The 144,179-nt window shown below is 45.4% G+C and overlaps 2 protein-coding genes across 7 annotated transcripts; one reads left to right on the forward strand and one right to left on the reverse strand.

Annotated features, from left to right (window-relative positions):
* The first annotated feature begins 380 nt into the window (after positions 1-380).
* On the forward strand, positions 381-31,625 carry LOC143807933 (glutathione S-transferase 3-like). Of its 3 annotated transcripts, none has more exons than XM_077290042.1 (7): positions 381-446; positions 14,416-14,513; positions 17,945-17,996; positions 23,721-23,853; positions 25,851-25,992; positions 29,306-29,431; positions 31,277-31,625. In XM_077290042.1, the coding sequence occupies exons 2-7, from the start codon at positions 14,427-14,429 to the stop codon at positions 31,400-31,402; spliced, it is 666 nt and encodes a 221-aa protein (XP_077146157.1). In that variant the 5' UTR covers positions 381-446; positions 14,416-14,426; the 3' UTR covers positions 31,403-31,625. The 3 variants fall into 3 exon arrangements, with proteins under 3 accessions (XP_077146157.1, XP_077146158.1, XP_077146159.1); XM_077290043.1 differs by lacking the exon at positions 381-446 and adding an exon at positions 3,508-3,703; XM_077290044.1 differs by lacking the exon at positions 381-446 and adding an exon at positions 4,906-5,042.
* Positions 31,626-46,233: 14,608 nt separating this feature from the next.
* TMEM14A (transmembrane protein 14A) lies at positions 46,234-104,418 on the reverse strand. Of its 4 annotated transcripts, none has more exons than XM_077290049.1 (6): positions 104,224-104,418; positions 102,299-102,354; positions 100,525-100,604; positions 68,360-68,461; positions 56,091-56,178; positions 46,234-46,489 (listed from the first exon to the last, which is right to left on the reverse strand). In XM_077290049.1, the coding sequence occupies exons 3-6, from the start codon at positions 100,598-100,600 to the stop codon at positions 46,450-46,452; spliced, it is 306 nt and encodes a 101-aa protein (XP_077146164.1). In that variant the 5' UTR covers positions 100,601-100,604; positions 102,299-102,354; positions 104,224-104,418; the 3' UTR covers positions 46,234-46,449. The 4 variants fall into 4 exon arrangements, with proteins under 4 accessions (XP_077146164.1, XP_077146163.1, XP_077146161.1 ...); XM_077290048.1 differs by lacking the exon at positions 104,224-104,418 and adding an exon at positions 103,808-104,091; XM_077290046.1 differs by lacking the exon at positions 102,299-102,354 and having other exon boundaries at positions 104,224-104,412.
* Between the last annotated feature and the right edge of the window lie 39,761 nt (positions 104,419-144,179).

Below are 144,179 nucleotides of genomic sequence, written 5' to 3' on the forward strand. Positions count from 1 at the left end.
GTAATAATGCTGCTCTGTACTCACTGTAATGATATTAGTACTCCAGTAATGATGCTGCTCTTTACTTTCTGTAATGATATTAGTACTCCAGTAATGATACTGCTCTGTACTCACTGTAATGATATTAGTACTCCAGTAATGATACTGCTCTGTACTCACTGTAATGATATTAGTACTCCAGTAATGATGCTGCTCTGTACTCACTGTAATGATATTAGTACTCCAGTAATAATGCTGCTCTGTACTTCTGTAACGATTCTGCTTTATTCTCACAGTAATTAATACAGCAACTATGTTCAGAACAGCTATGAAACTCCTTAGGCAGCCAGGTTACTCGATTGGTTAAGAGGACCCCGCCCCTTTGCTGCCCCCGCCCCTCACTTTCCTTTTTCTGCACTGCTCCTCTCCTCTGCCTCTTTGTGATCCGGTGAGCTGCCCTGGTGGAGGTGAGTGATCTTCTGCTGTGGACGCCCCCCATACAGAGACATTGGGCAGCATGTGTGGCTGTGCAGAGCAGTGTGACCACACAGTGCTGGCAATATGGAGATGCTTGTGATGGTGTATTGTTAGGAAAGTGCCAGTGCAGCAGTCGCCCCCTGACGAAATACTGACCTACAGGTTTCCATCCTCTGAAATCAGTACACTGCCATATGAGGGTGGGCTTGCTATTGATGCTACTCCTTCTGCTTCACTTTCCTAAGCATCGATGTGTAGTGAGTGTGTGGGGCTGAGAGTCTGCAAAAACTTAGGAAAGTGCAGCAGCGAGGGTCTCCACCTGGAAACCTGAATGGGAAAGTGCGGCAGCGAGGGTCTCCTCCGGTAAACCTGAATGGAAAAGTGCGTCAGCGAGGGTCTCCACCGGGAAACCTGAATGGGAAAGTGCGGCAGCGAGGGTCTCCTCCGGTAAACCTGAATGGAAAAGTGCGTCAGCGAGGGTCTCCACCGGGAAACCTGAATGGGAAAGTGGGGCAGCGAGGGTCTCCACCGGGAAACCTGAATAGGAAAGTGCGGCAGCGAGGGTCTCCACCGGGAAACCTGAATAGGAAAATGGGGCAGCGAGGGTCCCCATCAGGAAACCTGAATAGGAAAGTGGGGCAGCGAGGGTCTCCATCGGGAAACCTGGATATGATAGTGCGGCAGCGAGGGTCTCCACCTGGAAACCTGAATGGGAAAGTGGGGCAGCGAGGGTCTCCACCGGGAAACCTGGATATGATAGTGCGGCAGCGAGGGTCTCCACCTGGAAACCTGAATGGGAAAGTGGGGCAGCGAGGGTCTCCACCGGGAAACCTGAATAGGATAGTGCGGCAGCGAGGGTCTCCATCGGGAAACCTGAATGGGAAAGTGGGGCAGCGAGGGTCTCCATCGGGAAACCTGGATATGATAGTGCGGCAGCGAGGGTCTCCACCTGGAAACCTGAATGGGAAAGTGGGGCAGCGAGGGTCTCCACCGGGAAACCTGGATATGATAGTGCGGCAGCGAGGGTCTCCACCTGGAAACCTGAATGGGAAAGTGGGGCAGCGAGGGTCTCCACCGGGAAACCTGAATAGGATAGTGCGGCAGCGAGGGTCTCCACCTGGAAACCTGAATGGGAAAGTGGGGCAGCGAGGGTCTCCATCGGGAAACCTGGATATGATAGTGCGGCAGCGAGGGTCTCCACCTGGAAACCTGAATGGGAAAGTGGGGCAGCGAGGGTCTCCACCGGGAAACCTGAATAGGATAGTGCGGCAGCGAGGGTCTCCATCGGGAAACCTGAATAGGAAAATGGGGCAGCGAGGGTCTCCATCGGGAAACCTGAATAGGAAAGTGGGGCAGCGAGGGTCTCCATCGGGAAACCTGGATAGGATAGTGCGGCAGCGAGGGTCTCCACCTGGAAACCTGAATGGGAAAGTGCGGCAGCGAGGGTCTCCTCCGGGAGACCTGGATAGGATAGTGCGGCAGCGAGGGTCTCCACCGGGAAACCTCAATAGGAAAGTGTGGCAGCGAGGGTCTCCACTGGGAAACCTGAATGGGAAAGTGGGGCAGCGAGGGTCTCCACCGGGAAACCTGAATAGGAAAGTGGGGCAGCGAGGGTCTCCACCGGGAAACCTGAATAGGAAAATGGGGCAGCGAGGGTCTCCATCGGGAAACCTGAATAGGAAAGTGGGGCAGCGAGGGTCTCCATCGGGAAAACTGGATAGGATAGTGCGGCAGCGAGGGTCTCCACCTGGAAACCTGAATGGGAAAGTGGGGCAGCGAGGGTCTCCACCGGGAAACCTGAATAGGATAGTGCGGCAGCGAGGGTCTCCATCGGGAAACCTGAATAGGAAAATGGGGCAGCGAGGGTCTCCATCGGGAAACCTGAATAGGAAAGTGGGGCAGCGAGGGTCTCCATCGGGAAACCTGGATAGGATAGTGCGGCAGCGAGGGTCTCCACCTGGAAACCTGAATGGGAAAGTGCGGCAGCGAGGGTCTCCTCCGGTAAACCTGAATGGGAAAGTGCGGCAGCGAGGGTCTCCACCGGGAAACCTGAATGGGAAAGTGCGGCAGCGAGGGTCTCCACCGGGAAACCTGAATAGGAAAGTGGGGCAGCGAGGGTCTCCACCGGGAAACCTGAATAGGAAAGTGGGGCAGCGAGGGTCTCCATCGGGAAACCTGGATAGGATAGTGCGGCAGCGAGGGTCTCCACCTGGAAACCTGAATGGGAAAGTGCGGCAGCGAGGGTCTCCTCCGGGAGACCTGGATAGGATAGTGCGGCAGCGAGGGTCTACACCGGGAAACCTCAATAGGAAAGTGTGGCAGCGAGGGTCTCCACCAGGAAACCTGAATAGGAAAGTGGGGCAGCGAGGGTCTCCACTGGGAAACCTGAATGGGAAAGTGGGGCAGCGAGGGTCTCCACCGGGAAACCTGAATAGGAAAGTGGGGCAGCGAGGGTCTCCACCGGGAAACCTGAATAGGATAGTGCGGCAGCGAGGGTCTCCATCGGGAAACCTGAATAGGAAAATGGGGCAGCGAGGGTCTCCATCGGGAAACCTGAATAGGAAAGTGGGGCAGCGAGGGTCTCCACCGGGAAACCTGAATGGGAAAGTGGGGCAGCGAGGGTCTCCACCGGGAAACCTGAATAGGAAAGTGGGGCAGCGAGGGTCTCCACCGGGAAACCTGAATGGGAAAGTGCGGCAGCGAGGGTCTCCACCGGGAGACCTGGATAGGATAGTGCGGCAGCGAGGGTCTCCACCGGGAAACCTGAATGGGAAAGTGCGGCAGCGAGGGTCTCCACCGGGAAACCTGAATGGGAAAGTGCGGCAGCGAGGGTCTCCTCCGGGAGACCTGGATAGGATAGTGCGGCAGCGAGGGTCTCCACCGGGAAACCTGAATAGGAAAGTGGGGCAGCGAGGGTCTCCACTGGGAGACCTGAATAGGATAGTACAGCATCGAGGGTCTCCACTGGGAGGCCTGAGCAGCAGTTCCTAATACATGGCACCTGAGCAGCACTGTTCTCCCACGGGAATTACCTGACATGCTCTCTTCCAGGAGGCCGTAACATCTGTCTCCAGCCCATCCCCACAATTATTGGCAGCAATGGAATACAGATTCTTATATAACTCACTGCTATAGAGGAAGCAATGCCTAACCAGGGGTAGAAACTCCCAGTGTGTGCCCCAAGCTCTGTATGGGTACCAGGGATCCCACAAAGGTTGTCCAGCAGGGATACTTTTACCCTGTATAGGTAAGCTCAGATTTTCTATACCGCATGCTTTTCATTTAATGGCGCTCTAGAGGCTCCATATCCAAGAAAAGGCGTGATTGGTGGGTGTTCTGGCGTCCTTCTGTTTGGGCTAACCTGAGGTCAGACGGCAGTGATAATCATGTCAGATTGCCTCATTTTCAGCATATTTTCCTAAAAGACAAAGCAACAAAAAGTGATGTAGTGGATCTTGTGTAGTAATTATGTAAGACTGTATGTAATACCTATGGGATATGCTATACTACTGTTGGGATTAAAGGGTTATTCCCAAAATGGTAAATTACCCCCAATCTATAGGATACGGGATAACTTGCTGATAACTGGGGGTCTGACCGCTTTGGAACCCAGGAACCTGTAGACCACCATCACTCAACGCCATTCGTGGCTGGCCTTTGTTTTCAGGATTGCTGGGGGTCCCAGAAATGAGTAAGGTATCCCCTATCCTGTGGGTATTGACTCCTGTCTTGGGAATAACCCTTTATCTATCTAACAAATTTCCAGTAGTATCTGAGTTATGAATGAAGCCTGTCTATCCAGTCTCCTTATCATAGGCGTCTTATTTTTTATTGATATGTTGTGAAATGCAATATTGTATGTGATTGTGAAAAAGGCCCAAACGGTGCCATATTTATCAGGATGGCATTCGTGTAATAAATTTGGCCCAGCTAAATTGTGTGGCTCCTTCTAGCAATGCCCCTTTTTCTACATTGTTTTCCTATTTATCAAGGGAGGTGTAAAAAGTTGTCTAAAGTTTGACCATTCTAGAATAGTAAAGTAACCATGCAGTGAGCAGATGTAAAGGGGTTCCGACCTCACATCCGTCACCACTTCACCTCATCCATAATTATAAGCACGCACATGTCTGCTGTTCTCAGCACCAGGGAAGATGCCAAGATATTTGTGCATACACAAGACTATCCTGTGGCGCCAGCCACACCCTGTTGATAGGCATGATCTGAAAATTAATGGTTCTACTTGTCTTCTGAGCTAATCTGTCATAATTCATGGTTTAGGAATTCTATTCAGTCAGTCAGTGATATCAACTATTTAAAACTTCCATTGGCAAAGTGAATTTATTGCTACTGTTGATTCCTAGTTCAATAATTTGATATGTCTAATAATCTATTAAAATACTATATACATTATATAGATAAGTGTTGTGATTCCTATATATTAAACCTGCAGGAGCTGTTATGACCTCTAATTCTCAAAGGTTTTGTCCAGTTTGAAACTACAACTCTGACTGCAGACTTGTCAATCACATCACGAGCAGTGCACGCTGTGAGGATTCTCCACCGGCGCAGGGATCGTGTGTTTGCAAGTATGTGATATGCATATTCTTGGCCACAATCCAACTAGACTGTTTTCAACCTCTCTTAATGTACTTGCATTGAGCAAGGCTGTGCCTATTTAGTCGGATTGTGGCCAGAAGTACATGTGAGGATTCACAAGTCTGCAATCATCTAGAGTGACTTCAGACTTGTATTTTTAGAATGGACAACCCCTTTAATCCATAGGAATTAATGTGGACCTAGTCCCTTCTTTGCAGTTAAACAACTTTCACTCTTAAGATGTCTTTTTACATGATTTACAAGATTTTGGAGTATCGGTGGGACTTTTTGCCCAGTCGTCCGGAAGAGGATTTTTTTCGTGGTCCATCTCCAGGTATTCAATAGAGTTGAGATCAAGGCTCTAGACAAGTCAAGTTCTTCCCACCAAACTCAACCAAATGGGCCTTCTGAAGTTTTTGTGCACTGGGGCAGAGCCATGCTGGAACAATGAAGCGACTTCCCCAAACTTTTCTGAGAAACTTGTGAGCATATACAGTAATTGGTCAAAAATTCTTGCTATTCTGAAGCTGGACAGCATCAGTCATAAGGAGAAAGGAGCATCTTGCCTTAAGCTGAGGTTTGAGGTGTCTCTCGGGACAGCAGCATGTTGATGACTTCTGGCCATGTTGTACAGCACTGTTGTTCTGCTCCTGAGACACATTGGCCAGCATTACTACTTTATGCAGGGCACTGCCAGTCTCTCTCTGCTGAAATACAGGGTAAGGGGCCCAATCTCATTGCATGTAGTCTAAAGCTTCATTTACACTGCATACGCAACACGTGTAAGACACTTCAGGATTCTCATTCACTTTGCTGGCATCAGGTTTTGTCACAAATCCGTACAGAAAAAAATGCGGCAAACACACCAAATCTGCAACGTGTGCACACAGCATTACTGAAGGTGCTCCATATTAACATATCCATACTAAATACGGTATGTTTGAGTGTGGCATAATGGTGGACAACGGCTCTCTGGAGCTTGTGGTGGAGAAGACTATTTCTGAGAACCAGGTGTATTATAGGACTATGGTGGATGTATAATTAATTGTTAATTATTTTATTGATCATTCATTACACAATGGGGGGGAGCAGGATAATACTGAACTGGAGGGCGTGATTCACTAATGTACCAATATGGGGGGGTGACTGCAGTGCTTTACCTACACCCGACCTCTGTAAGGTTGATATTTCAGTAGTAGGGGGAGAGCGTATCTGAGTAGGGGCTAATCAGCCCCGACAGAGGTCATAGAAACTCCTAAGGCAATCATCTGCATGTCCAGAAGTAATGTTAGCCTGCCCTGTCAGCCACTAATATATACCTTGTAGAGCTTGATTTAAAAGGGATGTCGAGGCTAATTGTAGTGTTACCCTGGGGCTGGGATCCGCCATAATTAATGTGCCACACCTGCTGTTACTGCCTGGATTCAGCCGCACTAGATATGTTCTCATCGGCCTCGGGACCATTGCAGGTTGGGATCTGATGCTCAGTCAGGTAACTTGAACAGCGTGTCATCAGAAAACATCCAATGATGCACAATATTATATTATATTTTAAGGACATTTGAATGGGGGTGAAGCATTTACATTTTCGCCTCAGTCAGCAGAAAAGCTTGCATTGGCTCTGTGCTGAAGCATTACATTTTCCTGTCACTGGAACTAAAGACCCTCATACATATTAGATGAAAGATGGCCAAACCCCTTAATTTCAGTGTAACCATCTGACAACCTGATGTGTATGGGGGTCTCGTGACTCTCATTTGGGGGAACAGTCCATTGCAATTTAAATCCTTATGTTTTCAGGGGAGTTGAGCTACTGACAGAGGAATTTACATAATCTAATAGTGAGACTCAATGGGAACGCAGCTGCCAACCCACCAAACCAATTAAACTGGAACACAATACAGAATTTGGCAGTAAAAGCCCGCGGTGTTTATTTTGGGTTACCAAAGAATATTATTAATTACTTCATAAAGTTCAATACCAATAAATAACATTAAAACTTATAAAAACAAAATGTCCACCCAGCATTGGCTGGGCAACCACCCACAGATAAACACCCCGACAAGTACACACATAAATAAGAATCAAAAAGGGGGCGGGAGGGCAGGACAATGCTCCTCTTCGTGATCCTGAGGCAAACTGCCCAGGTAGCCAGAGTGCAGGGGGTTAAATACCTGCACTGAGCCCACCAAATTCAGCACAGCCAATGAGAATCTTGTTGACAGGCAGATCTTCATACACATGACCCTGTGAAGAAACCTAACAAACTCATAATAAAACCTTATAACCCCTTGACCACTTAGTGACAGGGCCAATTTGTACTTCATGACCGGGCCAATTTTTACATTTCTGATCAGTCACTTTGAGGTTGTAATTCTGGAACGCTTCAACAGATCCCATTGATTGTGAGAATGTTTTTTCGTGACATTTTAGTGGTAACATTTCTTCGATATGACTTGCGTTTAATTATGAAAAAATTGAAATTTTGCAATTTTAAAACTTTTTTTTAATTTTTATGCCCTTAAATCAGAGAGTCATATCGCACGAAAGAGTTAATAAATAACATTTCCCACATGTCTACTTTACGTCAGCACAATTTTGGAAATATATATATATTTTTTTGTTATGACATTAAAAGGGTTAAAAGTTGACCAGTGATTTCTCATTTTTCCAACAAAATTTCCAAAACCATTTTTTTTTTTTTTTAGGGACCACCTCACATTTGAAGTGAGTTTGGGGGGGTCAATATGACAGAAAATACCCCAAAGTCTCAAGGTGCTCAAAACCACATTCAAGAAGTTTATTACACCTTCTAATTGGCTCCATCTCAAACCTCTAACTCCTATCCAGAAAAAAGCGAACTGATCCTCATTAAACAAAAAATTAATGCCATGAGATCTGGAAGCAGCTCTTCTATTGCCCCAGAAGATGAAAGAATGGCCAAACTACCAACTTCCAAATTCCTGTAAAACAGAAATTAATAAACAATTAAGTCAGGCCTTATATAAATCTATCAGACGACCATCTACCCAATCTTTTTATGTCTGATTCATCCAGACCTAAGCTGGCAGCCTCTGTTGCCGCCACAATACGAAATGAATGGGAAAAAAAATTAAAATCATCCAAACTGAGAAAATGTAAAGACTTACGTAAGACTGAAGAAAACTGGAACCTCGTTAGTGGTGAAGAATCCAAGTGAATGAAAAATTACCTAGAAGACAAAGGCCTAAGCCTCATCAATTTCTTCAATTAAAATACGGTACCAAAAATTACTGTCGGTCAAACTATTAGCTCTAATGCATGAACCTCATGAAAACTGATCAGTCTTAGATCTTTTAAGATTAATATAAACTGATTCATACCTGATTACCACATCATTATATTCCAAAATAGCAACAGAAGATTTATTACTTGCTGTAAAAAAGCACCCACTCTAAGGGCTGCAAAAAGGCTGTGGAAAACACAGCCTTAAAAAGGTGACTGTCCTATGGTGACGAACAAACCGCTGGGCATTAAAACTGATGGGCCTTCTGATGTCCGCTGTCGGAACCAAAGTCCAGAACCTGTCCATCTAACAACTTGAAAGAGAATCAGGGATTAAATTGTGTGAACCCTGCAAATGACTAGCTGTTAGGGTACTGTCACACTCTGCAACTTTCCAACAATCACGACCAGCGATACGACCTGGCCGTGATCGTTGGAAAGTCGTTGTGTGGTCGCTGGGGAGCTGTCACACAGACCGCTCTCCAGCGACCAACGATGCCGAGGGCCTCGGGTAACCAGGGTAAACATCGGGTTACTAAGCGCAGGGCCGCGCTTAGTAACCCGATGTTTACCCTGGTTACCATCGTAAAAGTAAAAAAAACCAAACAGTACATACTCACATTCCGGTGTCCGTCAGGTCCCTTGCCGTCTGCTTCCCGTTCTAACTGAGTGCCACCGTAAAGTGAAAGCAGATCACAGCGGTGACGTCACCGCTCTGCTTACTTTCCGGCCGGCAGTCAGTCAGAGCGGGAAGCAGACTGCGAGGGACCCTGACGGACACCGGAATGTGAGTATGTACTGTTTGTTTTTTTTTACTTTTACGATGGTAACCAGGGTAAACATCGGGTTACTAAGCGCAGCCCTGTGCTTAGTAACCCGATGTTTACCCTGGTTACAAGCGAACGCATCGTTGGATCGGTGTCACACACACCGATCCAACGATGACAGCGGGAGATCCAGCGACGAAAGAAAGTTCCAAACGATCTGCTACGACGTACGATTCTCAGCAGGGTCCCTGATCGCTGCTGCGTGTCAGACACAGCGATATCGTATGGATATCGCTGGAACGTCACGGATCGTACCGTCGTAGCGACAAAAGTGCCACTGTGAGACAGTATCCTTAACCAGATGCTTGCTTTGAAGCAACACAGAATCAAAAACCTTAATAGGTTTACTACTACTACACTCTTTGATGACAAACAGTTTACAGTGTAAACAACACCTTTATCAGTATTTAAAATAATGCTCTTATCTCCCCAAATCACTGAAGAAACTACGACCAGAAACAATTCAAGCAGCACTAATCTCTTGTTAATCCAGCATCAATCCAAAATTGATCCCAACATTCTGCACACTAGTGACCGTAACAAGAAGCGTGTGACCGTAACAAGAAGCTCCAAAACCTACTATCAGCTGCATCCATAAAAAGGCCTAGTGCCTTTGCTTCAATGAAATCCGACTGCCACAGAGACTGACTGTTAAAGTTAGATAAAAACGTACGCCAAATTCTCAAGTCCTCCTTCAGAGGCTTAGTAAGGCAAATATGAAAGTACTAGATGGTGGCCCAATTCTAACGCATCGGGTATTCTAGAATATGCATGTCAACGTAGTATATTGCACAGCCCACGTAGTACACTGAACAGCCCACGTAGTATATTGCCCAGTTATGTAGTATATTGCCCAGTTATGTAGTATATTGCCCAGTGACGTAGTATATTGCCCAGCTACGTAGTATATTGCCGTTACGTAGTATACAGCACAGAGCCACGTAGTATATTGCACAGCGACGTAGTATATTGCACAGCGACGTAGTATACAGCACAGAGCCACGTAGTATATTGCCCAGTTACGTAGTATATTGCCCAGTGACGTAGTATACAGCACAGAGCCACGTAGTATATTGCCCAGCCACGTAGTATATTGGCCAGTCACGTAGTATATTGCCCAGCTACGTAGTATATTACCCAGCCACGTATGTCACAGGTTAAAAAATAAAAAAGAAACATATACTCACCTCCCGAGGGCCCCTTGTAGTTCTGTCGCCTGTGTGCGGTGCAGGCAGCAGCTTCCGGTCCCAGGGTGTGATGTCGCGGTCACATGACCGTGACGTCATGGCAGGTCCTTGTCGCACACCATCCTTGGCACCGGAACCTGCCGCTTTCATGGAGCAGTCACCGGAGCGTCGCGAGGAGCGGGAAAGTCGGCGTAGGTGAGTATATAATGATTTTTCATTTTTAAAATTATTTTTAACATTAGATCTTTTTACTATTGACGCTACATAGGCAGCATTAATAGTAAAAACTTGGTGACACAGGGTTAAGAGCGGCGGTAACGGAGTGAGTTACCCGCGGCATAACGCGGTCCATTACCGCTGGCATTAACCCTGTGTGAGCGGTGACTGCGGGGAGTGTGGAGCGGGCGCCGGGCACTGACTGCAGGGGAGTAGGGAGGGACTAATCGGACTGTGGCCGTCGATGATTGGTCGCGGCAGCCATGACAGGCAGCTGGCGAGACCAATCAGTGACTTGGATTCCATGAGAGACAGAGGCCGCGACCAATGAATATCCGTGACAGAAAGAAAGACAGATGGACAGACAGAAAGACGGAAGTGACCCTTAGACAATTATACGAGAGTAGATGGGGACACTAAACCTTTTGTCGAAAAATAGTCTTCTGGCAAAAATATAACTGCGCTGCTACAGAATCATAATTTGTACCCAAGCGCTGCACTCTTGTTATCTCATCCGCTGCTGTCACCAGCTCCTCGCGCTTCTCTGCTTCTCCTGGACTGACGAGCCTTTGAACCTGACTTGTGGGCGGCAAGCCAGATCTTCTCTCACCTTTCTTCTTCCTTTGGGAGTCTGGTGGTGAGTAGCAGTGCCGCTGTTTGAGGATCCTCTTCCCTGATCTACCACTCGATGTCTGTTCATCATCCTCTTAAAATGCCGCCTCTTCTACCCCTCACTGACGCTGCCATGACGATTTCTTCTGGCACTGTGCTGGGACAGGAGGTCTGGGCTTCGTTATCCTGCAGACATCTGGGAAGCCATTCTTCACCCCTGCTCTCTGGCTCCTTCAACAGTTGATTCAGGAGCTCCTCCATGACGATGTTCCTCTTCTTGATCCTGAGGTAAATTCAGTGCCCGGAGAGCAGGGGGTTAAATACCGGCACTGAGCCCGCCAAATTCAGCACAGCCAATGAGATTCTTGCTGACAGGCAGATTTTCATACACATGACCCTGTGAAGAAACCTTAAACTCATAATAAAACATTATAACCCTAAAGAGACAGAAAGAAGAGGGGAAAGAGGGAGCTGAAAGCTACACAGAAGTTGGGGGATGGCAGCATGATCCCATGGAACCCGTCCATTATTTCACACGGGCTCATTATTAGATAAAAAGCGATTCCAACGAAGAAAATAAAACCAATTGAAAAGACGGGAAAAAAAGGCCTCCAAAAAGGAGGGGAGAAAGTCAGCTGAAATGTTCTACAGGTAAAGGATAAAGATGAGCGAGTAATAGGTACACTATTACTATTGGATTTTCACGAGTTATGTGGGGTTGTAGGGATTTTGCATTCCATAGTGTTCCTCTCTGTATATCCACTTTCTAGAACAAAAAACCTGACCAGCACCTCCATGTAGTATGAACAGGTGCCTACTACAATGAATATATGACTTGCAAAAAGGAGGAACACAGCAGCACTTTGTAGAGACCAATATATTCGAACACAAAATCTATGCGAACACAAAATCTATCATAATTGCTGAGTAAACTTTAATAAAAAGTAAAATAAAAATATACAAAAGTGAAGGTTCTTAGCTCAAAAATTGACCAATTCATATGAGCCCATCAACCGCGACAAGGTGACACTTCTCTGATGGGTCCTATCATCTAATAAATGCCTCTCTTGTGCTAGAAAAGTCTAGCAGACTGTTGGAACTTGTTTCCTTATATTTGCACTGTAGCTTAGCTTTTTTTGGCCTTTTTGTGCTTTTGCTTGTAGTAGTTTGCACTCTTTTTTTCTTGACTTTGCTTTCTACCACTACAGGATTAGCCCTACCTATTACTCTCCCATCCGCACAAAATTATGTTCGTCAGCACTGGTTCACTGTGGGACCAGTTATATTATATAGCCAGCTTCTATGTCTAAGAGCAGCAACCAGAGCAGTGCTCTAACGGCTGCCGTTAACCATTTAGACGACAAGGTCGATATTACAGGGGCATTAAAACAGTGGTTGCCAGTGCATGTACTCACCAGCTCCTATTGGCTCCCTGCCACGTGATCGCGGGGCAACGATGGATTGTCATGGCAGCCAAGGTCCTGCTGAAGTCCATGCTGCTGCCATCTTGGTATCATGATGTTCTCAATTTACTGCAGTATATGGTATTATATTGCAATAAATAATATAAGTAATCAGACAATCACAGGTTCGAGTCCCCTAAGGAGATTAAAAGATAAAACAAAAATTTAAATGGCATTTGATGTCACCAAAAAACTGTATTTACCTGCAGAAATGCAGTAAATCTACAGGTAAAAAGCATTACAACCCAGTGTACCTGGCTGACTTAGTGTAGCTGCATGGAGAAAATAGGGTTTTAATCAAGGTGTAATCACCGTGTAACGTCTTTCTTCGAGTCACCGGGGCGGTGCAGGGGAGTGACTATATCACTGCTCAGTACACTGGGAGCACAGCTGTAATTAATCACGCCTCGGCACATTGAGTGATTACACCGTGATTAAAACTTCATTTTTTAGCTTTACAACCTTGTGTAGCCAGCTGACTTGGAAGTGTGGGTACATAGGGTTGTAATGCTATTTGTATTTTGAATATGAGGCGGATATGTAGTACCCTGCAGCGACCACTATCAGATGGCCAGCTCTGCAAGTGAGTATTTCTGGATGCCACCAATAAACGCCAATCGGCAGGGGTGCTGGGTGTCGGACCCCGGCTGATCAGACGTTGATGACCTATCCTAAAGATAAGTCATCATAAATGAAAAATTAGTGGAGTACCTCTTTCATTGCATAGTGTCCATTGAAAACACAACTCGTCCCACTAGAATAAAGCCCATACAATGATTCCACATTCACCGCAGTTAGACTTGGATGCCAGCTGTATAACCTCGTTGGCACCTGTGCTGTATGGACACAGGTTCAGCTCCTGAGCCTGCTCTATATATGAAGTTCTCATATCCATGTTGTAACATCCAACATACATATAAGTTGAAACCTCGGCAGAGTGGGCCTCCAGGTGCTATGGGCCCCGGCACTTACTGGCGCTGGCCCTGTGCCATGTTATTTGTGCAACGTGTGTTTAGATGCCTCCGATCCTCTGCATGCTGAGAGCCAAAACCGTATATAATGGACAGACCGTGTAAGGTCTCTAAGTGCAGTTGTAATGTGTATATGTGTGTGTGATGTGGATGTTTAGGCGTGTCTTATCTGCATACTGATAGCCAAAACCATATATAACTGACAGTGTATCATGACTTGCATTTTTTAAGGCGTATACTAAATGTTCCAGCGTGACTCCAGTTGTACTTACTGTCTACTAGGATGAATAGTAATCTAGGTTTTTTTTATGGAACCATTCATGTATGGTAACAATTGGCAGTATCTTAAAGGTCACATCACACATTGTGACTGCGCCAAAACTTCCAAACCGTTCTGCTTATTGGAACTGATTTTCAGTCCTAGAAAATTCGGCAACAAATTTTCTGCACACTTCTTGCACACTTATCCATATAGCAACCCAATCCCGTCCCTTTAGGTTTTGTGCCCACGATGAATTTTTCATGATGCGTATTTTCATTCTTTCAAAAACGCAGGGTCTTACAGTTCCATCAAAGTGGATGGGATTGATAGAAATCTGAGGCCCACTGTGCTTTTTATTTACTCAGTGTATACTGACCTGCGGTGAGTTATATGTGTGGATTTTTACAATAGAAATGCATCAGATGCGGAACTCTGCAGGTAAAAAACAGGCGTTTTTAATACATTTGGCAAAAACGCATTTAAAACACAAAAAATGCAAGTAACCTATATACGTTCTCCACATTATCTCATCTTTTTTTTTTCTTTTTGTTCTCACTTTAGATCAACTAATCATGGCTGATAAACCAGTACTTCATTATTTTTATGGACGCGGAAGGGCGGAAGCTATCAGGTGGCTGTTGGCGGCAGCTGGTGTTGAGGTTGGTAACAGAGCTGATATACACTCCTCAACATTGAAACTATAACCCCAAGAAGGAAGAAGTAGAATTATGAAAATCACAGCATGGACAGACATGTTATGATCTGCAAATGATGGAAAAAATGGGGAAACTAAATTTTCTAAATCTCCATGCTCAGAAATGCACTCATTTGCACACCATAACATGTCGTCCGTGAGGTTATTAATGGTTGTATGAGGAATGTTCTGCCATTCTCAGCACTTGTCTGAACCTAATTTAAGACCTCATTCACATATCTGTATTTAAACATGTACGTGAAAAAAATGGTGCTGGTGTCATCAGAGTTTTGAATCTGTGTATAGTCCATGTCCCTTTTAACCATCCGTGTGGTATCTGTGTGGATAAATAAATGACAGCTTCTCCTGTCCTTTGCAATGTTAAATACATACAAGTTTTTCACTGACCCATAGGCTTGTATTGGCTACTTTCTACCATGCTGCCTTAAAAAAGTGGACATGTCTCAGTGTGTTTTTATGGACATATGATCCATGAAAAAAAAAACCAAAAACATGAACATTTGAATTGCACCGTAGATAACAATGATTACGTGAGAAACACGAACACGTACGTGCGAATGAGGCCTAGGGTATGTGCCAACAACATTACTAACATGAACTAAATGCTCAAAGTAATGAACAAAAGGATATTTTATATAAAAACAATTTGTTGTGCGTGTGTTCAGTCTTATGAGCATCTTTTAACCACTTGAGGTTTGCAAAGACACTAAATGGTAAAAAGAGGCAAGCTGATCGTTCTTCAGGCGTGTTCTGCTCTCAAGATGCCCTATGCTTTTATAATAGAAGTCAATGGAAAGACTCACGACTTTTTGAGCATTTTTATGTGAAAAAAGTTTAATTTCTTCATTGTTGACTGAAGTTAAAAAAAAAACAAACAAACCTGGAAAATGCTATTAAATAAGCTGCTAGAAAAACTGATATAGTGGAGAAAATAAGTATTTGACCCACTGCTGATTTTGCAAGATTTCTCTCCTATTGTTTGTAGGTGGGAAAACTTGCAAAATCAGCAGTGTATCAAATACTTATTTTCCCCACTAAAATAATAAAAAATGCCCTCAGTCACAAACTTTGAAAAAGTGCTCAGGAAACTACAGAAAACAACGCTAACTAAGATGCTTTAGGAAATGAATAAATACTATAGATGAGCAAACCCGAACTGTAAGTTTTGGGGTTCGTATTGGAAACAGTGTCCAGTGCTGAACTACGAACACGGACTTCCACTGGAAGTCCGTTTTTACAGTTAGAGAGAGATTTTCCTTCTACAAAGTTCGGATCCCCACTGATTTCTTTGGGGTTCAGTTCCTGTTCCCGAACCGAACTTTAGACTAAGGTTCGAACCTGAACTTCCACGGGTCCGGTCATCCCTAAAAACCACGTGTTTCTGAAGAATTTTCCTCATTGAAAAATTGAGACATTGTATGCATACCCTAGGCCTCCTTTACACGTCCTACTATTTCCAGTACTAGAAAAACCAGTCCTGGTGCTGTCCATGTATATCATACATGTGGCATCCGTGTGCCACATCAGTGTGACGCGTTCCGGCGCCTGGGAAAAAGCAGCACAATTAGTGCTGTGCCCAGGCGTCGGGTGCTGAATGTATCATTGCCTGGTCTCCTAGCAATCAATACAAGCAGGCAAAGCTGATGAGATTTGTAGACACCACTGGCCGTCTGTGTATCGCAGTTTTAAATGGATGTATTATTTCTGGGGCAGCTCAGAGCTGATGATCATAGTCTGGGGGGGAGCCAATATCCATGCCCCCTTCCCTGCCTATTAATATCAACCTGCAAGTTGTCTGTTTAGACTTTCATGGTTAGTAAATATGGGGAGAACCCCACATCATTTTTTTTCTTCTTGGCTGTAAAGGCTAGGCAAACAGCTGTGAGCTATTAATACGCTGGGAACCTTTATAGCTATTGGCCCCTTCACAGAATATTAACACCATCACCCAGCTGTCGGCTTTCTCTCAGCTGGTTATGAAAACTAAGGGGGATCCTGAGCCGTGTGGGTTATGTTTTTTTTTAATGAATTATTTAATATGCACGATACAAAGCAGACAGCCCGTGCTAACTACAAGTCTCATCAGCATCTCCTGGTCTCATTGGTCACAGGGAGAGCTGCATTCAGCGCCTGGGCACAATGCTAACTGTACTGCTTTTCTGAGGCACTGGTACATGTCACACGGATGTCATCAGTATGCACGTGTGTGGGAAGTATTGTGGACTGTGCTGCCGGCAAAAAAAAGGGACATGTCGACGCGTTTTGCACACGGACACACGATCCATGGAAAGAGACTGATGTCAAATTGTCACCACACGTACCGCAGACACAAATGTGTGAGGGGGCCTATGGCAGTGTTTCCAAACTCCAGTCCTCACCGCCCACCAACACTTCATGTTTTCAGGATTTGTTTAGTACTGCTCAGGTGAGAGAACCTGTGGCTATTCAAAAAACACACACCAAAAGCAGGATATGCTGGCCCTGATTCAAGATGTTTGTGCCAGAAATCTGTTGAAAAGTTGCACATTTTTTGCACCACGCGAGATGGCGCTAAAATGTAAAGACTTTTGGTGTTTTGATGCTAGTTTTTGCTTAAATGGGGTGAAAATAAACAGGATGGGGCCCGCTTATCTAATCTAAGTGACTGCATGACTCGCGTACCTTACACCACAAATCTTACTCCAGTCCCGAAACTTTGTGTTGAGACTGGTATGGAGAACAACACTCTTTATTAATCCGGGCTGCTGTTTTTAAAGGGAACTTGTTACATTCCAAAACGCTATTGATCTGCGGTTAATCAGACAGCTAAACCTGTCTGGCCACCGCACTGAAAGCCCGATTATCGGGAGTGCAGAATTTGACTGAAATATATGTTGTTTGCACATACCCTTGTAAGGTTTAAGGTTTTTGCTTGCTGATGCAGATTTAGAGTATATTCACACACATATATATATATATATATATATATATATATATATATATATATTTTTTTTAATTTATTCTTTTTTTAAATTGAGACCTGTAAATCATCCGAGAGCTGTGCGTTATACGCCGACGCCGGCAGTGGAGGAGATAGAGAAATTAGTTTCTCCGCCTCCTCCGCAGCTGTGCTCCAATTCTCTCTATGCGAGAGGCTCAGAGCACAGACACATGATACTCGGCACCCGCTTGCAGCAGAACAGGAGCCGAGGGTCATTAGCATATCGCATCGGATGCCATATGCTAGTGTGACCCCGGCCTTAAGCAGATTCTACAACGCTGTATGAGCAGCATTGTGGTTATCCCATTGAAGAGCATTTGCAGCATTTGTTTCATGTATTGAACATTCCCATAAAGAAACTCATTGCTATCGTACTTTGTCTTTTGTTTCGACAGTTTGAAGAGAAATTTTACAGAACAAAGGAGGAGTATAACAAGCTGCTTGCATGTAAGAAGTATTTTGTTTTCCTGTATCATGAGACAGATTGTAAAAGTGTAGATGGAACACTATGGGACCGATTTGAAAAGTCATAAAAACTTTGCTTAATACGGAGTTACGAAAAAAGGTTGCAACTTTTTAGCATTTTCTCACCATTTTTGCATCAGCTCCTCCAAATTTTGTGGTGTTGGGGAGAAGCCGAGACAGGGCATGGGCTTTGGCGCCCATGGATTTTCATGAAAAGTGCCAGTGTTTTGTTTTTTTTGTTTTTTTTAACATGAGAAATACCACTTCAATTTCAGACTGGCGTTGCATTTCAGACAAGGTATATGGAGGCGCTCGTCACTCAGAAGAAGCACTGATTCATTAAGTGAAATGCGCCTCTTAGTGAATTCAGTGTCTCTTCTACTCCATCACGACTGGCGTGATCGTGTGGTCTTGAGAAATTGGTTCCTATATTTTCACATTGTATACATAAAGTTGGTGCACTTGACAATAAAAAAAAATTATGGACAAAATGCCAGTTTTTTGCATGTTCATAGATATGTTAAAGGACCCCCAGGCAAGTTATGTGAGAGAATTCGTTACGGCAGTGCATGGTAGTATGACTACTGCTCAACCCATATGAAGTCTTTGGGCTTGTTCACATACTGCGTTTTTGTCATGTTTTTGTGCGTTTTTTTTTTTTTCTCACAGAAAAGAATTATTCTATAGTTATCGCTGCAAATACTAAATGTATGCACATTAGGGTGACAAAGCGTTCTAAAGGAAAAAAATAATACAAATTAGTTTTATTACAGTCTCGCCCCCTAGAATTGTTACATAATAATCTTTAATATCCTTTAAAAAATCGTTTCTTTTGCTTTAGTTTAAAAGGTGGCCACTCATTGTAACCTTTCCGATATGACATTGCTACCTACTGAACCTGAAGCCATCTTGGATACCTGGCTTTTTCCCCAATAAGTCCATCTAGGCTGCCAGGCTCCTTCCCCAATGAAGCCCTCTAGGCTGCCAGGCTCCTTCCTCAATTAAGCCCTCTTGGCTGCCAGGCTCCTTCCCCAGTGAATCCCTCTTGGCTGCCTGGCTCCTTCCCCAGTGAATCCCTCTTGGCTGCCTGGCTCCTTCCCCAGTGAATCCCTCTTGGCTGCCTTGCTCCTTCCCCAGTGAATCCCTCTTGGCTGCCTGGCTCCTTCCCCAGTGAATCCCTCTTGGATGCCTGGCTCCTTCCCCAGTGAATCCCTCTTGGCTGTCTGGCTCTTTTCCCAATGAAGCCCTCTTGGCTGCCTGGTTCCATACCCAGTGAAGCCCTCTTGGCTGCCTGGCTCCTTCTCCAGTGAAACCCTCTTGGCTGTCTGGCTCTTTTCCCAATGAAGCCCTCTTGGCTGCCTGGCTCCTTCTGAGTCGCCAGCCAGGGCCATGGGGTACCCGGTACCGGGTCCGGTATTCAAAGGGGGATGTCACAGTGGCGACCCGGTCCATGGCCCTGGGCGCCCATGCAAAAGGGAAAATTGATTAAAGTTCGTATTCGTGACGCCACCTGTGGTATTCGGTCAGTGAGGACCGACGCTGCTTTATGGGGTCCTCTGGGGTGATGTTATGGTAGCTAGATGGTATACCTTCCCACAGGTGAAGTATATCCCCAGGGCTCCCGGTGTGTAGATGGAAGATGGTGAATAGTGCAGTAAAGAACGAGGACACAGGTTTGCAGTCTCTTTACCTGGTTTACTGAAGACTTCAGGCAGCCACAGTCCAGGGCACCAGATCACTGGACATCCAGGGTCCAGCTGGCTTTTAAGCAAATTCAGAGTCCCCTTATACCAGGTGGAGTTATAAGCCTTCCTCATAGCACGGCGGTGTTTTAGACCATTACTGCCTATGGCTTCTGATAAGGTCCTCACAGTTCTTCTCTGTCCTCCATAAAGGTGGGACATAAAGCCGTATGGCAGATGTCTCGAGCCTTTTTACAGGATCTCTATCATGACCCGGGCTCTGTGTCACTGTGCCTCCTGGGTATTAGGGCGGACAGGTGATGTGTAATCCAGCTGTCCTGCCGGTTTCTGCTGTTAGTCTTAGAGTCCCTCACAACCTCGGTGATCTGGCTACCGGTAATCTGCGCCAGCCAGGGAGGTAGCTAATTCACTGCTCTGCTCCACTGGTTTTCCTTCTCCTGTGCTTTGCTCTCCCACACGCTCACTACAATCTTTTCAGTTTTCGGTATTCTCTGTCCAGGAGCTGCAGCACTTTCTTGTGGCTGCACGGCTCCTCATACGTTCTTCCTGCCTCAGACTGCTCCAGTCTGCTCTCTGACACTATCTGACTAACTTTCCCTCCAAACCACAATCTATATAAGGGAGTCACCTAGGAATAGGATCAAAAGCTCCCCCTTGTGGCCTGGAGTGTGAACATGTTGCATCCTCTCCCCGTGAGGAAAGCAATGCCACTGTGACGACGAGGACCCTGGGGCGTCACACTTCCCCAATGAAGCCCTCTTGGCTGCCTGGCTCCTTCCTCAATGAAGCCCTCTTGGCTCCCTGGCTCTGATCCAGAATACCCTATCTAGGTCATTTAAACATTGCATAAATTGTTTATGAAATGTACCTGATAGTATGTTATTGCACATGCAGCTGAAATTTTATTTTAAGAGAAAAAAGCTCCTTAAATTATTGAATAATGTAAAGCTCTGCAATGCTCAATTGATGCTAATAATTCCTATCAGATATGACTCAACTAATGGGTCAAGAATTATTTAGCAAAGTTGCATATATTAGTTTTGTAATGGGATTTTTGGTATTCCAAAATCAGAGAAGTAGGGAGTATTGCATCGCCACCTTCTGGCCCTTCACCTAGAAAATAAACTCTAAATCTTTATATAAAACTAGAAAAGTGTACATTTTTGCCCGGGTTCATAAAGCCACATTTCATGGTCCACATATGGACAGCAATGTCTAGGCTAGCTGCTGGCACCCTGAGCCAAATTTCCAACCTACATGTGCCCAAGAGGTTGCTAGTTTGGGTCAGGAGACCCGTTGTCAGTCTAGACTTTGAGACCATTAAGTGATCGTACAATAGCGGTCTGTCTGTTGGTTTCTTTCTTTTTTTTAACTACAATTGTGCGTATTTTAGAGGAGACTTGTGCTTTGCTGTCCTCATTATGTAGGGTCAGATGGGTGTTTCCTGCTGTTCTACATTGGGAATTGTCTTCATGTGAGTCTGTTCTGCTTTGTGGGCAGTTTCTCAATAGCTTCAGCTTCATCATAGCTGCAGGCAGTTGGAAGGAGACCAAATGAAATCTGAGAGTTAGTGGAATGTGCAAAAAAAAAACAAAGCTGCCTAATCCTTCTAGGCCCTACCTCTGACCTTACATGGCTTATAGGATCTGCTGCGCATATATTAGTGCCAGATATCACCAGACACCTTCAGAGGTCTTGTGGAGTCCATGCCTTGATAAAGACCGGAAAGGTCAAAATGTCACTTACTATTATATGGAAAAATAAAAAAGTATTTTTATTCATTATCATTTCATTGATCACCACTGATACAGGTGATCTCCGCAATATTAGGCTTGTAGCTTTAACCTTTGACTGACATGACACTGAAAGGAAAAAAAATGAAGACGAAATCCAAATGTATCTTCTCCTAAAATGAGGTCCATAAAAACATCAGCTTGCCACATAAAAAACTGGCCCCATTGATCGAAAAAACATTAATTTTATGGGATTTAAAAAATGTCGACCTTTATTTTTCTTCCACCACTAAAAAAATTAAAAAACAAAACAAAAAACTTCTCATTCATTTTACTGACCTGCAGAATCATTTTGCTGGGTCAATAAATTTTCTCTCATAATAAACGCTAAACAAAACCCCCAAAACAGTTGTGGAGTATTTATTTTACTTTTTTTTAAGCAATTACCTACATATGGATCTTTTTTTTTTCCCCTGGTGTAATTTATTTGGAAGAAGAGGAAGCAAGGGGCTGGGAGGGATGGGAAATCTTCCAGATCCTGCGAGAATGATGCCACATGCATTGTACCTTGGTTTAAATACCCGTCTGAACCCACCTGAGGCCGGTTTCACACGTCAGTGATTCCGGTACGTGAGGTGTCAGTTTTCTCACGTACCGGAGACACTGACACACGTAGACACATTAAAATCAATGCATCTGTTCAGATGTCATTGATTTTTTGCGGACCGTGTCTCCGTGTGCCAAACACGGAGACATGTCAGTGTTCGTGGGAGCGCACGGATTACACGGACCCATTAAAGTCAATGGGTCCGTGTAAAACACGTACCGCACACGGAAGTTCTCCGTGTGCAGTCCCTGTGCCGTGCAGGAGACAGCGCTCCAGTAAGCGCTGTCCCCCCCACATGGTGCTGAAGCCGCCATTCATATCTTCCCTGCAGCAGCGTTTGCTGCATAGAAGATATGAATAATAGTGTTTAAAAGAAAGATCTATCTGTCCCACGCCCTCCCACCCCCTGTGCGCCCCCCCGTCCCCTGTGCGCCCCCCCAGCTGTTCTGAAAATACTTACCTGCCTCCCTCACAGTGTCCTGTCCTGGCCGCACCTTCTACTGTATGCGGTCACGTGGGGCCGCCGATTACAGTCATGAATATGCGGCTCCACCTCCCATAGGGGTGGAGCCGCCTATTCATGACTGTAAATGAGCGGCCCCACGTGACCGCATACAGTAGAAGGTGCGGCCAGGATGGGACACTGCGAGGGAGGCGGGTGAGTATTTTCAGAACAGCGGGGGGGGGCGCACAGGGGGTGGGGGGCGCACAGGGGGTGGGAGGGCGGGGGGCGCACAGGGGGTGGGAGGGCGGGGGACACATAGATCTTTCTTTTAAACACTATTATTCATATCTTCTATGCAGCAAACGCTGCTGCAGGGAAGATATGAATCGCGGATTCAGCACCAGATGCTGGTACGTGTGGTACCCAGCACGGTGCGTGTGGTACCCAGTGGGCACACGTGTGCCGCACGTGTGCCACACTGATGTACACCAGAAACGTAGGGGCACACGGACACGGATAATTCCGGTACCGATTTTTTTTCCGGTACCGGAATTATCTGGATGTGTGGGACAGGCCTCACTGTGTCATCCACCAATCCACTGGTCCATATTAAGCAGGAAAAAGCCATCTACAGGTCTGTACATTCTTCTCAGCAACCTGGTCAGCTTGCTCCTGCTATTTTCATTAACCCTTGGTGTAACTCAGACAAAAGAAAGACAATAGTTAGCAATAATTTATATTTATTTATTTTTTTTCTTGAGTGAATATCCAAATTATTTATGGACGTGAATAAATGACATACAGATGAAAAAAAAAATGATATATTTTTTTTTTTATATACATGCCTCTGAAACCTGCTGTATCCCAAGAGTAGCGTTAGTGGCAGCCATGCACAAATAACATTACCGATCGGCGTCGTGCATCACCCTTTCTGGCTTTGCCCCTCCTATAACAGTGTATAGGATCCTGTAATCTTCATATACATATAACTAGTGCATTGCTCTGCTGGCCTCTGGATGCTTCTTGCTATTAAAGATTGGAGTTGTGTTCATGTGAACAAGTTTTAATTTGTTTAATAGTCACCTTGTTGATGGCTGCGGGCAGTTGGGTGTATGTATACATGCTCGCATGCTCGGCCCTGGGTGTACATGTCAGACATGCAGATTTTACCACAGTTCATCCCTGAGCCAATTCTAATGCACTCACTCTTTCTTTTAGCTGGAGACCTGATGTTTGGCCAAATACCAATGCTGGAAATCGATGGGATGAAACTTGCACAAACTAAGGCCATTCTGAATTACATAGCTGGAAAGTATAATCTGTTTGGAAGTGACCTGAAAGAGCGAGCCTAGTAAGTACACCCGCCTCATCAGTCCGGAATGGTTGTGTTTTCTTATACACTGTCTGTGATCTCTTGATGCTAAGATTTACTGTGGACCATATTCTAGGCCTATAGTGCCAGCCGTACTCCACCCGGTGCCCCACCTCCCATACTGACCGTTTTCTTGTGCCCTAATAGTTTGAACCATTATTAGCCCCATTTATTTCAAAATAAACCCTTTATTGCACCAGCTAGTTCCCTCTTGTCAGGAGGCTTAAAGGGGTATCGTTAAGTTTGGATGTTATGCCCATTCCATTCACAGGATCGGTGGGGGTCTCCAGTGGTTGGACTCCCAGTGATCGGGAAGCTATCACCTACCTCAAAGATGTTACATAACTTGGATTACCCTGTAAGGCAGGCCTAATCATCCCTAAAAAGCACGTGCATATCCTCCACCCCCTCAAAAAACAAACACTTACAACATTGTTAGAGGCAATAAAACTGTCAGTCATTTTAATACATTAATTCCATGTGGAGATTTCTTGAGGTTATGTGACAAAGCTAGCGATAACTTCTCGATTCTCTTCTGCTGCATCATTGTTATTAAGATGTGAGGTGAATCAATCATGAAATACTTGGAGGCCCCAATATACACACCCAAGGCTTGGTTCTCTCAGCATTTCGGCCTTCCTTTTCTGGCATCCACTGCATAGATATCCTGACTGTAGCACCCCTTTGTAAGAAGTCCTGGTCCCACTTTCCATTATATGCCTCTGCATGGAATGCCGTAGTTTACGATGGCTCTTTTACCTCTCTTATCGAAGGATCATGCCAATGCATACTCACCCGCAGTGTCTCTTGTGCCATACACTGGTTCAGGTAAATGTCCTGTCATATGCACCAAGGACAATGCTAAAACCTAATGAGAGCGAACATAGAAAAACTCAAAAAAACACAACATGAAGAGAAGACTCACCACAACCTTGTCAAATGACAAATGCACTTGAAGGGTGCAGCAGGCCCCCGATAATAAATGCTAAAGCAGCACAGGTGCAAGCTACTGATGAGAGCAACCACCCACTCACCCAAACATCAGAGGGGTTGGCTGCCTAGTAGCAAAAATGCACACAGGTAAGGCCTGCATAAGACACTATTCACACAGATAAATGTGATGCACAGTGTCTGGACAACCTATTGATCACACCCTTATTATCGGGGGCCTGCTGCACCCTGCGAGTGCATTTGTCATTTGACAAGGTTTTGGTGAGTCTGCTCTTCATGTTGTAAAACCTAATGAGCCATTCCCTGAGGCCTCATTCAGACGTCTGTGAATCACGTACATGTTCTATCTATTTTGCGTTTTTTTTTGCGGATTTCCCACTATGTAATCCATTGGGAAAAATCCGCCAAAAAAAAAAACGCACCAAAAACGCATGCAGATTTTTTGCAGAAAATTTCAGGTTTTTCTCAGGAATTTTCTGCAATAAATCCTGAACGTGTGCACATAGCCTAATAGTACACTCCCAGTACATTACATGCAGATATTCGCACATTTAATGAATAAAAAACATAGTGGGAGTGCGTTGTTAATGAATCAAGCACCTGATTCCAGCATGCCTCCTCAAGACCAGTGTGAAAAACGCCAGTCTTGATTAATCTGGACCAAAATCTCTACACAAATCTCTACACAAATCAGATTTCCTATCTTTAGGTCTCCTCACGCATTGGAAATGTGATCATATCTCAGCCTTCATAGGAGGTATAGGAAATGTATTTCACATGTTCTACTTTCACTAAGTAAAGTGCTTTTTAGTCAATTATTTTCACATCATATTAATCACTTGTATAGTTAATGTGATGCTGCTTACATTTGAGTGTCCATCATGGATCTGAAGTTCTGAGTGCAAAAATATGTACGGTAATTAACTTAGCTTGCATACTGCATGTAGTTAAATATTCACAGTCCATAGTGTAGACATATATCTACCTAATAATATATACATTGTTTCCCCTTTCTTGCCTTCCAGTATTGATATGTATGTTGATGGAGCCACTGATCTAATGACAATGATCTTGTCCTACTTCTTCCTCTCCGATTGTGATAAGAAAAATCAAATACAAATGATGAAGGAAAAAGCACAGAAAAGATACTTTCCTGTGTACAATAAAGTAAGAAAGTAACTTTTTTTTTTTTTGCCGCTTTTGTTATAACATTCTATTTATTATTGATGAATGAATTTATTCTAGAACCTGAGGACCCCGTTGTTCTTCATCTCGGTGTCAGTTTTTGTTGGTGCTTGTCCATGATTTAGACATTCCCAAAAAGACCAATGGAAATCTGTAAAGCTGGCCTGGTATGTTGCATCAGTGAGGCCTGCAATGACTGATGACTGAAAGCCACGTTAGCCACATGGCTGTCAGGGACTGGTGGTGAGCAGTGGAAGGGCACTGGAAGCGTCTTTTACTCATTTATTACCAGTTAATTGGCTTTGGGGAAAACCTTTCTAAATCTTGGCTTAAAGGGACTCTGTCACCTGAATTTGGCGGGCTATGTAAATGCCCTGTGTCCGGTCCAATGGGCGGTGTTTCCTCCCATTACTGCGTATGCGTCGGCACACTATGTCCCGGAAGTATTTCGCTGTGTTCCGGGACATAGTGCGGCGGCGCATGCGCAGTAAAGCTTTTTGGCTTTTCCCGCAGTTGGGCAAAGCATACCGTGCATGCGCGAGGCAAGATTGAATTGCGCACACATGAACTACGGAGGAAACGTACTCAAATTCAACAAAATATTGCGGACAGCGGGAAAGGAAGGGGTGAATGAAAGAAGAGGAAACGCCGCCCATCGGACCGGACACAGGGCATTTAAGCCCACCAAATTCAGGTGACAGAGTGCCTTTAAAGTGGATCTGACCCAGACTTCTCAATAGAACCTGCATATATTATTCAATCTTTTATGCCTGCACTTAATTAAAAAAAAAAAAAAAAAAGGGGGCAGAATCTAAGTAGTGGAAGAGCTCATTAGCCTAAATAAATTCAGTTTCCACCCATCTAGCCTGACTGAAAGCTGCAGCTTGTCCTGAGCAGTATGAGATCTCTGCAGCAGCAGGCTGGAGGAAAACTGAGGGACTGTTAATCAGGCCTGGTGGAAGGAAAGTAAGTTTGTTTTCAATAAAGATTATATGGTTATTCTGACATGAATGAATAAAGTTAAGGTACCTTCACACTAAACGACGCTGCATCGATATCGACAACGATGCCGATCGCTGCAGCGTCGCTGTTTGGTCGCTGGAGAGCTGTCACACAGACAGCTCTCCAGCGACCAACGATGCCGAAGTCCCCGGGTAACCAGGGTAAACATCGGGTTGCTAAGCGCAGGGCCGCGCTTAGTAACCCGATGTTTACCCTGGTTACCAGTGTAAATGTAAAAAAAAACAAACACTACATACTTACATTCGCGTCCCCCGGCGTCCGCTTCCCTGCACTGTGTGAGCGCCGGCCCTAACAGCAGAGCGGTGATGTCACCGCTGTGCTTTGCTTTCCGGCCGGCACTGACACATTCAGTGCAGGAAGCTCTGAGCAGCAGCACGGACGCCGGGGGACGTGACAGACATCAGAGGGTGAGTATGTACTGTTTTTTGTTTTTTTTTTACTTTTACAATGGTAACCAGTGTAAATATCGGGTTACTAAGCGCGGCCCTGCGCTTAGTAACCCGATATTTACCCTGGTTACCATTGTAAAACATCTCTGGTATCGTTGCTTTTGCTGTCAAACACGACGATACACGCCGATCTGATGACCAAATAAAGTTCTGAACTTTCAGCAACGACCAGCAATATCACAGCAGGATCCTGATCGCTGCTGCGTGTCAAACACAACGATATCGCTATCCAGGACGCTGCAACGTCACGGATCGCTATCGTTATAAAGTCGCTTAGTGTGAAGGTACCTTTAGTACACCAGCATAATAAAGATTAAGCGATCCACTTAATAATGTATGCAGTTTGTATTGTGAAATCTGGTCACAGATCTAAATGGATTATACAGCTGTTCCCTGATTTCTCATTGCAGACGAGAAGAATCGTATCTTTATGTAACCAATAATGATGCAACCAGCTTTGTCTGGAGCTATATTACAAAAATTCTATGCACTGTTATGAGAATGGGTATGATGGAATTAAAGGGATTGTCTACTACTTGGACAACCCCTTCTGAAACCCTTTTTTTCCACCCAGTAAAATAATGACATTTATACTCTCCTCCGTTGCAGCGGTGTTGGCACTGGCTCTCCCCGGGCTCTTGTCACATTATGGGAGCCCTGGGAGAGCCACTGCTGGAACAGTTTCGGCGCTGCAGTTGTCTATTTGCTATATACAGGGAGGACACTTAGGGATTCAGAAGGGGTTATCCGAGTAGTGGACAACCCCTTTAAGTAGTAGCCATCGTCATCTAAATCCTAATTTTAATTAAGAGATGAGTTAGCAGCCTCAGACTGGTGATTTTTCTCAATATCACACATTTACAGTGGTCACCAGAGTCCTTAATGCCTCCCTAAAGGCCTCAGACTTGGCAGAAGTCTGGTGTGAACTGCAGAGTTTGTGGCACTTCAACATGCAGAGCAGGATCCCACAAACATATGTGGCTTTCCTTACTATGAAAGCGCAAGATCGCACTTTGCACTAACCGTAACTGCTCTAGTGATGTTGCCTTACATTAGAAGGTCCCCGCTTAGTTAGGTCTGTGGCAGCGATGGGTTGGTTCAAAGTGAGATCTTCCCCTTTCACAGTGAGGAAGGTCCTGAAGGGATGTACGATACCGGCCTGCATGCTACGATCTCACAATATGGAAGTTTGGGCACAACATTTGCTAGAAAGTTTGGTCCTTTAGGAGGGGCATTAGTGACCAGTTTTACTACTGCACACAAATAGTCAGCTCACATGGAGATCTGCCACCTCTCATCTGTTCCTGCACGGAGGTTGGAGCACACAGTTCATAGGAGAAAATACGATGAATGCTGCAGGAAATTCAAGTAAAAATTGTTCTTTATTTCTTCATGTTAAAAAGATAGATAATGGTAAAGCACTCAAAAACTGTTACACAGCACCACGCATCAAAAGTTCATGGAGTGGCAGCGTTATTCCGACGCGTTTCGACTTGATGTCTTAAGCCATGATTAAGGCATCAAGTCGAAACGCGTCGGAATAACGCGGCCACTCCATGAACTTTTGATGCGTGGTGCCGTGTAACAATTTTTGAGTGGTTTACCATTATCTATCTTTTTAACATGAAGAAATAAAGAAGAATTTTTACTTGAATTTCCTGCTGGATTCATCGTATTTTCACTTTTACTAATAGGTGATAGTTTTATAAATCACAAGTGTGAGGCTGCCCATGTTTTTCTTAAATAAAAAGTGTAGCGACAGACTTATGACAGACACTCTTTAAGGAGATGTACCATTAGAAGAGTCTCCTTTTGTATTTTAGGTTCTTGAAGGTAAGGAATTCTTAGTTGGAAACAAGCTAAGCTGTGCAGATGTTTATCTATTGGATACCATCCTATCACTGGAAGAATTTCATCCTGACATCCTGCAGAAATTTCCTAATTTACAAGTAAGTGTTGTATAGCATGAAAACGACTACTGTTTTATAAGATAATGCAAAAAAGAATACAAGCAATTGGGAAGCCATTGTGTTCAGTTCAAGGAATTTCAAGGGAAATTATAGTAAAGAGCCTCTCATGTGTGGTAGATAGTGATGAGCGAGTATACTCGTTGCTCGGGTGATCTCCGAGTATTTGTTAGTGTTCAGAGATTGTTTTCATCGCCGCAGTTGAATGATTTACAGCTACTAGCCAGCCTGATTACATGTGGGGATTCCCTAGCAACCAGGCAACCCCCACATGTACTCAGCCTGGCTAGCAGCTGTAAGTCACTCAGCTGAGGTGACAAAAACTAAATCTCCGAACACTAACAAATACTCAGAGACCACCTGAGCGTGCTCGGGAAAACCCGAGCAACGAGTATACTCTCTCATCACTTGTAGTAGATTCTACGACTTATTAAAGAGAATCTGTCAGTAATATTTTCCCTACGCAAGCCCAGGTACAACGGGGTAGGGAAGTATATTTTAATATTTTTTCCAAGAATACCTTTTTTGATTTTATTTTCTTCGTTGCTACTAGTGATGAGCGAGCGTGCTCTGATCTAGTGCTATCTGAGCATAATTGGGTGTTATCTGAGTATCGTGGGTGCTTGAGTAATATGTTTGAGTCCCTGCGGTTGCATGATTTGCGGCTGTTGGGTAATCCCTACATGTGTTGCAGCTGTCTAAGGCTACGTTCACATTTGCGTTGTGCACCGCAGCGTCGGCGACGGAATGCACAATGCAAATGTGAACGCATGCACAACGCAGCGTTTTGTGATGAATGCGTCCACTTTTGCATGGTTTTGGGTGCAGAAAAAACTGCAACTTGCTGCGTCCTCTGCACCCTGATGCATGCACCACAGTGACGCATGCGTCACAAAACGCAAGTGCAACGCATGTCCATGCACCCCCATGTTAAATATAGGGGCGCATGACCCATGCGGCGACGCTGCGGCGCAGAACGCTAATGTGAACGTAGCCTAACAGCCGCGAATCATGCAGCCGCAGGGACTCTAACATATTACTGAAGCACCCATGATATTTGGATAACAATCTAGCATGCTCGTATAACACTATATCCGAGCACGCTCACTCATCACTAGTTGCTTCCTGATGTTCCATTGCTGTAAAATTTTTATATTCATATACAAATTAGCTTTGCAAGGGCGCAGGAGGGCGGTTCAGTGCACTTCCAGTCCTTGGGTCATTTGTACTTCCCACCGGTGCTGCAACCACTCATGATTGACAGTGGAGACAAAGGCTGTGCTGCATACCCTCACCTCTGCTTGCCTAGGCCAAATATTACTGATAAGATTCCTTTTAATGGAATTATGACTGTATAAGTGCAATTATCATGGTCATCATCTCATCCGTACAGTTCCTCCAGCCACAGTGTACACATTTTACCAGCTCTGTGGAGTCAGTAAGCCAAACCTCCAACTCCTCAAATTCCCTGACTCCGACTCCACAGCACTGGTCACTACTGAGCATGTGCATAAAGTGCAGCACAGATTCATCTCAACTAAAAGCCCAGATCCTCAGATCAGGAACAGAGCAGACATTTATAGGACATTACATACCTTTCCCAAATTCTTATGAAAACACGTCCTGCATTGTACTACTGTACCCAACTTATTGTATATTCTAGGAGTCGGTCCATTTTCTACCGACTCCACAGCCCTGCATTTTACTGCTGTAGATGCGGTTCGCTAATATTTTTCAGGCAGCTCCAACCGTACATGCATTTGCCGATTGTGTAGAAGCTTTGGTTTACTGTTGCAATGTTAATGTATTTACGTATTCCTTATTCAGGCTTTTAAAAAGAGAACCTGTGAAATTCCAAATATAAAGAAATTCTTGGAGCCGGGAAGTAAGAAAAAACCAATGGCTGATGCCACCTATGTGAACACCGTGACGGAACTCGTGTTCAGTAAATAACTTACAGTTCAGCTGCATGAAAACTTGTGACTTTCTCCACGTGAATTTTACTCCCGGAAGTTTTCTCACGTGATCAATCTCGGGCAACCAAGTTTTCTGTGTTTTGTAACTTTTTACTAGCTATATTTAATGTATGTTACTTATCGCTACTTTATCTCTTACATGCTGCACTCTGCAATATCAAAATAGCAATCCTTCAAATAAAGAATTGATTAAAAAAAAATGTAGTATTGGTTTTAAGTTGAAATTCCATTATCACGATTTCTGTCCATTCCTACAATGCAATCTATCCCAGCCTTTCACTGTAGACGAATGGCTTGGGTGAAATACTTTTTGCGGTAATGTGGTGTTATATTCACTCACAATGATTTCTAAATCCTATTAGAAAAGGTGTCCTAGCAGCATATCTGGCTGAAACTCGCTCATTCAAGTCCACAGGTGTGCAAAAAAAATAAAAATCTGCCATTCTGAGCCACCATACAGCATATTTTATTTTTCTTTGAATAGCAGAGATATAACATATATTGCAATGTATCAGAGGGCGGTTCTCCCTTTGAACATATTCATCCATAAACCGCAAAGATGCAGGTTCCATCTTTAGGTCACAAGCATGTGTTGAATGGGGTTCCCCATTACAAGAGAATAGAGAGCTGCTCACTTGTCCTGCTACTTAACCTCCATGTTGATGCTGCAGCCGTCTCTCTAGAGGGTTGAAGGACAATCTTTCTAGAATAGGTGTAGATAGCACAAATGGCCATGGTGGGGGAAAAAACACCTAAAGAATAAGTAACACAATAGGTAAATACTGTTGACAAAGTATTAAAGCCATCGTCCGGTCATACAATATAGATGACTTATCCATAGGGTAGGTCATAAGTAGAGATGAGCGAATTTATTCGGGTCCCCACTTATTCATCAAGCTATAGCGCTTACCGAATAAGCTGCAGAGGGAACCCGGATACATGGAGTGCGCTGGCTGATCGGCGCCGCAGCAGCATATATCGTGGCTGTGTCTCTGTCGCAGGAGATGCATGGAGATCCTGTTTGTTGGGCTGTCCATGCATGTGCTGTGACACATGCAGCTGCGGCGCTGATCAGCCGGAATGCTCCAGGTATCCGGGTTCCCCCTGCAGCTTATTCAGTAAGCGCTATAACTTGCCGAATAAGCGGGGACCAGAAGAAATTCGCTCAACTCTAGTCATCAATAGGTCAGTAGGGGCCAGATTACCAACACCCCCACTGATCAGCAGTTATTTTCTCCAGTGGCCATCGGATGTAAGCACTAGTGATGAGTGAAAGTGCTCGGATAAGGTGTAAAACGAGTATCTTGGGCGTGCTCTGATAATATGTGCGAGTCCCTGCAGCATCATGTTTTGTGGCTGTTAGACAGCAGCAAAACGTGGGGATTGTCTAACAGCTGCAATACATGCAGCCGCAGGGACTCGAATATATTATCAGAGCACGCCCAACATACTCAGCAACACCTTATCTGAGCACATTCACTCATCACTACTAAAAAAATGAAAATGCGCTCAAGAGCCTAGTCCTATTCCCTGCAGGGTGCGGGAGCGCCGCTTTATACAGTGCAAGCACAGAGCTATACCTACTGGCCAATTAGCAACTACATGCGGACATCTATAATTCAATAGTATGTATGTATTACAACTGGGACCTTCTTCCCGTATCCTCTCCTCTGCATGCTACTCCCTCACTGGAATAAGCGATTACGTGACAAAGGCTCCGGCGGAGCCGAAACGTTAATTAAGATCGCATGAACTATGTCTCTCTGTTAACGCTCCCAGACAAATAAAACTATATTTTATTTTGCATGACAAATTTGCACGATATTCTATTAAGTGTGCGGTGAATTTACTCTTACTACTAATACTAATCCACCACCTGTCCCCTCTCTATATCTCTGAACTAATCTCCCAATATCTTCCTTCACGCAATCTTCTATCCTCCCAAGACCTCCTACTCTCCTCCACACTTATTCGTTCCTCACACAACCGCCTCCAAGATTTCTCCCGAATACCCCCCCATCCTCTGGAATTCCACGCCTCAACACTTCAGATTATCCCCCACCCTCGGATCCTTCAGAAGGAACCTGAAAACCCATCTCTTCAGGAAAACCTACAGCCTGCAATAACCATTCTGCCGCCTCACCAACCACCCGAGCTGCCGCCTCACCAACCGCCCGAGCTGCCGCCTCACCACCACCAGAGCTGCCGCATCCCCGACCTTCTGTCTCTTCCCCAGTATCCCGTAGAATGTAAGTCCGCAAGGACAGAGTCCTCTCCCCTCTGTACCAGTCTGTCATAAATTTGTGTACTGTAAATGATATCTATAACCCTGTATGTAACCCCTTTCTCATGTACAGCACCATGTAATTAATGGTGCTATATAAATAAATAATATATAGAGTCATTATAAGAAGAGTGATCTGTTTCCAGTGATTATTTCTGTTAATGTGGATGATTATTGATTACAGACAACAAAAACGCAAAAGTAATTATCTCAGTAAATTAGAATACTTTATAACTAGCCATGAGCGAACACACTTGTTACTCGAGATTTCCCGAGCACGCTCGGGTGTCCTCCGAGTATTTTTTAGTGCTCGGAGTTTTAGTTTTTAGCGCCGCAGCTGAACGATTTACATCTTTTAGCCAGCATAAGTTTAGCAACCAGGCAACCCTAACATGTACTTAAACATGAAGGGTCAGGGATATTGCCAAGGTCAAATTGCATGGACATCAGCGAGAGAATCTGGGAACAAAGGAAAGACAGGCCTTACGTTCTACCATCAGTCCCCACTATCATCTTCAAAAAGAAATTTGATCGATTGCTCCTGTAAGCCGCTTACAACAGCATATTGACCAAGAAAGAACACGCCTTTCTTAGTTGGAACAATTGGATGTGATGTGCTATGTGTATGCTTCCAAAGGTGCGCAAGTCAATACAGGAGCCACCAGGTTCTTACATCCAGGACACATCACACCTGATTCGCTAACTGAAGGACATCACGGTTCCATCTAACACCATTCTTGTGACCATGGACATAGTCGCTTTACACATGCACGGATCATGAACTTGGCAATAAAGCGGTCTCTTTCTTAACCAGCAAACCTCAGCTCACCTCTCAAATATGACAGTTGACTTCTTGGATCTCAAGATTACGAAAGAAGACACACGGATTCAGACCAAACTTTTCCGCAAGACTACAACAATTAACAGCCTCCTACATTTTTCAAACGAGTTTCCACCTTCGACAGACTGTGTCCTCGTTATTTACTGCGACCTGCACCGTCACCTACACCTTTAATTGGGTGCCCCTTAGCAGGGCTACGGACTGGGTCAGGCCACCGTGACATCCCCAGAACCGAGAGACCCGGTATCGAGTACCCCGCTGCCCTGTGTCTGGGGGCCGCTCCACAACTCCCTTGGATCTATTCGTATTTCAGCTACAAGACTCTTTCTTCTGATATTTTGATCTTAGTGGTATTATATGTAGCCATAGAAATCGAAATTAGAATAAGGGTTGCCCCAGTTATTTTATCGTTTTGTGGTACTCATTCACATCACCATGGAGGTTATCCAAGTTTTTGTGTTGAGGTGTAATTCTAATTCTTTATACTCTACACCTTCAACAGCATAGTATGCTTCCTTTTATAAATACCAGATAAATGCCTCTTGTCCTACGGGGCACAGTTCTTATATCCAGACACTAATGGTTGACCACGTGCCACTTTATGGGTCAGTTCAGCATGGGTCTAGGTTGGACATTCCGATCAGTTTTCATTTCATCCTATAAATATATATATGATTAGCAATGTCAGTGCCCTTCTTTATACATACTTTTTGGTCATTTTCTCTCTTAGATTATGTATTCATTTAATTTTGTGGGGTTGTTCACTTTCACTTGTGCCCTAATTATTCATCCCCCACCCGCTTGATTCAATTGCTTTCACCAATCGTCTCTCACATATCCTCACTTTTATTTAATTAGGTTATCATCATTTCAGTATTGTTCAATCATTAATTTTTCACATTCATTACTTCACATAAAGGTTAATATCACTAGAATGAATTGTGCTACCTGGGCCTAAGATTACCATGAAATGTGTACATATAGGAGTTGCCTCTATTCCATTCACATTTGTATGACTGTGATTCACACATGCCTGCTTTTCTAGCAGCATCCCAAACAAACAAAACAAATATTCTTTACATCTTTATTGTAACTTTTTCAAATCTGTTGATACTTAATCATATGTCTGTCATTCATGTCCGCAGTGTTTAATTTGCTAATTTACTACGTACTATTTAAGTCTATTGCAGGGGCTGACTGGCCCAGGTGGCAAAGAGGCAAATGCCCCCCGGGCCACTCCCCCAGCAGCTGTTCAGGGCCGGCTGCCTGGTGGTGGCTACAGCCACACAGCAAATTGTGCACAGCCATGTCCACTGTACTGTGACGCGGCTGGCAGGAGACACAGCCGCATCACAGTTAGCGCACACGTCTGCGCTGGGGCCAGGAGCTATGCTTGGCTGTCACCTTGACGGCTGCGCAGCTACTGCTCCCTTCATGTTCTCTATATTTCCAGGTTAGGTGTTGGGCATGCGCGATGGCGTCCTCACGCACACGCCGACATGACCCGGATGCTAGTAGCAGAGAGGCACTGCAGGGGAGCGACTGGTGAGGTAAGTATGAAGAACTTTTTTGTTTTCTTTATAAAATAAATTTAATGGTGTGTAACTGCAAGTTATGAAGTGGGGGGTGTAAGGAGGCTGCACATGATGGAATTTGGGGGTTAAAGGAGACTGCACATGATGGAGTGAGGGGGTAAGTGGGGCTGCACATGATGAAGGTTGAGTGGGGCTGTACATGATGGAGTGGGACTGCACATGATGAAGGGGGAGTGGGGCTGCACATGATAGTTTAGTGGATAAAGGAGACTGCACATGATGAAGTGGGGAGAGTGGGGCTGTACATGATGGAATGGGGCAGCACATGATGATGTGGGGGTAAGGGGGATTGCGCATGATGAAGGGGGAGTGGGGCTGCACATGAAGTGGGGGTAAGGGGGACTGCACATGATGAAGTGGGGGGTAAGGGGGACTGCACATGATGAATTGGGGGTTAAAGGGGACTGCACATGATGAAGTGGGGGATAAGGTGATCTGCACATGAAGTGGGGAGTAATGGGGACTGCACATGATAAAGTGGAGTGTAAGATGGACTGCACATGAAGTGGGGGGTAAGGGTGACTGAACATGATGAAGTGGGGGGTAAGGGGACAGCACATGATGAAGTGGGGGGGTAAGGGGACTGCACATGATGAAGTGGTAGAAGGGGACTGCGGGAATGCTCATGATGAAATGTGAGGGGGATAGGGGGCTGCAAATGATGAAGGGGCACTGCAGATGAAGTGAGGGGGCGATAGGGGACTGCAATGAATGAAGTAAGGGGACTTCAAATTAAAGTGGGGGAAGTGCAAAATGATAAATTCAGTGTGAGGGACAGGGGACAGCAATTTAATTGAAGATGGGGGTGGGGAGAGCAAATGATCAATTGAAGAGGGGGTGGGGAGAGCAAATGATGATCTAGGGGAAGAACAAATAATGAATTTTAAGGGTGGGGGAGTAAATGATGTATTGAATGTGGGGTAGAGCAGTTGATAATGAATAGAGGGTGAGAGAGAAAGACATGACAATGAATTGGGGCGGGAGGGGCATGTAACTATAATGAATCGGGGTTAGGGTTAGAGTGGTAGGTACATAGTGGGGGGCGTTGAGGATGAAGTGACTAGTAATGAATAGGGGGAAAGAGTACAGGTGCTAATTAATTTATATATTAAATGGTGAAAGTGGCTATTTATAGTTAGTGGGTGCACAGTGGTGGATTATAATTTATATTTGGAATGGTCGGTTAATAATAATAATTATGATAATTTTATTTCTATAGTGCCAACACTTTACATTTTAGAGGGGACTTGTACAGACAATGGACATTAAGCATAACAATAAACACATATATCAACAGATACCAAAAGGAATGAGGGCCCTGCTCGCAAGCTTACAATCTATGAGGTTGCATAATAACCAATTATATATTGTTTGTGGGTGCACCTCTGTATTCAGATGTCTAGTGTACACCATGTTCCAAATTATTATGCAAATTGGATTTAAGTGTCATAAAGATGTAATTGTTTTGTTTTTCAAATAAACTCGTGGATGGTATTGTGTCTCAGGGCTCAATGGATCACTGAAATCAATCTTAAACACATGTGATCATTAGTTTTCCAGGTGATTCTAATTAAAGAAAAACTACTTAAAAATTATGTTCCACATTATAAAGCAGACCACAGGTTCGAGCAATGTGGGAAATAAAAAGGATCTCTCTGCTGCTGAAAAGCATTAAATAGTGCAATGCCTTGGTCGAAAGCATGAAAACATTAGATATTTCACGAATACTTAAGAGTGATCATCATACTGTGAAGAGATTTGCGACTGAAACAGAGCACAGACAGAGTTCATGCAGATAAAGGCATAATGAGGAAGATTTCTGCCAGACAAATTCATTGGATAAAGAGAGCAGCTGCCAAAATACCATTACAAAGCAGCAAACAGTTATTTGAAGCTGCTGGTGCCTCTGGAGTCCCTCGAACCTCAAGGTGTAGGATCCTTCAAAGGCTTGCTGTGGTGCATAAGCCTACTATTCGGCCACCCCTAAAGAGTGTTCACGAGCAGAAACGGTTGCAGTGGGCCCAGACATGCATGAAGACTGATTTCCAAACAGTCTTGTTTACTGATGAGTGTCGAGCAACCCTGGGTGGTCCAGATGGATGGAGTAGTGGATGGTTGGTGGATGGCCACCATGTCCCAACAAGGCTGCAACGTCAGCAAGGAGATGAAGGAGTAATGTTTTGGGCTGGAATCATGGGGAAACAGCTGGAAGGGCCCTTTAAGGTACCTGAAGGTGTGAAAATGACCTCGGCAAAGTATATAGAGTTTCTGACTGACAACTTTCTTCCATGGTATAAAAATCAGAATTGTACCTTCAGGAGCAAAATCATCTTCATGCATGTCAATGCACCATCTCATGCTGCAAAGAATATCTCTGAGTCATTGGCTGCTATGGGCATAAAAGGAGATAAATTCATGGTATTGCCACCATCTTCCCCTGACCTCAACCCTATAGAGAACCTTTGGAGTATCATCAAGCAAAAGATCTATGAGGGTGGGAGGCAGTTCACATCAAAACAGCAGCTCTGGGAGGCTATTCTGACTTCATGCAAAGAAATACAAGCAGAAACTCTCCAAAAACTCACAAGTTCAATGGAGGCGAGAATTGTGAAGGTGATAACAAAGAAGGGTTCCTATGGTAACATGTGACTTGGCCTGTTAGGATGTTTTGGAGTTAAATAGCTTTTTTGTTCAGTGAATGTGACCTCCTAATGCTGCAAATTCCACAAATGAGCATTTTCAGTTCTTTAAAACAGATCAAATGTTTAGAAATTCTACTGTGCCTAATAATTTGGAACAGTGCATTTTGAGTTTTTATTCATTTTGGAGATTATACTGTTATCATTGGGAGGTTTCTCCAATAAAATTCGATGTATACTCTAACAAGTGATGACTTTTATTAGACTGACTGTCATTTGCACCGACCATTTAGGAAAATCAGAGAAAAATATAATTTGCATAATAATTTGGAACATGGTGTAGAAGAAAGGGAAAAAGTGGGGAATGTGGTCTGGAAGCCGTGCTCTAGGCAACTGTGTTATTTTATGCAGAGACGAGTGCTGACTGGAAGAAGTGATGGCAGTCTGTGCTGGATGAAAATGAAAAGCAAAGATGAAGGACTTCAGCTAGAGACATCACTAGTGAGTCAGTGTATTACCTGTACACTGACACTATACACTGTATACTATATACAAAGCTCCTGTGTATAATGTCACTGGCAGTGGTGATCACTGTATTACCTGTACACTGACACCTTATACAGATCTCCTGTGTATAATGTCACCAGTGATCACTGTAGTATCTTTACACTGACCGTAAATACAGAGTTCCTGTATACAATGGCACTTAGTGTTGTGCTTTTTTTAAAATTAATTATCAGTATTGTAGTATACTAGTAGTAAAAGTTGTACACTCCCTGACAGAAGTAATGTCGCTTATCCATGTTATGTAAATAAAAGCTTATAACCTGATGTTAAATTCATTGGTTGTATAAATTATTATTTTGAAAGCTGAAACCTTCCAAAATGTGGTTTAGGTTAAGAAAATAAATTGATATCAATGCAGAAATATTGATCAGTTAATGGACACAGAATGGTCAGATTTTATCAAGACAAAAGTTTTGTCGCCTGGTCATATAATACACCCAATCCTAGTTTACATCCTTACCTGTGCTCAGTAAATGATTGGTTATTTAGTGTGTGTGTATAAAAAGAAACCTAGCACCCAGACCTTCACTTGAACTGCAACTTGAGCTCTTGACAACATGCCAAAAATCCACCCTGCGACCAAAGCCTGGATTATCAAGAGGCTGAAGACCAGATCCACTGCAGAGGTGGCGGGCACCTTTAATGTGTCTCAGCGTCAAGTACAAAGAATTAAAAAAAAGATTTTAAGAGACTGGAGATGTGTTTGACAAGCCCAGGTCCGGCAGACCCCGCAACACAACCGCTCAGGAGGAATGTTTGTTGGTTAGAAAATCCAAAGCAAGCCCCTCTTCCACAGCAGCAGAGCTCCAACAGGTCTGGTCACCTCAAGTCCCTGTGTCAACTAGTAAAAGTTAAATTCACCGCACGTGACACGCCGATCGTTAGCAAGGCGCGGGAGCGCCGCTTGTCATAACAGACACTGCAGGTCCACACTACTGGACAGGATCTTCCATAGGCGGACATTTAGATTACAATAGAGCTTATATTGCACCGCTGGGACTTTCCGCCTTCTCTGTATATCACTATCTTAGCTGGAACAAGCGATTACGTGACAAAAGCTCTGGTTGAGCCGAAACGTATATAAAAAATCACAGATGCTGTAATATTCTGTTACGCTCCCAGTTTATGTATAATAAATTTATACCAGACTTTGCATAAGAAACCTAGAGAGAGTGCAGTGAATTTAACTTTTACTGTTATTCTGGGCCATTGGTCCGTTACACCAGCACCTCGCCATATTAAGGCTGAGTGCACACCTAAACCTTTACCTGTGTCAACTAGAACAGTTTGTAGGATTCTTTCTCAAAATGGCCTCCATGGTCGAATCAGTGCCCAGAAGCCAGCACTAAACAAAAGGCAAATGAAAAACCGTGTGGCATTTGCAAACTCCCACAGCCTGCTAAATAGATGGACACTGGAAAAGTAGCAGAAGATGGATTTCTCTTCAGTAGAATTACACCACAGCTGCCAGAAACACTGCAGGAGACTTACTGGAGCCAGTATGGATCCAAAATACACCCAGAAGACAGTTAAATTTGGTGGTTGAAAGATCATGGTCTGGGGTTACATTCAGTATGGGGGTGTGCGAAACATTTGCAAGGTGGAAGGCAATATCAATAGCCTAAAATATCAAGAAGTATTAGCTACCGCTTATATTCCAAATCATAAAAGAGGTCAAATTCTGCAGCAGGATGGTGCTCCATCTCATACATCCATCTCTACAACAAAGTTACTCCAGGCAAAAAAGATCAAGGTGCTCAAGGACTGGCCAGCCCAGTCACCAGACATGAACATCATTGAGCATGTTTGGGGAAAGATGAAAGAGGAAGCTTGGAAGACAAAACCAGAGAATCTAGATGAGCACCACAACTTCATTCACCAATGTTATGCAACATATATTTGTATTTTAAGTTAATTATTTGTCTGTGGGCAACAAAAATTTTGTCTTGCCAAAATCTGACCATTTTGTGTCCATTAACTGATCAATATTTATGCTTTGATCATTTATTTTCTTAACCTAAATCACATTTTGGAGGGTTCCAGGTTTCAAAAGAATAACTTATACAACCAATGGATGAATTTAACATCAGGTTATAAGCTTTTATTTACATAACATGGATAAGCAACATAACTTCTGTCAGGGAGTGTATGGTGGCATCATTGGTCTTTGTATAGAATGTAGTTTCATGTAGAGGTAATGGTGATATTATAATATTATGTATTCTCTGTGTAGTGGAGATAGTACTAGGCACTGTATAGCTGTATTGTGTGTATGTTTGTAAGTAAGCTACGTTATGGCACCATATCTAAGCAGTAAGCTTGGTTCTGGTACTCTATCAATGTAGTAATCTAGATTATGGTACTGTATGTATGTCGTAATCTCAGTTCTGCTCCAGTTTCTATGTAGCAGACTTGGTTCCATGTAGTAGACTTATTAAGCTCGGTTCTGCTCCCTTATCTCTGTAGTAAGCTCGGTTCTGCTCCCTTATCTCTGTAGTAAGCTCGGTTCTGCTCCCATATCTCTGCAGTAAGCTCGGTTCTGCTCCCATATCTCTGTAGTAAGCTCGGTTCTGCTCCCTTATCTCTCTAGTAAGCTCAGTTCTGCTCCCTTATCTCTGTAGTATGCTAGGTTCTGCTCCCATATCTCTGTAGTAAGTTTGGTTCTGCTCCCATATCTCTGTAGTAAGGTCGATTCTGTTCCCATATCTCTGCAGTAAGCTCGGTTCTGCTCCCATTTCTCAGCACTAAGCTTGGTTCTGCTCCCATATCTCTGTAGTAAGCTTGGTTCTGCTCCCATATCTTTGCAGTAAGCTCGGTTCTGCGTCCATATCTCTGTAGCAAGCTCGGTTCTGTTCCCATATCTCTGTAGTAAGCTCGTTTCTGCTTCCTTATCTCTGTAGTAAGCTCGTTTCTGCTCCCATATCTCTGTAGTAAACTCGGTTCTGTTCCCCTATCTCTGTAGTATGCTTGGTTCTGCTCCCTTATCTCTGTAGTAAGCTCGTTTCTGCTGACATATCTCTGTAGTAAGCCCCGTTCTGCTCCCATATCTCTGCAGTAAGCTTGGTTCTGCTCCCATATCCTTGCTGTTAGCTCGGTTCTGCTCCCATATCTCTGTAGTAAGCTTGGTTGTGCTCCCATATCTTTGCAGTAAGCTCGGTTCGGCTCCCATATCTCTGAATCTAGTAAGTTCGGTTCTGCTCCCATATCTCTATAATAAGCTCTTTTCTGCTCCCATATTTCTGTAGTAAGCTCTGTTCTGTTCCCATATCTCTGGAGTAAGCTCGATTCTGCTCCCATATCTATGCAGCAAGCTCCGTTCAGTTCCCATATCTGTGTACCAGCCTGTTTTTAAAGTCTGTTATCTCTGCTACTTTAAGGCCATGTGCACACGTTCAGTATTTTTCGCGTTTTTTCGCTATAAAAATGTGATAAAAACGCGAAAAAAATGCTAACATATGCCTCCTATTATTTACAGTGTATTCCGCATTTTTTGGGCAAATGTTGCATTTTTTTCCGCGACATTGTTCATGTTCATCAAAAATGTGGAATTGCGGGGATTCCGCACACCTAGGAGTGCATTGATCTGCTTACTTCCCGCACGGGGCTGTGCACACCATGCGGGAAGTAAGCAGATTATATGCGGTTGGCACCCAGGGTGGAGGAGAGGAGACTCTCCTCCACGGACTGGGCACCATATAATTGGTCAAAAAAAAAGAATTAAAATAAAAAATAGTCATATACTCACCTTCGATGGCCCCCGGAGTGTTCCCGCCTCTCACCGCTGCATGCTGCCGCTTCGGTTCCTAAAGATGGTGTGGTTCAGGACCTGTGATGACGTCGCTGTCTTGTGATTGGTCGCGAGACCGGTCATGTGACCGCTCCCGTGACCGCGACGTCATCGAAGGTCCTGAACCACACCATCTATAGGAACGGATGCCGCTGAGGATATCGGCTGTCTGCAGAGGGTGAGTATAACCATTTTTTAATTTTTTTAATTATTTTTAAACATTCTATCTTTTACTATAGATGCTGCATAAGCAGCATCTATAGTAAAAAGTTGGTCACACTTGTCAAACACTATGTTTGACAAGTGTGACCAACCTGTCAGTCAGTTTTCCAAGCGATGCTACAGATCGCTTGAAAAACTTTAGCATTCTGCAAGCTAATTACGCTTGCAAAATGCTAAAAAAAAAACGCGAAAAAACCGGGAAAAAAAAGCAAAAAAAAAAATGCGGATTTCTTGCAGAAAATTTCCGGTTTTCTTCAGGAAATTTCTGCAAGAAATCCTGACGTGTGCACATTCTCTAATGCAGTGGCCAGATATAAGCAGGGAAAAGGAGGGCCACCGCAACTCGAGGGCCACTGCCTTGTGATTGCCCCCCAGGCTGAAAATTGCCAGCCAGCCCCTGGTCTATTGGTTCCATCTTTTTCTTGCTGTGACATGGTCGCACCATTTTTCGTGCATGCGCATATCGCTGCCTTACTTGTGTTTTTTTCCTCCGTTGTCCTTGTACGTTGAGCTCTCACTGCACAGATGTGAGATGCTCCATGACGTTCAAGTCTTCTAACACACGCATGCCACATGTCTTTATGGCTGGTTTATACAGCGTACACCCGCTGTAAGCTTTCGGACCAGAGGTCATTCTAGCACATGTGCTCTGTATGTCACCAATTCAATCCAGCACATGCATGTTGCACGTCGCCAACCAGCTTTGTGTATTCACCTCGAACACCAACAACATAGTAGTGATTTATTTATAATTGTGTTTACATATAAAATTACTTTTTTGTATATCTACAGGTCCTTCTCAAAAAATTAGCATATAGTGTTAAATTTCATTATTTACCATAATGTAATGATTACAATTAAACTTTCATATACTATAGATTCATTATCCACCAACTGAAATTTGTCAGGTCTTTTATTGTTTTAATACTCATGATTTTGGCATACAACTCCTGATAACCCAAAAAACCTGTCTCAATAAATTAGCATATTTCACCCGACCAATCAAATAAAAGTATTTTTTAATACCAAACAAAAAAACCATCAAATAATAATGTTCAGTTATGCACTCAATACTTGGTCGGGAATCCTTTGGCAGAAATGACTGCTTCAATGCGGCGTGGCATGGAGGCAATCAGCCTGTGACACTGCTGAGATGTTATGGAGGCCCAGGATGCTTCAATAGCGGCCTTAAGCTCATCCAGAGTGTTGGGTCTTGCGTCTCTCAACTTTCTCTTCACAATATCCCACAGATTCTCTATGGGGTTTAGGTCAGGAGAGTTGGCAGGCCAATTGAGCACAGTAATACCATGGTCAGTAAACCATTTACCAGTGGTTTTGGCACTGTGAGCAGGTGCCAGGTCGTGCTGAAAAATGAAATCTTTATCTCCATAAAGCATTTCAGCCGATGGAAGCATGAAGTGCTCCAAAATCTCCTGATAGCTAGTTGCATTGACCCTGCCCTTGATGAAACACAGTGGACCAACACCAGCAGCTGACATGGCACCCCACACCATCACTGACTGTGAGTACTTGACACTGGACTTCAGGCATTTTGGCATTTCCTTCTCCCCAGTCTTCCTCCAGACTCTGGCACCTTGATTTCCGAATGACATGCAAAATTTGCTTTCATCAGAAAAAAGTACTTGGGACCACTTAGCAACAGTCCAGTGCTGCTTCTCTGTAGCCCAGGTCAGGCGCTTCTGCCGCTGTTTATGGTTCAAAAGTGGCTTTACCTGGGGAATGCGGCACCTGTAGCCCATTTCCTGCACACGCCTGTGCACGGTGGCTCTGGATGTTTCCACACCAGACTCAGTCCACTGCTTCCTCACCAGACTCAGTCCACTGCTTCCTCAGGTTCCGGTCACCTCTTCTCGTTGTACAGCGTTTTCTGCCACATTGTTTCCTTCCAACAGACTTACCATTGAAGTGCCTTGATACAGCACTCTGGGAACAGCCTATTTGTTGAGAAATTTCTTTCTGGGTCTTACCCTCTTGCTTGAGGGTGTCAATGATGGCCTTCTTGACATCTGTCAGGTCGCTAGTCTTACCCATGATGGGGGTTTTGAGTAATGAACCAGGCAGGGAGTTTTTAAAAGCCTCAGGTATCTTTTGCATGTGTTTACAGTTAATTAGTTGATTCAGAAGATTAGGGTAATAGGTCGTTTAGAGAACCTTTTCTTGATATGCTAATTTATTGAGACAGGTTTTTTGGGTTATCAGGAGTTGTATGCCAAAATCATCAGTATTAAAACAATAAAAGACCTGACAAATTTCAGTTGGTGGATAATGAATCTATAATATATGAAAGTTTAATTGTAATCATTACATTATGGTAAATAATGAAATTTAACACTATATGCTAATTTTTTGAGAAGGACCTGTATCTCTCTGTGCCTAGAGAGCCTCTTAAAGTAAAGTGTTACAACCAGGTAGTGACCCCGATGTCATCCAGAAATACAAATAATTAATTTTCCCACATATTTGTTGATCAGGAATCTGTTTATAACAGCACCGAGAAACTATAAATAAGATCAATAAGGTAATATTTACATGAGCACAGATTTGCTACAGGCAAATTCAGCTTTAATTCTGCAGAAAAACTGAAGACAATTTTCTTTTGATGCAGCTAGTTTCCATGTAGACAATTTAGCAATAATATGCTGTGGATTTTAAAATTGCACCATATTTGCTAATTCACACATTTCTAAGGCATGTGACTCAGGCATGAAATGGTCCACCTAAATGCATTGCTAGAGGAATACCAGTGTCTGGACATTCTGACAGAATCCCAAATCCGTAAGTGTGGCTTATTATTAAAATAAACATTTTATTTGCCAGCTACACAAGATATACCTAGATACTAGAGACACATGGAACATTTATAAAGCTTGCTTTATTCATCCCAGCTGAATTTATTTGGCAGTATGAAGAAAAAAAAAAATAAAAAATAGATTAAGTCACATAGAAAAATCAGTACAATTGAACAGATTATAAAGATTCAGTGCATATTTCATTTTTAGCAAATGTATAAAATTGATCCATAGCCAAAAAGGGTCTGTGCAGAAAGACTATCCATCCAGTGCAGGCCTCTAGGTCAGGTTGATCAGCAGCTTTAAGACCACGATGATGCTGTAAAAAGTATAGGAGCACCGGTGAGTTTTACAAAAGTACCGTAAACAGTATGTCAGAATTCTACATCTCAATAGGATTACATACAAGTGTCACCAGCATCAATGTCCAACCTTTATTTAGGAGGTTTAGTTAATGTCACCGTTTTGTACATTTTGATTTAAACCAAACATGTCATTTGTCTCGAACATTTTAAATTTTAAGATGTTTTGAAAATACATCTTTTAAATAACGGAAAATACATACAGATGAGACTCAAAAGACCCCCATATAAAATTAGCTAAACACAGCTAATATTGATTGGTCCGGCCAACAGTAATGTTTATAGGGGCCCCCAACAGAAGATGTCAAGACAGAGCCTCAGTATGGGAGAGCCAGCTAATATAGTTGTCAACATGATGAGGGTTCGCCAGCAGCCACAGTGTTTTAACATCTTCACACCCTAGGACAATAGGTACGCAATAGGGCAGAGCTCCCCAACAGGTCACGTTTTCAGGACTTCCTTAGTATTACACAGGTGATACTCGCATCAGCTGGACAACCAAGAATCCCATCACCTGTGTAAGGCCGGGGTCACACATGCGCGTTTTACGGACGTAAGAGCGCAGAAACTACGTCCGTAAAACTCGCATAACATACGGCACAATTATTCTCAATGGGGCTGCTCCTATCAGCCATATATTACGGTTCAGTATTATACGGCTTTCTACGGCCGTACAAAATCGCAGCATGCTGCGTTTGTCAGCGTATTGCGCAAAAAAAAAAAAAAAAAAAAAAAAAAAAAAAAAAAAAAAAAAATCGCCAATGAAAGTCTATGGGGGGGGGCGAGAAAAATACGGATTCCACACGGACCAGCAGTGTGACTTGCGAGAAATACGCAGCGGTGTTAGTGAAAAGTCGGTAATTCAATTGCCGGCTTTTTCTTTCTCCTTCCCAAACCCGACATGATATGAGACATGGTTTTCATACAGTAAACCATCTCATATCCCCCTTTTTTTTTTGCATATTCCACACTACTAATGTTAGTAGTGTGTATGTGCAAAATTTCAGCGCTGTAGCTGCTCAAATAAAGGGATAAATGGCGGAATAAATTGGCGTGGGCTCCCGCGCAATTTTCTCCGCCAGAATGGTAAAGCCAGTGACTGAGGGCAGATATTAATAGCCAGGAGAGGGTCCATGGTTATTGGCTCCCCCCCCCCCGTGGCTAAAAACATCTGCCCCCAGCCACCCCAGAAAAGGCACATCTGGAAGATACGCCTATTCTGGCACTTGGCCACTCTCTTCCCACTCCCTGTAGCGGTGGGATATGGGGTAATGAAGGGTTAATGCCACCTTGCTATTGTAAGGTGACATTAAGCCAGATTAATAATGGAGCGGCGTCAATTATGACACCTATCCATTATTAATCCAATTGTTTGAAAGGGTTAAAAAACACACGCGATTTAAGAGTATTTTAATGAAATAAACACAGCGGTTGGTTTAATAATTTATTGCTCTCGCAATCCATTTGCAGGCCCTCGCTTGGCAAAAATAATAAACGCACAAGATACATACCCTCAGCTGAAACGTCACGTCCCACGAAGTAATCCATCTGAAGGGGTTAATCATTTTACAGGCAGGAGCCCTGCTAATGCAGCGGTGTGCTCGTGCTTGTAATTCCCCGGCGAATGAATGAAATGTAGGTCATTGACCTACATTTCCTTCAGTCGCGGTGATGCGCCCCCTGGTGGATGTCCTCATATGACCTGGAGCGTGGGAAAAAGTTCCCAGGCTGCAGTTCATGAGAACATCCAGCAGGGGCGCATCACCGCGACTCAATGCAAGTATAGATCACTGCTTTCCTTTCAGCACCCTGGGATTACAGGCACGAGCGAGTGGTTTATCGCAGCTCGTGCCTGTAATATTAGTTAACCCCTTCAGATGGATTACTTCGTGGGACGTGACGTTTCAGCTGAGGGTATGTATCTTGTGTGTTTATTATTTTGCCAAGCGAGGGCCTGCAAATGGATTGCGAGAGCAATAAATTATTAAAACCAACCGCTGTGTTTATTTCATTAAAATACTTTTAAATCATGTGTGTGTTTTTTAACCCTTTCAAACAATTGGATTAATAATGGATAGGTGTCATAATTGACGCCTCTCCATTATTAATCTGGCTTAATGTCACCTTCCAATAGCAAGGTGGCATTAACCCTTCATTACCCCATATCCCACCGCTACAGGGAGTGGGAAGAGAGTGGCCAAGTGCCAGAATAGGCGCATCTTCCAGATGTGCCTTTTCTGGGGTGGCTGGGGGCAGATGTTTTTAGCCAGGGGGGGCCAATAACCATGGACCCTCTCCTGGCCATTAATATCTGCCCTCAGTCACTGGCTTTACCATTCTGGCGGAGAAAATTGCGCGGGAGCCCACGCCAATTTTTTCCGCCATTTAACCCTTTATTTCAGCAGCTACAGCGCTGAAATTTTGCACATACACACTACTAACATTAGTAGTGTGGAATATGCAAAAAAAAAAGGGGATATGAGATGGTTTACTGTATGTAAACCATGTCTCAGATCATGTCGGGTTTGGGCAGGAGAAATGAAAAGCCGGCAATTGAATTACCGGCTTTTCACAGATATCGCGCTGAATGAAATCTATATCTATCTATCTATCTATATATACATATACACATATACATACACACTCACCGGCCACTTTATTAGGTACACCTGTCCAACTTCTTGTTAACACTTAATTTCTAATCAGCCAATCACATGGCGGCAACTCAGTGCATTTAGGCATGTAGACATGGTCAAGACAATCTCCTGCAGTTCAAACCGAGCATCAGTATGGGGAAGAAAGGTGATTTGAGTGCCTTTGAACGTGGCATGGTTGTTGGTGCCAGAAGGGCTGGTCTGAGTATTTCAGAAACTGCTGATCTACTGGGATTTTCACGCACAACCATCTCTAGGGTTTACAGAGAATGGTCCGAAAAAGAAAAAAAATCCAGTGAGCGGCAGTTCTGTGGGCGGAAATGCCTTGTTGATGCCAGAGGTCAGAGGAGAATGGGCAGACTGGTTCGAGTTGATAGAAAGGCAACAGAGACTCAAATCGCCACCCGTTACAACCAAGGTAGGCCTAAGAGCATCTCTGAACGCACAGTGCGTCGAACTTTGAGGCAGATGGGCTACAGCAGCAGAAGACCACACCGGGTACCACTCCTTTCAGCTAAGAACAGGAAACTGAGGCTACAATTTGTACAAGCTCATCGAAATTGGACAGTAGAAGATTGGAAAAACGTTGCTTGGTCTGATGAGTCTCGATTTCTGCTGCGACATTCGGATGGTAGGGTCAGAATTTGGCATAAACAACATGAAAGCATGGATCCATCCTGCCTTGTATGGAGCATCTTTGGGATGTGCAGCCGACAAATCTGCGGCAACTGTGTGATGCCATCATGTCAATATGGACCAAAATCTCTGAGGAATGCTTCCAGCACCTTGTTGAATCTATGCCACGAAGAATTGAGGCAGTTCTGAAGGCAAAAGGGTGTCCAACCCGTTACTAGCATGGTGTACCTAATAAAGTGGCCGGTGAGTGTAATAATAAATATATATATATATATATATATATATATATATATATATATATATATATATATATATATATATATATATATATATATATATATTTATTATGTTTCCCCGAACATTTGAGCACATAAATCCATTAGATGTCGGTTTTGCAAGCCTGCGCGAAAATCTCGCAGTACGGATGCCATACGGATTACATACGGAGGATGCCATGCGCAAAATACGCTGACACACCCTGACTACGGATCAATATTTTGGGAACATTTTTCCGTATTACGGCCGTATAATACGTGGCGTATTGTCTTACGCCAAGTGTGACCCCAGCCTAATACGAAGGAAATCCTGAAAACATGATCTGTTGGTGGCTCTTAAGGGCCGGAGTTGGGGAGCACTGCAATAGGTAGTGTCCCTCCCTTTGATGTTGACTCAGGGGAACATATCTGCTGTCATGTGCCAGGAAAGATGCAGCCGCCAGAGCTAACAGCCACGGATAAAATCCTGGTGGTATCTGACAGCATCATTTAACTCGTGCAAACCAGATGTACATCACCAAGCACACCCATGTCACATGATTATGGGGAGCCAATGGGTTGGCATGAAAATTGGGGACCTGCAGAAAACCACTGAGCTGGTCATTGCAGTTCTATGAATGCCAGCCTGCAGCCGGTGGTCATAGCAGGAGATTTCTCCTACACAAAGCAGGGCTTAAGCCCTGCTATGTGTAGCACAAGTGATTGGAAGATCGGAGTTTCAAGTCTAAGGGGACTGCTGAAGTAAAAGAAAAAAAAAGTGAAATCACCCTCCTTTTGCACCGTTCAAAAAATAAATAAGTAAAATAATTTCATACTGCTGCATTCAGAAACTACCAATCAAAATATAAAGAGGAAAAACTAAATGGCGTAATAAGAAAAATAAGAAAAAAAAAAAAGCCAGAATTACAACTTTTCTGATTGCTGCATCATTGCAACAAAATGTAGAAACAGGAGATCAACATGGTATCTACTCCAAATTGGTACCAATGCGAAAAAAAAAAAAAAAAAAAAAAAAAAGTTACGGCTCAGGGAAGAGGTGGAGCAAAAGTGGGGGAAAAAAAAAAATATATAACATGGTCGTGAAGGGGTTAATAGGTAAAATCTACAAGAAAAAAAGGACAGGTGTATGCAGATAAAAAAAAAAAGATCCTGTCAACTTTAGTTAAAAAAAAAAAAATCATGACCAAGACAAATTTTCAAATTGTGACCAGTGTCACTTTGCGGTATTAACTCTGGGACACTTCAGCATAACCCACTGATTCAGAGATTGCTTTATTGTGACATATTATACTTCATGATAGTGGTAAAAATTTGATTGATAATACGTGTGTGAAAATTTCGGATATCTTCAAACTTCAGTCTTAAAATTACATACATACATACATACATACATCCATCCATCCTTACTGACCCTCGGATGTACTATCCCGTCCGAGGTCAGCTCCCCTGCTTTGATGAAGGGCTCCGCAGTGAGCCCGCATCAAAGCCGGGACATGTCAGCTGTTCAAAACAGCTGACATGTGCCCACAATAGCGGCGGGTGAAATCGCGATTCACCCGCCGCTATTAACTAGTTAAATGCCGCTGTCAAACGCAGACAGCGGCATTTAACTACCGCATCCGGCCGGAAATGATGTCATCGCCGACCCCCGTCACATGATCGGAGGTCGGCGATGCTTTAGAATGGTAACCATAGAGGTCCCTGAGACCTCTATGGTTACTGATCTCCGGCAGCTGTGAGCGCCACCCTGTGGTCGGCGCTCACAGCACACCTGCAATTCTGCTACATAGCAGCGATCTGATGATCGCCGTTATGTAGCAGAGCCGATCGCGCGGTGCCTGCTTCTAGCCTCCCATGGAGGCTTATAAAGCATGGCAAAAGTAAAAATAAAAAAAGTGAAAAAAATAAAAATATTAAAGTTTAAATCACCCCCCCTTTCGCCCCAATCAAAATAAATAAAAAAAAAAAAAAAAAAAGAAAAAACCCCCCCAAACCTACACATCTTTGATATCGCCGCGTTCAGAATCGCCCGATCTATCAATAAAAAAAAGCATTAACCTGATCGCTAAATGGCATAACGAGAAAAAAAATTCGAAACGCCAGAATTACTTTTTTTGGTCGCCGCGACATTGCCCATTATTGCATTTTAATGCAATCAAAAGAACGTATCTGCACCAAAATGGTATCATTAAAAACGCCAGCTCGGCACGCAAAAAATAAGCCCTCACCTGACCCCAGATCACGAAAAATGGAGACGCAACGAGTATCAGAAAATGGCGCATTTTTTTTTTTTTGCAAAGTTTGGAATTTTTTTCACCACTTAGGTGAAAAATAACCTAGTCATGTTAGGTACACTAAATGCTAAAACTGACCTGCCATTATGATTCTCCAGGTCAGTACGAGTTCATAGACACCTATCAAAAAAGCCAAACAAAAAAAAAGCCAAACAAAAAACAAGTGTGGGACTGCACTTTTTTGCTATTTCACCGCACTTGGAATTTTTTCCCCGTTTTCTAGTACACGACATGGTAAAACCAATGATGTCGTTCAAAAGTACAACTCGTCCCGCAAAAAATAAGCCCTCACATGGCCAAATTGACGGAAAAAAAAAAAAAAAAAAAAGTTATGGGTCTGGGAAGGAGGGGAGTGAAAAATGAACACGGAAAAACGGAAAATCCCAAGGTCATGAAGGGGGATATATATTTTAAGGGGACACCATCATAAGTTACTTTTCTGTCACATAGGCCCCCAAAATGGCACCATTCTAAAAACTGCCCAGTTCAAAATCACAGCCCAGAAGTTTATTAACCCTCCAGGTGCTTTCACAGGAATGCAGTGTGACGAGAAAAAAAAAAAAAAAATTAGCCCCAATTTATTTTTTTTAAAATTTTCACAAAGATAACGGGCCCATTTTCTCCCGAGTACACCAATACCCCATATATAGTCAAAAGCTACTTTTGGAGGCACAGTGCAAAGCTCAGAAGGGAAGAAGCCACATTGGGGTCCAGATTTTGCTTGAATGGTTTGAGGGTACGTGTCACATTGGCAGAGCTCCTGAGCTTTCAGAACAGCAGAACCCCCGATAAGTGACCCCATTTTACAAGCTACACCTCTCAATGAATTCCTCTAGGGTTGTAGGGTCTAAGGGGTAACGTTTCTCCTTATGGAGAGTGACATACCATCTCTGGCTTGTCAAGGTAAGGAGGCTTATTCGCCGTGCAATGCTCCTCTGGGAATTTAAATATGCAAATTGCCTCTTCTGAGAAAAAGAGGACTTTACTCTATAGTGCCACCTATTGGAAGTAGCGATCCTACAAGTCACAATCAACCCTTTAACGAGTCGTGCAATGTGACTTAGGATAAAAGCCAAATCAGTATCTCAATTCGCAGACACGGTGTTTCGGGCTGTTGGCTGTTGATTGTGACTTGTAGGATTGCTACTTCCAATAGGTGGCGCTATAGAGTAAAGTCCTCTTTTTCTCAGAAGAGGCAATTTGCATATCTAGGGTTGTAGTAATTATACGGACACCACAGGTGTGTCACAGAATTGGATACCATTGTCTAAAGAAAAATGTGTAATATATGTATATCTAGATCTATCTTTTTAAATTTGTTTTAGCCACAGATTTTACATTTTCATGTGGGGGAAAAAAAAAAAAATGGCACCAAAATTTGTCCCACAATGTCTAATTCTCCAGAAATACCCCATATGTGGTTGTACAGAGACACTGGAGGGACCGAGCACCATTTGCTTCCTGGAGCGCAGATTTTCCAGTAATAGTTATGCAGACTCCACATACAGAGCCCTCAAGTGCTAGAAGAGCATTATTCTCCCTCCTCAAGTGACCCCATTTTAGAAATGATGCCCTTTCAGGAATTTATGTTCAGGTGTAGAGATTTGACTCCATGGGTGTTCTGCAGAAACAAGCAGTGGATATTGTAGTGCCCAGCTCGTTCTTCTGGAGACAAACCCATAAATTAGGCAGGCTCTCATTGCTACATAAATGCCAAGCATGTGGATGCTAAAATGTGATTTAGGCACACTGGGGTTCAGAAGGGACGGGGGAGCATTTTTATTTGGGAGCACAGAATTTGCCAAATTTAATTTGGCAGGAGAGGAGCCATTTTGATTTTTCAGTGTCTTTGTACTACCAGTAATGTGGAAGCCCACTATATTTCCATTGACAGATGACAGACCCAAGTGGGGTCTTTTGTGTGTATGGAGTTGAAACTTTTATTGGGAACATTTTACATAACATTTGGGATTATTATACATTTTTATAGCACCATTTATTCCATGGCGTTTTACATGTGAAAAGGGGACAAATCAAGACAAATACAATAAACATGAGCAAAAAACAAGGCACTAACAGGTACAGAAGGAGGGAGGACTCTGCCCGCGAGGGCTCACAGTCTGCAGGAGATGGGTGAGGATACACTAGGAGAGGGTAGAGCTGGTTGTGCGGCGGTTCAGCTGACTAAGGATCACTGCAGATTGTAGGCTTGTCGGAAGACGTGGGTCTTCAGGTTCTTTTTGAAGGTTTCTATGGTAGGCGAGAGTCTGATGTGTTAGGGTAGAGAGTTCCAGAGTATGGGGGAAGCACGGGAGAAGTCTTGGATGCGGTTGTTTGAAGAAGAGATAGGAAGGGAGTAAAGAAGGAGATCTTGTGAGGATCGAAGGTTGCGTGTAGGCAAGTATCAGGAGACCATGTCACAGATGTATGGAGGAGACTGGTTGTGGATGGCTTTGTATGTCATAGTAAGGCTTTTGAACTGGAGTCTCTGGACGATAGGAAGCCAGTGAAGGGCTTGGCAGAGAGGGGAGGCTGGGGAATGACGTGGAGACAGGTGGATTAATCAGGTAGCCGAGTGCAGGATGGATTGGAGTGGTGCTAGAGGGGAGGCCAGAGAGTAGGAGGTTGCAGTAGTCAAAGCGAGAGATAAGGGCGTGCACTAGTGTTTTCGTGGTTTCATTGTCGAGGAATGCGCCGATCTGGGAAATATTTTTTAGTTTGAGACAGCAGCAGTAGGCAAGGGCTTGGATATGTGGCTTGAAAGAGGGTAGAGTCGAGGATCACCCTGTGGCACTGAGCATGTGGGACTGGGGAAAGTGAGCAGCCATTGACCTTGATGGATAGGTCTGGTGGAGGGGTAGAGTGAGAAGGGGGTAAGATGATGAATTCTGTTTTGTCCATGTTCAGTTTTAGAAAGCAAGCAGAAAAGAAGGCAGAGATAGACTGAAAGTGTGGGATTTTGGTGAGTGGGGAGGTGAGGTCCGGTCCGGATAGGTAGATCCGCGTGTCATCGGTATAGATAATAATCTTTATTTTTATATAGCGCTAACATATTCCGCAGCACTTTACAGTTTGCATACATTATCACTGTCCCCGAAGAGGCTCACAATCTAAATTCCCTATCAGTATGTCTTTGCGTGGGTTTCCTCCGGGGACTCCGGTTTCCTCCCACATACCAAACACGGGAGAACATACAAACTCCTTGCAGATGTTGTCCAAGGTGGGATTAGAACCCAGGACCCCAGCGCTGCAAGGCTGCAGTGCTACCACTGAGCCACTGTGCTGTCCCAAACCGTACTGCAAACCGTGGGATTCTATGAGCTGTTCCAAGCCGAAGGTGTAGATGAAGAGTAGGGGTCCCAGAACTGAGCCTTGAGGGACACTGACAGATAAGGGGCGAGGTGAGGAGGTGGTGTGGGAGAGGGAGACTATTCAATATTGATTACAGAATTTAGTGAGTCACTCCAGTGAGCTGGGTGTCAGCTGAACACATGGCAGGGACATCACCTGGAATGTGCCAATGTGTGTATATGTGCATGTTACATATACACTGCAAATGTCGTGAAGGGGTTAAGCCAGCTGACCATGTATGTGCAACTGTGGGACCAGATACTGTACATTATACAAATACTCAAGATTTTCATTAGTATCAGTTAGTATTCAAATGCATAGAAGTTGGAACAAAAAAAATAAACTCACCTTATTATTGTTAATATTCCAGCAGGCATGACTTTCCTACTGTGATTGTACCTCAGGCCCATTATTATTGCAAGGGAGCCCGCAGCAACTATGCAAATAAATAAAATTAACATTGGTTACGAACACAAAAGAAAAAAAAAGTGAATTACAAATACTGTACACGTGCCTGCATTGCATACCATTCACATACAATAGAAAACAAAACATGGGAATTTGAAAGCGGGGATGGGGGGTATGGCGTTTGGGAACAAAACAAAAAAACCCACTATTGAAGAATTCAATCGCAATATGCAGATTTTGCCTCAGGTTTTAATGGCATCTCTTGTATATTTTTACAGACAGAAGCCAGTCTAAATTATTAAAAAAATAATTCAAGTCCTATGGTAATGGTTAAAATTAGAGAAGAGTGAATTAATTCAAAGGACCCTGGTACAGTGGCCATGCCACTTGTCTGTGGCAAAGGATGGAAACACTGACAGCTGCCTTCTACCTGCCGTACTCCCATCTTCTCTTTTGATTTGTAGCCCTGGTGCAACATCATGCATGCACACGCCTTGAGTACATGTCAAAAACAGGTGCTGGGATGTCATCATGAGGCGGTTCGCAGGTCATGGTCATAAGAATGGATTTGCTCATCCCTAGTTAAGATAACAAAAACTGATAGAAAGGAGTTGTGGAAGGGTCTAAAATAGTGTGCACTGGACTAGAGAACAATTGGCACAAAATAAATGAGGAGCTGAAGTTGATGTAGATATGCTAGGTTAGGGCATATTATTGAGGAAAATACAAAATCTAACTAGTAAAAAAAGCAATTACTGTATATACACTCGCATATAAGCCGACCCGAGTATAAGCAGAGGCATCTAATTTTGCCACAAAAAAAAATAAAAAAAATTCCTACCTACCTTCCCAGCACCTTGTTCCGTTGCTCCTGTGGCCGAGCAATCACGTGTCCCCGTTCATTAAGGGAATGAATATTCACCTCTCTCCACTCATAGGCATGGAGAGAGGTGAATATTCGTTCCCTTAATGAGCGGGGACACGTCATCGCTCAGCCGCAGGAGCTGCTGGCACCGGAACGAGATGCTGCGAAGGCAAGCAAGATTTTTTTTTTCCCATGCATTTAATGCAAATACCATCACCAAAATACATTACCTTGGGTACCACACCTATTAGTAGAGACAGGAGGGAATATAAGGGTGCAGTCATGGGTTCTGGAAAATCCAGTTACTGGATTGTAAGCAATTACATATTTTGCCTTTACACATCACAGCACCACAAGAGATTTACAGAGAAATTCAACTCTTATGGAGAGACCACAGACTGTAGAACTCTGGGTGGGAGGAAACATACCACACCTTGACCTGAGGTTTGCTTTTATGAAACAGGATATCCAAATCAGTCACAATTATATAATGCACCTGGAGAAGAAACCTGTACCTGAAGAGTACTAGTAGACAACCCCCTGTTCTAGACCTTAACCCCCTAGTTTTGCCCCTGAGCTAGCTAGAAAATTTCTTCCAGGTGCCACCATCATTGTTATCAGTTTTCTACTTTGAAGCAAGGTGGAGACTAGGTTCAGTGAGAACCCTCCATTACTTAAAAGCTATCTCAAGTTCCATGATGTTAAGTGAAGACTGGCTGCCTAAGCAGGGTCAAACTGGAACCTGGATGTAAAGTAGATCCTTAAACTCTGGTAGCACCTATGGTTTAGTGCCCGACGTTAATCTCATGCATGAGAACAATAGCACCTTTTTGGCCTAAGAGGCCATCAAGATCACCCTCAGATTTTCCTCAGAACTGCCAGAATCAACATCACTGGTGGGAAGGCAAGAGGTAGATTGAAGTCCCATCTGATCAGGAAGGAATCTATTAGATGCAGCGGGCAGAGCTTTCCTGTTGTGTGGGCGAACAGGCCTGTCATGAAGCCCCATAACTACTATCTGATTAAAGACTGCTAGATTCAGACAATTGAGACTTTGAAGTCTGCCTTGAAGTTCACTTTTATATGAAGTGCTGTTAATGGCAAGATATTTTTCAGATGGTAGAAACCTCTGATCGGTTACTGCCATTAGACAACCGGACAGAGTTCCTTCATGATTGTTGATATAAGCTATTTAGTCACCTTGTTGTCAGATTTGTACATGATGGTCCTGTATTGCTGAAAGAAGCCTTGTCATAGCACGTTTCTCCCCCAGTAGCTTTTTCAGGTTGGAGGAACTTAAACTTCATTTGTGCGCTCCAACAACCCAGGACCAGGCAGTCTTCTAAATGCGCTCCCCATCCCCTTGGGCTTGCGTCTGTAGTTATAACTAGGGTTGATCAAATAGCTTCGGATAAGTGCTTACCCGAATAGCTATAGCGCGAGACTTGCCTACGCAAGGAAAGCGTTACTTGCTACTTCCAATAGGTGGCACTAGAGTTCTAGTCCTCTTCGAAGAGAATCTGCTTAAAAAGGTAACAGTATTTCTCAGAGCCCATGACAGCACCATGGAGAGAGGAGATCCACCAGTCAAGGACAGAAACCTACAGAAAAGAGAAAAAAAGAGAAAAAAAAAAAAAAAAAAAAAGAAGAAGAAGTAGTACCTCTCCCTCGCATCAATTTGTTTACAGAGCACAAGGGGACCTCCGCATCATAAACATTTCAACTATAATACTTACAAGGAAAACAATGACCTATACGTAAATCACACGCAGAGAAAAGAGCGTGCGCACACACACACACACACACGTGATGCGAGGGAATAGAAGGGTGCCGTCATGGGCTCTGAGAAATCCCATTCCCGGTAGGTAACTGTCTTTCTCCTTCCCCACATGACAGCACCATGGAGAGAATTACATCTTAGGGAAGTACTGCAGCCTGTAGAACCCTCCTCCCAAAGGAGAGATCAGAAGAAGAGGCTAGGTCCAGCCGGTAGTGATTGTCAAAGGGTATGTGCACACGTCCGGATTTCTTGCAGAAATTTCCTGAAGAAAACCGGAAATTTTCTGCAAGAAATCCGCATTTTTTTTTCGTTTTTTTCGCGTTTTTTTCGCATTCTGCAAGCGTAATTAGCTTGCAGAATGCTAAAGTTTTCCAAGCGATCTGTAGCATCGCTTGGAAAACTGACTGACAGGTTGGTCACACTTGTCAAACATACTGTTTGACAAGTGTGACCAACTTTTTACTATAGATGCTGCTTATGCCGCATCTATAGTAAAAGATAGAATGTTTAAAAATAATAAAAAAATGCTTATACTCACCCAGACATCTCCTCAGCGGCGTCAGTTCCTCTTCCTATAGCTGGTGTGTGCGCGCAGGACCTTCCATGACGTCGCGGTCACGTGAGCTGTCACATGACCGCTCACGACCAATCACAAGACAGTGACGTCATCACAGGTCCTTCACCGCACACCAGCTATAGGAACCGAACGGCAGCACGCAGCGGGGAGGCGGGAAGACATCGAAGGTGAGTATATGACTATTTTTTATTTTAATTCTTTTTTTTTTGACCAATTATGTGGTGCCCAGTCCGTGGAGGAGAGTCTCCTCTCCTCCACCCTGGGTACCAAACGCACATAATCTGCTTACTTCCCGCATCGTGGGCACAGCCCCGTGCGGGAAGTAAGCAGATCAATGCACTCCTAGGTGTGCGGAATCCCCTGCAATTCCGCATTTTAATGAACATGTTGCTTTTTTTTCCGCAATGCGATTTTTTCGTGGAAAAAAAGGCTACATTTGCACATAAAATGCGGAATACACTGAAAATAATAGGAGGCATATGTTAGCTTTTTTTCGCGTTTTTATCACGTTTTTATAGCCTAAGGCAGAAGAGATGACCAAGTGGCAATCTTACAGATCTGTTCTATAGAAACCTCTGACTTTTCCCCCTCGCAGGAGGTTGCCAACGCCCTCGTAGAATGAGCTCTCAATCACTCTGGGATGACATTCCCACGGTACGAGTAGGTCAATGAGAGTGCATCCCTTATTCACCTTACCAAGATTCTAGAGTGGCAGTGATTGGAACCCTGTCCTTTACTCTGACCCCTGAGGTGGACAAGAATTATTTCCAAGTTTTCCCATAGGCTCTAGTAGTGACATGTGTTCTACTTTGGAGTATTGTCGAAATCAAATTTTGGGGAAAAACCTTTGTCCCTTAAGTGCACCCTCTTAAATTCGATGCAGGTCAAGTGTAAACTTGCTGCCAGAGGATGATATACCAGCCCCTGGCAGCACCCAGGGGAAGGGAGGGGGGTGGCTGGGGGTCTTTGAGCGACATCAAGCTCAGCCAGGAGAATCAAGTTCTTTTTGGCCAGAAGGGGACTGAGAAATACCATTGCCCTGTCCACTCAGATTTTTTTTAGGACCGCTGGGATCAGGATAACCGGGGATAAGGCATAGGCCAGAGAATGATTCCATGGAATCATGAAGGCATCTAGAGCGTGAGGGTTTCCCCTGGGATCAATATAGCAAAAGGCCTCTACCCTTTTGCTCTCGCTGCTGGCAATGATCTATAACTGGGAAACCCCACATCGCTACGATCTGGGTGAATATGGACTGTTTTAGAACCAATTTGTCCTGTTTTAACTGGGTCCGGATTAAAAAAAAAAAAAAAAAAAAATCTGGTTTGTAGTTCTCCATCACTTGGAGGGCTTCCTATCCCGAGAGCAGCCTGCAGAGAGGAAACCTCAGCTTCCCCCCCCCCCCCCCCCCCCCTCTTCTGACTTGTTTTTGCTCTCCCCTTCTACAAAAAAAAAAATTCCTATTTTGAAAATACTTTTTATATGTGGAAATAGGAAGGTTGGCGGAATCCTTTTTTCTATGCTCTGCTTTCTCGAGGATGTTATCTAATAACAACCCGAACAGAAATTCACCTTCACAGGAGTGGAACAATTTTGATTTTGTTTGGATGTCCCCAGGCCAACACTTGAGCCAGAGGGCTCTACGGACTGCATTGAAGAAGGCTGCATATCTGAATCAGCCAGGAAAGCTGCAGCCCCCCGCATTAAGGGAATGGAATCTAGAATTTTATCCCTAGATACCTTATTCCGGAGCGGCTTTTCTAATTTGGTCTAACCAAGTCAATAATTACCTAGCCGTGCAGGTTGCTGCTATAGCAGGGCTTAGATGCAAATGTGAAACTAGCCTATGTGCGCAGCTTATCATCCGCAACAGCAAACTCATGCAAAAACGCATGCAAACACAGCGTTTATACGCATCAGCTTACACGACTGCAAAAAATCCCCGTAGCGTTTGCATGCGTTTTTGCTTTTTATGCACATGCGGTCGATATTTCCAGGAGGGCGTGTCTCAATCAGTTCCTGGACACTGCACAAATATGGCCTTTATGGAAGAGTGGCAAGAAGAAAGCCATTTCTCAAAGATATCCATAGAAAAAAAAAAAAAAAAAAAAAAAATTTGTAACAAGCCACCTGGGAGACACACCAAACATGTTGAAGAAGGTGTTCTGGTCAGATGAAAGCATAAAAAAACAAAAACAAAACAAAACAAACATTTTGGTAACAATGTCAAACGATGTTTGGTGTAAAGGCAACACAGCTCACCCTGAACACACCATCCCCACTGTCAAACATGGTGGTGGCAGCATCATTGTTTGGGCCTGCTTTTCTTCAGCAGGGACAGGGAATATGGTTAAAATTGATGGGAACATAGATGGAGCCAAATACAGGACCATTCTTGAAGAAAACCTGTTGGCATCTGCAGAAGACCTGTGACTGGGATAGATATTTGTCTTCAACAAGACAATGATCCCAAACATAACAATATCTACAATGGAATGGTTCACAAATAAACATATCCAGGTGTTAGACTGGCCAAGTCAACGTCCAGACCTCGATCCAATCGAGAATCTGTGGAAAGAGCTGCAAACTGCTGTTCACAAACGATCTCCATCAAACCTCACTGAGCTTGAGCTGTTTGCCAAGGAAGAATGGGCAAGAATTTCAGTCTCTCGATGTACAAAACTGATAGAGACATATCCCAAGCGACTCGCAGTTGTAATCGCAGCAAAAAGGTGGCGCAACAAAGTATTAAGTTAAAGGGGACGAATAATATGGCATGTCCCACTTTTCAGTTTTTGATTTTTCACAAGTTTAAAATACCAATACATTTTGTTCAACTTCACAATTGTGCTCCACTTGTTGATTCTTCCCCAAAAATTTACATTTGGCATCTTGATGTGTGAAGCATGATGTGTTAAAAGGTTGAAAAGTTCCAGGGAGCTGAATACTTTTGCAAGGCACTGTACACACACACACCCCATATTGGATTCCTCCCCCTATATTCCGTAAGGCCGGTTTCACACGTCAGTGATTCCGGTACGTGAGGTGACAGTTTCCTCACGTACCGGAGACACTGACACACGTAGACCCATTAAAATCAATGCATCTGTTCAGATGTCATTGATTTTTTGCAGACCGTGTCTCCGTGTGCCAAACACTGAGACATGTCAAGTGTTCGTGGGAGCGCACGTATTACACGGACCCATTAAAGTCAATGGGTCCGTGCAAAACACGGACCGCACACGGAAGTTCTCCGTGGTCCCTGTTCCGTGCAGGAGACAGCGCTCCAGTAAGCGCTGTCCCCCCCACATGGTGCTGAAGCCGCCATTCATATCTTCCCTGCAGCAGCGTTTGCTGCATAGAAGATATGAATAATAGTGTTTAAAAGAAAGATCTGTCCCCCGCCCTCGCTGTTCTGAAAATACTCACCCGGCTCCCTCGTTGGCTGTCGCTGCTTTCTGTCCTGGCCGCACCTTCTACTGTATGCGGTCACGTGGGGCCGCCGATTACAGTCATGAATATGTGGCTCCACCTCCCATAGGGAGACAGATAGATCTTTCTTTTAAACACTATTATTCATATCTTCTAGGGAAGATATGAATCGCGGATTCAGCACCAGATGCTGGTACGTGTGGTACCCAGCACAGTGCGTGTGGTACCCAGTGGGCACACGGGCGGCACACGTGTGCCGCCCGTGTGCCACACTGATGTACACCAGAAACGTAGGGGCACACTGACACGGATAATTCCGGTACCTTTTGTTTCCGGTACCGGAATTATCTGGACGTGTGAGACTGCCCTAAAGTGCAGTCAATGTTTAGAGAAGTAGTCTGGTGCAAATGCAATTAAGAATTGAATTAACAACTCTTCAAAAGGGTTAAAACAGAGGGTGGGCTATACCTGATCCATGGATGTACTTTATGGTATCACAGATACTCTCCCTCTTTTCCCAGCCGTGAAAATGCTGTATGGGCAAACCGGGAAGACTTGTTAAACATGATATTTCACCTATTCACATTTTGGAAGGGGGTGCGAGCCGCGTGGATGAAGAGTGGCCAACTATGGCATTAATATACAAGGTGTGAAACAGGGGAAAGATTGCTGGGAGTTACTGGATACTCCAAATTAACCTCAGTATGGCACAATTATAAATTAGCGGAGTTTGACAAGTTAAAGGGGTATAGAGGGTGGGAGCCGAAGGGAATACAATCTATGGACAATATACTAGAAAACGGAACAGTTTGTAGCTTCAATAAGCTACAACAAGAATATGGGCTTCCTTCTTTCAATACCCAAAACTGAGGCACACATTTCAGTCCCAGTTTGCTGTTACTGCACCCGAAATTTAAAAAAAACAAAAAAAAAAACCACACTACGCACTTGAGTCATTAGCATCGGCAAAGTATACGACTGGTCTAATCTCTACAATATATCAGCAGACGTTGCAGTCTGGTACTGATGGCCATACTTTCACAGCAAGGTTAAAATGGGAATCAGATGTGGGACAGATCACAGTAGAACAATGGAAAGAGGTATTAGAGCAGGTTCCCAGACTGTCCCTGTGTGAGTCTCAGAGACTCTTGCAAATACAGTATATCTCACACAGGGTGTATAGAACACCGAGCTTCCTTTTTAAAATGGGGTTCTGCTCAGATGCAGACTGTCCTAGATGTGGAGCAGAATTCTGGGAATGCAGTAAATTGGGATCATATTGGAAAAGCATGTTAACGAAAAAAAAAAAAAAAAAAAAAAAAAAAAGGGTGTTTGGAGTGCAACTTCAGGCAGACCCAAAAGGTGCGTGTGGTGGGATATCTGGGAGAGTCAACGGACTTTGAATCTTCGCTGGCCATTGGGTTATCGCAAATATTATACCAGGATCGCAAACTAATTGCACCACATTGGTTAGATGTCCAACCTCCGTAAGTCAATGCACTAACAAAAACAGGATAAATGATGACATTTTGGTTAGATACACCGGGCCTACCATCTGGAGCTCTGGTGAGAGATAGGATATGGCAGCTAGTGGTTCCAGGATAGAGGGCTACAATATTCCCAGGTTTTGGATATAAGGGTAGTAAATAGAAGCCACTTTTCTGTGTCAGTCAAGTTAGGGTATATAGGAGGTAATGCACTATGGATATAGTTTGCTCATGTGCGATATTGGAGGGAGGGCCATTTTTTTCTCGTTTATAAGTATAAACAATAAAACTGAGTTACAGATGGATATATAGAAAGTTGTTGATACAATTAAATGCATAACAGTAAAGTAAAGGCTTTATCTGTAAATATGAACAAGTTGTTATTCCATAGCATATTGGTAACAATGTTATGTATGCTTTCCCATCAATAATTTTTTATTTTTTTTATTTTTATTTTTTATTTTAAAAAGCCAGTACCAGTCTGGCCAGGCCTGGCACGATTTCATCTTCTTGCTTCACTTTTTCCTTCAGGTATGCCTAAAGTGAAGGATCCCTGTCTAGGACACGAAAATAACTGGTGCGAGGGAGAGGTACGGACTCTAGCTAAAGGTTTCCTGTCCATTAAGGATCCCTTCTCTCCCTGATGAGGTCATGGGGGGGGGGGGGGGGGGGAGAAAAATGAGTGAGAACCTAACTCCTCAGGGAATGGAGTCACTGTTTTTGTCCTCCAAAGAAGGACCCCTGATCAAGAATCCTCTGGTCTTCGCCGGCCATATCTTCTCCTAAAGGATCTCCTATACACTTGGATGGACAACTTGTGAAACCCCTTGTTGACCTTGACTAGCCTGATAACTGGATGACATCTCAAGCTTAAAACAGATACTCCCTTCACATAGGATGGAACGCAGTATGGACTTGACTGAATTGTCTCCTGGCCAGCAGTCTAGCCATAGAGCGCTGCCAGCTGCATTGGAGAGAACAGCTGACCTAGCTGCCAACCTTACCGACACCACAGATGTGGGATGCCGCTGCTCCTTGCATTAACGGGATAGTAGCAAAGTTGTTCTGTCTCTTTATCCCTTAGCTGACTTTCCAGGAAGTGTAGCAAAACCATCATGGATCTGGCTGTACAGGTCGCAGAGATCGTTGGCTTTAGGGCACCTGCAGATGATTCCCAGGCATTTCTCAAGTAATTATCCACCTTCCCATCTAGGGAATCTTTAAGAATACCCATGTCTTCAAAGGGCAATGTAGATTATATAGATGCCTTGGCCACCACCATGTCTTTTTTAAGGTCTTTATCCCAGAAAACTGCTGAATCCTCTTCAAAAGGGGTACTTCCTATTTAGATAATGATGACAGTAAACCCTTCTCAGGTCTCTTCCACTCTACTAATGAGGGCCTGAATCTTTACATTCACGTGAAAGGTTTGACACCCAAACAATTTCCTGTACTGATTTTTGGTCCTTTGAATCTACAGTGACCAAAGTGGACCTTACTGCCATAAACAACCGATTGGTGTCTGCTTCCAGGAAGCACGGACGACCTTCTGTACCACTGTCTGAGGATGGAGAAATGGATTCTGAAGACACATATGCCCCTTCTGACTTCACAGATTTATCGGAATCAGAGGATAGTACACTACATTTCTTTACCTTCCCGCGCATCACCTTCATGGTGTACCAGGGATTTAAAGGATCTCTTCACCTCCGTCCTAATAACTGATCTTAATTCCATGGCAAAGTCAGCAAACTCTTCACAGCCCATCTTTTTGATACAGAAGCGACAGCCCATTCTGCAAAGAGCTAGGCAAACCTTCCTTGCAAACTGCACATTCTTTATGCTTAACCTTTGCCACACGCTTTGAAGGACTTTCCTAACAAGTAAAACAAGAAAAAGTCGACTTTCATGAAGATCACTCAGCAGCTAGTAAGGGTACTAAATTAGGATGTAGAATCATATCACCCCAGTGACTTCCTCTAGAGGCTGTGGATCCATCCCGATCTGCTTTAACTGTGCTGTTTTTTTTTGTTCGTTGGCCTTACGGACTTATCTGGTGCCATGCTTACCAGTAGTGCAGTTGCCACTGCTACAGCCATGCAGTCACTGCTTCTGCTGCTCATCCATTAACAAACTGGAGGGAGTACCAGAGCTAATCCCACTCTTCCAGCAGTCTCAACAGGATTTTTAAATGCGGGACTAGCCCAACACATTCCTTCCCTCCAATTGGGCATCTCCTCCGCTCCCCAGAAGTGAATTAAAACTTTCGGATCAGAAGTCATCGGTAAGCTCTTCAGAGCACTCTTCTTCCAAGGCACCACCTGTATGAACAGACCCAGGACGACGCAGCGGCTTGCAGACGCAAAGAGTCCCTGATGGATCGGACCTGCTGCAGCAAGTCTAGGATCTCTGCTCTGGCACAGAAGGCACACTGCCGTCATCCCAGGCATCCGATCCAAGCCTGGTAAGGAAAACTTCTTGAGGGGGATACTACATTAACTAATGCAGGGAGAGGTTAAGCCCTTTCATTCTGCAGATTTCCTTTCTAGTGGTGAAATGAAACCATTGTATTTATGGCAATAAACTTTCCACTAATTGAATGTCTGGGATATTGCTTGGCGTACAGAAAGATGTCAATTAGTGATGAGCGAATATACTAGTTTCTTGGGTTTTTCCTAGCTCGGGTGGTCCCTGAGCATTTGTGACTGCTCGGAGATTTAGTTTTTGTTGACACAATTGCATGATTTACGGTTGCTAGCCAGCTTGATTACATGTGGGGATACCCTAGCAACCAGGCAACTCCCACATGTACTCAGCCTGGCTACTAGCTGTAAATCATTCAGCTGCGGCGATGAAAACTAAATCTACAAACACTAACAAATACTCGGAGAACACCCGAGCGTGTGCGGGAAAACCCGAGCAACGAGTTTACTCACTCAATACTATTGTTAATCTTGTACAGGCTCAGAATGGCCCACAGGGACAGGTTAATTCCCCGAAGGGCCCCAGTGAAGGAGTTGGTCCTACAACAGAAGCTGGCACAATACACTTGATTCACTATGTACAGAAAGGCAGCACTGAATCATTGAACAAACTGTTCAGTTTATTATATGGTAAATTTGTTAATACAGGCCCACAGAGTAAATGTTAGTGTAGGGCCCCTTGGTATCCCAGTTTCACAGTGGTCCAATACAAAACTCAAAAACCAAGTTACACTTAAACACTTGCAACAATCACACGTACTTCATATTCTGCAAGTAGATATCCCAACCCATGATGTGAGAAAAATCAAACCCATGTACAACTACTGACACATGTAAAGTATGCAAAAAAAAGTCTCAACATCTTCAGAGGTGAGAATGAACACTAATTGTGTATTGAATACATACAAAAGCTAGACCTCTACGCGTGGGGAGGTAACATTAGGACACCAGGAAGTAAAGTGGTCTCGGTGCGTTAAATGGACCCATAGTTCTAGAATAAGCAAAAAGAATTGGGGGGGGGGGGGGGGTCAATCATTCACAAAAACAATGTAAATGCAGATGAGATTGTCCAAGTGATGTGTTACCGACAGATATCACTTCCAAAAGTTGCAACCTTTTTGCCAAAATGATTAGCAGAACAGCAGCTTTATAGATCATAACAGCCCTAAGAATGCCTTCACACTGTTGGGACATACGTCTAAACATGCATTTTGATGCGCATCATTTTTAGGCATGTACGCTTACTAGAGGCAGACAGGCTGCATCTGTGTGTTAGTCTCCAGTAGGCATAGACACCCAAAAATGATGCACGACATTCGCTGTTGGCACCATTATAGTCTATGGCTCCAACTGCTCATATGCCCGAATCCAGTTTTGCTGGAGGGGTGTCAGACAGAAGCCCTGACTGAGTCACTGAACAGGTGCCTACATGTAATGTGAGCATCCTTCTGTAACTGAGGATTAGTTCTCATTTAATCCCTATTTACCATATTCTCTAGACACACCTAACATTCCCCTGAATCACAAAGTGACCAGAGTGAAGAAATCCAAGTCGCTGTTTGTACAAGAGTATAGTTGTACTTACTTAGGGATATCTTGATATCTCTGGGATCGTATGAAACACGCAGGGCCCCAACAGCTGCAAGCAATCCAAAGACAAGACCTGCAGCAAGTGATACAATACTGCCTGCAATATAAAAGCAGTAGGGTAATTGAGCAAAGAAATTCCTTTCTGGAGGTTCACATAATAATATTATTATTATGTATTTATATAGCGCCAACATATTCTGCAGCGCTTTACAACTCATAGAGGGGACTTGTACAGACAATAGACATTACAGCATAACAGAAATCACAGTTCAAAACAGATACCAGGAGGAATGAGGGCCCTGCTCGCAAGCTTACAAACTATGAGGAAAAGGGGAGACACGAGAGGTGGATGGTAACAATTGCTTTAGTTATTTGGATCAGCCATAGTGTAAAGATACCTTCACACTAAACAATATAGCTAGCGATCCGTGACGTTGCAGCATCCTGGATAGAGATATCGTTGTGTTTGACAGGCAGCAGCGATCTGGATCCTGCTGTGATATCGCTGGTCGTTGGTTAAGGTTCAGAACTTTATTTGGTCGTCAGATCGCCGTGTATCATTGTGTTTGACAGCAAAAGCAACGATACCAGCGATGTTTTACAATGGTAACCAGGGTAAATATCGGGTTACTAAGCGCAGGGCCGCGCTTAGTAACCCAATGTTTACCCTGGTTACCATCGTAAAAGTAAAAAAAAAAACAAACAAACAGTACATACTCACCTTCGCGTCCCCCGGCGTCCGCTTCCTGCACTGACTGAGTGCCGGCCGTAAAGTGAAAGCACAGCACAGCACAGCGGTGACATCACCGCTCTGCTGTTAGGGCCGGCGCTCACAGTCAGTGCAGGAAGCGGACGCCGGGGGATGCGAAGGTGAGTATGTACGGTTTGTTTTTTTTTTACTTTTACGATGGTAACCAGGGTACACATCGGGTTACTAAGCACAGCCCTGCGCTTAGCAACCCGATGTTGACCCTGGTTACCCGGGGACCTCGGCATCGTTGGTCGCTGGAGAGCGGTCTGTGTGACAGCTCTCCAGCGACCAAACAGCGACGCTGCAGCGATCAGCATCATTGTCTGTATCGCTGCAGCGTCGCCAAGTCTGAAGGTACCTTTAGGCTCGGGTGTTCATGTAAAGCTGCATGAACCAGTTAACTGCCTAAGTATGTAGCAGTACAGACAGAGGCTATTGACTGCATAAAGTGTATGAGAACATGATGCGAGGAACCCGATTATGGTTTTTTTTTTTTTTTTTTTAATAGGCCACACAGGGATAGTTAGGTTAATGCGTTGAGGCGGTAGGCCAGTCTGAACAAATTAGTTTTTAGGGCACGCTTAAAACTGTGGGGATTGGGGGATTAATCGTATTAACCTAGGTAGTGCATTCCAAAGAATCGGCGCAGCACGTGTAAAGTCTTGGAGACGGGAGTGGGAGGTTCTGATTGAGGATGCTAACCTGAGGTCATTAGTGGAGCGGAGGGCACGGGTAGGGTGGCAGACTGAGACCAGAGAGGAGATGTAGGGTGGTGCTGAGCCATGGAGTGCTTTGTGGATGAGGGTAGTAGTTTTGTACTGGATTCTGGAGTGGATGGGTAGCCAGTGTAATGACTGGCACAAGGTAGAGGCATCAGTGTAACGGTTGGTGAGGAAAAACAGTGAAGGATCGGTCAGAGAGATAGGAGGAGAACCAAGAGAGAACGGTGTCCTTGAGGCCTATGGAGCGGAGCATAGTGAGGAGGAGCTGATGATCCACAGTATCGAATGCTGCAGAGAGATCCAAGAGAAATAGCATGGAGTAGTGACCATTAGATTTAGCTGTTAATAGGTCATTAGAGACTTTAGTGAGGGCAGTTTTCAGTAGAGTGTAAAGAGCGAAAACCAGATTGAAGAGGGCCGAGAAGAGTTATCTGAGAGATAGTGGGTAAGACGGGAGTGGACCAGGCGTTCGAGGAGTTGAGAGATTAGAGACATCGTTCACTTTTTTTTGTTTAAAAGAAATACACCACTGCAATGGGGGATATTTATCAAGCCAAATCAAATTCTACTACAAAAAAAAAAACAAAAAACAAAAACAAAAGGACAACCCATTTAGAACTTGTACCATAGTTAAAGTGTTAAAAAAAAAAAAAAAAAAGTCTAAAACTTATGTCTGACCAAGGTACGTGGTCCAGTGGAAACATAACGTGCTTTATGCTATACAGTGTGCCAAAACAGACAATGCAAGGCTGGAATCACATGGCTATGCAATACAACAGTGCCATGTAATGTTTTATTGAATAGCACTTGGCAGTGTTATATGGTAGAGTGGCGCCAGCTTAATTGGCAGTGTGAACTTTAATGCAGATTTTATATTTTAAGATTGTCTAGTCAATGGGCTGACTCATTAGCATTTTGTCAGTCAGTATTGATGCAAAGACTGCTGGAATAAGATGCAAATTTATTAACCCCTTCACCCCAAAGCCTGTTTTCACCATCCTGACCCGGTCTATTTTTACAATTATTATTATTATTATTTATTTATATAGCACCATTAATTCCATGGTGCTGTACATGAGAAGGGGTTACATCAAAATACAAATATCACTTACAGTAAACAAAACTAACAATGACAGACTGGTACAGCGGGAAGAGGACCCTGCCCTTGCGGGCTTACAATCTACAGGATTATGGGGAAGGAAGACAGTAGGTCGAGGGTTGCAGTAGCTCCAGTGGTGTTGAGGTGGCCGTGTAGTCTTTACAGGCTGTAAGCTTCTTTGAAGAGATGGGTTTTCAGGTTTCTTTTGAAGGATCCAAAAGTAGTGGATAAACGATGTGTTGGGGCACTGAATTCCAGAGGATGGGTGATATTCGGGAGAAGTCTTGGATGCGATTGGGTGAGGAATAAGTGTGGAGGAGGTCTTGGGAGGACTGGAGATTACGTGAGGGAAGATATTGAGAGATTAGTGTGGAAATATATACGGAGGAGAAAGATTATGGATGGCTTTGTAGGTCAGTGTTAGTAATTTAAACTGGATACGCTGAGAAATTGGGAGCCAGTGAAGGGATTTGCAAAGAGGGGAGCAGGAGTGTAGCGAGGAGAGAGATTAGTTAGACGGGCAGCAGAGTTAAGGATGGACTGGAGGGGTGCCAGAGTGTTAGAAGGTAGGCCACAGAGGAGTATGTTGCAGTAGTCGAGGCGGGAGATGATTAGGGCATGCACGAGCATTTTGGTAGAGTGTGGGTTGAGGAAAGGACGGATTCTGGAAATATTTTTGAGCTGGAGGCGACAGGAGGTGGCGAGAGCTTGGATGTGCGGTTTGAAGGAAAGGGCAGAGTCAAGGGTTACTCCGAGGCAGCGGATTTTGGGGACAGGGGAAAGTGTGATTTCATTTATTTTGATAGATAGGTCAGGTAGGCAAGGTATGCGAGAGGGAGGAAAGATAATTAGTTCAGATTTGTCCACATTGAGCTTGAGGAAGCGAGAGGAGGAGGATATGGCTGATAGACACTTTGGGATTCTGGAGAGCAGGGAGGTGACATCTGGACCAGAGAGGTAGATCTGAGTGTCATCGGCATATAAAATGGTACTGGAAGCCATAGGACCTTATGAGTTGTCCCAGGCCGAGTGTATAGATTGAGAAGAGTAAGGGTCCTAGGACAGAGCCTTGAGGGACACCAACAGAGAGGGGGCGAGATGAAGAGGTAGTATGGGAGTAGGAAACGCTAAATGTGCGGTTGGCAAGGTATGAGGAGATCCAAGATAGGGCAAGGTCTTTGACCCCAAAGGAAGAGAGGATCTGTACAATTCTGACCACTGTCACTTTGAAGCATTCCAGAGTTATGACCGCTTAATTGAGACTGACATATTGTACTTTATGACAGTGGTAAAATTTCTTTGATATGACTTGTGTTTAACTGTGAAAAAACACCCAATTTTTTTTTTTTAACTTTTGCAAAGGTAAACAGGAGAAAATGGAGCACACAATTCACTGTGCAAATTCTGAGCATGCCGATACCCCATATGTGGGGGAATACTACTGTTAGGGCGCACGACAGGGAGGGGAAGGAGCGCATTTGACTTTTTGAATGAAAGATTTGCTGGAATAATTAGTGGATGCTATGTCACATTTGGAGAGCCCCTGATGTGCCTAAACAGTGGGAAACCCCCCACAAATGACGTTTTTATTTTGGAAACTAGACCCCTTTGGCAACTTATCTAGATGTGTATGAGCACCTTGAACCCCCAAGGTGCTTCACAGAAATTTATCACATTTTTCCCACAAAAATCTTACTACAAATTTTGTATTTTCACAAGGGCAACAAGAGAAAATGGACCCCAAAGTTTGTTGTGCAATTGCTCCCAAGTTCACAGATACCCAATATGTGGTCAAAAACTACCATACTTTTGAAGCACAGTGCAAAGTAGCGCCATATTACAGTACAGATTTTGCTGCACTTGAGGGTGCAATGTTACATTGGCAGAGCCCCTGAGATGCCAGAACAGCAGATCCCCCATTAGTGACCCCATTTTACCAATTAAACCTCTCAATGAATTCATCTAGGGGTGCAGTGATTGATACCACAGATGTGTCACACTTAAACCATTGGGCAGTGAAGAAAAAATAATTTACATTTCAACCACCAAGATTGTGTGTTAGCCCCAAGTTTTACATTTTCATACAAGGAAATGGGCAAAAATGGCACCAGAATTTGTCCCACAATTTCTGCTTAATGTAGAAATACCCCATATGTGGCTACACAGTACCATTTAGCCATACTGAGAGGGAGGGGACGGAGCGCTATTAGCCTAGACTAGTTTGCGGATTCCATATAAAGAGCCCCTAAGTGCTAGAAAAGCAGAATTCCTCAAGTGACCTCATTTTGGAAATTATACCTCTTTGGGAATTTATCTACAGACAGGGGCGGACTGGGCCGGGTGGCAGGAATGCATATGCCTGAGCATCTGCGCAGGGCCGCTGGAGGACCGGCAGCGATTTTAATACATAGCGCATCCCGCCAGCCGGCCCTTTAAATCTTGTAAGTCAGGTACTGTGTACGCGCATTGCCCGCGCTGAGCACGCAGTGCCGTGGCAGCCAGTGCTTCTGCACGAGCACGGCCACATTCCTAGTCCCTGCGCGTGCTCGTCTGCTACCTGTGCCAGCGCGGGCAAGCAGGAGACCACGCGCGCACATGGAAAGATTTGAAAAGTCCGGCGTGCAGAGTGCGCCGCCCCCTCCACCTGCCTGTGTCCGACGCTGGCCGGCCTGTACCAGAGTCAGAGAAGACTGCTCTCCTCACCAATGCCTGGGATGATCATCTCCTCTTCACCGCCCATGCTGGACAGGACCCGACCCACTTCAGCTCTTCATCCTCCCGACCTCCCCCCCCCCCCCCCATCTCAGGGGCATGGGGGAGTCCCAAGATGAGGTTTTTTTAATGTATATACAGCAGGTGCACCTATATAATGTGTATAGACTGCTATATATACACATTATATAGGTGATACTGCTGTGTATAATCACTATACCACCTATATGATGTATGTATAGCAGTCTATATATTATATTATATAGGTGACACTCTGCTACTGATGCGTATATACCTTATATGGATGACACTGCGGGGGGGGGGGTGTATATATCACACCACTGTATACACAGCAGTATCACCTATATAAAGTATATACACATCAGTATCAGTATTGCCCATATAAGATACAGACTGCTATACATACATTATATAGGTGATACTAGCTGCTACTGCTGTATATAATCACAGTATCACCTATATAATGTATATACAGCAGTCTATACATTATATAGGCAATAGTGTTACTGATGTGTGTATATACTGTATATATTTATATATGCGATACTGGTGTGTGTGTGTGTGTGTGTGTGTGTGTGTGTGTGTGTGTGTGTGTGTGTGTGTGTGTGTGTGTGTGTGTGTGTGTGTGTGTGTGTGTGTGTGTGTGTGCACACGTACATATATACACAGCAGTATCACCTATATATAATGTATATACACACACCAATAGCAGTATTGCCTATATAATGTATATAGACTGCTGTATATACACTATATAGGTGATACTACCATATACAGCAGTAGCAGTATCGCCTATATAATGTCTATCCAACATTTGCAGTATCACTTGTAATATAATATATATATATATATACACACACACACATACACATACACACACATATATATACATACATATACACACACACTATATAATTGTCTAGGGGTCCCTTCCGTCACGGATACTCATTGGTCGCGGCCTCTGTCATGGAATCCAAGTCGCTGATTGGTCTCGCCAGCTGCCTGTCATGGCTGCCGCGACCAATCAGCGACGGCCACAGTCCGATTAGTCCCTCCATACTCCCCGCAGTCACCGCTCACACAGGGTTAATACCAGCGGTAACGAACTCCGTTACCGCCGCTATTAACCCTGTGTGACCAAGTTTTTACTATTGATGCTGCCTATGCAGCCTCAATAGTAAAAACATCTAATGTTAAAAATAATAAAAATTATATACTCACCTTTCCCGCTCCTTGCGACGCTCCGGTGACCGCTCCATGCAAGCGGCAGGTTCCGGTGCCAAGGATGGTCTGCGAGAAGGATCTGCCGTGACGGTCATGTGACTGTGACGTCATCACAGGTCCTGCGCGAGAAGGAGGCGACAGGACTACAAGGGTCCCTGGAAGGTGAGTATATGATTATTTTTATTTTTTTAACCTGTGACATACGTGGCTGGGCAATATACTACGTGACTGGCCAATATACTACGTAACTGGGCAATATACTACGTAACTGGGCAATATACTACGTGGCTGTGGTGTATGCTAAGTCACTGGGCAATATACTACGTGGCTGGGCATTATACTACGTGGCTCTGTGCTGTATACTACGTGGGCTGTGCAATATATAGCAGTTTCACCTATATAATATGTACAGCAGTCACAGTATATAGGTGGTACTACAACTATACACATCAGTCGCAGTATCAACTATATATTGCATATACAGTAGTTTCAATGTGATATAAATTCAGCAGTCGCGGTGTCTCCTATGTACATCAGCCTCGGTGCCTCTTATGTGATGTATGCATCATATAGTATAATGCTGATATATATATATATATATATATATATATATATATATATATATAATATAGATAGAGTGTAGAGATGTTTATATGGTGTAGAGATGCTTATATAATGTGGATCTATGCATATATTGTGGAATTCACACTATAGATACAGTGCTGCCACATCTCTACACTATATAATATACCGTATTTTTCGGACTATAAGACGCACCGTACTATATGACGCACCCCAAATTTGGGGTGAAAATTGCAGAAAAAAAGATTTTTTATAAGATGGGGGTCCGTCTTATTGTCCCAATTTAAGATCTTACCTGAGGGCAGGCAGTGGCAGAGCAGGGTCACAGGAGGCATGGTGGTGGCAGAGGTGAGGTGATGCTGAGGTGCGGTGGAACGGCGTGCACCTGAGCAGGGTCCCATCCTGCTTAGGTGGGCGACGCCATGGCCTGGTGACCATGGGGAGGTTGCTGTGGCGGCGGCAGATGTGCGGTCACTTCCTCAGGTGGCAGCGGCCAGGGTGCCTTCCACATTTGAGGTGACGCCACAGCAGTAGTGAAGGAGAGCAGCAGAGCTGGGTGGTTTTCCTGGTGGCGGCGGGCTTACCGGCATTGTGGCGGCGACAGAGGTGTGAGCAGGTCCCATCCATATTTGAGGTGAATCCGCGGCCCAGTATTGATGGAGAGCAGCAGCGCTGGTGAGTTACGGTATTTTCCGGTGGCGGCGGCCATCTTGCTGAGGCTGCGTGTGCGCAGATTCACTACTCTGCGTCCCAGGGCTTCAGGAAAATGGCCGCCGCGATCTCCATCTGCGCACGCGCGGACTCCCGCGGCCATTTTCCTGAAGCCCTGGGACGCAGAGTAGTGAATCTGCTCACACGCAGCCTCAGCAAGATGGCCGCCGCCACCGGAAAATACCGTAACTCACCAGCGCTGCTGCTCTCCATCAACACCGGGCCGCGGATTCACCTCAAATGTGCACAAGACCCTGCTCACGCCATACAGCTCACCGCGCCACATCATCCCCGCACCTCTGTCGCCGCCACAATGCCGGTAAGCCTGCGTTCCGAATATAAGACGCACCCCCCATTTTCCTCACAATTTTTTTGGGGAAAAAGTGCGTCTTGTATGCCGAAAAATACGGTATACACCGCTCTATATTCCTTAACACGGTATATAATATGCAGCTGTGTATATAATAGATTGTAGTATACTGTATATACTCGTGTATAAGCCAAGTTTTTCAGCATATTTTTTTTGTGCTGAAAACGCCCCCCCCCCTCCCCCCTCGGCTTATACACAAGTCATTGTCACAGAAAGACGGAGGGGGAGCAGCGGGTCACAGAGGCAGGAGCCGGCGGCTGAGGCTAAAGCCTGTGCCGCTGCTAAAGAGAAATGAATATTCACTGCGCTGGCAGTGAATATTAATTTCTCTTACAGTGTGCACAGCCACAGCCCCCGGCTTCCAGCACACATCCTACTTACCTTCCCTGTGCGCCCTCGCTGCATCTCGTTCCGGGGCCAGTAGCCCTTCAGGCCGAGCGATCACATGTCCTCCGCTCATTAAGGTAATGAGTATTAACCCCTCTCCACTCCCATAGGTGTGGGTAAATATTCATTACCTTAATGAGCGTGGGACGCGTGAGCGCCCAGCCATAGGAGCTGCTGGCACCGGAACGAGATGCTGCGAGGGCATGCAGGGAAGGCAAGTTTTTTTTTTTTTGTTTTTTTTAAAAGGAGCCATGCATACAAGGAAGGGGATAAGGAGCCATGCAAACAAGGACAGGGGAGCCATGCAGACAAGGATGAGGAGCTATGCATATAAGGACAGGGATAAGGAGTCATGCATGCAAGGATGGGGATAAGGAGCCATGCAGACAAGGATAGGGATGAGGAGCTATGCATACAAGGACAGGGATAAGGAGCCATGCATACAAGGATAGGGATGAGGAGCTATGCATACAAGGACAGGGATAAGGAGCCATGCATACAAGGACAGAGATAAGGAGCCATGCAGACAAGGATGGGGATAAGGAGCCCATACATACAAAGACGGGGATAAGGAGCAATGTATACAAGGTCGGGGACAGGGAGCCATGCATACAAGGACGGGGATAAGGAGCCATGCAGACAAGGATGGGGATGTGGGGACAATGTATACCCGGCTTATACTCGAGTCAATAAGTTTTCCCAGTTTTTTGTGGCAAAATTAGGGGCCTCTGCTTATACTTGGGTCGACTTATACTCGAGTATATACGTTATATTGTGGAGTTGTGTATACTTTCTACTGTCCTGCATAAATGGTGTAATTCTCAGTATCTATTCTTATTATGTAAGTGTGTGTATCTATCATTCCAATTAATTGTGAGAAAACTAGCGGACTCTATTAGTCCATGTGGCAATGTTTCGGATCCATAACTGAACATTTCTCTGATATGAAAGTGAAATGTTGCCACAGTATTTGAAGCCAAAACCAGGAGTGGGACAGAGGAAAGCATTAAGCTACTTACGGGTAGCGGCATTTTTCGGAGGCCCATGACAGCACCACGAGAGAGGGGATCCGCCCCTTTAGGAACAGGAAACCCACAGATACAAAAGGGCGGCACCTCTCCCATGCATCAGTTGGATTACAGAGCCTGAGAGGACTAACCGCAGTTAATGACAAGCAAACACAAAATTGCATACAATTAAACACAATGACTTTTAATAAAGTAATACACGTGAGAAGATAACATTCCTTCTTTAAATTATTTGGTTGATTATAAACCCAGGATGTGCAACCCCACGTGAAAAGGGAGGGAACTAAGGGTGCTGTCATGGGCCTCCGAAAAATGCCGCTACCCGTAAGTAGCTTAATGCTTTATTCGGACTCCCATGACAGCACCACGAGAGATTTACAGAGATGTAAGCCATTTTTAGGGAGGGACCACAGCCTGTAGCACCCTTAACCCGAAGGAGAGATCTGAGGAGAACCCCAAGTCTAACCTATAGTGTTTAAAGAAGGTAGAAGGGGATGACCATGTGGCCGCCTTACATATCTGGTCGACCGACACTCCAGACCTCTCTGCCCAGGATGACGCCATGGCTCGGGTGGAATGTGCCGTCAGATTCTGCGGAGCTGGACCCCCACCTGTCGTGTAAGCAAGAGAGATAGCCTCCCTAATCCATTTCGCTAATATGTATTTAGATGCTCTAGCCCCTTTCCTTGGACCTTGGTAGGACAGGAATAGTGCATTATCCTTCTTCCAATCATTAGTGACCGAGATATATTGAAGAAGGCATCTCCTGACATCTAAGGTATGGAGCTCACTTTCTTTAGGGTTAGAAGGATTAGGGATAAACGAAGGTAAAACTATCTCCTGCGATCTGTGAAACTGGGATACTACTTTTGGTAAGTAGGCTGGGTCCGGTCTAAGGATAACTCTATCCTGAAGAAATTCTGTATACGGGGGATTTCTAGAGAGCGCCTGGATGTCTCCTATTCTGCGAGCTGATGTTATAGCTATTAGGAAAGCTGTTTTAAGAGACAACATCCTGACTGAGGCTTCATTCAACGGCTCAAAAGGGGGCTTTGTCAAAGAAGAAAGGACCAGATTTAAATCCCATGGTACCATTTTGTTTCTATACAGTGGTCTAATTCTACCGACCGCCTTAATGAACCTCGACACCCAGTAGTTACCCGCAATGTTACATGAGAAACAGGGCTCCAAGCGCTGAAACTTGTACCCTTAATGTGCTTGTGGAGAGTTTTAACTCTAACCCTTTTTGCAAAAATTCCAATATTTGACGTATTGGTACACCATCATTAATATTAAATTTTGAGGAAGTTAAGAACTTTCTCCAGGTTCTGGAGTAGATTCTTGTTGTTATCGGCTTTCTACTTCTTAAAAGGGTATCGACTAATTTAGGAGAGAAGCCTTTATTTTCTAACAATGACCGCTCAAACTCCAAGCCGTCAAATGAAGTCCCTTTACTTGTGGATGGAGTATCGGCCCCTGGGAAAGCAAATTTGGGATGTCTGGGAGTACCCAGGGATCGCCCACTGACATCGTCCTGAGCCATGAAAACCAGGTTCTCCTGGGCCAAAAGGGAGCAATCAGAATGAGTCTCGCCCGATCTTCTCTGACCTTCCTCACCACTAGAGGTAGTAGGTTCAGTGGCGGGAAGGCGTAGGCCAGAGAAAAATCCCATTTTATGAGGTATACGTCCACTGCCAGTGGATTTTCCCTGGGATTTAAGGAACAAAAGTTTTTTACTTTTTTTGTTCTCCCTTGTGGCGAATAGGTCCACCACCGGTTGACCCCACAAACGGACAATCTGTCTGAAGATGTCTCCATTTAGAGACCATTCTCCTTGCTTTAGGACATTGCGGCTGAGAAAGTCCGCTTTTATGTTGTCTTTTCCTGTGATGTGCAGAGCAGTCAAAGATTGTAAATTCTCTTCTGCCACCCGGAGGAGACGATCTGTGATCTGCATCAGAGCCTCGGAGCGTGTCCCTCCTTGATGATTTATATAGGAGACTGCCACCCGGTTGTCTGAGAGGATCCTGACGTGGTGGCCCTGTAGATACATGATGAGGTTTTTAACCGACAACTCGATTGCTAATAATTCTCTCTGATTGGAAGAGGATGTTGAGTATGGTTCCCATTGGCCTTGCACTACAATGTCATTCATGTGAGCCCCCCAACCTGAGGAGCTGGCATCCGTAGTCACAACCCGGGACACATCTATCATCCAGGGAACGCCTGCTGACAAATTATCCCTATTCAGCCACCAATTTAGGGATTTGAGAGTCGCTGGTTCAAGCGTTATTTTTTCTTCTAATACACCCCTCAAGATCCTATCCTTAACCAAAATCTCTTTTTGGAGGGATCTAGTGTGAAAGTGTGCCCACCTTACCGCTGGAATGCACGATGTGAGGGACCCCAACAGGGACATAGCTTGCCGCAGGGTCATAGAGGGTGTATTAACTGCTTTTAGAACCTGATGCTGAATCTGAGTTAATTTATTTTCTGGAAGATAACACTGTTGTGTAGTTGAATCTAGTAATAGGCCCAGAAACTTCTGAATTTTTTGAGGCTGTAACCGAGATTTTTCAAAATTAATTATCCAGCCCAGGCGTTCCAACTTAACTCTAGTTAGCTCCAGTTGGGACAAACAGTGTTCTACAGAGTTACCTACTATGAGGAAATCATCAAGGTATGGGACAATAAGGACATTAGATTCTCGCAAGTGAGCCATCACCTCCGCCACTATTTTTGTGAATACTCTAGGGGCTGATGTTATACCGAAAGGAAGAGCTCTGTACTGAAAATGATAAACAACTCCTCCCATTAACACTGCTACCCTCAAAAACTGCTGGAAATCCACATGAATAGGTACGTGGTAATAGGCATCCTTTAAATCGACTACCACCATAAAGCAGTTTTTGAACAGTATCTTTATTGTCGAGCTGATGGACTCCATTTTAAAGGTATGCTTAACCAAATAACTGTTAAGATGTCTGAGATTTATGATGGTTCTATACGTGTTGTCGGGCTTCTGAATAAGAAACAAGGGAGAATAGAACCCTTTCCCTCTATCAGCCTCTGGAACCTGTGTAAGGACATTTTTTGAACAGAGAGACCACACCTCCTCTTCCAGAGCAGATTGCTCTAGGGGATTAGAACGCAATGGAGTCAACATAAACTTATCCCGTGGGGTATGGCAGAACTCAAGAGTAAGACCCCGAGAAATAGTATCTTGCACCCAGATACTATTCGTGATCTCTGACCATTCTGAACCAAAAAGTAAAAGTCTACCCCCCACCGGGGCTCCTAGTCATTTGTCCTCCTTCTTCCTTTCTTTTGAGGAACGACGGAACATATATCCCGTACCTCGTCTACGTCTGTCATCCCACCTAGACCGATCCCTTGAAGGTGAAAAGGTACGCTTCCCTCCGCGACCGAACCTTCTTTTATTAAAGGGACGACGGTAGGACCCCAGCAGATTGGGGAACTTCTTTTTGTCATCTCCCGCCTTCTCTAGGAGTTCGTCTAAGGTGGGCCCGAATAGGTACTCCCCTTTACAAGGAATGATGCAGAGTTTTGACCTTGATTGTATATCGCCTGGCCAACATTTCAGCCAAAGAGCCCTCCTGGCCGCATTCGAGAGACCTGCTGCTCTAGCAGCCATTTTGACAGAGTCAATAGATGCATCTGATAAGAAAGCAGCCGCTTCTTGGATCAGTGGTAAGGCAGTCAAAATAGAGTCCCTTGATGCACCTTCTTTTAACTGAGTCTCCAACTGTTCCAACCAGACCATCATTGATCTGGCTGTACAGGTTGAAGCCACCGCAGGCCTTAAAGAACCGGCCGCCATCTCCCAGGTACTTTTTAGAAAGGTGTCCGCTTTTCTATCAAGGGGGTCCTTAAGGGTCCCCATGTCCTCAAAAGGGAGAGAGGCCCGTTTTGCCACTTTGGCTATTGCCGCGTCCAACTTAGGGGCTTTTTCCCAGTTGGTGACTGCAGGATCATCGAATGGATATCTGCGCTTCTGCGCTGGAGGTAAGGAACCCTTCCTTTCGGGTTTTTTCCATTCTTTATTGATGAGATCCTGGATTTTTTTATTGAGCGGGAAGACTCTCCGTTTTTTCTGCTCCAACCCACTGAACATAATTTCCTCCTTGGAAAGTTGGGGTCTCGGTTCCGTTATGCCCATCGTTCCTCTGACCGCCTTAACCAGCTTATCCACTCGTTCAAGGGGTAGACAGAAGCGGGCGGTGTCCTCATCCGAGGAAGAGGATGACGCAGCTGAACCGGAAAAAACTTCCTCCTTATCCTCTTCCACTGAAGAATCGGAGAGTAACGGAGCTTTGGACTTAGAGCTTCCTCCTTGAGAAAGATCCTTTAAGGATTGTCTGACCTCCATTCTGATCATTTCCTTCAAGCTGGTGGTCATAGTAAGGGATTCCTCCGCTACCTGAGGGGGGTAAGTAAGGCAATCTAATCCCTGTAGATATAATGCTCTCCCCCTCACCCCTTTCCTGAGACCTCACCGTCTGCTGGATACAGGGCCCACATAATTTTTTAGGGCACGAATCAGGTAGGGGAACCCCGCAGATGCCACATTCCCTGTGTTTCGCCTTCCCGGCACATTTCTTTCCCTATAATGGAACATATGAGGGGAATCGTGTCACTGGGTGAACTTTCACGAAGATCACTTACCAGCGCTGCCCAAAGAAAAAGTACCGGAATACGAGGGGGATTTCCACTGGCTGATGCTCCAGACCCCTGTCTGGAGGTGCTTTTGTGGCCAGACTCACTACTCCTCCTGTCGCGATCCTTCCCTTTGGGCTTCTGGGACACCTCTTGTAGCAACTGCACGTGCTCGTCCTCCATCTTCACCATATGAGGCCAGAAGCAAGGGATCACGATCCGGAGTTCCTTTTATAACCCCTCCTCCGGTCAGCAGCTGTGCCTAGCGCTCCCCTGATTATTTCTTCCGGCCTCCCCCTGGTGCAGGCGGTAAGCCCTGGGGCTCAGAACGCCGGCGACGCTATTACCGGTGGGCGCCGCCATCTTGGATTCACTGCGCATGCGCAGGACCCCGGAAACCCGGAAGTGACCGCCGACTCCTCCCCCGGCGTCACCCGGGCTCCCAGCGCTTCAGTATCGGCGCACAGAGCGGCGAGGACGCTGGACAGAGCCGCATCACCCCCGGATGGCGCCCCCGAGCACCGCCGCATACCTGAGACCCCAGCCACCACAGAAGGAGGAGACCCAGGGGACATACTCACCCGGCGCTGGCCCGGAGACAGGACACCACCGGTGGCTGCTCCCTGCTGGAATGTCGCCACATGCAGCCCTGCCAGGACCATTGCGACATCTACCAGGAACCCCGCACCGGCCGAGGTAGGAGACCCCCTCGCTACCTGAGTCGGCCGGCCGGCCTGGGATCCTTTTGTGAAATCTGCAGGATCCCGTCCCGTTAGGAACAGGAAACCAACTGATGCATGGGAGAGGTGCCGCCCTTTTGTATCTGTGGGTTTCCTGTTCCTAAAGGGGCGGATCCCCTCTCTCGTAGTGCTGTCATGGGAGTCCGAATAAAAGTATAATAAAAAGTAAAATGATGTAAAATACTGACCAAATACTGAGCATGTGACCGTGGCCTTATTCTGTATATATACACTGCACAGCACCACTCCTCCTGTCCTGTATATATACACTGCACAGTACCACTCCCCCTGTCCTGTATATATACACACTGCACAGTACCACTCCCCCTGTCCTGTATATATACACTGCACAGTACCACTCCTCCTGTCCTGTATATATACACACACACTGCACAGTACCACTCCTCCTGTATATATACACACTGCACAGTACCACTCCTCCTGTATATATACACACACACACACACTGCACAGTACCACTCCTCCTGTATATATACACTGCACAGTACCACTTCTCCAGTCCTGTATATACACTGCACGGTACCATTTCTCCTGTATACAGTATATACACTGCACAGTACCGCTCCTTCTATCCTGTATATATGCACTGCACAGTATCACTCCTCCTGTCCTGTATATATACACACACACTGCAGAGTACCACTTCTCCTGTCCTGTATATATACACACTGCAGAGTACCACTTCTCCTGTCCTGTATATATATATACACTGCACAGTACCACTCCTCCTGTCCTTTATATATACACTGCACAGTACCACTTCTCCAGTCCTGTATATACACTGCACGGTACCATTTCTCCTGTTCTGTTGTCAGAGAGGCGACATTGGTCTTTGGGAAGGTCAATACTGGTTTATTATTTTCAGTTTTTTATGGGAAAATTTTAAAAAAAAAATATTGGAAAATCCATTTAAATGGATTATCCTAAGTAATCTCCTATGCCGAGAACTTGGAATCGCCGGGGTCCAACTGCTGAGACCCCCATGATCCCGAGAGCTGGAGCTCTAAAGAGCACCATGTAAATGGACCTGTCGTCGATCATGTGCACTTCGGCGCCATTCACATGTGGCTCTTCAAATAACTCCTTTAAGAGGAGTGTTGAAGGGCACGACAAAGTATAGCAAAATTCACTGATTGGGTGTGGGGAGTGTTTTGAGTATGTGGACTGGTGGGGTTTTTTGTTCCTGTCCGGCCCTGTGTGTGCGCGATTATACAGTGGGGCTGTGTGTGTGCGTGTGTGTCATTTTACAGTGGGACTGAGCGCGCGCGTGTATATATATATATCATGCTTGCAGTCACAAGACTACCTGTTCCCGGCGCAGGCACTGGAGAATCCTCACAGCGCAGAGTGCACACGATATGAGGATTCACACATAGTGACTAGACATGTAGCTTAAGATCCGACAACCCCTTTAAGGATGGGCCGCTACTCATGGGCCACTGCTGTGTGCTTGCCCCCCCAGGCTAAAATTTGCCAGCCAGCCCCTGTCTACAGATGTAGTGACGATTTTGACTCCAAGGGTATTTTCCAGAAATGAGCAGCAGTGGATGTTGTCGAGTGAAGATTGCAAACTGCTGTTTTAGTGACCAGTACGCTGTAATGACCAGTACCTTGCAGTCACCAGTACATTATGCCCAGCTCGTGCTTCTGGAGACACGCTCCTGTAAATTAGGTGGGCTCTCATCACTACAGAAATGCCAAACATGTGGGCACTAAGTGTGGTTTAGGCACACTGGGGCTCAGAAGGGAGGGGGCATTTGGAAGCCGAGAATATGCTATTTTGGAGAGCGAGGAGCTATTTAGCTTTTCCACAGCCTTTGTACTACCAGTAACGAGAAAGCTCCCTATATTTTCGTTAAGATGACAGGCCCGAGTGAGGGTTTGCTTTTTTTGTGTGGATTGAGTTAAAGCATTTATTGGGAACATTTTTACATAATGTTTGGGATCACATTTAGCTGGCGCTCTATGCTGAGCACTTACTTCATCTAAATCTGATTAACGTGACAGATGAATCAGGGCAGTTTCTAGCCCAAAAATGACACAGGGCGAGAGTAGGAAATTTCTCCCCCCCCCCCCCCCCCCCCCGGCACCGAAAATAATAAACATTATTTTTGTGGGCTTGAGTAATAAATAGAGAGCAGGCTTGTATCTTCCCTTTTTTTAATAAATTATAATTTGCCTTTAACTTATATAGAACTTGGGGAAAAGGGACAAGTATGCTAATTATTAACGGTGAGAACAAAGTTGTAGGTAAATAATATCTATTAATTATTTTGGAAACAGATCCTAAAAATTGTAGGTTGCAGATTTATGAGAAACTGACTCTTCTAGATTTAGCCGCTGCAAAAGCATTAATAGCTTCCGAATAATTCAGCTTTTCTGCCAGTTCATTTTCTAATTCCAGGTCACATTTACTAATCTCTTCTAAAAGGAGATTGGCGAGACTTTCCCCAGATGTATCAGTAGCAGGACGATAGCCAATAAAATGTTCCTTTATTGCTACGTGATCATCATCTATATCAACAAATCTTAAGGTGTATGACAACTGTTCAGTGTGACCTGCATCTTGTGTGCAGTCCAACATTATTGAAAAATACTTAGATCTTTTGGCTTTTTCTAGAATACATTTCTTCACCTGAGAGGCCATCAAGCAGATAATTTCATTTTGAATTAAATTTCCACAGTAATGTGTATGGATTTCCTGGGAAGTAATTCGTTTTAAATGATCTCTCATTACTGGTTCAAATTTTCCAAGAAGCTCTATAAGCCCAAGGAAATGTCCATTATTTGGTGTAAACAATGTATTTGACGATCCTCGAAAAGCTAAATTATTGGTTGCCAGGTATACAGTTACTGCCATAACTCTTTCCAACACTTCTCGCCTGGGTGAGGATGCCACCAGACTGCCAAAGATGAGGTAAGTCAGCTGGGCCCCCTCCCGGGTTTCATGCTGTGGGGCATGCCAAATCAGCATGCCCCAAGGGTGGTTGGGGGGGGGGCAGGTGTGGGGGTCCCCATCCAAAAAAAAAGGCTAGCCCAACCCATCCCATCCCTCAGACCCCCTCACCTGTTCAGTGTGTCAGTGCCCTCTGCCCTCTGAGTCTGAGCGCGCTCAGACTGCTAAATGGGGCTGCTGGGAAGGGAAGGACTAATCCATAGGCAGGGGGTGGGCATTTTTGCTATACTGCTACCACTGTCAGACTAGACTGCAGCCTGTCCTGTCCAGCATTGAAATTGGCAACAGCCAGGCAGCCTAGTCTGACAGTGATAGTGTGTGTGCTTAGCTCTTTGATCACTGTCTCAGGGAGCGCCCGTGCTCAGCCGAGAGCGCGGCGCCCCTGCTATCAGTGTGGGAGTGGCCGAGCTGCCTCATCCTGGCTGTTCATTCTCGCTGTTCATCCAGCGCGGAGCGGAGGTGAGTCATACCTCCCAACTTTTGAAGATGGGAAAGAGGGACAAAGTTTGCGGCGCGCTTTGCGCGCCGCGGCAAATTTTAGGCCACGCCTCTGACCACACCCATTCATAATTAGTCACACCCATATCCACATCCCAACCACACCCATTTAGCACTGCCGATCACACTGTTTCATATACAATAATTATAAACAAAAAAATATGGCCACACAGTGCCCCATACTGTATAATGGCCACACATGATGCTCCATACTGTATAATGAACACACATGACGCTCCATACTGTATAATGGCCACACATGATGCTCCATACTGTATAATGAACACACATGATGCTCCATACTGTATGACCGCACATGATGCTCCATACTGTATAATGACCGCACATGATGCTCCATACTGTATAATGACCCCACATGATGCTCCATACTGTATAATGGCCGCACATGATGCTCCATACTGTATAATGAACACACATGATGCTCCATACTGTATAATGACCGCACATGATGCTCCATACTGTATAATGACCGCACATGATGCTCCATACTGTACAATGACCGCACATGATGCTCCATATTGTATAATGACCGCACATGATGCTCCATACTGTATAATGACCGCACATGATGCTCCATACTGTATAATGGCCACACATAATGCTCCATACTGTATAATGACCGCACATGATGCTCCATACTGTATAATGACCGCACATGATGCTCCATATTGTATAATGACCACACATGATGCTCCATACTGTATAATGACATACAGGCACGCAGCTCACACACAGGCACGCAGCTCACACGCACGCAGCTCACAAACACATGCAGCTTTGACACAAATGCATCACACACGCAGCCATCACACACACACGCAGCCATCACACACACACGCAGCCATCACACACACACACACGCAGCCATCACACACACGCAGCCATCACACACACGCAGCCATCACACACACGCAGCCATCACACACACGCAGCCATCACACACACACACGCAGCCATCACACACACACACACGCAGCCATCACACACACACACACGCAGCCATCACACACACACAGCCATCACACACACACACGCAGCCATCACACACACGCAGCCATCACACACACACACACGCAGCCATCACACACACACAGCCATCACACACACACACCCAGCCATCACACACACACACACGCAGCCATCACACACATCACACACACACAATCTCCTCTGTGATGCAGGGGCGGCTGATGTCCATGTGCAGCTCTCTGCTGAAGTCTTCAGTCTCCTGCTCACAGCTCTGCACTATCCCGGCACCTCCCCCGTCTCTCCTTCTCTGCCGGGATAGCAGCTAAGAGCAGAAGCCGGAGCTCCGTGCACACACAGCCAGAGGTAGTGAATCGCTGACCTTTCTTCTTGATTGCTGCAGGCTCTCTCCTTCAGCGTGGCAGCGCCGCACAGGGGGCGGGAGGGGGGGGGGGGTGTTGCGCGGGCGGTCAGGAGGCAGCTTTTATATAAAAAAAAAAAAAAAACAGGCTCTCTCTACGTCCCGGAAGTGGGCGGGGCTTCACCGGCGGCCGCAAATTCGGGATTTTAAATGCCCGAAGCGGGACAGCGGGACCCCGGTGCCAAAGCGGGACTGTCCCGCTGAAATCGGGACGGTTGGGAGGTATGGGTGAGTGGCGGCGCCGAGGTGGCCGCAACCATTATGTGCGGTGCGGGGGGGGGGGCGCGGCGACGCGAGGCGATGATCTGACCGCTCAGCTGTCAGATTTGCAGCCGAGTTCGGGCAGGGCGCGCCCGCGCTCAGCACTGAGCGCGGCATCCGCGCCCCTGACAGCCCTTAAACAGCAGCAGCAGCGGGCAGGGGACCACCGGGGCCCGAGGCCTCTCCTGCGCCCCCCGGCCCCACGGCGCCCCGTGTGGCCGCCCTGCCCGCCCTGTTGAAGAAACGGCCCTGAGATGAATCCACTGAGAGATCCACTCACTATAATGAGGCTCTGGACTCAGTCTGGCTTCTGTTCAGCGTTGTCCTTTTCAGAAGTGCACAAAACTGTGGCCGACAGCACTTTTATACAATCCTAAAAAGACGGACATCGCCGGATCACATGTGAGACTGCGTCCACAATGCCTCCATCTGCCTCATTATAAGGAATCTTCCGCTGGGGGTTCTGTTTGATTCATACATTTCAGAGATTTACACGGAAATCTCGGTGTAAGCGATCGGCGCAGGGTAAATGTGCGTGGAGCCTTCCTTCGATCTTTGGGAGGCAGAGTGACAAAAAAAAAAAAAGCCACGCATGTGAAAAATTGGATTTATTTTTTATGCCGTTCCTCGTGCCGTACAAGTGATAAGGCGACTATTCTTTGCATCGGCGCGATTACAGCAATACCAAGTTTACATCGGGTTTTTATTTTTGGCAGCTGTCACACACTAAAAGACGCTTTTTTATTGCAAAAACTAGTTTTTGCATCACCATATTTTGAGAGCTATAATTTTTTTTATATTTAGGCAGACAGTCATGCGAGGGCTTATTTTTTGCGGGACAAGCTGACGTTTTTATTGGTACCATTTTCGGGCACGTGACATTTTTTGATTGCTTTCTATTCTGATTTTTGGGAGACAGAATGAATAAAAAACAGCAATTTATTAATTTATTTTTATATACCGTTCTGCGTGTGATAAAATTGGTTAGGCAGCTTTACTCTTTGGGTCAGTAAGATTACAGCGATAGCCCATTTATATCTTTATGTTTTGGTGCTTTTATAGAAAAATAAATTACTTTTGCATCGCTTTATTCTGAGAGCCATAACTATTTCTGGTGATGGAGCCATTTGGCAGCTTGTTTTTTGTGGGACAAGATACCGTATCAGCGGTACCATTTTTATTTACATTCAGCTTTTTGATCGCGTTTTATTACACTTTGTTCGGTGGTATGATAAAGCATTGTTTTTTGCCTTTTTTTTTTTTTTTTTTTTTTTTTTTACACACGGTGTTCACCGAAGGAGTTAACTAGTGGGACAATTTTATAGAGCGGGTCGTTACCAAATGTGTATTTTATTGTTTATTTACATAAATGTATTTATTGTAATAATACTTCTTTAAAAAAAAAAATATGTAAAAAAAAAAAATATACTTTACATTGTCCCATCACTGTACAGTGTCAAATCGAAGATCTGATACTCTGCAATGCTTCTGTACGGCAGAGTATCACATCAAGAGCTGACAGGCAGGGAAGGAGGCATGCTGGCGCTCACAAGTCACCTTCCCTGCAGGACCCCGCGGCCATCTTGCAGCTGGGGGTCTCCATCAGGACAACGTGATCGCATCACTTAGTCCTGATGGAAGCACGCAGGGAATTCATTCCCTGGGCCAATGCGCCTCTATGCCGCTGTCACTACTGACAGCGGCATCAGAGGGGTTAAATGCCCACAATCGGTGCTAGCACTGTATTGTGGGCGTTGCTGTGGGGGTGCCCGCTCTCACACAGAGCTGACACCCGCACGCGATCACATGAACATGCTTGTTAATGAATCTGGCGCATGTTTAAGCTGCTGTCTGCAGAGATCCATTCTCGTTGCGTACATTTTTTGCAATAATTATTTACACTCAGGATACAGCAAACCCATGTAGTAAACATGGCGGCTACACAGGTGTAAAGTACTGATAAGACAACCACTCAGCCTACCAATTCATGGAGGGGGCGATTGCACAAAAGAGGCTTGTGTAGGGTGCTGGTCACATACAGGTGATGCACACTGTCTGGTTTACAGCCTATTAGTGACGCCCATACTATTAGATCAGGCGGTCTGTCCAGCACCATCTAAATGCATCCCATGTAGACAGACACCATTTCAAAGACCAAAAATGCTGAGCTTGGCTGCACCCTGAAAAATAAAGTGCAGAAAATATATATAGAAATATGTGAGGTGCTTACCTGCCCAAGTCTCCGAATGAATGCACTCAGGATGCAGCAAACCCATGTAGTAAAGATGGCGTCAACAAAGGGCAGGTAAGCACTGCTACCCTTTTTTGCTGTATTAATTCTTGAATTTGGAGGATTTTTAGTCCTCTTTTTTCTGGCTTTGCTATTAAGTTCAATAATTATTTAGGCCTCTTAGTGCCATCCAGTATTCAAAAGGTTGGCAGGGCTGTAATAAAAGCTGCAAGTCAATATGTGTAACTGAATGTTGTGCAAAAATGTTATGCAAATTTTTAAAGTGGCAAACTGTTGGCCCCAAGTTTGAAATAGCCAGTATGGATAAGTCTGCAACAATAAGTTGCATATACCCAAATCACAAATATAGGTAGTTATATTTAGGTTATATAAACCATAGAGCCCATACTGTATGGCCTTAGGTACACACTATAATATATGTACCTTAACCTGTGAACTCTGTAGAAACTAGGTAAGACAGTGAGACTGAATAAACTCAATTACCCTTACTTTCCAGTGAATGATTTAGCTGCCAAAATAGAATTATAAAAAAAAAAAAAAAAAAAGTATGGAAAACACACACACACACACACACACACACACACACACACACACACCAGAGGGTGAGACTGACATGCCGTGTTGAAGGAGAGCCACCAACTTCAGCTGAAGGGTATTGAAGCTCTGGGACCCTCTATCTCCCTGTGCAGCAATACACGCCACTGCAGTGGACATAGGCGTGCTAGGCATTAGCATTGCATGACTGACATCACACGTCTTCATAGCAGGCGCGCTGCTGTGTCAGCTACAGAAGAGGACACCACATGTCAAGGGAGCAAAGAGAGCACAATGGGTTTTTCTAATGCAGAGGGGAACACATACCAGGATGAGGCACATTTTACCATGAAGGGACCGAGGATGGAAGACATACAGTTAGGTCCATATATATTTGGACAGAGACAACATTTTTCTAATTTTGGTCATAGACATTACCACAATGAATTTTAAACAAAACAATTCAGATGCAGTTGAAGTTCAGACTTTTAGCTTTCATTTGAGGGTATCCACATTAAAATTGGATGAAGGGTTTAGGAGTTTCAGCTCCTTAACATGTGCCACCCTGTTTTTAAAGGGACCAGAAGTAATTGGACAGATTCAATAATTTTAAATAAAATGTTCATTTTTAGTACTTGGTTGAAAACCCTTTGTTGGCAATGACTGCCTGATGTCTAGAACTCATGGACATCACCAGACGCTGTGTTTCCTCCTTTTTGATGCTCTGCCAGGCCTTCACTGCGGTGGTTTTCAGTTGCTGTTTGTTTGTGGGCCTTTCTGTCTGAAGTTTAGTCTTTAACAAGTGAAACGCATGCTCAATTGGGTTGAGATCAGGTGACTGACTTGGCCATTCAAGAACATTCCACTTCTTTGCTTTAATAAACTCCTGGGTTGCTTTGGCTTTATGTTTTGGGTCATTGTCCATCTGTAGTATGAAACAACGACCAATCAGTTTTGCTGCATTTGGCTGGATCTGAGCACACCGTATGGCTCTGAATAACTCAGAATTCATTTGGCTGCTTCTGTCCTGTGTCACATCATCAATAAACACTAGTGACCCAGTGCCACTGGCAGCCATGCATGCCCAAGCCATCACACTGCCTCCGCCGTGTTTTACAGATGATGTGGTATGCTTTGGATCATGAGCTGGACCGCGCCTTTGCCATACTTTTCTCTTTCCATCATTCTGGTAGAGGTTGATCTTGGTTTCATCTGTCCAAAGAATGTTCTTCCAGAACTGTTCTGGCTTTTTTAGATGTTTTTTAGCATAGTCCATTCTAGCCTTTTTATTCTTGATGCTTATGAGTGGCTTGCACCGTGCAGTGAACCCTCTGTAGTTACTTTCATGCAGTCTTCTCTTTATGGTAGATTTGGATATTGATACGCCTACCTCCTGGAGAGTGTTGTTCAATTGGTTGGCTGTTGTGAAGTGGTTTCTCTTCACCATGGAGATTATTCTGCGATCATCCACCACTGTTGTCTTCCGTGGGCGCTCAGGTCTTTTTGCATTGATGAGTTCACCAGTGCTTTCTTTCTTTCTCAGGATGTACCAAACTGTAGATAATGCCACTCCTAATATTGTAGCAATTTCTTGGATGAATTTTTTCTGTTTTCACAGCTTAAGGATGGCTTGTTTCACTGCATGGAGAGCTCCTTTGACCGCATGTTTACTTCACAGCAAAACCTTCCAAATACAAGCACCACACCTCAAATCAACTCCAGGCCTTTTATCTGCTTAATTGAGAATGACATAACAAAGGGATTGCCCACACCTGTCCATGAAATAGCCTTGGAGTCAATTGTCCAATTACTTTTGGTCCCTTTAAAAACAGGGTGGCATATGTTAAGGAGCTGAAACTCCTAAACCTTTCATCCAATTTTAATGCGGATACCCTCAAATGAAAGCTGAAAGTCTGAACTTCAACTGCATCTGAATGGTTTTGTATAAAATTCATTGTGGTAATGTCTATAACCAAAATTAGAAAAATGTTGTGTCTGTCCAAATATATATGGACCTAACTGTACATACCAGTAAGGAGGACATTACTATATAACGGGGGATGGGAGGCAACACACAAGTCCTTAGGGTATGTGCACACATCGCAGATTTCCTGCGGATCCGCAGCGTTTTTTCCCCACATAGAAACGCTGCAGATCCGCAAGTGATTTACAGTACAATGTAAATCAATGGCAAAAAAAAAAAAAATCTGACATGTGTTTTCTGCCAAGAAATGCAGAATCTGCACAGAGAATTCCACAGTCAAATGAACGCCGCGAAGGCCCAAACATCTGACCAACATGAGGGGGAGGGAACCAGGCCAGGTACAGATATTGAATTGGGGGCCCATTGGACTCTAGTTACGTCACTGTACCTCATTCAGGGAAAATAAAAATCAAACAAGTTACAGACACCTAGTTCACGATGACTTCTCATATGCACTACAAAACATGACCAAGAACCTGCTAATGCAGGTCATGTTCATTATGAAGCAAGAACTATCAACTTCTTCCTCCAGCAATGATCATCCCGACTAGGGTTGAGTGAGTCTCTCTTGTTGTGTTTTACTTTGGAAATCGCTACATCCCAAACGGTAATATGGTGGTTTTACCCCGTGACGCCGCACAAAGCAAGCCGGAACCTATGTCATCACGCTGCCCACTTTGGTTGAAAAATGGCGGGGAAAGAGTCATACGAAACGCGACTTTGGCGTGAAGCTCGCCGACCACATGGCCGATCCCACAGTGGGATCGGATCGGGTTTCATGAAAGTCGGCGATTTTTAAAAATGTCCGATCCGTTTCGCTCAACCCTAATCCGGACCATTTAAGGATCATGCTGTCAGCGATGACAGTGACAGGTCCAATGATCAAAGATAGTACTGCTGTATTTTAGAGAAAACATGATGGCCCTGATTTATCAAAGTGTTTGCCAGATGTCTAGTGTAAAGACACTGATAAAAGTCTTAACTCTTTCACAATCTCAAGTTGTGCAAAAATTTTAAGTGCACCTCTGCATTTTTACATCCGTTTCATCCAGTGCCTCCAAAATCGCAGGACTAGTCTAATTCATGATGAACTGCGGCTTACATTATGCCAGAAATCTTACTCCATTCCGGCCGAGGCAAACACCGCTTTTCAGAAGTGCAGCATGCATTGTGAACTTGCATCCCATTAGATTATATTGGCAGAGTGCTGTCTGACTTTTACTTGGACAGCAAACTTCTATGTAAAACGTTAGTCTGAACCCATTACGTTAATATCAGACGTGGCTTTGCAGCCATGCAGATTTAATTCCTTGATTTTGAAGTGAAAAAGGGAAATTAGACTTACTGGTAATTCCATTTCCAGGTAGTCCCTCAGGACAGCACCATGGAGGACGTCCTTCCTTGACCTATAGCGGGACAGGATCATAGAGAGGTTAAAAAGGACCCTCCCACCTCCACCCTCCAGTGTTGTTTCAAAGTACCACCGAGGATGGAAATAAATGGTCTAAACGTGCCCTTACAAACATGTCTGTAATAACCATTAAACTGCTTCATCTTAATTTCGAGCCATGGTGACCCAAAGGATAAACGATCTGCCGGTAGATTAATCCCGAACAATCCTAAAAAACAGAAACATAAGGGAGGGAACTACGGGTGCTGTCCTGAGGGACTACCTGGAAATGGAATTACCAGTAAGTCTAATTTCCCTTTTTCCATTACGTCCCTCAGGACAGCACAATGGAGAATACCAAAGCAACTCTCCCAGGGTGGGTACAGAAGCCCAGGAATCAAAGTCCCAGGCAAAAACCAGACTAGATATATAGAGGATCTGAAAGATCAGAAAAACCATAGATATCTAAAGAGATCCGCAAAGAAAATCACCGTAGTGAGTGTCTGATATACATCTATAATGGCCAATTTCAGTATGAATGTGGTAAATGAAATAAGCATCAGGAGCAGAGAGTGAGATACACCCATTGTACTCCAATACGAATAATGAACCACAGCAAGTTATTTGTTGTGATAGATACTTATAGACATCGCAGCCCCCGAATAGGGTTAGAGAACCTTATTGCCCAGCAAAATATGGTGAAAGTCACAGCCACCACACAATGAGGACTGCACCGACCAATAATAAGCTGCATGTGCTTATAACCCAGGACTGTTCCTTCATCGGACCTTCTGGGCTCAGGTTAAGCCCTGGTCACAGACCAGCTTACCGTACTACAAGGAGACCTGCAGGACAGAGGCCCTGGACTGAAAGAATATCAAACCAATACCAGTTAGTACATGGATAATGGCACAGCATTGGGATGTACACACATTACTCATCCAGGAGATCACGTCTATTCCAAATCCTTAGATGTCTAACCCCAAGAAGGGTTATATATTATTGAAACTAAGGAATACACCATCCGGCAGGTAATATCTCCTGCCACTACCAACGTCTGGCTTCTCATTAGAAGCTCTGAAAGAGAAATGTGGATCATCACTCCTGTTTTACTGATGTTAGACACAGGGAGTCTGGACTCTGAATCGATGAAGGTGGTGCTAGTAAAAATCTTCCGACACTTGAAATTATTCGGAACTGCATTTATACGAGTCATTAGTCCAGACATTATAAGTATGTCAACTTATTTGTCCATATATGCATATTACGCTCATACATATCCAAGAGGCAATCTTCTCAGGGATCTTTATACACTCAGACTGCCATTGTGGGAGTAACCATATTCCATGGCTAGAGAAGAAGTAGGTTTCTTCCTCATTACGGAGGGAGATTATCTACTGTGAGGCAGTGAGACTATGGGGTCTTAACAGTAAGAGCCCCAGATCCAGTTTCATTTATCTTAGGAGCCGTGACTGCTGTAAGAGCCGCGAGTATAGGATCCTCTGCCACACGACACAGTGCTGCTGCTTCACCACAAGGTACAGAAGGCCGTGCTGATGTCCCTGGTAAACACAACGCAACAGACTTATGGGACAAGAATCTGTCTGATTGCCGAATGTAGAGTTTGGGATGGATTAATAATAATAACAATAATAAACTTTATTTATATAGCGTCAATATATTCTGCAGCGCTTTACAGTTTGACAGTTTCAAACACAATGGTCATAAGTAACAACCATATAATAATTAAAGCGAAATAAGACGACCCTGCTCTTGAAAGCTTACAATCTACAATGAGGCGGGGAAGATACAAAGTACAGGTGTGTATCAACAATATTTTATTTACAATGATGGCACAACCATCTCAGGGGGTGGGGGATAGATGGAGATAGTGAATGGGCTACACGCACAAACATAAAATGACTGATTAGGGAATGTGATAGGCCGCTCTGAACAAATGTGTCCCAAGGGAGCGCCCAAAACTATGCAAATTGTAGATGGTCCTAATATCTTAGGGCAAAGCATTCCGAGGGGGAAGGAATCCTTCCTTTCAACTCGTGGGATTTTCCGCTCCCGGGACAGTAGTATGTCCTTCTATAGGATTATAGAATGTACCAAAATGACGTATGTCATCTTTTAAAGCCAATTATGAAATAGACTTGCCTTTAGCACTCAAGGTAGAACCTACCTGAGAGATCTGTTCCAAACAGAAGAAATGCAGATTTTACTAAGCCAAATCAAGCATATCTGTTTGCTTGACTAAGCCCTGTTGTAAAGAATGAAGTAACAGAAGCTGGATCTGGATCCAAAACACAAAAACTCCATATCCAGAGTTGAGGCCCAAGACAAAAATGTGAAGTGGTAGGCCGATGATACAATGTGCGGCCACACAACAAGGCACCAGACAGAAGGTCTGACCCAGTGGCTCACAGCCAGAAGCGAAAAAGGCACTAAGCCCGAAACACTGATACCCCCTGCAAAAGGGCACCGAAACCCTATAATGCAAAATGATGCATATAGGACCTATGAAGCATATAGGAACTATGAAGCAATATAATGTACAAAGTTACTATGAAGCGCTATGATGCATATAGCAACTATGAAGAAATATGGCGCACAAAAGCAATTTGAAGCACTATGATGCATATAGGAACAATGAAACAATATGATGTAAATAATGAAGCAGTATGATGCAATGATGCATGAAGTAACTATGAAGCGCTATGGTGCATATAGGAACAATGAAGCAATATGATGAATATAGGGACTATGAAGCAATATGCTGTAATATAATGCGCAAAGTCACTATGAAGCGTTATGATGCATATAGGAACCCTGAAGCAATATGCTGTAATAATGCAAAAAGGCAACATGAAGCGCTGATGCGTATAGGAACCATGAAGCAATATGCTGTAATATAATGCACAAAGGCAATATGAAGCGCTATGATGCACATAGGAAACCTGAAGCAATATGATGCACAAAGGCAATACGAGCACTATGATGCATATAGGAACAGTGATGCAATATGACGCAGAGTCACTATGAAGCACTATGATGCACATAGGAACCATGAAGCAATATGATGCAATATGGTGCAGAAGGGCAATATGAAGCACTATGATGCATATAGGAACAATGAAGTACCATTATGCATATAGGAACCATGAAGCAATATGATGCAATAGGATACACGAAGTAACCTATGAAGCGCTATGATGCATATCGGAACAATGAAGCACCTTGATGCATATAGGAACAATGAAGCAATATGATACACGAAGTAACTATGAAACAGTATGATGCCACAGAGGCACTCAATATGATGCATAGATGTGCTATGATGCAGTATCATGCACAGAGGCACTCAATATGATGCATAGAGGCACTATTATGCACGGAGGCAATCAATATGATGCATAGAGGCACTATTATGCAGTATTATGCACGGAGGCACTCAATATGATGCATAGAGGCAGTATTATGCACAGAGGCACTCAATATGATGCATAGAGGCAGTATTATGCACATAGGCACTCAATGTGATGCATAGAGGCACTATTATGCAGTATTATGCACGGAGGCACTCGATACATAGAGGCAGTATGACTAGGCCATGCCTGAAGGTGCCAAACAAGAGACCAGACTTACACTTTTAGGCAAAAGAGCAATCTATCAGAGTTCCAGATAAATCTCCACTCTGAACAATACATCTCATTTGTCAGACTGACTCCACCCGAAGGAGCTAATTAATGAGCCGCAGCTGGAGGGCAGTCTTCATGGAGACAATGTGCTGAATTAACACCTTGTGTCCTCCTATGGATGGAGTAGTTAAGTTGCAAAGAAAGTGAAACACTTGCTTATTGAACCAGAAAATGGAAAGCATGCTTCCAAAGTCACTCTGAAGCCCAATCATAAGGCTCTGTGCAGACAAGACCTGCATCTAACTAAAGTCCAGTCATGAAATGTAGCCTGGACATATGGCCCACCATAGCCTAGAGGTCCAAGGCCTAGCTGCAAATGGGTTCCAGGTACAGCTTTGGCACAAAGGCCTGAGACTAGAGTCAGCCCAGAGGCCCCGGCCATCGATGCAACATTAAACCAAGCACTCACCTGTGCTGGCTCCATACCTGCTAGAAGACAGGGGGAGCTGGTAACGCCGAGAGCCTACCGTGGAAGGAAGCGGCGTTCATTCAGAAATGCTGCATTACTGCCTGTGCCCCCTACCGTGTTCCATTGTGGAACGCACGCCGATCAAATGTGCCGGCGCTCCTCTCTGACGTCACTGGGAGCGCAACGGCCTTCTCCACCACACGACTTTCGGAAGAAGCGGTGTTTTGCCGGTCAGCGTCCGAGCCGAGAGCCCCCCACTGGGAGGAAGCGGCTCTACCCAGGAGCCCGTCCGCTCGACTGGTCTCTGGGGCTGAGGGACTCCCCACCGGGGAGTTTCCACCCTGGGCTACTTGACAGGGGGAAGGATTGGACCTGCCGCACGATCCCCCTAAGCCCATTACACAGGCTGATGGCTGAGAAACCTCTGAAAAGAGGAGTCGGCCATGGTCCGTCTGACCGGGAAAAGGGAAGGCTGAGATCCCCGAACTCTGAGTCCATCTGGTACAGCACTGATAGCTGAGGGACCTCTACCCAGTGAGGTGTCGGCCACGGACCACTTGACAGGGGGAAAAAAAATCCACAGGATATCTTCGCTCTAGGAGCAACCTCTCATACAACTGTCCCTGTAGGGACAGGAAAAAACACTGGAGGGTGGAGGGTCCTTTTAACCTCTCTATGATCCTGTCCCGCTATAGGTCAAGGAAGAACGTCCTCTATTGTGCTGTCCTGAGGGACGTAATGGAAATAACTGTTTAAGACATGAATACCGCTTCTGGCCTTACCTTTACACTGGGCAATGATATAGGACAAATACTGCAAATCATTCAGGTGATTATCACAACCAGTACAATGCCCCTGTATGTAGAGGTAGAATTAGCCATCAGGCCACGGCCATGATGTAGGTGTGATGTGGCTGATGCCACCAGGGTTTTCAAACTGCCTATTAAAAAATTCTTCCATTTTGCAGGGGAACGGATATATCACCAGAGACTGTCACATGTGGCCCCATCCTTATACTAGGCAATAATATGGAGAAATCTACTCTAGGCCGGAGACACTGGTGTATAGTTCCCGATGTAAGAGCATTGGGTGTGATGTGCTGTTAACACTCGGCTCCAGCTTTGCGGAGAGTGAGCTGAATATCAGTGCTCCAATCATCGGGCATGAGAGAATCGCAGCACAGCTCTTGAGGAGACAGAGAAATTACTTTTTCCATCTACGGTTCCTGGTGTCCGCACTACACTTGGGCGTTGTTTCACTCGCACCCATAGACTGTGATACAAGTCTCGGATGCAATTGCAGAATGCTGAAGTTGTTTTTGCATGCCAAATTGGCATGAGAAAATAATTGCAGATGTGAGCTGCACCATAGGTTAACAATCGGATGGGTGCAATTCGATTTTTTGTCAGAGCGCACCGCAAGTGGCAGCGAGCCCTAACAATTGTTCGGGTGATTATCACTGCATGCAACAGCCCCTTAATGCATAGAATGCTTTAGGCCATGTTCACACTTGAGTATTTGGTCAGTATTATACCTCAGTATGTGGAAGCCAAAAACAGGGACAATAAGAGGGATAATAGAAACAAGTTACCACTTCTGCATTTTTGCCAGCGCCTGGCTTTGGGCTTACAAATACTGATGTAAAAAACGCATGTAATACTTAACGTGTGCATGTGGCCTTACAGTAACAAACATGAATACCCATTTATATGGTCCTTACCTTTACGGGAAAATCCTGCAAAGCCTCCAGCAACCAATATGAATGCATATCCAAAGCCAAACCAGTCTATAGCCATGATTCTGGTAAGATAAAAAGACATGAGCACTCCACAAGAGAAGACACAATTAGTCAGCTCATACAGAATAATAACTGCAGGATATAAATCTAATTAAAGAGAAATGGCAGTTTGGGAAATCTGATATAGAAAAGGTCCTTTTCCTGTCATACAATGGCATTGGTTGTATTTTCTATGAAAGTTTGCACCAAGTTAAAGGGAACCTGTCACCCCCAAAATCGACGATGAGCTAAGCCCACCGGGGCCTCCCATCTTCTTACGATGACGTCCTCTTCTTGTCTTCACGCTGCAGCTCTGGCGCAGGCGTACTTTGTCTGCCCTGATGAGGGCAGAGCAAAGTACTGCAGTGCACAGGCGCCGGGAAAGGTCAGAGAGGCCCAGCACCTGCGCACAGCAGTGCTTTACTCTGCCCTCAACAGGGCAGACAAAGTACGCCTGCGCCGGAGCATGAATACAAGAAGAGGACGTGATCGAATGAAGATAGGAGGCGCTGGATCCAGATCGCAATGCCCATCAGATCGGACCGCCCCTGAGTGAGTATATGAGTGAGTATAATCTAACCTTTATTTCTCATCTTTCAGGATACAATGGGGCTTATCTACAGCATTACAGAATGCTGCAGATAAACCCCTGATGGCGATGGGCTTCGCTCAGATACGATTTTTGGGGTGACAGAGTCCCTTTAAAAGGAAAGTAATGAATCTGGGCCTTTGTCACATTTAAAGGGAATCTGTCACCCCTTGAGACGTAGGTGACCTATTAATATGGGCATACAGGTGATAGAAATATTAAACTAGTCCTACCTGAATGCCTTATTTTAGTGGTCTTGTTGAGAAATTTTAGACTCTATGTTAATTTCTTCCAGGCTGTGCGGTGCATGGAAGAAATCCCTAACTCTTCTCTTCATTATAATACTACCCCCTTACCATGCACGTCAGTGGTGCCGGATCCTGCACTCCTCAAAAATCCATACCTCTTCCCCCTTCTATGAGCACTGCATTCAGAGATCTTCTGTGCGAGTCACTGTGACCCCCGGTGTGTACGCCGATAAAGGTGCTACCCCCAATTAGTTATTGCTAGGAACCATGTGTACATAGTAATGACTGCAGGGAGGAAGCAGGGATAGCATCTTATCGTGGCACACACCGGAGGTTACAGTGACTCCCCGGCGCAGAAGATCTCTGGAATGCATGCTTATAGAAGGGATGAAGAGGTATGGAATTTTGAGGAGTGCAGGATCCGGCACCACTGATGTTGATGGGAGGCGTTAAGTTTACACAGGGCATTTTTGTTGCTTTTTCTGCAGCAAAACCTGTTCTTGGCAGGTCAAAAACGCAAGTTTAGGTGCGTTTTTTGTTACGTATTTGGTGCCGTTTTTTTTTTTTGCTCTTTCCCCACGCTAATGTCTTTGGATTTGCAGCACAAAAACGCAGCAAATAAGGATACCTGTTTTTTTTCCCAACACCCATTCAAGTCAATGGGTGAAAAAAAATGCATCAAAAACGCTTAAAGTAGTGACATGCTCTATGTCAAAAAAAATAAAAATAAAAAGCAGCAAAGCACAAAATACTGATCACACAAAAAAAACAATGTGTGTGCATGAGATTTCTGAAATTTCATAGGCTTTACTGGTATTGTAAAAAGCAGCTGAAAAATTGTATAAAAAAAATGCAGCAAAGACGCCCTGTGTGAACTTACCCTTACAATGAAGACAGGAGGCAGGGATTCCTTCCAGGCACCGTATGCCCCGAAGCCTGGAAGAAATCATTAATCTTTATCTATCTTTATTTTTTTTATATAGCGCCAACATATTCCGCAGCACTTTACAGTTTGCACACATTATCATCACTGCCCCCGATGGGGCTCACAATCTAAATTCCCTATCAGTATGTCTTTGGAATGTGGGAGGAAACCCACGCAAACACGGAGAGAACAAACTCTTTGCCGATGTTGTTCTTGGTGGGACTTGAACCCAGGACTCCAGTAGTGATGTGTCGTTCACGAACGAGCCGACACAAAGAGCCGGCTCCCTGCTGTGAACGATAGGAGCCGGCACACCAGTGAGCCACTAAAATTCCTGAATGGCTCTCACTGGGCGTAAAATTCCGGACTTCGGGAGGCGTAACTCCGCCCACCTGATCAAAACACCGCCCACTCTTCAATTTAATTGGCTGCTAGGAAGTGGGCGGAGTTTCTGCGGTAGGTGGGCGGAGTTTCGGACGCCTGAACACATAGTCAATAGGGATCCGAAAAGAGCCGGTTCGTGAGCCGAAAGAGCCGGCTCTTTTTGGTGAGCGGAGCCATATCACCAAAAAGAGCCGGACTGCCCATCACTAGACTCCAGCGCTGCAAGGCTGCAGTGCTAACCACTGCGCCACCGTGCTTTCCATTAACATTAAGAACATACCTGCATGCCCATATTAATAGGTCACATACATCCCAGGGGGTGACAGGTTCCCTTTAAAGACTGTATAGCCCAATTAACCACAGTGACTCATGCTGTTTGATACATTTGGCTCATCTTTACACTGCCTAGTCTAAAGTTTACACATTATTAGGTAGCTTCCTTTGGACCAGCAATTTGCATGAAGATTTGGCCAGAGGTTGAATTCTGGGTCCAGTCAGGTTTTCCATAGATACATTGCAGCCGTCCTATTCAGGGATCCTACCACAGCACCTAGTTGGGAATAGTACTGGATCACATGGCCAGGGTTTCGCTCCGCCTAGACCACAGTAGACCCTTAGGACTAGTTCTCATAATGAGCTTTTGATGCTGCAGATTTTCAGCACCTATTAAGTAAATAAGGTTACTTGCGTTTTTATCACCAGTTTGTCTTTCGCTGTTGTCCAATTTTAAACAAATCTGCTTTGTATTTGATACTACCTGGTATTCGGCTTTGACTAAACTTTACATGCATTTTTGAAGCCGAGACAATAAAATTGCATGTTTTTTTTTTAATCTGCAACTTTTCTGCATCAAATACAAGTCTATGGGAAATATCTGCACAGAACACTCAGCGCACCCGCAGGAGAAATTCACATGCAGGCTTGAAACACGCACCGCAGGTCAGTTTTCTCCACTAAGGCCATGTTCACATTACGTGTTGCTGATGCAGTTTTTTTGCTGCAATTTTAGGAAAACTGCTACATAAAACACACATTGCATTTTTATTTAGTTAGGATTCCTCCTGCCGCCCACACACTTACCCAAGCCTATCACATGAAGTAACACTGCTGCCTCAGACTGAAAAGTGCTGTGCCTGCTGGAAAACCTGGTGCAGCCGCCTTATATACAGGGAGGGCGGGCTAACCAGCTCTGCACAGCAGCCAATCACAATCCAGCTCTCATTGTACATCGGGCCTTCACAACTGAGAGCAGCCACCTTATTGGTTCCCACCTAGAGCGACATGTGATGGCCGCGCTCTGCCTCATGCCCTCGGTCACTCCCTCATGAAGTCTCTGCGGGAAGCAGCTACGGCTGGAAAATGCCTGCCAGAGTGAGAGGGGCTGTAAGTGTCATGGCTCCCAGCGGCACCGCGCCCTGTGCGCCCCCTCACTACAAACAACGCCCAAAGTATTAATGAAAGCGAAGACCCGGGCAGGAGCCGGAGCCCGCACCTACCTCAGCCTGGTGCCCGCCTCCAACTGTGACCTTTCACCAGTGACACAGTGATAAAAGGGGGTGTTTGTCCCGGTCCGGTCTCGTTCGCAGCGGCAGCTATGAGCAGTACACCGCCATTAGACGTGGGGTCAGACTTTATCCAGTGGTGACCCCAGTATTCCCGAGTCTGAAGGAAATGGGAAACTTTGGAATTTGACTGTTCGTTGTGCATTGCCCATTTTATGGTTGTATAGCGACCTCTTGTGGCAGCTTAGCACTAAGGGCTGTTAAGTACAAATGTGGAGAACTGAAGGCCTTGTGCGGAGTTTACTTGGAGTATTTTCAGCCAGAAAAATCCACAAAACGCTTCTAAAAATCACTTTTTTGTGTGTGTTTGGTAAAAATACTCCGCTTAATGCTGTTATCATGCTTTTTTTTTATTAAAGGGAACCTGTCAGCAGATTTTGCTGCTATAAGATGAGGCCACCGCCTCTCAGGGCTTATCTACAGCATTCTATAATGCAAGTGAAGAAAAGTAAGTTATATTATACTCACCTGCGGGGCGGTCCAGCCCAATGGTCTCGCAGATCCGCATCTGGCGCCTCCCATCTTGCGATGCCACCTTCTTCATTGCTCCCCGGGATCGGCGCGCCTGTGCAGGCGTACTTATCTGCCCTGTGTGCTGGGCCTCTCTGACCTTTCCCGGCACATACAGGTCCTTCTCAAAAAATTAGCATATAGTGTTAAATTTCATTATTTACCATAATGTAATGATTACAATCAAACTTTCATATACTATAGATTCATTATCCACCAACTGAAATTTGTCAGGTCTTTTATTGTTTTAATACTGATGATTTTGGCATACAACTCCTGATAACCCAAAAAACCTGTCTCAATAAATTAGCATATTTCACCCGGCCAATCAAATAAAAGTGTTTTTTAATAACAAACAAAAAAACCATCAAATAATAATGTTCAGTTATGCACTCAATACTTGGTCGGGAATCCTTTGGCAGAAATGACTGCTTCAATGCGGCGTGGCATGGAGGCAATCAGCCTGTGACACTGCTGAGATGTTATGGAGGCCCAGGATGCTTCAATAGCGGCCTTAAGCTCATCCAGAGTGTTGGGTCTTGCGTCTCTCAACTTTCTCTTCACAATATCCCACAGATTCTCTATGGGGTTCAGGTCAGGAGAGTTGGCAGGCCAATTGAGCACAGTAATACCATGGTCAGTAAACCATTTACCAGTGGTTTTGGCACTGTGAGCAGGTGCCAGGTCGTGCTGAAAAATTAAATCTTCATCTCCATAAAGCATTTCAGCCGATGGAAGCATGAAGTGCTCCAAAATCTCCTGATAGCTAGCTGCATTGACCCTGCCCTTGATGAAACACAGTGGACCAACACCAGCAGCTGACATGGCACCCCACACCATCACTGACTGTGGGTACTTGACACTGGACTTCAGGCATTTTGGCATTTCCTTCTCCCCAGTCTTTCTCCAGACTCTGGCACCTTGATTTCCGAATGACATGCAAAATTTGCTTTCATCAGAAAAAAGTACTTGGGACCACTTAGCAACAGTCCAGTGCTGCTTCTCTGTAGCCCAGGTCAGGCGCTTCTGCCGCTGTTTATGGTTCAAAAGTGGCTTTACCTGGGGAATGCGGCACCTGTAGCCCATTTCCTGCACACGCCTGTGCATGGTGGCTCTGGATGTTTCCACACCAGACTCAGTCCACTGCTTCCTCAGGTTCCCCAAGGTCTGGAATCGGTCCTTCTCCACAATCTTCCGGTCACCTCTTCTCGTTGTACAGCGTTTTCTGCCACATTGTTTCCTTCCAACAGACTTACCATTGAGGTGCCTTGATACAGCACTCTGGGAACAGCCTATTTGTTGAGAAATTTCTTTCTGGGTCTTACCCTCTTGCTTGAGGGTGTCAATGATGGCCTTCTTGACATCTGTCAGGTCGCTAGTCTTACCCATGATGGGGGTTTTGAGTAATGAACCAGGCAGGGAGTTTTTAAAAGCCTCAGGTATCTTTTGCATGTGTTTAGAGTTAATTAGTTGATTCAGAAGATTAGGGTAATAGGTCGTTTAGAGAACCTTTTCTTGATATGCTAATTTATTGAGACAGGTTTTTTGGGTTATCAGGAGTTGTATGCCAAAATCATCAGTATTAAAACAATAAAAGACCTGACAAATTTCAGTTGGTGGATAATGAATCTATAATATATGAAAGTTTAATTGTAATCATTACATTATGGTAAATAATGAAATTTAACACTATATGCTAATTTTTTGAGAAGGACCTGTACACACTGCAGTACTTTGCCTTCAACAGGGCAGATAAGTACGCCTGCACAGGAGCGCCGATGCCAGGGAGCGATGAAGAAGCAGGAGGGCGGCATCGCAAGAAGATGGAACATGGACCTGCTGGACATGGACCTGCGACACCCATTGGACTGGACCGCCCCCCCCCCTTCCCGGGAGTGTATAATATAATTATTATTATTATTTATTGTTATAGCGCCATTTATTCCATGGCGCTTTACAAGTGAGGAGGGGTATACATAATAAAAACAAGTACAATAATCTTGAACAATACAAGTCATAACTGGTACAGTAGGAGAGAGGACCCTGCCCGCGAAGGCTCACAATCTACAAGGGATGGGTGAGAATACAGTAGGTGAGGATAGAGCTGATCGTGCAGTGGTTGGTTGATCGGTGGTTACTGCAGGTTGTAGGCTTGTCGGAAGAGGTGGGTCTTAAGATTCTTTTTGAAGGTTTCGATGGTGGGCGAGAGTCTGATGTGTTGTGGTAGAGGGTTCCAGAGTAGGGGTGATACGCGAGAGAAATCTTGAAAATCCGATGAAAAAAATGTACTCAGGAACCAAATATATAAAAGGCAAATTTTATTAAAGAAAAACAAAAAACAAAATACCAAAATTACAAAAACATGATAAGCTTTAAAAAGTGGGAAACCAAAATGCGGCATAAGAACCCACCATATTGTAAAGAGGCACTACAAAAAAAAGCCTAAATAGCCCAATGGGATGCACATAGTAAATCTATAAACGTTACTGCAAAGCATGTCAGAACCAAAAAAAAAAAAAAAAAAGGTTCTAAAAGCAGACAACTAATAACGATGTGCAAGTAATTACCTCTGGTGGGTGCTACACGCCTGCCCCTATGCACGTTTCGGCTATCAGCCTTCTTCTAGGCCCCCCAAACTGTATGCATAGCTCATATTTCCCCCCCCCCCCCCATATGCATGGCTCATATTCCCCCCCCTGTATGCATGGCTCATATTTCCCCCTCCTGTATGCATGGCTCATACTCCCCCCCCGTATGCATGGCTCATATCCCCGCCGTATGCATGGCTCACATTCCCCCCCCGTATGCATGGCTCATATTCCCCCCCCTCTATGCATGGCTCATATTCCCCCCCTGTATGCATGGCTCATATTTCCCCCCCCTGTATGCATAGCTCATATTTCCCCCTCCTGTATGCATGGCTCATATTCCCCCCCATGTATGCATGGCTCATATTCCCCCCCCCGTATGCATGGCTCATATTCCCCCCCATGTATGCATGGCACGGGGTCGGTCGGGAGGTGACCCAGCTTTTATAAAAAACAAAACAAAAAAAACAACAAACCTTGCTCAGGTGCCACCCCCTGCATTGTCCCCGCCCTAGGCACGTGCCCTCACGTGCCTAGTGGCAAATACGGCCCTGATCGGACATGGGTATCTTTTTAAAAATTTTCAGGGATATGAAACAAATTCACCCAGAGGCGTTCTTAGTGACTTTTGATGTCAATAATCTTTACACCTCCATCCCTCACACTCAAAGTATCAAATCGGTTTTTGATCTTTTATTACTATCACATATCTCTCCAGAAGTCACCACATTTTGTATTGAACCATTAACAATAGTACTTACCAAAAATGATTTCCTTTTTCCCTTTTTCAGGACACCTTTTACTTTCAGGTTAAAGGTACGATTATGGGCTTAACCCCTTAACGACCGCCGATACGCCTTTTAACGGCGGCCGCTAAGGGTACTTAAACCACAGCGCCGTTAATTAACGGCGCTGTGGAAAAAGTGAATAGCGCCCCCCAGAGTCGGATTTTCTCTGGGGTCTCGGTTGCCGAGGGTAGCCGAGACCCCAGAGAACATGATTCGGGGGGTTTTTACCGACCCCCGAGTTGCGATCGCCGGTAATTAACCGTTTACCGGCGACCGCAAAAAAAAAAAAAAAGCGATCTGTAATTCTCTGTCCTCTGATGTGATCGCACATCAGAGGACAGAGAAATAGGGGGAATCAAGGACCCTATCATACTCACCCGGTGTCCCTGGGTCCTCTTCCGTCTCCTCCTGCCGGCCGGCTTTTTCCTCATGGCGGGCGCATGTGCAGTGCGCCCGCCATCTGCTGCCATCTGCCGGCCGGCAGGAGAGACGAGTTGGGGCTAAAATTAGGGTTAGGGTTAGGGCTAAATTTAGGGTTAGGGTTAGGGCTGGGGCTAAATTTAGGGTTAGGGCTAGGGTTAGGGTTAGGCTACTTTCACACTAGCGTTATTTGGTTTCCGTCGCAATGCGTCGTTGGAGAAAAAACGCATCCTGCAAAAGTGCTTGCAGGATGCGTTTCTTCTCCATTGGCTTGCATTAGCGATGCATTGCGACGGATTGCCACACGTCGCATCCGTCGTGCGACGGATGCGTCGTGCTTTGGCGGACCGTCGGCACAAAAAAAGCTACATGTAACTTTTTTGTGAGACGTGTCCGCCATTTCCGACCGCGCATGCGCGGCCGGAACTCCGCCCCCGCCTCCCCGCACCTCACAATGGGGCAGCGGATGCGTTGAAAAAACAGCATCCGCTGCACCCGTTGTGCGGCGCTTACAACGCTAGCGTCGGTACGTCAGCCCGACACACTGCGATGGGCCGAGTACGACGCTAGTGTGAAAGTAGCCTTAGGCTTCTTTCACACTTGCGTCGGTACGGGGCGGTCGCAATGCGGTCGCAGTGCGTTGTGCACAACGTGGGCAGCGGATGCAGTTTTTCAACGCATCCGCTGCCCAGTCTATGTCCTGGGGAGGAGGGGGCAGAGTTACGGCCACGCATGCGCGGAAATGGCGGACGCGACGTGCAAAAAAAAGGTTACATTTAACTTTTTTTGTGACGACGGGGCTAAAGTTATGGTTAGGGTTGGGGCTAAAGTTAGGGTTGAGTTGGGATTAGGGTTAGGGTTTGGATTAGGGTTGGGATTAGGGTTACGTTTGGGATTAGGGTTGGGATTAGGGTTACGTTTGGGATTAGGGTTAGGGTTGGGATTAGGGTTGGGATTAGGGTTGGGGTGTGTTGGATTTAGGGTTTTGATTAGGGTTATGGTTAGGGTTGAGATTAGGGCTGTTTTGGGGTTAGGGTTGTGATTATCGTTAGGGTTGTGATTAGGATTATGGATCGGGTTGAGATTAGGGTTAGGGGTGTGTTGGAGTTAGGGTTGGAGTTATAATTTGGGGGTTTCCACTGTTTAGGTACATCAGGGGGTCTCCAAACACGACAGCCAATTTTGCGCTAAAAAAGTCAAATGGTGCTCCCTCCCTTCTGAGCTCTGCCGTGCGCCCAAACAGTGGTTTACCCCCACATATGGGGCATCAGTGTACTCGGGATAAATTGGACAACAACTTTTGGGGTCCAATTTCTCCTGTTACCCTTGTGAAAATAAAAACTTGGGGGCTAAAAATCTTTTTTGTGGGAAAAAAAAATATTTTTTTATTTTCACTACTCTGCATTATAAACTTCTGTGAAGCACTTGAGCATTCAAAGTTCTCACCACATATCTAGATAAGTTCCTTAGGGGGTCTAGTTTCCAAAATTTGGTCACTTGTGGGGGGTTTCTACTGTTTAGGTACATCAGAGGCTCTGCAAACGCAACATAACACCCACAGACAATTCTATCAAAGTCTGAATTCAAAAATGGCGCTCCTTCTCTTCCGAGCTCTGCCGTGTGCCAAAACAGTGGTTTACCCCCACATATGGGGTACCAGTATACTCAGGACAAATTGGAGAACAAATATTGGCATCCAATTTCTCTTGTTACCCTTGTGAAAATAAAAACTTGGGGGCTAAAAAAATCTTTTTTGTGGGAAAAAAAAATATTTTCTATTTTCACTACTCTGCATTATAAACTTCTGTGAAGCACTTGGGCATTCAAAGTTCTCACCACATATCTAGATAAGTTCCATGGGGGGTCTAGTTTTCAAAATGGGGTCACTTGTGGGGGGTTTCTACTGTTTAGGTACATCAGTGGCTCTGCAAACGCAACATAACGCCCGCAGACCATTCTATCAAAGCCTGCATTTCAAAATGGCGCTCCTTCCCTTCCGAGCTCTGCCGTGTGCCCAAACAGTGGTTTACCCCCACATATTGGGTACCAGCATACTCAGGACAAATTGGACAACAACTTTTGGGGTCCAATTTCTCTTGTTACCCTTGAGAAAATAAAAATTTGGGGGCTAAAAAAATCTTTTTTGTGGGAAAAAAATATATTTTTTATTTTCACTATTCTGCATTATAAACTTCTGTGAAGCACTTGGGCATTCAAAGTTCTCACCACATATCTAGATAAGTTCCTTGGGGGGTCTATTTTCCAAAATGGGGTCACTTGTTGGGGGTTTCTACTGTTTAGGTACATTAGGGGTCTGCAAACGCAACATAACGCCCGCAGACAATTCTATCAAAGTCTGCATTCCAAAATGGCGCTCCTTCCCTTCCGAGCTCTGCCGTGCGCCCAAACAGTGGTTTACCCCCACATATGGGGTACCAGCATACTCAGGAAAAATTGCACAACAAAATTTGTGGTTAAATTTCTGTTTTTACACTTGTGAAAATTAAAAAAAATGGTTATGAAGTAAAATGTTTGCAAAAAAAAGTTAAATGTTCATTTTTTTTTTCCACATTGTTTCAGTTCCTGTGAAGTAGGTAAAGGGTTAATAAACTTCTTGAATGTGGTTTTGAGCAGCTTGAGGGGTGCAGTTTTTAGAATGGTGTCACACTTGGTTATTTTCTATCATATAGACCCCTCAAAATGACTTCAAAGGTGATGTGGTCCCTAAAAAAAACATGGTGTTGTCAAAATGAGAAATTGCTGGTCAACTTTTAACCCTTATAACTCCCTAACAAAAAAAAAAATTGTTTCCAAAATTGTGCTGATGTAAAGTAGACATGTGGGAAATGTTATTTATTAACTATTTTTTGTGACATATCTCTCTGATTTAAGGGCATAAAAATACGAAGTTTGAAAATTGCAAAATTTTAAAAATTTTCACCATATTTCCATTTTTTTCATAAATAATCGCAAGTAATATCGAAGAAATGTTACCACTAACTTGAAGTACAATATGTCACGAAAAAACAGTCTCAGAATCAGCGGGATCCGATAAAGCGTTCCAGAGTTATAACCTCTTAAAGTGACACTGGTCAGAATTGTAAAGATTGGCTCGGTCATTAAGTACCAAATTGGCTCTGTCACTAAGGGGTTAAATATAGCCCCGCCATATGCAAATTGCTATATGCCTGTGTTTGAAAAATCAATAGTTTATCCTAGCATTTTGTTTAAAAAACACTCCTTATTGCGGAAACACTATATTGATTACATTTTTTGCATATGGGAGGGCACTCTTGAGTCCCTCAACATCTTCTTTGAGTTTATTAACTCCTCCTGGAGTAGCTTGACATTCACTATGGCTTATGGTTTGCATCAAATTTATTTTCTGGACACTTTGGTTCTCAAGGACACCGCGGGACACCCAACAACAGATTTATACACAAAACCCACAGACCAAAATGGTCTGTTACATTATCGCAGTCTCCATCTGACAACCATGATTCGGTCTACCTCCAAGTCACAATTTAAATGGGTGAGGCGTATTGTTAGTAATCCCACTCTTAAGGCCCCGTCTCACTAAGCGATTTACCAACGATCACGACCAGCGATATGACCTGGCCGTGATCGTTGGTAAGTCGCTGTGTGGTCGCTGGGGAGCTGTCACACAGACAGCTCTCCCCAGCGACCAACGATCAGGGGAACGACTTCGGCATCGTTGAAACTGTCTTCAACGATGCCGAAGTCCCCCTGCAGCACCCGGGTAACCAGGGTAAACATCGGGTTACTAAGCGCAGGGCCGCGCTTAGTAACCCGATGTTTACCCTGGTTACCAAAAAAAACAAACAGTACATACTCGCCTTTCGGTGTCCAGGTCCCTTGCCGTCTGCTTCCTGCTCTGACTGAGATCCGGCCGTACAGTGAGAGCAGAGCGCAGCGGTGACGTCACTGCTGTGCTCTCACTTCTCACTGTACGGCCGGCAGTCAGTGAGAGCAGGAAGCAGACGGCAAGGGACCTGACGGACATCAGAAGGCGAGTATGTACTGTTTGTTTTTTTTTACATTTACGCTGGTAACCAGGGTAAACATCGGGTTACTAAGCGCGGCCCTGCGCTTAGTAACCCGATGTTTATCCTGGTTACCAGTGAAGACATCGCTGGATCGGTGTCACACACACCGATTCAGCAATGTCAGCGGGGCCTCAACGACCAAAAAAAGGTCCAGGCCATTCCGACACGACCAGCGATCTCGCAGCAGGGGCCTGATCGCTGGTACGTGTCACACATAGCGAGATCGCTATGGAGGTCGCTGTTGCGTCACAAAACTTGTGACTCAGCAGCGATCTCGCTAGCGATCTCGCTATGTGAGACGGGGCCTTTAGAGACCAGAGATTAAAGGCGTTGAACAAGAAGTTTTCTGGAAGGGGTTATTCCTCGAACCTTTTAATATAATCTTCTGATCCTTCCACATCTACTCCACGCGCCTATCCTTCCATGAGTAGAACCTGGCACTTAATGCTGAGGGCCGGCGTTAGGGGCAGGCAGACCAGGCAGCTGCCTGGGGCCCCCGCTCCCCCAAGGGCCCCAGATAGCGGCAAGTCTCTCAGCTGCTATGGGGCCCCTGTGAGGCAGGAGGGCCCACCTGCAGCCAGCGCTGACTCCCCCGCCACATTGAAGTATATATACCTGTTGTGAATTCTGCTCTTGGGCTCCCTCCGGTGGTTGTTAGTGGTAGTGCAGTGGTCTCTGGATTATAGCCTGGGCAGGTGTTTCTGCTTATTGCAGCTCTATTAGGTATTTAGGTTTGTAGGATCCATCAATCTTTACCAGTTGTCCATTGTATCTTGGGGGGATTGCATCTCTATCTTGCTCCACTTGCCCTGCTGTCATTTCAGCTAAGATAAGTGTCTGGTTTTGGTTCTTTGTAGCGCGCATGCAGTGTGCTTTTATGTGCAGTGCAATCTATTGTGTTTTTGTCCAGCTTAGACTTGTTTGGATTTTTCTGTCATGCTGGTTTCTCTGGAGATGCAGATATACATCCTATGTCTTTAGTTAGATGTAGTATATAGTATATTCTGCTGTGGATTTTTCTAGTGTTTTTATACTGACCGCTTAGAACTCTGTCCTATCCTTTTCTATTTTAGCTAGAAGTGCCTCTTTTGCTAAACTCTGTTTTTTCTGCCTGTGTACGTATTTCCTCTTAAACTCACAGTCAATATTTGTGGGGGGCTGCCTATCCTTTGGGGCTCTGCTCTGAGGCAAGATAGGATTTCCCATTTCCATCTTTAGGGGTATTTAGTCCTCCGGCTGTGTCGAGGTGTCTAGGCCTGGTTAGGTACATCCCACGGCTACTTCTAGTTGCGGTGTCAGTATTAGGATTGCGGTCAGTACAGGTACCACCTACTCCAGAGATAGTCTCATGTGGCTCCAGGGTCACCGGATCATAACAGTACAACTGGCCAACAATGAGTTAAATGCATCTCAGAAGAAGGGAAGAAAAGTGCTGAGACATTTTTTTTTTCTGCAGTCTGTTTTGTCTTTCCTTCCCTCTTTTCCTCTGGGTGACTGAAGAGCTGTGTGCTAGCATGGATGTTCAGGGATTAGCTTCTCGTGTAGACCAACTAGCTGCTAGGGTACAGGGTATTTCCGATTATATTGTTCAGACTCCGGTTTTAGAGCCTAGGATTCCTACTCCTGATTTATTTTTTGGGGACAGGACTAAATTTTTGAGTTTTAAAAATAACTGTAAACTGTTTTTTGCTCTGAAACCTCGTTCTTCTGGTGATCCCATTCAGCAGGTTAAAATTGTCATCTCCCTGCTGCGTGGCGATCCTCAGGATTGGGCATTTTCCCTGGAATCTGGGAATCCTGCCTTGCTTAATGTAGAAGCCTTTTTTCAGACTCTAGGGTTATTATATGAGGAACCAAATTCTGTGGATCATGCTGAGAAGACCTTGTTGACCCTGTTGCAGTGTCAAGAAGCGGCAGAATTATATTGTCAGAAATTTAGAAAATGGTCTGTGCTGACTAAATGGAATGAGGATGCTTTGGGGGCAATTTTCAGAAAGGGTCTTTCTGAATCTGTTAAAGATGTTATGGTGGGGTTTCCCACGCCTATTGGTCTGAGCGATTCTATGTCTCTGGCCATTCAGATTTATCGGCGCCTGCGTGAGCGCAGAGCTGTGCGCGCTGTGGCGTTGTCCTCAGAGCAGATACCTGAGCCTATGCAGTGCGATAGGATTCTGTCTGGAGCTGAACGACGGGGATTCAGACGTCAGAATGGGTTGTGTTTTTACTGTGGCGATGCTTCTCATGTCATTTCGGTCTGCCCTAAGCGTACTAAGAGAATCGCTAGTTCAGTTACCATTGGTACCAGACAACCTAAATTTCTGTTATCTGTGACATTGATCTGCTCATTGTCATCATTTTCTGTCATGGCGTTTGTAGATTCTGGCGCCGCTTTGAATTTAATGGACTTTGAATTCGCTAGACGTTGTGGTTTCCCCTTGCAGTCTTTGGAGAACCCTATTCCTTTAAGGGGCATTGATGCTACACCTTTGGCTAAAAATAAACCCCAGTTTTGGACACAGGTGACCATGTGCATGGCGCCAGCCCATCGGGAGGATTGTCGCTTTTTGGTGTTGCATAATTTGCATGATGCTATTGTGCTGGGTTTTCCATGGTTGCAGGTACATAATCCGGTGTTGGATTGGAAATCTATGTCTGTGACTAGTTGGGGTTGTCAGGGAGTTCATGGTGACGTTCCTTTGATGTCAATCTCCTCTTCCTCCCCTTCTGAAATTCCAGAGTTCTTGTCTGATTTTCAGGATGTGTTCAATGAGCCCAAGTCCAGTTCCCTTCCACCGCATAGGGACTGTGATTGTGCTATTGTCTTGATTCCAGGTTGTAAGTTTCCTAAGGGCCGACTTTTCAACCTGTCTGTGCCTGAACATACCGCCATGCGGAGTTATATTAAGGAGTCTTTGGAGAAAGGGCATATTCGGCCATCTTCTTCGCCATTGGGAGCGGGATTCTTTTTTGTTGCCAAGAAGGATGGCTCCTTGAGACCTTGTATTGATTATCGCCTCTTGAATAAGATCACGGTCAAATTTCAATACCCTTTGCCTTTGCTTTCTGATTTGTTTGCTAGGATTAAGGGGGCTAGTTGGTTTACTAAGATTGACCTTCGAGGGGCATATAATCTTATTTGTATTAAGCAGGGGGACGAATGGAAAACTGCGTTTAATACGCCCGAGGGCCATTTTGAATACCTTGTGATGCCCTTCGGGCTCTCTAATGCTCCATCTGTTTTTCAGTCCTTCATGCATGATATCTTCCGGAATTATCTTGATAAATTCATGATTGTATATTTGGATGACATTTTGATTTTTTCCGATGATTGGGAGTCTCATTTGAAACAGGTCAGGATGGTTTTTCAGATCCTTCGTGACAATGCTTTATGTGTGAAGGGGTCTAAGTGTCTTTTTGGAGTGCAGAAGGTTTCTTTTTGGGGCTTTATTTTTCCCTCCCTCATCTATAGAGATGGATCCGGTTAAGGTTCAGGCCATTCATGATTGGATTCAGCCCACGTCTGTGAAGAGTCTTCAGAAATTTTTGGGCTTTGCTAATTTTTATCGCCGTTTCATTGCTAACTTCTCCAGTGTGGTTAAACCCCTGACCGATTTGACGAAAAAGGGCGCTGATGTGATGAATTGGTCCTCTGCGGCTGTCTCTGCCTTTCAGGAGCTTAAACGCCGATTTACTTCTGCCCCGGTGTTGCGTCAGCCAGATGTTTCTCTTCCATTTCAGGTTGAGGTTGACGCTTCTGAGATTGGGGCAGGGGCCGTTTTATCTCAGAGGAATTCTGATAGTTCCTTGATGAAACCATGTGCCTTCTTTTCCCAAAAGTTTTCGCCTGCTGAACGTAATTATGATGTCAGCAATCGGGAATTGTTGGCTATGAAGTGGGCGTTCGAGGAATCGAGTGGCTTGAGGGAGCCAAGCATCGTATTGTGGTCTTGACCGATCATAAAAATCTGATTTACGGGGGGCGTGGCCTGGCTGCAGATGGAGTAGGTCACACAGAGTGGGAGCTCCATGTCCAGGAACCTTAAAGCGGCTCATATCTTCTTCCCGGCGGACTCTCTGTCTCCTATAATATCAGCATCGCTTCCTGGTGCGGCGGTGAGTGCATGGGGAAATCCAGAGCCGGCGCAGGTGACCCGTCCAGGCGGATTATAGATTTCTTTGCGGCCTCCCCCCGGCTGCTGCAGGATCCCAAGATGGCGCCGTCCTCACCCAGAGCTTCCTGCTCCTCGCTTTCAGGCGCCTCATCACTCCCGGGCGGTGCGGTTTCCGACGCTGCAGCGTCGCATTCTCCCGACGGCACAGTCACTGCTGCTTTACTTAAGGATCTGCTTGGAGATCTCAGGGCCTCCATTCAGGTAGACATCCACACCATGCTGGCAGAGCTGAAAGGTGAGGTGGTGGAGCTGGGGAACCGCACGGATCGTCTGGAGCGCAAGATGGTGGAGATGATCTCCTCTCATAATGAATTATGGGACGCTCAAGAGTCTCTGCAAGATCTGCTCACTAAAACCCATGCCAAGACTATGGATTTGGAAGATAGGTCCAGAAGGAACAATGTTAAACTTAGAGGCATTGTAGAATCTATCCTGCCGGGAGACTTGAAAGCTTTCTTGCAGGACTTTATTGCGGCTGCTCTCCCTCACCTTGCCTCAAAGGACATTATAATTGATCGTATACACCGGATTCCTAAACCGCCTGGTCTGGGGCCTTCGGTCCCAAGAGATGTGCTCGCCCGCATACACTTCTATGAAATGAAAGAGAACTTTCTCCAAGCTCTGAGGAAGAATCCTGCTCTACCTGAAAGATTTGCCTCTGTCACCGTTTTCCCGGACCTCTCTCCGGGTACCCTGGCTCTCCGTAAAGCTTTTGGACCATACACTGCTGTTCTCAGGGAAAAAGGCATTCCATATCGCTGGGGATTTCCCACTAAGCTTCTCATCCGCAAAGATGGATCCATCACCACCTGCCTGACCCCGTCACACGCGGCGTCTGCATTGGCTGGATGGGGCCTGTCGGCTCCTGGTTCCCCAGTCTCGAGGGGTCCCTCTGGGTCTGGGATTGGCCGTAACCCCAAGGCCCGTGTTGCATCAGACTGGGAGGTCGCTTGAAGAATATTACAACTTTTGGTTCCTGGCTATTTCCCGCACTATTTTGGTATTTTTTTTTTCTCCTCTCTTGAGGTTTTTCTTTTTTGATTCTATATGCTGTGCTGATCTCCTTGTTGGAGTAATTGCAGCATTTCAATTTTTTGCCCCATAGGTGAACTGTTTTTTCTGATTTTCACCTTCTGGACTCAGGATTTGCCTGAATGGACCTGGATGTCCTAATCTTCGTGTTGTATGTTCTGTTTGTCTTTCCCTCCCCCTCCCACCCTCCTGGTTCCCCCCTACGCATGTTCTGGTCTGCAGCTCTCATGTTGTTTCTTCTTATGCATACTCCATTGGTGCTCAATATGGGCTAAGTCTATTTATACTGTTTTACCATGAGTGTTTTGTTGTACTCCATTAATGTTAATGGTCTCAACTCCCCGGGCAAGAGGTCGATTGTCTGGAGGCATCTGGGTAAATCTCGTCGGGACATCATATGTCTTCAAGAAACACATTTATTGGAATGTGATAATGTCAGAATGTACTCAGGTTTATATCCACACCAATTCTTTGCAAATGGTCCGACAAAAAAGGCAGGAGTAGCGATTTTCTTTAGCAAAGCCAATGCCTTCCAACTGATCCGTTCCATTGTGGATCCGATGGGTAGGTTCATTGTAGTCCTTTGTTTGATCAATAATGCCCCCTATACCATTGCTTCAGTTTATGCTCCTAATACCGGTCAACTTAAATTTTTAGAGGGTTTTTCCAAACTTTGCAGGACATCCAACATGGTCACAAACTGATTGCTGGGGATTTTAATGTGCCAATGTCCAAAATTTTGGATTGCTCGACCGCTTCCCTGTCAAGGAAGGAGGCGGGGCCGCTAATCAACTCATATAAGCTGCATGACATATGGAGGTATCTGCATAGTGGCGAGAGAGATTACACATTCATGTCTCCCAGACATGGTTCCTATACTAGGATTGACTATGTGCTGGTGAATGATGTGGCTCTCCCTCACTGCATCTCGGCAGATATTGGTAGTATCACGTGGTCAGATCATGCCCCAGTGTCCCTTACTCTGAAGGACCCTCTTGCTATCAGGCCTCCCGCACACTGGCGTCTCAATACCCATCTTCTTACCGATCGACTAAATTCCCAGTTTATGGAGAGGGCCTTGCGGGAGTTCTTCTCCTCCAATGATACCCCAGACGTGCGGGATGATACCCTCTGGTTTGCTCACAAGGCGGTTGCTAGGGGCTGCTTTATTAAAATGGCTGCAACAGCTAAGAGGAAATACAACTCGACCCTTCAGTCGGCCCTGGACGAACTAGCTCGTCTTGAGTCTGCCCATAAGATGTCCCCTAGCCCGGCGCTCTTTTCTGACCTTTCTAAAGCTCGCATGCGTGTTCGCCAATTACTTCTACATAAAGCTGAGAATGCCCTGAGGAAAACCAAGGCCAGATTCTATGCAATGGGGGATCGAGCGGGCGCTGTTCTTGCTAGGCGAATTAGGAAGAGACAGGCTCAATCCAAGATTCCATTCCTGCTTGGGTCTGACGGTTCCCGTGTCTACAACCCCATCCATATTGCTGAGGAGTTTGCTTCGTACTACTCCTCTCTCTATGATCTTAGTTCTGACCCGGGAGTCCCTCAGCCCTCGCCGGAGCTAATTACGGCGTTCTTGGAGAAAGCTAATCTTCCCTCGGTCAATGCGGAGCAGCTTTCCTTTCTGAATTCTCCTATTGTTGAGTCTGAGCTTTCCCAAATTGTCAGAGATTCTAATAAGTGTTCTTCTCCGGGCCCGGATGGTTTTCCTTTTCTTTACTATGCACAATTCTTTTCTGTCCTCTCCCCTTTTCTCCTTCGCTTATTTAACAACTGGGCGTCTGTTGGTAGCATCAGGGCGGAGGGGTTGGAGGCCTCCATCGCGACCCTTCCTAAGCCGGGGAAGCCCACAACGTCCCCGGGAAATTTTCGCCCCATAGCCCTCCTGAACTGCGACGTTAAAATCTATGCTAAAATCTGGGCCAATAGATTGATAGCGGTGCTCCCCAGCCTTATACACCCCGACCAAGTTGGGTTTGTCCCTGGCAGGCAGACCAGAGATGGCACAAGATGACTGATCGATCTCCTGGATGTGGTGGAGAGGGAGGGTCTCCCCAGTGTATTCCTGTCTCTTGATGCCGAAAAGGCGTTTGACAGGGTGCACTGGGGATATATCGAGCTCACGCTCGGGAAATTTGGGCTTGCAGGTTTGATTTCCAGGGCCATTATGGCTTTATATTCTAATCCCTGCGCGTCGGTTTGCTCAGGCGGCTTTAAATCTCGGACATTCCCGATTTTGAACGGGACCCGTCAGGGCTGCCCCCTCTCCCCCCTTATTTTTGCTCTAATCATGGAGCCTATGGCTGCCTTAATTAGACAGTGTCCTGATATTAGGGGGGTGCGGGTTGGGGAGACTGAACATAAAATTGGACTTTACGCTGACGATGTAGTGTTGACTTGTACTTCGGCCTTAACCTCACTATACGCGATCACCTCAATTTTATCCCAATTCTCCGCGGTTTCATACTATAAACTTAATCTGACTAAATCCATTATTTTCCCCCTTTTTCTCTCGGCTGATCTCCAAATTCAAATTCAATCTAAATTTGCGTTTATTTGGGCCCCTATGGGGTTTTCGTACCTGGGCGTCCGAATAACTAGGTTGGATAACATCGTTCGTTCTAATTGCGAGGAAACTATCACCGAAATCAGGAGGGGCATCGATCAGCTATCGAGCTCTTCGCTCTCGTGGATGGCCCGTATACAAACCGTTAAAATGCTATTTCTCCCCAAGATTATCTATTTATTTCGGTGCCTTCCCCTCTCCATACCTTCCAAATTTATCTCGGCTCTCCAATCGATCATAGATCGCTTTATTTGGAATAACAAGCCACACAGGATTAAGCGCCAAATCATGTCCCTTCCGTACTCTATGGCTGGTTTGGGTGTTCCCTCGATCCAGTTTTACTATAGGGCGGCGATCTTGGAGCCTCTTAAGCTTTGGTGGGAGGGGAACTCGCGGTTACCCTGGGTGCTCATTGAATCTCATTTCGCCCCCAGAAACTCTCTCAAATTACTTTTGGAGCTTTGGCTGCTTCAGGTCTCTCCTCGTGGCCCTACTCTTCGCTCTATCAAGGCTGCCTCTAAAATGTGGACGTCAGTTTGCTCTTCCCAATTCCTATTTATGTATGACTATGTCTCCATACGGGCCCTGGAATGTGCTATTGGACACACCTCACTGCACCGGGTGGCTGACCTGTTTGGCTCGGATGGCTTGTTGTCGTTTGAGCTCCTTGCAGGTAGATTTTCTCTCTCTGGTAGAGACTTCTTCCAATATCTACAACTCCGCAGTTTTCTCAGGTCTCGTCGGCTATTCGGTGCCTCCCCGCCTCTGTCGGAGGACCCAGCACACCGGTTCTTCAGGCCGGCCACTTTAGTACCCCATGGAGTCTCTATTATCTATAAGGCCCTTATATCCCATGACATTCCTGCTAAGCTTCCTTTTATGATTTCCTGGGAGTCCTCTCTTGGTTTTGATGCATCCTTGGAGGACTGGCACTTTGCAATGGTGCACCCCTCTAAATATTCCTCGTGTATAGGCCACTTGGAGCAGTCCAAAAAGATCCAGCTGCAATGGTATCTAACCCCTGCTCGCTTAGCCAGGTTTGGTCCCTCTTCTTCCCCTCTCTGCTGGAGGGAGTGCGGGGCTATTGGTTCCGGTTCCCATATCTGGTGGTCTTGTCCGCGGATTCAGGTCTTCTGGCGTCAAGTTGAGACTTTGATCGCGGAGGTCATCCAGATTCCTTTCGTCGGTGTCTGGCCATTTTGGGTATCTCTCTCGTAGGATTCCCCTCCCCTCTCCGTCCGATAATCTCTAATATTCTGATTGCTGCCAGACAATGTATAGCGAGTCACTGGAAATCTTCAGATAGTCCGTCTATGACTGTTTTAATTTCCAAGATTAACCTTAATTTTACCTATGAAGCAATTATGGCTCAGAGTCTCTCCAAGAAAAATAAAGTGCTCTCCTGGTGGGTTCCTTGGGTCTCCTCGGTTCACATACCTCCGTCCGCCCTGGCTCTCATTTAGTAACTTTTGTATGCTGTGTTTTGTCTTATGGTTAATTTTGCATTTCTATGCTGGAATTGCTGTGATTCTAGAACAATGTGTATTATTTCCCTTTCCCCTTGTTCCCTTTCCCGCTTTGTTTCTCCTGCGGGGGATTTTTGTATGTACTTATTTCTTTATTGCTAATAAAAAGTTAATTGGTTAAAAAAAAAAATCTGATTTACCTCGAGTCTGCCAAGCGGCTGAATCCTAGACAGGCTCGATGGTCTTTGTTTTTCTCCCGTTTTGATTTCGTGGTCTCGTATCTTCCGGGTTCTAAGAATATTAAGGCTGATGCCCTCTCTAGGAGCTTTTTGCCTGATTCTCCGGAGGTACTTGAACCGGTCGGCATTCTAAAGGAAGGGGTGGTCCTTTCTGCCATCTCCCCTGATCTGCGACGGGTTCTTCAGGAATTTCAGGCTGACAAACCTGACCGCTGTCCAGTGGGGAAACTGTTCGTTCCTGATAAATGGACTAGTAGGGTGATTTCGAGGTTCATTGTTCTGTGTTGGCTGGTCATCCTGGTATTTTTTGGTACCAGAGATTTGGTTGGTAGGTCTTTTTGGTGGCCTTCTTTGTCGCGGGATGTGCGTTCTTTTGTGCAGTCCTGTGGGACTTGTGCGCGGGCTAAGCCTTGTTGTTCCAGCGCTAGTGGTTTGCTTTTGCCTTTGCCGGTCCCTGAGAGGCCTTGGACGCATATTTCTATGGATTTTATTTCAGACCTTCCGGTTTCCCAGAGGATGTCGGTTATCTGGGTGGTTTGTGACCGGTTTTCTAAGATGGTTCATTTGGTGCCTTTGCCTAAATTGCCTTCCTCTTCTGATTGGTTCCATTGTTTTTTCAGCATGTGGTTCGTTTGCATGGTATTCCGGAGAATATTGTGTCCGACAGAGGTTCCCAGTTTGTTTCTAGGTTTTGGCGAGCCTTTTGTGCTAGGCTGGGCATTGATTTGTCTTTTTCTTCCGCATTTCATCCTCAGACAAATGGCCAAACCGAGCGAACTAATCAGACTTTGGAAACTTATTTGAGATGCTTCGTGTCTGCTGATCAGGATGATTGGGTGGCTTTCTTGCCATTGGCCGAGTTTGCCCTTAATAATTGGGCTAGTTCGGCTACCTTGGTTTCGCCCTTCTTTTTTAATTTTGATTTTCATTCTCGTTTTTCTTCAGGGCAGGTTGAGCCTTCTGATCCTGGTGTGGATTCTGTGGTTGACAGGTTGCAGCAAATTTGGGCTCATGTGGTGGACAATTTGGTGTTGTCTCAGGAGGAGGCGCAACGTTTTGCTAATCGTCGTCGGTGTGTTGGTTCCCGGCTTCGGGTTGGGGATTTGGTCTGGTTGTCTTCCCGTCATGTTCCTATGAAGGTTTCTTCCCCTAAGTTTAAGCCTCGGTTTATTGGTCCTTATAGGATTTCTGAGATTATCAATCCGGTGTCTTTTCGTTTGGCCCTTCCGGCATCTTTTGCTATCCATAATGTTTTCCATAGATCTTTATTGCGGAAATATGTGGTGCCCGTTCTTCCCTCTGTTGATCCTCCGGCTCCTGTGTTGGTTGATGGGGAGTTGGAGTATGTGGTTGAGAAGATTTTAGATTCTCGTTTTTCGAGACGGAAGCTTCAGTACCTTGTCAAATGGAAGGGTTACGGCCAGGAGGATAATTCTTGGGTTTTTGCCTCTGATGTCTATGCTGCTGATTTGTCCTGATCGGCCTGGGGGCTCTGGTGAGGGTTCGGTGACCCCTCTTCAAGGGGGGGGGGGGTACTGTTGTGAATTCTGCTCTTGGGCTCCCTCCGGTGGTTGTTAGTGGTAGTGCAGTGGTCTCTGGATTATAGCCAGGGCAAGTGTTTCTGCTTATTGCAGCTCTATTAGGTATTAAGGTTTGTAGGATCCATCAATCCCTGCCAGTTGTCCATTGTATCTTGGAGGGATTGCATCTCTGTCTTCCTCCACTTGCCCTGCTGTCATTTCAGCTAAGATAAGTGTCTGGTTTTGGTTCTCTGTAGCGCGCATGCAGTGTGCTTTTATGTGCAGTGCAATCTATTGTGTTTTTGTCCAGCTTAGACTTGTTTGGATTTTTCTGTCATGCTGGTTTCTCTGGAGATGCAGATATACATCCTATGTCTTTAGTTAGATGTAGTATATAGTATATTCTGCTGTGGATTTTTCTAGTGTTTTTATACTGACCGCTTAGAACTCTGTCCTATCCTTTTCTATTTTAGCTAGAAGTGCCTCTTTTGCTAAACTCTGTTTTTTCTGCCTGTATACGTATTTCCTCTTAAACTCACAGTCAATATTTGTGGGGGGCTGCTGTTGTGGATTCTGTTTTTGGGCTCCCTCTGGTGGTTACAACTGGTACTGGGTGACTTTGGTGGGTTGCGGTCTCTGGTTTCCACCTGTCCATCAGAGGCTGGGTGTTTCCTATTTAACCTGGCTTTCCTGTCATTCCCTTGCCGGCTATCAATGTATCAGTGTGTCTCTGTTACCTTTGCTACCTGCTCCTAGGCCTTCAAGACAAGCTAAGTCTGGATTTCCCTGTTTCATGTTTGCTTTCATGTTTTTAGTCCAGCTTGCAGATATGTAATTCTCTGCTGCTGGTTGCTCTAGTGGGCTGAAATTACCACTCATGTACCATGAGTTGGCACATGAGTTCAAGTAATTTCAGGATGGTATTTTGAAGGGTTTTAAGCTGACCGCGCAGTTCACCTTTTGTATCCTCTGCTATCTAGCTTAAGCGGGCCTCATTTTGTTGAATCTGTTTTCATAACTACGTTTGTGCCTTCCTCTCATTTCACCGTCATTATATGTGGGGGGCTGCTATTTCTGTGGGAATATTTCTCTGGAGGCAAGATAGGTCTGTGATTCTTCTGATAGGGGTAGCTAGATCTCCGGCTGGCGCGAGACGTCTAGAGTCCCCCCAGGAACGTTCCCCGGCTGCTGTTAGTTGAGTGTTGAGGTTCAGGATCGCGGTCAGCTCAGGTTCCATCACCCTAGAGCTCGTCCTGTTTTTGCCCGTGTTATGTGTTTAATTCCCTGCCATTGGGAACATGACAGGCTGCCTATCCTTTGGGGCTCTGCTCTGAGGCAAGATAGGATTTCCCATTTCCATCTTTAGGGGTATTTAGTCCTCCGGCTGTGTCGAGGTGTCTAGGCCTGGTTAGGTACATCCCACGGCTACTTCTAGTTGCGGTGTCAGTATTAGGATTGCGGTCAGTACAGGTACCACCTACTCCAGAGATACTCTCATGCGGCTCCAGGGTCACCGGATCATAACATATACCGGCGTCTGCCGGTACAGTTCAAAGCAATGATGGAGGAGAGAGCGTCACCTGACGCTCCCTCTCCCATCATTCCCTGCTCTGCCTCTGATACTGCGGGTGTGCGTCATCGTGCACTCACTGTGTGCCAGGCAGTGCCAGGCAGCCGCTGACACAGGAGCAGGGGACAGCGTGGGCATGAGGAGAGGTGAGGAGCTTGTGTTTTTTTTATATACTGGACTATGGGGCCATTCTTGGGAGGGGAAAGGAGGGAAGGGAGGGGGGATGTGGCCTGTGCTGTATACTACTGTGTGGGCAGGGCTGTATACTACTGTGTGGATAGTGCTGTATACTACTGTGTGGCAGTGCTGTATACTACTGTGTGGGCAGTGCTGTATACTACTGGGTGGGCAGTGCTGCATACTACTGTGTGGGCTGTTCTATACACTACTGTGTGGGCTGTGCTTTATACTACTGTGTGGGCTGTTCTATATACTACTGTGTGGGCTGTGCTATAAACTACTGTGTGGGCTGTGCTATATACTACTGTGTGGGCTGTGCTATATACTACTGTGTGGGCTGTGCTATATACTACTGTGTGGGCTGTGCTATATACTATGGCGGTATATTCTATTCTATGGGGGACGCTGTGTTATATACTACGTGGCTGTGTTATATATTTGGGGGTACATTATACATTATATTCTATGGAGGAGGCTGTGTTACATACTATGGGGGCTGCATTATATTCTGTGGGGGCTTTATTAGATTTTATGAGGGATGATTGCATCATACTCTTTGATGGGGCTACATTATATTCTATGGGAAGGTGGGCTGTATTATATTTATATTCTATGACGGGTGATTGCATCATACTCTATGAGGGGGCTACATTATACTATATGGGGGGCTGCATTATATTCTATGGGGAGGTTACATTATACTCTGCGGGGGGTTACATTATACTCTGTGGGGTGGCTGCATTATACTCTGTGGGGTGGTGGCTGCATTATACTATATGTGGACTGAATTATACTGTATCGAGGACTATGGGGAATACATCATACTATATGAAGAACTATGGGGTGCATTATACTATGGGAAGTGAATTGTACTACATGGATGACTATGGCAGTGCATTATACAATATGGAGCACTGTGAGGAGTGTATTATGCTATACTAGACTGTGGCCCGATTCTAATGCATCGGGTATTCTAGAATATGCATGTCCCCGTAGTATATGGACAATGATGATTGCAGAATTCACGGCAGACTGTGCCCGTCAGTGATTGGTCGAGGCAACCTTTATGACATCATCGTCGCCATGGCAACCATTATGACATCTACGTCGATACTGTGCCCATCGCTGATTGGTCGAGGCCTGGCGGCCTCGACCAATCAGAGACGCGGGATTTCAATTATGACATCATCGTCGCCATGCTGTGCCCATCGCTGATTGGTCGAGGCCTGGCGGCCTCGACCAATCAGAGATGCGGGATTTCCAGGACAGACAGACAGACAGACAGAAAGACAGACAGACAGAAAGACAGACAGACAGACAGACAGACAGACGGAAAAACCCTTAGGCAATTATATATATAGATGGAGGACTGAGGAGTATATGTTAATATATGGAGGACTATGAGGAGTGTATTATACTATATGCAGCACTATGAGGAGTGTATTATACTATATGGAGGACTATGGGAAGTGTATAATACTATATGGAGGACTATGAGGAGTGTATTATACTATATGGAGGACTATGGGGCACATTATATTATATGGAGGACTATGAGGTGTGCATTTTACAATATGGAGGACTGTGGTGCACATTATAATATATGGAGGAGTATGGGGTGTATTATACTAAACAAGCAAAATGCTGCATATTCATTGGGTGACTGGATTGTTTATGCCGGAATAAAAATCCTTGTTCTCAGCAGGACATCGCCGGTGTAAACTGTAGATGTGCTGCTGATAGCATGATACTGTATGGTGATCTGTTGGTGATCTATCAGTGATCGTTCTGCCTCCATCATTCTTTCTCAGACGGTGGAAAGAGGCTGGGAAACAAGCGTCCAACGACTTCAGTATTGTCGATCACACTCATTTAGCGGCCTGAGATCAGCGCATGTAAATACAACCAAAATGCTTCTGTGTGATGTGCATTATGTTAGCATTTGGGGCCCCATTTTAAAGTTTGCCTAGGGCCCCACTTTGCCTAAAATTATGCTGTGAAAGGTTTTTTGTAGTACCAAAAAGCGTTTTGATCCTAATTCAGGACCTTCATCAGTTACGTACTGGTAGGTGAGTATATTTGATCATGTGTCCAAAGGACACTAATTGTAAACTGCATCAATCAATGGCTGAGGGTGGCCTTATAAGAGGTTGGGTGAGGCTTGTAAAGCGCGTATGTCCGTGCCTAGATGTGGTATTCACCGCTTTTTTGGACACATGATCAAATATACTCACCTACCAGTACGTAACTGATGAAGGTCCTGAATTAGGAACAAAATGTTTTTTGGTACTACAATAAACCTTTCACAGCATTAAGTTGAGTGGCAGGTTCTTTCTATTAGTATCATAAGGTGTGGGAACCTACCTTGGCACCGCTGACAGTAGTGCACACGTCTTTATCTTCACCTCTCATGCCCTTCCATGAATGACAGCATTTCCTTTGTACATACTTACCATCCATTTACTTAAATTCTGCATAAAGTCATCCGCAAACATTGCAACATTCTTCACACAGCATATCCTTCTGTAAGGGTACCATCTCACAGTGGCACTTTGGTCGCTACGACGGCACGATCCGTGACGTTCCAGCGATATCCATACGATATCGCTGTGTCTGACACGCAGCAGCGATCAGGGACCCCGCTGAGAATCGTACGTCATAGCAGATCGTTTGGAACTTTATTTCGTCGCTGGATCTCCCGCTGTCATCGCTGGATCAGTGTGTGTGACACCGATCCAGCGATGCGTTCGCTTGTAACCAGGGTAAACATCGGGTTACTAAGCGCAGGGCCGCGCTTAGAAACCCGATGTTTACCCTGGTTACCATCGTAAATGTAAAAAAACAAACAAACAGTACATACTCACATTCCGGTGTCCGTCAGGTCCCTCGCCGTCTGCTTCCCGCACTGACTGTGAGTGCCGGCCGGAAAGCAGGGCACAGCGGTGACGTCACCGCTGTGCTCTGCTTTTACTTTACGGCCGGCACTCACAGTCAGTGCGGGAAGCAGACGGCGAGGGACCTGACGGACACCGGAATGTGAGTATGTACTGTTTGGTTTTTTTTTACATTTACGATGGTAAATGCTTAGCAACCCAATGTTTACCCTGGTTACCCGGGGACTTCGGCATCGTTGGTCGCTGGAGAGCTGTCTGTGTGACAGCTCCCCAGCGACCACACAACGACTTACCAACGATCACGGCCAGGTCGTATCGCTGGTCGTGATCATTGGTAAATCGTTTAGTGTAATGGTACCCTAAGAGAATTCCAACAATTCTTTCTTTCATGCTTCAAACGAGCACCCAATATTAGAGACAAACGCGTACATGTTGATTATGGTACTGCATGGGCTCAGACTAGACAAAACTTTCTACAAACTCCCCAAACTGGCACTTTCCCATGTCTTCAATGTCACCAATGTAGTAACGTATTACGAGGTAACCTGTTATACCATCCATTCATGGGAAAAAATATGCCATTAGAGATTACACCACCTGTGACTCCTCATACGTTGTCTATCTCATCAAATGCCCATGGGGGCTTTTATACATTGGAGAGACTAAGCTTCAGATCAAGGGCCGTGTAGTCAAACACAAGTCTACCATTAGATGCAAAACCCTGTATTACCCCTACCACTCCATTTTATAACAGCAGGACATAACATTACTCAACTGAAATTTAACACGTTCTTCCCCCTATATGAGGAGGTGACCGCATACGTCTGCTCATATGTAGGGATGCCTTTTGTATCCACAAATTAAACTTTCTGGCTCCAAAAGGCTTACATAGGGAATGTGATATTCAATCCTTCACGTGAATGCATGATCTATGTTATGATCTGTTTATATAATTTGTAAATATTTAAGATGGTCACTCACGTCTGTTTAAAAAATTTTATATCAAATTTAATATGCTTCTTTTTTCCTTTGGTGTCCCTTTGTATGATACTGTTTGTCTAACATGATATTTTCTCCTCCTCTTTTCCAGAGGCAGACATAGACCTTCCGATCCAGTCTGGTCATTAGTACTACTCCACTGGTGTTTCTTTCATTATTTCATAAATCCACAATGCTTTTGTCTATAGCAGGGGTACCCAACCCGTAGCTTGCGAGCCACATGTGGCTCGCCTGCTCCTGACATGTGGCTCGCCTGCTCCTGACATGTGGCTCGCCTGCTCCTGACATGTGGCTGGCCGACACTGGCGTGCTATGGTGCCGGCCCCCCCGAGTGGACCCCCCCACCTGCTCCGGGCCCCGGCACTTGTGATACTTACCTCTCCCGGTTCCAGCACTGCAGCGTCTTCCATCCTCTGACTGTGACGTTCACAGTCAGAAGCTGGCTGGGCTTACCGGAAAGGAAACAGCTGGTGGGCCCGGGATGTGCATAGATGCACAGCCCTCTTAGCGGTATCCCTGGGGGAAGAACTCACCGCTGATGCAGCTGCGGCGGCCCCCGCTGTAACCGGTATTCACCATCAAGCCACTGAGACTTTTATTGCTGCGCACGACCTGACCGTGCACGGAAGACGGACTAACGGTGTATACCCGGCACCAGGAGTGATCTTGGACCCGACCTATCCTAGGTCACAAAGGGCTACGTGTCAGGTAAAGCCCTGGTGGAGACCCCCAGAATAAACCTCGAAACACTGAAATGTAAATAGTTAACTGTTCTTTCTTTGCTGCTTGAACCCGTCCAGGGTTAACTCTTAAAGGGATCCCCTGTTTAAAGGGATCCTATGTTTTTGCACAAGTTCATCATTGCTTTTAAAGAACATTTGAATCATGGACGGTGAATGGTTCACAAACTGCTTGTAAATAGTTTGCACCTTCTTAAGGGTGCTTTCTACTGGTTTTACATAGGAGGCTTTTACAGAGACTGCCTCTTAACAGAAACTGCTGTTAATTATGCTGTAAAAATAACTACTTTGCTTCACAGACCTGAAGAAAAACCCGTTGGTGCGGCAGAATTCCGGGTCAGGATTACATGTCTTGTAGCCCACCTAAGACCAACGTTCGGGGGTTTGTAATGGGTCCCTCATATCATATCACGTCATATCGCTTTAAACAAACTTGGAAACTAATGATGTGATTATTTTGCACTACCTCTGAAAAGACTTGGGTTTCCTCTTAAAGGGAATGTTAGTTTGTTGCACTTTGCCCAAGAGTGATAATGTTGTCTTAGATAGTTAGATAGTAATAATGTTTATACATAGCTGATAGTATGTAGTTAAGAATAGGAAATGTTAAGATGATGTACTTTGAATAAAGTGAGGTTAAATAAATTGAAGGAAAGATACAGTGAACCCGTAGGGGGGGGTGACACCTGTTCTGCATTTCAATAAAGTGAACCCGTAGGGGTTAGTGAGTCCTTTAGTGAGTCTTAAGTAGTTAGTTAAAAGACTTTGCACTTAGAGAACAATAACTGTTTTATGCTTGAATAAAGAAAATGTTAATTTATTGTTTTGTAATTGCACTTAGTAGTTAACAGATAGTATACCTGTACGGGTAATAGATTCATAGTTAGTTAGCGCATCCATAATTGGTCAATCTACAGAAGTAAGCTGACAATGTAAATATGTTCTCATTTGCAATGTTCAAGTGTTCTCACCTCCCATAAAGGGAAGCATTGTTATATTAACTTGTTTAATAGCATTTCAAAAATGTTGTATGTCTTTTTGCTAATGTATTGTTGTTTTCTATTCCCAGTCCGGGAGTACTGGATTTAACGGGGGGGGGGGGGGAGTGCAGAGCCCCAGAGTCCTGGTCATTGCAGTAATACTGTTCTTCCACCAGAAGAAGTGATATTACGTCTGATGGCAATAAAGGAGATCTTCCTACCAGATATCACAAACCATACACCACACTTCACACTCCAGTCCACCAGTGGGAGCCTTGCTCCTATCTACTAGGGCACTCCTCACAAAAGGGTAAAACTGGTGGGCTGGATAGAAAGTTAGTCAGAAGCTGGCTGGGCTTTGCCCAGGCAACACCTGTCAGGCAGACAGGGGGAAAGGAGGAACATCGGACCTGCAGACAGAGGGTCCCTAACAAGAGTGGGATCCTGTCAGAGGCCTAGCTAGACAGAAGGCTACGGAGCTGCGCCTGCCCACGTGCTGCAGCATCCTAAGAAAGGACATGAAGAGAATTGTGTTGTAGAGGGTGAGAAACGAAGTCATTGCACAAGGAGAAAACACCAGAAGGAGTTCTGCCCTGTAAAAGGCTGCCTCCTTCTGAGGCGCGAAGCCGGTGGCCGGAACACCGAGGGAGCAACTGTCTCTAAGCCTTGCTCCAGAGACCGGCAGGACAGTCAATTCCAAGTTGGCTGCCCGACCTTAATACCTAGGAGACACAGTGGCAACTTGTGGGGGTCAGGGCGTCTCTAGGGTCCCTATAAACAAGCCTCAGGCCATCAGTCATACGGGTTTGTCCTATCCATACCATCTGGGGGACAGAGAGGAAGACATAACATCTAGAACATCTACAACAGTTGTGAGGACCTTACCGAGAAGCTCAGCAGGGAGGTACTGCAACACACAGGCGCTAGAGGAAGGCTACTGATTTCCACCTGGATAAGGGGACTCTGGATTTGCCTTCAGACCGGCTGGACTCTGCCTACCCTGTGGTCTGTACCCTGGACTGTGGATGCTGAAGTCTTCAGTAAAGGTAAAGAGACTGCAACCTTGTGTCCTCATTCTTCACTGCGCCTCACATCATCCACCATCACCATCTACACTTCTGGGAAGCCCTGGGGATACACTTCACCTGTGGGAAGGTATACCATCTTGCTGCCATAACATCAGCCCAGCGGACCCCTAAGCAGCGTCGTCACCCTGACCGAATACCACAGGTGGCGTCACGAACATTTCCCTTTTAAAGACCTTTCCCAAAAACCATAAAAACTATTCCTTTTATTGGACATCCCTCGAAGGGCCACGGACCGGGTCGGGCCACCGTGACATCCCCAGAACCGAAGGACCCGGTGCCGAGTACCCCATTGCCCTAGCGTGGGGGCGCTCCATCATGTAATATCTGGAGGAATGCAACTTCGTTGCAGCTGACATGCAAGCCGCACATGTGATCGACTGCTCCTGCACGTTTTCCTTCACTATATACTTTTACCACTGAACAGGACCTTTCCGCGTCACACGCTACATCACTTTTTGTGTCAGAAGCTTGCTGCCTTACATCTCTAGTGGTTACTCACTATTTGTTATTTATTCTTACCATCTGTTTTCATGTGGTCTCACACAGATGATACACTACCGGACACTGTGTCCCTTGCTCCACTTTGTTAAAGCAGTGTCGTATGGTTTTCTTTCCTTTGTCTTCAATTTTTTCTAGTCATAGATATAGTTTTCCATATACAGTATATTATGAGTCATTTATATAGTGATTCGACTGTGAATTTTGATCTGTAATTTTTGACATTATGATTCTTTTTTTGTTGTTATTTGTGGTTATATTGCAACTTGGGATTTATATGATATTTCTTTTTTAATTAATTCTAGTACACTGATGAAGGTCTTTACTGACCGAAACGTCTACATCTGTACTATTCCGCTGCCATTAAAGCAATTAAAAAATGTCTATATCCCCCTCAGTGCCAAGTTTATCTAATGTACTATTAGGGAATTGTTTGTGACCTGCCTGACCCTGAACCCCAAAACTACTACCTTTACAAGGCCAGTCTACAGCTGGCCCTGTTATATTACTTTGTATATTCTCTATGCGCCTCCTGACACGTTTCCTCCATCATGGGCTCCACAGGGGAATTGCTTTGAGACTTAACTAGTCTGTAGGCTAAATAAAATCTTTGCCATACAATGACATGTAAAAGTTGGGCACTCCTGGTCAAAATTACTGTGCACACGTTGCGGATTTTGTTGCGATCCGAAGCGTTTTTTCTCATGGATTTGCACCAAATCCACAAAGAGTGCTCAGGCAATGTTAATGGGAATCCAGAATTGGTGTGCACATGCTGCGGAAAATTCCGCACTCTCAGCGTTCAATTCTCAGCGTTTTATTTTCCGCATCATGTCAGTTCTTTTTGCGGATCTGCAGCATTTCTGCACCCATTGACTTACATTGAGTCAGTCAAATCCACAGCTAAACCGCAGGTGTAAAAAGGTCTGTGGATTAGCTGTGGATTTGCATGCCTCTCCCAATCTGCAGCAACTTTACAACAGTATAACGGACCTGCCTGTTGTGTTCCTTGGTCTTCATGATGCTCTCTGTGCTTCAAACAGAACCCTGAGACTATCACTGAGCAGGTGCATTTATATGGAGACTTGATTACACACAGGTGGATTACCGTATTTTTCGCTTTGTAAGACGCACTTTATTTCCCCAAAAATTTTTTGGGGGGAAATGGGTGTGCATCTTACAAAGCGGATATACCGCTTACCTTTACCGTTACAGGCAGGGATGAGGGGGTGTCCGCCGCCGCTGCCGAGGGTGATGCTGGAGTCTCCGGTGCTGCGGGCAGTTCGTCCATGCTTTCCTGTGTGACGGATCTCTGGGAAAATGGCTGCCTGGAGGCGGCACATGCGCAGATAGAGATCTCAGCACCAAGATCTCGGGAGATGAGATTTCAGCGCTGAGATCTCATCTCTCGAAATCATGGTCTCAAGATCTCCATCTGCGCATGCGCCGCCTCCCGGCGGCCATTTTTCCAAAGTCCACCACACAGGAAAGCATGGACAAACTGCCGGGGGGCTCTGGCCTTTCACAAAATGTTGGCAGAGCCCCCCGCTGCACCGGAGACACCACTGCAGCATTGGAGACACCCCTGCAGCATGTGACATAACACTCCGGGATCGCCTTTGCTGGGGTCAAAGGTCACGTGGTTTATGCATTGAATTCTTGAGGCGTACAGCAGGTTTTCGAGTAAGCTGACCTCAGGTCAGATTTATTAAAGTGAAAGCAACACAAATAAAACAAAACATAAAAATAAATCCTAGCCTGTCCGGCACTAACTAAACCAATACGTTGCTAAACTAACAACTGGGGGGGCTGCTCCCACCCAGCTAACATCACACAGTTCTTGAGCACAGCTCTCACTCACGTTTGTCTCACACAGTCAGGCAATCTGTATGCCCCAGGCTGACGCTGGAAACCCCCAGCTGGTCATCCTTTATTCCTGCACTTATTAACCCATCAGTATCCTGAAGATACTGAGCGGCCTAATTCACATAGGACAAGTACCTGGGCGAGATATACCTGCCCCCGACTACCAGACCGACATGACTCTCACATATCCCCCCCTTCTGCTCAGACCACTCCGGTCGAGCAAGGACACTCTTGAAACAGTGCACTCGGGATAGAGCATCAGCGTTCCCCATCTGTACCCCGGGGCGGTGCTCCACCATGAAAGAGTAAGCCTGGAGGGCAAGGAACCACCGGGTTACCCGACTATTACGGTCCTTGTGGAGGTGCATCCACTTAAGAGGGGCATGGTCCGTGACCAGCCTAAACTTCCTACCTGCCAGGTAATACTTGAGGGAGTCGAGAGCCCATTTAATGGCTAGGCACTCTTTTTCAACCACGGCATACCTCTGCTCATGTACATTCAGTTTCCTGCTGAGGTAGAGGACCGGGTGTTCCACTCCATCCCTCACCTGGGAAAGCACAGCTCCGACACCAGTATCAGAGGCGTCAGTTTGCACCACAAACTCGCTGCTGAAATCAGGAGTCACTAGCACGGGCTGAGAGCACAAAGCCCGTTTCAGGCTGTGGAAGGCCTCTTCGGCAGCTGAGGTCCATTTTACCATGACGGAACCCTCCCCTTTGGTAAGATCCGTCAGGGGGGTAGCAATGGCTGCAAAATTGGGTATGAATCGGCGATAATAGCCGGCAATCCCCAGGAAAGCTTGTACTTGTTTCTTGTTTACTGGTTGCGGCCAGCCCTGAATTGCCTATATTTTGTCGATCTGTGGTTTAACAACTCCTCTGCCAATCACATAGCCCAAATATCGGGCTTCTTCAAGCCCGATGTGACATTTCTTGGGATTCGCCGTTAAGCCTGCATCTCGCAGGTCATCAATCACCACCTGTACCTTCCGGAGGTGAGTTTCCCAGTCCATGCTGTAAATTACGATGTCATCCAGGTAGGCAGAAGCGTACTGCCTGTGGGGCCTCAAGACTCGATCCATCAGTCTCTGGAACGTTGCTGGTGCTCCGTGAAGTCCAAACGGCATGTAGACATACTGGAACAAACCTTCCGGCGTAGCAAATGCCGTCTTCTCTCTGGCCGCCTCCGCCAGAGGGATCTGCCAGTACTCCTTTGTTAGATCCAGGGTCGTCATGTATCGGGCTTTACCAAGCCGGTCGATTAACTCATCGACCCGGGGCATAGGGTACGCATCAAATTTAGAAACCGCATTCAGTTTCCTAAAGTCATTACAAAACCGTATGGAGCCATCCGGCTTAGGTATCAACATAATTGGACTGGACCAGGCGCTGTGCGACTCCTCAACGACTCCTAAGTCCAACATTGCCATCACTTCCCGGGACACGGCTTCACGGCGCGCTTCCGGGATCTGGTAGGGCTTCACATGAACTGTGACACCAGGTTCTGTGACAATCTCATGTTTCACCAGCTTAGTCTGGCCAGGTTTTTCCGAGAAAAACTCGGTTCTGTAACAAAAACTGCTTAACCTCAGATTTTTGTCGTTCCGAGAGAGTCTCGGCAGTCTGCACCTCCGGTACGGTAGGTGAGCACACCGGACGGGGCAGATCCGCTGTTAGGGCAGAGCGGTCTTTCCAGGGTTTTATCAGATTCACATGATAAACCTGTTCTGGTTTTCTTTTACCAGGCTGGTACACTTTATAGTTCACTTCACCAATTCTTTCCACGACCTCAAAGGGGCCCTGCCATTTCGCCAGAAATTTACTATCCACCGTAGGGATTAGGATCAACACCCTATCCCCGGATGCAAATGTACGGACCTTGGCGCCTCTATCATAACTTTGCCTCTGGGCTCCCTGGGCCTGTAACATATGGTCCTTAACAATGGGCATCACAGCGGCAATACGGTCCTGCATTTGTGTTACATGGTCTATCACCGTTTTAAAGGGAGTGACTTGACCTTCCCAGGTTTCTTTTGCGATGTCCAACAGTCCACGGGGACGACGGGCGTACAACAGCTCGAAAGGCGAAAATCCTGTGGAAGACTGGGGAACTTCCCTAATGGCAAACAGCAAATAGGGTAACAAGTAATCCCAGTTCTTCCCATCTTTGTCTATCGCCTTCCGGAGCATCTGTTTTAAGGTTTTGTTGAACCGCTCAACCAGGCCATCTGTTTGAGGATGATAGACAGATGTACGCAACGGGTCTATTTGTAAGAGTCTGCAGAGCTCCTTCATTACCCTCGACATAAAGGGAGTCCCCTGGTCGGTGAGTATCTGTTTTGGAATTCCCACCCGGCTAAACACTTGTACCAATTCCTTGGCGATCGTCTTGGTAGCTGTGTTACGCAAAGGGATAGCTTCCGGGTAACGAGTGGCATAGTCCACGATGACGAGGATGTGTTGGTGCCCACGTGCGGACCGGGGAAGGGGCCCAACCAAATCCATCCCAATCCTCTCAAATGGGACTTCAATAATAGGGAGGGGTACCAAAGGGCTACAGAACCGAGGTTTAGGCGTAGAGATTTGGCACCCTGGACAGGACTCACAATAGTTACGCACATCATTATGTATGCCGGGCCACACAAAACAATGTAATATCCTTTCTGTGGTTTTTTGTACGCCCAGATGTCCCCCCATTATATGTCCGTGGACCAGGTCCAGTACCTTCCGCCGATAAGGTTTGGGTACCACTAACCGTTGCACAGTGTCCTCCCCTTTTTTTTCTACCTGGTAGAGCAAATCATTTTCAAGGACCATGTACGGGTACGCCAGCCTAGTGTCAGGTTCTACGGGTACCCCATTTATCATTTTTACATTTTTCCTAGCCGGAGCCAGGGTAGGATCTCTCATTTGCTCGCTGTGGAAGTCATCCGACTGGACTCCCAAACCTGGCAGGCAGGGTGCTGGATGGCTGTCTGCCTCCACCTCTCGGTGAGTTTCCTCAGTTTCCTCAGTTTCCCCTGCCATAACTGAGAAGGGGTACTGAAGGTTAGATTCAATACCCTCCCCCGCAGCATCTTCCTGTGGGGCCTCCTCTAGGAGCTCGGGACCTCCAGAGGGCACGGGAGAAGATTCACGGGTACAGCTACCGTGAAGGAGCAACTGATTCTCCCACAACTGCCAGAAATGGGGAAAATCCCTGCCCAGGATTATATCCTGTAACAATGCGGGAACGAGTCCCACTTTGTGTTGCACAGTCCCATAGGGAGTGGAAATCCATATGACCGCTGTAGGGTACGAGCAGGTGTCACCATGCACACACGTTACAGAAAACTTGTCAGACAGACCAGATGGAAGTGCCACCAGACTGGCTTTCACCAGAGTCACCACACTTCCAGAGTCTAGTAATGCCACAACATTTTTCCCATCAACAGATAACTCATACAGATGTTTCGCTGTATCATTTTGACCCGCATTCACACTCACTAGCCGTGTAACCAAAGACATGCGTTTTTTAGAGTCTGTAACGTCGCACTGCATGGGTTCAGTGGTAACAGGACAGTTCGCAGAAACATGGCCCTTCTCATGACAGCGGAAACACCGAACCGACCCCCTATTGAGACCACAGTCCAACACTCTCGGTCTCGGAGTGCGAGCAGTCCCGTGTTCCTCCCCAACAGTTTTAGGCATTTTTCCTTCACCCGTAGTCCCTGGAACAGTCTTACTGGTTCTACGAGGAGGAGGCACAGACCGGGTGGTAGCGGTATCGTCGGGAAGTCCTTCTGCCACGGAATAACGATCGACCAACTCCACAAGTTGATCCGCTGTCGTGGGATTTCCTTGGCTTACCCACCTTTTCAGCGCTGGTGGTAGTACTCTCAGGTATTTGTCCAGGACAACCCGCTGGATTATTTCCGGGGTTGTCAGTACCTCGGGTTGCAGCCATTTCTTTGTCAAATAGATCAGGTCGAACATCTGAGACCGCGGCGGTTTATCTTGCTGGTATGTCCACTGGTGTACCCTCTGTGCACGGACAGCCGTAGTCACACCCAGCCGGGCCAGGACCTCAGCTTTCAGCTTCTCAAAGTCCTGAGCGACTTCCGGGTCCAAGTCATGGTAAGCTTTTTGGGCCTCGCCGGAGAGAAACAGGGCAATCAAATCGGCCCATCGTGCCTTCGGCCACTTCTCTCTCAATGCCGTCCGCTCAAATGTTGTCAGGTATGCCTCGACGTCATCTTCTGCAGTCAGCTTTTGCCAGTATCGACTCACATGGATCCTTCTGGACTCTGCTTCCGGGTCAGCCTCAGGCATGCTCACCAGTCGCTGCGCCACCTGTTGGAGAAGCTGGTGGTCTGCAACCGTCATGTCCACTAACTCCTTCAGCTGTGCGGCCATCAAGCGATTAGCTTCCTGCTGTGCGGAAGTGGCCTGCTGCTGTACGGCAGTGGACTGTACTAGGGCTTTCACCACGTCTTCCATACTGTCGCCTGTGCCACGTTATGCCCGCGTTCTCCACCACAATGTGACATAACACTCCGGGATCGCCTTTGCTGGGGTCAAAGGTCACGTGGTTTGTGCATTGAATTCTTGAGGCGTACAGCAGGTTTTCGAGTAAGCTGACCTCAGGTCAGATTTATTAAAGTGAAAGCAACACAAATAAAACAAAACATAAAAATAAATCCTAGCCTGTCCGGCACTAACTAAACCAATACGTTGCTAAACTAACAACTGGGGGGGCTGCTCCCACCCAGCTAACATCACACAGTTCTTGAGCACAGCTCTCACTCACGTTTGTCTCACACAGTCAGGCAATCTGTGTGCCCCAGGCTGACGCTGGAAACCCCCAGCTGGTCATCCTTTATTCCTGCACTTATTAACCCATCAGTATCCTGAAGATACTGAGCGGCCTAATTCACATAGGACAAGTACCTGGGCGAGATATACCTGCCCCCGACTACCAGACCGACATGACTCTCACAAGCACCACAGACACTCCTGCAGCACAGGAGCCCCCCTGCAGCACAGGACACCTGCACACTTTCATCCCAGCCTGCAGCAACGCTCCACTCCTGCCTCCTCCCTCTTCCAGCAGCGACCCTGGGACCGCTCTTCACCGCAGCCACCACCCCCGGTAAGCAATAAGACACATGGATAATAAGAAGCACCACCAATTTATTAAAAAAAAATTTTTTCCTATTTTTCTCCTGAAAATTTGGGGTGCGTCTTATAATCCGGGAGTCTTACAAAGTGAAAAATACAGTATATTTATCATCATTAGGCATTAGGACAACATTGGATCATTCAGAGATCCACAATGAACTTCTGGAGTGAGTTTGCTGCATTGAAAGTAAAGGGGACGAATAATATTGCACTCCCCACTTTTCAGTTTTTGAATTTCCACAAAAATGTAAAATAACCAATAAATTTCGTTCAACTTTACAATTGTGTTCCACTTGGTGATTCTTCACCAAAAAAGTACATTTGGTATCTTTATATTTGAAGCATGATATGTAGTGTTGAGCATTCCGATACCGCAAGTATCGGGTATCGGCCGATACTTAGCGGTATCGGAATTCCGATACCGAGATCCGATACTTGCCGCGTATCGGATACCGGAATCGGAAGTTCCCAGGATTCAAACTGCACAAATTTGTACGAAATCAGCCAATGATAACACTGGTCAACAGCATTTTTGGTGCCAAAGATATTTCATCGAATTTAGGGTATTTTTGGGGTGCTGATTCTGAATATGTCATCAGTTTTGCCAGATTGGCTCAAGTTTTTGAGATTTTTGGTATCTTATTTATATCACTTGTTGGTAAATGCGACGCATCATCTCATTAATTTCTTTGGATTAGTACTTGAACTGAGCAGTTCTCAATATAGTTTTGTGTTAATTAGTGTTCTAAAAGTTTGTTCATAGCTTGATTTTTGCACTAACTTTATGTTGTCTGTTTTCCAGTGAAAAGCATGAACTCATCAAGAAGAAGTTGTCTTAACGATCCAGACTCATTCTGTTACATTTGTGGTGAATACACACTGCCAAAACATAGAAGAAACATAACAGACTTCGTAAAAAAAGTGTATTTTGCCTATTTTGGGGTTATGCTTGGGGACCAAGACAAGTTTTGGGCACCACACATAGTGTGCAAAGCATGTATCGAATTATTACGAAAATGGAGCAAAGGACAAAGAAAAAGCTTCAAATTTGGTGTTCCAATGGTGTGGAGAGAGCCAAAAAATCATCATGATGACTGTTATTTATGGTAAACACAGGTACAGGCACATCTTCACAATGAGGGACAGGCCTTCTTGCAGATTCCATGTTACTACCATTTTCGTTTCTTATGCTTATTGAATCCTTGCACTTGCACTGCACAGAAATAACAGTCATCATGATGATTTTTTGGCTCTCAAGGTCTGTGTGTGTGTGTGTGTGTGTGTGTGTGTGTGTGTGTGTGTGTGTGTGTGTGTGTGTGTGTGTGTGAGTGCAGCCCACTCTCTAGTCTGAGTGCAGCCATAGGCCATCCATAGCTGGTTGTATTCAGTTCAGGGAGGGTGGTTCATTGCCTCATACTGTTCTTTTTTTTTTTTTTTTCAAGTAGTGTAGTCTGCTGCACATTTTTTCAAAAAAATCCTATTAGTGTCTTTCCACCCGTCTCCAGCTAACTTGTGGAAACACACTACGTAGGATAACGTAGAGGAGGGTTTTTGGGCCTTGCAGCGCCGTTTACGGCTGTCTGCACGGTCTCCGTGTGACTGTAGCTCGCCCTGTAGTCTGTGAGCAGCCATAGCCTGGTTGTCTCCAGCTCAGGGTTCTTCACTGCGTCATACCGTAAAATCAATTTTCCTTTTGTTTTAAGTAGTGCAGGCTGCTGCACATTTTCTCAAAAAATTCCTATTAGTGTCTTTCCACCCGTCTCCAGCTAACTTGTGGAAAAACACTACATAGGATAACGTAGAGGAGGGTTTTTGGGCCTTGCAGCGCCGTTTACGGCTGTCTGCACGGTCTCCGTGTGACTGCAGCTCGCCCTGTAGTCTGTGAGCAGCCATAGCCTGGTTGTCTCCAGCTCAGGGTTCTTCACTGCGTCATACCGTAAAATCAATTTTCCTTTTGTTTTAAGTAGTGCAGGCTGCTGCACATTTTTTCAAAAAATTCCTATTAGTGTCTTTCCACCCGTCTCCAGCTAACTTGTGGAAACACACTACATAGGATAACGTAGAGGAGGGTTTTTGGACCTTGCAGCGCCGTTTACGGCTGTCTGCACGGTCTCCGTGTGACTGCAGCTCTCTCTGTTGTCAGTTCAGCCCCCAAAAAATAAATAAATAATAAAGTTCACCAAACACACCAGTGACACCACTTTACATTTATGTAGGCCACATTAGCTCATATTAAAGTCTAGTCCACACTTTAGAAAATTAGTGTTTCTTATACCTGTTAGGAGTTGTTCAGGAATAAGCACACAAAGCCGTTAGTACTTTTCTGCTTATCTTTATCAGTCAACCAAGATGAAGAAGGCAGTGAGTAAGGCACGTGGGCGTGGGCGCGGAGCAGGGAGAGGACGTGGGGATTCTGTCCCTGCTGCAGGCACAGGTGACTCATCAGCACCCACTTTCACCAGGGAACAGTCCTTCATGCGCAGCTTTGTCGCAGAGCACCGTACACCGCTGCTGCGTGAAGAACAAATTGAAGCCGTTGTCGGATGGATGGCAGCTAATGCATCAACTTCAATTAGTGCCACATCCTCTCAGACACAGAGCACTGGAGAGCAGCCATCTGTCTCTTCACCACCTGCCAAATTGCCCAGGCAGACAGAGAGCCCAGGACAGGAGCCGTCTCTACTTCTGTTCTCTGAATCTCTTGGCTTGGAAACAGGGGGCCAGCCAAGCAGCATTGGAGAAATGGAAGAAGAGGCAGGGTGCAGTGATGCCCAACCGCTTTTTCTCTCTTCCTCTGAAGAGGCGGGTGGGCCAGTGCCTCCGGTCACCACATCGCAGGACGCATCCGCTGATGACACTCAGGTGCCACTTTCTGGTGCGTGCTCTGCTGCTGAGACTACCCAGGAGGAGCAGTTGGGGGCAGAGGGTAGTGTAGATGATGAGGTCCTTGACCCATCTTGGCGTGAGGGACAGGAAGGTGGTGGGAGCAGCTCTGAGGAAGAGATTCCCCGTACAGCCCAAAGAGGGAGAGGGAGGGGGAAGACTGCGGATCCTGCAGCCTCCGCTTTGGCACCCGTTAGGAGCATGTCTCTTCCAAAAGCCAAAAAGGGCGCTCCCAAGACTTGCAGTGCCTGGTCCTTTTTTGACACAGTTGCAGATGACATTTGCTATGTCAAATGCAAGGTGTGTCATCACAAAGTCAAAAGAGGTCGAAATGTCAGCAACCTCAATACCTCCAACATGTGGAAACATGTGCGCACCAGGCACGCGGCGGAGTTAGAAAAACACACTGAAGAGCTAGGCCAACCAACAGCGGCAGCTACCACCTCTTCAGCTCATGTTGCCTCTTCCTCCAGCTCACACGCAGCTGGTTCGGCTTCCTCCCAGGATCGCCGTAGAAGAACCTCTGGCCCTGTTGTCCAGAGACCCACTGTAATTCCACCCGCAGCACCACTTTCCCAGTCATCCACACACTCCCAGCCCAGTCTACAGCCATCGGTAGTACAGGCATGGGAGAAAAGGCGGCCTTTCTCGTCAAACCACCCACGAGCACAGGCTCTGACTGCAGGCATTGACAAACTTCTGTCACTGGAAATGCTGTCATTCAGGCTGGTGGAGATTGACAGCTTCCGTGACTTGATGTCATTGGCAGTCCCACAGTACAATGTGCCCAGCCGCTTTTACTTCAGCAGGCAAGCCGTCCCTGCCCTGCACAAGCATGTGGAGGGACACATAAAACACGCGCTACTGAATGCCGTCAGTAGCAAGGTCCACCTCACCACCGATGCGTGGACCAGTCAACATGGACAGGGGCGATACCTTTCCCTCACTGCCCATTGGGTTAATGTCGTTGAGCCGGGTACAGTTCGTGCGAGTGGCGCAGGACGTGTCCTGCCCACTCCAAGGATTGCAGGAATCCATTCTGTACGCATTGACTCCTCCTCTTACACCAGTTCCTCAGAATCATCGCTGCAGGAGCCGTCACAGTCCACCTCCACATGGACCCGTGATGAACGTTTACCTGTTACGACCGACATGAGCACAGCCGTGGCCAAACGTCAACAGGCCGTCTTGAAATTAATTTCTTTGGGGAATCGAAGCCACACAGCGCAGGAGCTCTGGAATGCCATCAAGCAGGAGAGCGATGTGTGGTTTGTGCCAGCGAATCTCCAGCCAGGCATGGTAGTGTGTGATAATGGCCGAAATCTGGTGGCAGCTCTGGGCCTCGGCAACCTCACTCATATCCCATGTCTGGCACATGTGCTCAATTTGGTCGTGCAGAGTTTTTTGAGGGACTATCCGGATCTTGATGCACTGCTGCACAAGGTCCGCCTAGAGTGTGCTCACTTGCGGCGTTCCAGCACGGCAAAAGCGCGCATTGCGGCTCTGCAGCGCCGACACCACCTGCCGGAACATCGCATCATATGTGACCTACCAGGTGGAATTCCACGTTACATATGTTGGAGCGGTTGTGTGAGCAGCAGCAAGCTGTAATGGAGTACCAGCTGCATCAGGCGCAAAGAAGTCGCACTCCGCGC

Source organism: Ranitomeya variabilis, chromosome 2, assembly GCF_051348905.1.
Source record: "Ranitomeya variabilis isolate aRanVar5 chromosome 2, aRanVar5.hap1, whole genome shotgun sequence".
In the NCBI taxonomy this organism is placed as follows: Eukaryota; Metazoa; Chordata; class Amphibia; order Anura; family Dendrobatidae; genus Ranitomeya; species Ranitomeya variabilis.

What these genes read in the sequence shown, in the direction of transcription:
- LOC143807933 (XM_077290042.1), top strand. Translation starts at nt 14,427, where the DNA reads ATGGCTGATAAACCAGTACTTCATTATTTTTATGGACGCGGAAGGGCG. An exon ending in GTATAACAAGCTGCTTGCAT is followed by an intron (nt 17,997 to 23,720) that starts GTAAGAAGTATT and finishes TCTTTCTTTTAG; the next exon opens with CTGGAGACCTGATGTTTGGC. An exon ending in ACTTTCCTGTGTACAATAAA is followed by an intron (nt 25,993 to 29,305) that starts GTAAGAAAGTAA and finishes TTTGTATTTTAG; the next exon opens with GTTCTTGAAGGTAAGGAATT.
- TMEM14A (XM_077290049.1), bottom strand. Translation starts at nt 100,600, where the DNA reads ATGGCTATAGACTGGTTTGGCTTTGGATATGCATTCATATTGGTTGCT. An exon ending in TGCAGGATTTTCCCGTAAAG is followed by an intron (nt 68,462 to 100,524) that starts GTAAGGACCATA and finishes TTTATATTGCAG; the next exon opens with GCAGTATTGTATCACTTGCT. An exon ending in AGATATCAAGATATCCCTAA is followed by an intron (nt 56,179 to 68,359) that starts GTAAGTACAACT and finishes TTATTTGCATAG; the next exon opens with TTGCTGCGGGCTCCCTTGCA.